This window comes from Eubalaena glacialis, chromosome 18 (assembly GCF_028564815.1).
Source record: "Eubalaena glacialis isolate mEubGla1 chromosome 18, mEubGla1.1.hap2.+ XY, whole genome shotgun sequence".
NCBI lineage: Eukaryota > Metazoa > Chordata > Mammalia > Artiodactyla > Balaenidae > Eubalaena > Eubalaena glacialis.
Genome location: NC_083733.1, coordinates 61,439,586 through 61,579,677, shown reverse-complemented (window position 1 = coordinate 61,579,677; position 140,092 = coordinate 61,439,586). Strand labels below are relative to the sequence as shown.

The 140,092-nt window shown below is 51.7% G+C and overlaps 5 protein-coding genes across 17 annotated transcripts in view; all 5 read left to right on the top strand.

The window, feature by feature from the left end:
- Positions 1-26,978: 26,978 nt before the first annotated feature.
- ZNF541 (zinc finger protein 541) lies at positions 26,979-51,878 on the top strand. The gene is made up of 15 exons (XM_061173675.1): positions 26,979-27,285; positions 30,444-30,687; positions 32,329-34,201; positions 35,892-35,950; positions 36,157-36,316; positions 36,474-36,647; positions 37,552-37,876; positions 44,541-44,604; positions 45,222-45,364; positions 45,771-45,874; positions 47,106-47,181; positions 47,741-47,829; positions 51,087-51,227; positions 51,408-51,589; positions 51,707-51,878. The coding sequence occupies exons 1-15, from the start codon at positions 26,979-26,981 to the stop codon at positions 51,876-51,878; spliced, it is 4,113 nt and encodes a 1,370-aa protein (XP_061029658.1).
- Positions 51,879-57,251: 5,373 nt separating this feature from the next.
- On the top strand, positions 57,252-82,751 carry NAPA (NSF attachment protein alpha). Its single transcript, XM_061172821.1, has 11 exons — positions 57,252-57,489; positions 68,271-68,350; positions 71,338-71,454; positions 76,309-76,355; positions 77,826-77,903; positions 78,098-78,153; positions 78,239-78,323; positions 79,126-79,230; positions 80,420-80,488; positions 80,934-80,984; positions 81,974-82,751. Exons 1-11 carry the CDS (start codon positions 57,371-57,373, stop codon positions 82,073-82,075), a joined length of 909 nt encoding a protein of 302 aa, XP_061028804.1. The 5' UTR covers positions 57,252-57,370; the 3' UTR covers positions 82,076-82,751.
- A 2,538-nt stretch (positions 82,752-85,289) lies between these two features.
- Positions 85,290-92,340, top strand: KPTN (kaptin, actin binding protein). Its single transcript, XM_061173016.1, has 12 exons — positions 85,290-85,549; positions 85,931-86,013; positions 86,117-86,201; positions 86,299-86,353; positions 87,580-87,655; positions 87,776-87,849; positions 88,063-88,172; positions 88,272-88,349; positions 89,143-89,218; positions 89,983-90,118; positions 90,205-90,387; positions 92,122-92,340. Exons 1-12 carry the CDS (start codon positions 85,327-85,329, stop codon positions 92,248-92,250), a joined length of 1,308 nt encoding a protein of 435 aa, XP_061028999.1. The 5' UTR covers positions 85,290-85,326; the 3' UTR covers positions 92,251-92,340.
- A 6,817-nt stretch (positions 92,341-99,157) lies between these two features.
- SLC8A2 (solute carrier family 8 member A2) lies at positions 99,158-125,312 on the top strand. 2 transcript variants are annotated; one of them, XM_061172787.1, is made up of 9 exons: positions 99,158-99,835; positions 104,256-104,920; positions 111,054-111,476; positions 116,059-116,162; positions 116,311-116,328; positions 117,731-117,855; positions 118,159-118,258; positions 122,768-123,046; positions 124,936-125,312. In XM_061172787.1, the coding sequence occupies exons 1-9, from the start codon at positions 99,158-99,160 to the stop codon at positions 125,310-125,312; spliced, it is 2,769 nt and encodes a 922-aa protein (XP_061028770.1). The 2 variants fall into 2 exon arrangements, with proteins under 2 accessions (XP_061028770.1, XP_061028771.1); XM_061172788.1 differs by lacking the exon at positions 116,311-116,328.
- Positions 125,313-139,285: 13,973 nt separating this feature from the next.
- MEIS3 (Meis homeobox 3) overlaps positions 139,286-140,092 on the top strand; it is a 12,761-nt gene continuing 11,954 nt past the window's right edge. For 3 of the 12 annotated variants that reach the window (XM_061172838.1, XM_061172834.1, XM_061172830.1), the window contains exon 1: positions 139,304-139,897. In XM_061172838.1, coding sequence (XP_061028821.1) covers positions 139,886-139,897 — 12 coding nt within the window. In that variant the 5' untranslated portion in view covers positions 139,304-139,885. Of the gene's footprint in view, positions 139,898-140,092 lie in introns of all 12 variants that reach the window. The other 9 variants (XM_061172829.1, XM_061172836.1, XM_061172831.1 and 6 more) reach the window with 7 other exon arrangements.

Sequence of the window (140,092 nt, the reverse complement as noted above, 5' to 3'; positions counted from 1 at the left end):
TGTAGCATGAATCAGAACTTCATTCCTTTTTATGGCTGAATAATATTCCACTGTTGGGTCTCCCAAGGCAATAGAAATAAAAACAAAAATAAACAAATGGAACCTAATCAAACTTATGAGCTTTTGCACAGCAAAGGAAACCATAAACAAAACAAAAAGACAACCTATGGATTGGGAGAAAATATTTGTAAATGATGCAACTGACAAGGGCTTAATTTCCAAAATATACAAATAGCTCATACAACTTGATAACAAAAAAAACAAACAACCCAATCAAAAAATGGACAGAAGACCTAAATAGACATTTCTCCAAAGAAGACATACATATGGCCAACAGGCACATGAAATAATGCTCAACGTTGGTCATTATTAGTGAAATACAAATCAAAACTACAATGAGGTAGGGGACTTTCCTGGCAGTCCAGTGGTTAAGACTCCACACTTCCAATGCAGGGGGCATAGGTTTGATCCCTGGTTGGGGAACTAAGATCCCACATGCTGCATGGTGCAGCCAAAAAAAAAAAAACAACTACAATGAGGTATCACTTCACACTGGTCAGAATGGCCGACACTGAAAAGTCTACAAATAATAAATGTTGGAGAGGGTGTGGAGAAAAGGGAATCCTTCTACACTGTTGGTGGAAATGTAGATTGGTACAACCACTATGGAGAACAGTATGGCGGTTCCGTAAAAAACTAAAAATAGAACTACCATACGATCCAGCAATCCCACTCCTGGGCATATATCCAGAGAAAACTGTAATTCGAAAAGATACATACACCCCAATGTTCATTGCAGCGCTGTTTACAATAGCCAGGACATGGAAGCAACCTAAATGTCCATTGACAGAGGAATGAATAAAGAAGATGTGGTACATATATACAATGGAATATTACTCAGCCATAAAAAAGAATGAAATTATGCCATTTGCAGCAACATGGATGGACCTAGAGATTGTCATACTGAGTGAAGTAAGTGAGACAGAGAAGGACAAATATCGTATGATATTGCTTATATGTGGAATCTAAAAAAATGGTACAAATGAACTTATTCACAAAACACAAATAGAGTCGCAGATGTAGAAAACAATCTTATGGTTACCAGGGGGGAGGGATAAATCGGGAGATTGAGATTGATATATACACACTACTATATATAAAATAGATAACTAATAAAGGCCTACTGTATAGCACAGGGAACTCTACTCAATACTCTGTAATGACCTATATGGGAAAAGAATCTTAAAAAGAGTGGATATATGTATATGTATAACTGATTCACTTTGCTGTACAGCAGAAAGTAACATAACATTGTAAATCAACTATACTGCAATAAAAATTTTTTAAACATAAAATAGATAAACAACAAGGTCCTACTGTATAGCACAGGGAACGATATTCAATATCTTGTAATAACCTATGATGGAAAAGGATATATATATATATATATAACTGAATCACTTTGCTGTGTACCTGGAACTGACACAACATTGTAAATCAACTATACTTCAATAAAAAAATATTTCTACTGTTGGGATACACCACATTTGGTTTATCCATTCATCAGTTGATAGACATTTGGGTTGTTTCTGCTTTTTGGCTGCTGTGAATAATGCTACTTTGAACCTTCGTGTACAAGGGTCTGTGTGGACATAGATTTTCCTTTCTCACGGGTACCTACTGAGGAGCAGAATGAAGAGTGTGGTTTTGCTGATTTGTTTCTCACCTGAAATAAGATCAAACTACAGAAAACTCTTTCACAGTTTACTCTTCTCAAACAAGAACAGTAAAAAGAACTCCATTCTCCTAGGTTCATCAGTCAATAATATTTAACCACATGTGTTTGTTTGTTTGTTTTTTTAATTTCTTTATTTATTTATTTTTGGCTGTGTTGGGTCTTCGTTTCTGTGCGAGGGCTTTCTCTAGTTGCGGCAAGTGGGGGCCACTCTTCATCGCGGTGCGCGGGCCTCTCACTATCGCGGCCTCTCTTGTTGCGGAGCACAGGCTCCAGACGCGCAGACTCAGCAATTGTGGCTCACGGGCCCAGTTGCTCCGCGGCATGTGGGATCCTCCCAGACCAGGGCTCGAACCCGTGTCCCCTACATTGGCAGGCAGATTCTCAACCACTGCGCCACCAGGGAAGCCCATCACATGTGTTTTATCTCACTCTTTTCTGAACATTGGAGAGGCAGCGGCAGGCATCCTGTCCCTTGATCCCTATAAATACTTCAGCATGGAGCTACAGAACAAAGACATTCTCTTCAAAAACCCCAGGACAGTTATCAAAATCAGGAAATGTAACACTGATACAATAATACTGTCGTTTAATCCACAAATTCAAATCTCTCGCTTCCCTTCAATAATGTCCTTTATAGCCATGTTTTCACCAGTATAGGATCCAATCTTGGATCATGCATTGGACTGAGTCATGTTGCTGAAAAATCTTAGGAAGGGGGAGACTTGATTAGCTTTACCCCTTCCTTGCCTCCCTTTGGCTGACTGGGGAGCAGAGACTGGGGGGTCAGAGGGGAAGCGGGGAGACAAGGGAGAAGCTGGTGCTCACAGTCAGAAAGAGAAACTTAGGAATCAGATGGATCTCAGTTCAAATCGTGGCCCAATTATTCAGTAACCGTGACCTTGGGCAACTGTGACCTCTCTGAGCCTCAGTTGTCTCATTGGGAAAATGGAACTAACCCCTAGGCTCACTGGGAGGACCAGTGACATACTGAGCACAGACCTAGCACATCAGATGGAATCAACCCCCCCACCCCCATCCAATCATCACCATTTATCCCTGTCAATTTCCAGGACCAGAACAGTCCCAAGTGCTTCAGATCTTCAGATGAGGTTGCTTTTCGGATCCGTACAGCAAACAACCTTATAAGCAGATACTATTATCATCACTATACTATTATCATCACTAATCTGTAGAAGTGAGGTGTCTTATAGAAGAGGTATTTTAGTCTGTTCAGGCTGCTGGAACAGAATACCATAGACTGGGTGGCTTATAAACAACAGAAATTTATTTCTTACTGTTCTAGAGGCTGGGAAGTCCAAGATCAAGGTGCTTCCTGGTTCACAGACAGCCATCTTCTTGCACGTCCTCGCATGGCAGAAAGGGTGAGGGAGCTCTCTGGGGTCTCTTTTCTAAGGGAACTAATCTCATACATGAGAACGCCACCCTCATGACCTAATCACCTCCTAAAGGCCCCATCTCCAAATACCATCACATTGGGGATTAGGTTTCAACATATAGAGTTTGAGGGCTGGGGGGAAATAAACATTCAGTCTACAGCAGGAGGAAACTGAAGCACAGAGAGGCAAAGTCAGTTCCCTGAGGTCACCCAGCTGATCAACAGCCGAACCAGGATTAAAACCCAGACACCATCCCCACCATGCCTGTGTGTAGGGTTGTTGTTAGTCTAGGGCAAGAGATAATGGTGGGGCCTGGACCGGGGTGGAAACGTGGGGATGGAAACAAGAGGACTGACCCACAGGGAGGTAGAAGGGTGACTAACTCGGGGAGGGGGGGGAGGTCTGAGAAAGTGGGAGGAGTCCAGGTTGAACCCCTCCCTCACGAGCACTCGAGAACAAACACTTCCTCACAGGAAATGGAAGAAATAAACAAAAGGCAAGGAAGCTGGAATCGGCCTTATCCTGAAGTAGGAAGGGGATTCATCAGCCTCCAATGATGGGTGGAGGTGGGGTTGGGGGCTTAGAGAGTAAGGAATGGGATAGAGCTGCCCCAAAAGAGACCTAAGGGACTCACAGAAAGAAGTGAAGTTTAAAGTCAGAAAACAGGACTGTGGGGCAGATGAGGCAACTGTGGACAATGGGAATCAGACTTTTGTTGGCTCATGGGAGAAGCAGAAATAAGAAAGACCACTCTTCCCTGCCTTGAGGCTGCCCTTCTCCACCCCTCCCTTTATCTGGGCGCTTTGCGGTGTGCTTTCGCAGCTCCTCCCATCAAGACATGGAGTCTCTTGGGACTTCCCTGGTGGTCCAGTGGGTAGGACTTCTCGTTCCCAATGCAGGGGGTCCGGGTCTGATCCCTGATGGGGGAACTAGAACCCAAATGCATGCCGCAACTAAAGATCCCGCACGCTGCAGTGAAGATCCTGCGTGCCGCAATTAAGACCCAGCAGGGCCAAAATAAATAAATAAATATTTTTTAAAAATTAAAAAAAAGAGAGATGGAGTCTCTTTTCCCATCCCCTGAACTGAAATTTACAACTTGCTTTAGCCGGTAGAATACAGCAGGAGTGTACAAATTCCAAGGCTAAGCCTTAAGAGGCTCAGAGTATTTCTCTTCTCTCTCTTCTTCTCCACCTTTGCCATGAGAACACGCCTGGACTAGCTTGCTGGAGGGATGTGAGGGAGAGGTAAAGAAGAATTGAGTCATCCCAGCTGAAGTAATTCCAAACCAGCCAGCCTCTAGTTAACCTGCCAGAGGATGATGGCAGATTCACGAGTGAAACCAGTCAAGGTCAGCCAAGCCTGGCCCAGATTAGCAGAACTGTCTAGATGACCCAAATACACGTGAGAAAAAAAGAAAAAGTTGTTGTTTTAAGCCACTAAATTTCAAGATGGTTTCTTACACAGCTGTAGCTAACTGATACAGAGGAGAGGCTAAGTGCTAGGATAAACGTGTGGGCATCCCCAACACCCAGTATTTTAGTATTTATTGAATGACAAAAGAAATCCAAAATTATCTCTCACCTTTCCCTCAACAACTTCCTCTTGAAACTCTTATTCAGATATTCAGCTCATAGCTTGCTGCTAATAATACAAAATATGCCCCTTCCAGGGATGCTGAATTAACATTTCAAGAAAGAGAGAATGGCACGGCCAAAGAATAACAGCTTTGAAACTTGGACCATGTGTTAACTGAGAGCTATTATTATCATTGAAATCAAGGAACAATGGTCTTAATTTCAGAGCAGTTGATGATCTTGCTGAATCTCAGGAAGTAAGGTGAGAGGTACTAGTGGAAGGGAGAGAAGCACGGTTCCTCAGCCACCCACATCACCTGCGCAAAGATAGCTTTGGCCAAATTGCCTTTGTTACACCCTTTCTTCTTTTCTGGACCCCACACAGGGAAACTTCAATGACTTTGGTAAGGAAGGGACAGTATCTGTGAATCTGGAGGTTTTTTTTAGGAAAATGAATATCCTGGGTGGCTTCAGACATAGGACACACTTGAATTTTTTTCTTCATGGAGGGAGCTGCACTTTGGAACCTTGGAGCCTTGTGCCCTAAAGGACCTGGCATGGCAGAGCAGGGACCCATCTGCCAGGCTGGCCCAGTGCTACTCGTTCTCAGAAAACCCATTATGTGAAGGCTGGACATTTCCCCATCATTGAAAAAAAACCACCAAACAAGACAAAAATCCCCCTTAAAAGGATTTTAAGTAGAGGGAGCTGAAATGACCTGGAACACATTTCCCAAACTCCCCACCCCCCATCCTCTCCACACTCTGCAGTGTTAACTCATTCAGTAAATTTTTACTGCAGCTTCTTCTGTTTTTTGCTTTGTTTTGTTTAAGGAGAATATCTTTATTATTATAGTCTCCAAGGATTTCTTTTTTTTATTGAAGTATAGTTGATTTACAATGTTGTGTTAATTTCTGCTGTACAGCAAAGTGATTCAGTCATATATACATTCTTTTTCACATTCTTTTGTGATAAACTATTATGGTTTATCACAGGATATTGACTATAGCTCCCTTGCTCTACAGTAGGGCCTTGTTGTTTATCCATCCCATATATAATAGTTTGCATCTGCTAATTCCAAACTCCCAATCCCGTCCCCCACTCCTCCTCCCCCTTGGTGACCACAAGTCTGTTCTCTATGTCTGTGCATCTGTTTCTGTTTTGTTCATAGGTTCATTTGTGTCATATTTTAGATTCCACATATAAGTGATATCTTATGGTATTTGCCTTTCTCTGTCTGACTTCATTTGGTATGATAATCTTTAGGTCCATCCATGTTGCTGCAAATGGCATTATTTCATTCTTTCTATGGCTGAGCAGTATTCCATTGTGTATATGTATTGATACCACCTCTTCTTTATCCATTCATCTGTCGATGGACATTTAGGTTGCTTCCATGTCTTGGCTATTGTAAATAGTGCTGCTATGAACATTGGGGTGCATGTATCTTTTTGATTATGGTTTTCTCCAAATATATGCCCAGGAAAGAGATTGCAGGAACATATGGCAATTCTATTTTTAGTTTTTTGAGGAACCTCCATACTGTTTTCCATAGTGGCACTGAAGCTTCTTTCTTTCCTTCTTTTTAAATTTATTTATTTTATTTATATTTTTTTGGCTGCATTGGGTCTTTGTTGCTGTGCGCGGGCTTTCTCTAGTTGCAGCGAGCAGGGGCTACTTCTCGTTGCGGTGCACGGGCTTCTCACTGTGATGGCTTCTCTTGTTGCGGAGCACGGGCTCTAAGCACGTGGTCTTCTGTAGCTGTGGCTCGTGGGCTCTAGAGCGCAGGCCCCGCAGTTGTGGCGCATGGGCTTAGTTGCTCCGCGGTATGTGGGATCTTCCCAGACCAGGGCTCGAACCCGTGTCCTCTGCATTGGCAGGCAGATTCTTAACCACTGCGCCACCAGGGAAGCCCTGCAGCTTCATTCTGAAGCCAGAGAGTATGATATTGAAGAGTGCAGGCTCTGGAATGAGGCCTCCAGGTTCATATCCCAGTTCTGCCACCTACTGGCTCTGTGCCTTGAGCAAGTTAGTCTCCTCTCTGTGCCTCAGTTTCCTCATCTGTACAATGGGCATAGCAGCAACCCTCCTTACTCAATGAGGGAGTGGATGTGAAGTGCTAGAACACTACCTGGTGCTTTTATATTATTGTTACTGGAAGGTCCTCTTAGGTACTGGAGACACAGTGACCAAGACCTGCATGGCCCCCATCCTCACGGAACGAGCAAAGGAGATGCGTACTTAGTCATTAGTTACACAGTGAGGGATTGATTTCATTACAATTAAACCCAGAGTCATCATCTTTGACCATCTCCATCCCGACTACTTGAGTTCAGGCTGCTATCATCTCTGACGTGGTCAACTGCTGGGAAACGTTGTTCCAGGCGAAGGGCAGAATCAGATGCCAACATCCCTGGGGAAAGGTTGGTGGGGTGCAGGATGCTCACACGGTCTCAAAGCATCACATCTCAGATTGCTGTTCGCAAAGGAGAGAGTTTCCTTTACTGCGGAGGGAGCTAACAGTCACCACCTAAACACCTTTGGACAAGACAGTAGTAGCTAAATCTGTCCGCAGTATTATGACCCTTCTTCCCGCCAAGAGGTGGAGGGTCCCCATCTGCCTTTTAGAAAGGATTGCAGCAGCTGGCATGGGGCCAGATTGTACAGGAAGCGGGGAGGAGAAGGAGGAGGAGGAGGAGAATTAGAAGGAGTAGAAGCAGCCGCAGAAGAGGAAATGGGGAAGGAAGGAAAGAAGGTAAAAAAGAAAGAAGAAAGGAAATAACCTCAGTCCTTGAGAAACAGGATGGAACCCAAGGGTTGGGGGACTGGTAACCAATGGGAAAATGAGGGGGCTTGTGCTCTCGGGCTGGGCAATGAAGGGGTTCCTGACTGACGGCTTCAGTTTGCACAGAGAAGCATGGGACATGGCCATCAGCTGGATGGCAGGGGTGGGTGGGTGGGAGGCCTGGAAGGAAACAGTCCTATTGTGATGGAGCGAAAGCAAGTTCCCCAGAGACACAGAGAGAGTGCCCTGTGCCCCCTTGAGGTCTGTGATTTCTGTGATTCAGGTAAAACATGCCAGGCTGGCTGGGTGGTTTCCTCCCGCTGCGTTCAGCTGGCTTGGAGAGGCAGATGGCAGAGTTTGGCCAGGTGCCTACTGCAGATTGGGAGGGGCAAAGGCTTTGAGGATGCTTGAAGGAAGTGATTCAAGGGATGACTGTGAGGACAGGAAAGCGGGGTGGAGAGGAGAAACCGGTGGCCAGGGTGGACCCCTCACTCCTTCTGGAGAGCATCTTTTTCCTTCGCTTCACTGGGGCTTAATTTTTCATGGTTTTCCTTCCACTTCTCTGGTTCTTCTTTTTCAGTGTCCTCACTGATTGACTTTTCCTCAAATGCCTGCACTTTTCCGAGTGCAAATCCGGGCACCCCCCCCCCACCCCCACCCCTTGACTCTCCTTTTCTGCCTGGGCTTCCTAAGCATTCTCACGTCTTCCAAAGTTTCGGAGACCAGATAACCTCCTGATCCCAGTATCAGCAGCACTGTCATGACCTGTTGAAAAGAGCAGGTGGTCTGCATGCAGGTCAGGCAGTGGTGCGAGGCGGAGAGGACCACAGGGCCAGCTTTATCCACCAACATCCCAGGGAGAGCATGGTGAGGATTTGACTTCTGAGACAGGCAGGTTTTCCTGCAGCCACAGCAGTGATTCCCAAACCAGGCTGCACGCTGTGATCACCTGGGGAAGCTTTAAAACCAAACAATGCCCTGGTCATGGGCTTGTCAATTCATTCACAATCTCCAGGCATGAGACGTGCATTTCCCATCACACCATTCCGTTTAGGGCTGGTTGTGTAAAATTTGGTCACTCCAAGGGGAGAAACTATTGGAAGATGCTGTTTGCCACCCCTAACAGATTTTTTTTTTTTTTTTTTTGCAATTATGTATGATCAACCTTAGGACAGCTCTAATCGTCACCTGGAATATTATTCATATTAATATTATTAAGGTGAGATATTTGGACGATGATTGGGAAATCTGAATATGGATTAACATTAGATAAAAATCACTGAATGAATCTTAATGTTGTGTGGATTTCTCCTCTGGCCAAGCCTAACCCAGAACCATATATGGAAGGGAATTCTGAGAAATGTGATTCCAGCTTAGCTAAGTTGTCACAGTATGAAGTCCCTCAGGCCCGGAGGGACATTTTTGTTAATGCCCATCAGATTGTCTCTCTTCGCATATAGCTCTTCAGTGGATTCTGTTGATTTCACATGCTATCCAAACTCCTTCCCAGGGCCCACCAGGCTCTGGTTGGCCTTCATCCACTTCTTTAACCTCATCAGTATCCCCAACTTGCTTGCCATAGCCACACGGGTCCTCTTTGAGCTTCTCAGACCTCTAGTTGGTATCATGACCTTTGTACTTGAAGTTCCCTTTGCCTGGAATTCTTGCTCCAGACCTCTGCTTGACAGCCTGACTCTTAACCTTCAGGTCTCAATTCAAATGCCACCTCCTCCGAAAAGTCTTCGTGGATCATGCTGTCTAAGGCAGTTCTTCTCAAAATTCAGGGTACACATGAATCCCACGGGAATTTTGCTAAAATGCAAGACCTCCTGCCTTAGGAGGTCTGGGATAGGGCTTGAGCTTCTGCATTTCTAACAAGCTGTTGATGCTGCTGGTCTGGGTACCGTGCTTTGAATAGCCAGGTTCTAAAGCACCCAGACCCTCTCTATCACACTGTCGTGTTCATTTCTTTCATAGCTCTCACCTCATTTTGGAGTTAACTTGTTATCTCTTTCCTTGTTTATTGCTTGTCTTCTGCACAAGAACGTAAATTCCATGAGACCAGGGAGATTGTCTGCTTGTTTAATGCGGTATTCTGGCACAGAGCAGGTGTTCAATATTTGTTAAATGTTTGACTGCAGGAGACTCAAAGATAAAAAGAGATGGTGTCCATCTAGAAGATACTGAAGGGCAAATGCACTTATAAGATGATGGAGGTGTGGCAGAGTACAGCAAAGCCTTGCCTAGTGTTATTTATTTATTTATTTTAAAAATAAATTTATTTATTTATTTATTTATTTTTGGCTGTGTTGGGTCTTCGTTTCTGTGCGAGGGCTTTCTCCAGTTGCGGCGAGCGGGGGCCACTCTTCATCGCGGTGCGCGGGCCTCTCACTGTCGCGGCCTCTCCCGTTGCGGAGCACAGGCTCCAGACGCGCAGGCTCAGTAATTGTGGCTCACGGGCCTAGTTGCTCCGTGGCATGTGGGATCCTCCCGGACCGGGGCACGAACCCGTGTCCCCTGCATTGGCAGGCGGATTCTCAACCACTGCGCCACCAGGGAAGCCCCCTAGTGTTATTTTTAATCATGGCCAATCCTAACCTTGATAATTGTTCTTTAGTATTTTATGTCTCTTTTTACTTCTCCAACCTTATCTGACGACAATTGTGAAGTTTGTAAGGGTGTGTCTTAGTCCATTCAGGCTGCTATAGCAAATATACTATAAACTGGTGGCTTATAAACAATAAACATGTATATCTCATAGTTCTAGAGGCTGGAAAGTCCAAGATCGTGGTGCCGGCAGATTCAATGTCTGGTGATATTGCTTCCTCATAGACAGCTGGGGTTTTTTTTTTTTTTGCTATAACGTCGCATGGTGGAAGGGGTGAGGGAGCTCTCTAGGGTCTCTTTTAAAAGGGTACTAATCCCATTCATGAGGGCTCCACCCCCATGATCTAATCACGTCCAAAAATGGATGAGCCTAGAGATTATCATGCTAAGTGAAGTAAGCCAGACAGAGAAAGACAAATATCATACGATACTGCTTATATGTGGAATCAAAAAAAAAAAAAAGATACAAATGAACTTATATACAAAACAGAAAGAGACCCACAGACATAGAAAACAAACTTATTGTTACCAAAGGGGAAAGGAGAGGGAGGGGTAAATCAGGAGTTTGGGATTAACATATACACACTACTATATATAAAATAGATAATGAACAAGGACCTACTGTATAGCACAGGGAGCTATACTCAATATTTTGTAATAACCTACAAGGGAAAAGAATCTGAAGAAGAACATGTATATATCTGTATATATATCTGAATCATTTTGTTGTACACCTGAAACTAACACAACATTGTAAATCAACTATACTTCAATAAAAAAATTTTTTAATAAAAAATAAATTATAACATACCATTGTAAAGCAACTATACTCCAATAAAGATGTTAAAAAATAAATAAATTAATTAATTAATTAATTAATTAAAAGGGCACTAATCCCATTCATGAGGGCTCTACCCCCATGATCTACTCATATCTCAAAGGCCCACCTCCTAATACCATCACATTGGGGGTTAGGTTTCAGCATATGAATTTAGGGGGGACACAAACATTAAGACCTAACAAGGTGGGACAATTTCTTGGGTCTTTGTCTATAATCTCCTTTGGTGCTTAGCTTACTGGAGATATAGTAGAGACTTCTTAGGAAATACTTGGTTGAATCATTTATTCAGTAAAATGGCTGAATGTCAAACTTAAAAAAAATTTAATAGCATGCTGGTGGTTGTTCATTGTCAAGGCAAGCACCACCCAATTCTCCTTTAGTGTAATATGGCTGGCAGCTCCCCTCCCCTGCTCCCATCTGTTCAATTCATGTGAATACCCAGATACTCCCATACACAAACCTGGGGGAGAGGGAAAAGCACAGGTCCAGGAGTCAAGATAGCTGCATCTGGCCCTGTTTCTGTCACTGACTTGCTGTGTAACTTTAGGCAAGTCCCTTGCCCTCTCTGGGCCTCAATCTCCTGATCTGTGTATATTGAAGGGGTTGGACCAGATGACATCTCTGGTCCTTTCCAGTTCTACAACCTATTTCACTTTCCTAAATTGAGGTGAGTTTTCTCTGGGGGTTTGGGGGGAATTCTGAGACTCCACCGGAGATAATGGGACATGTCTTCAGGGTGGGAGGCCCTGACCCAAGGAGCTGACCTCCTCAGAGTCACACTGCCCCCACCCATGGGAACCAGCATTACCAGAAGAGTGCCTTGCCCTGTGGCCACCAAGTGGCACATTCACTAAGCACCAGAAGGAAAAAGGCTGCTCCAGGAGGCATCCAGGATTCAGGCACAAACACACCTCACTCCCCATCTCCTATAGCAACTTCCAGCACAGCCATACTGGCCCGGCCTCCAAGGTTAGGCCTCAGTACCTTTGCTCCTGCCTTTTTCCCTGCCAGGACTGCCGGCCTCCCTCCTGGCTGTTTAATCATTCACATATGTTCAGCATATGTTATGATTCAATGAGGGCTTTCTTCCAAGTATTCCCATTTACTCTTTGTGACCTCCCATGCAGCGGGTCGCTGTCCTCAATCTGTGGGGCAGAAACTGAGGTTCGACTGAGGCCATATAGCTTGTGGGTTAGGCTGGGTTCAAATCCAGGTCTTTGGATCCTGACTCCTCCTTGATTCGGTGAGTGTCTCTGTGCCTCAGTTTACTCATCTGGAAAATGGGGATAAGAATAGTATCTGCCTCATAGGGTGCTTATAAGGATTCAAGTGAGTTAATATATGTAAAGGGCTTCAAACAGTGCCTGGCACATGGCAGGGATGCTGCTGCTGCTGCTAAATATTTGATTCCAGAGCTCATGCTCCTTCCACCACGGCTTGTGGTCTCTGGCAAGAGGTTAGCGTCCCCAGCTTCTAAGCCTGAGCTCACGTCCTACCTCGAAACTCACCCATTGGAGCATCTCCCATGCACCAGGCCCTGCGTTTGGTACCTTCACACACATGTTGCATGAATTCCTTTCATTGTAGAATTAAAATTGTAGAACATCATCTGCAGAAAATGTAACTTAATAATTTAAAATTTAATTTTAAATCACTGCTTACTTTTATTTACTACATTTTAATCAAAATTTAGTAAAAAAGTATAATCTAATCACTAACATTTAAGTTTAATGTGACTACCGAATTTTAATTTAACTTTCATCAATAATTTAATTTTTTTTTTTTTTGGCTGCGTTGAGTCTTCGTTGCTGCACGCGGACTTTTCTCTAGTTGTAGCGAGCGGGGGCTACTCTTGGTTGCGGCGCACAGGCTTCTCACTGCGGTGGCTTCTCTTGTTGCGGAGCACAGTCTCTAGGTGCGTGGGCTTCAGTAGTTGTGGCGCGCGGGCTCAGTAGTTGTGGCTCGCGGGCTCTAGAGCGCAGGCTCAGTAGTTGTGGCGCACGGGCTTAGTTGCTCCGCAGCATGTGGGATCCTCCCGGACCAGGGCTCAAACCCGTGTCCCCTGCATTGAATTTCAGTCTTTAAGATTTCACTAGTTTTTCCACTAATGTCCTTTTTCTGTTCCAGAATCATCCAATCCAAGTTGGTTTTTTTGTTTGTTTTTATTTGTTTATTACAAACATTGCTGTTTATGACTATTCTTGTGCACATCTCCTAGTGCATATGAGCAAGTTTCTCTACCGTCAATCCCTGGATTGCTGGGGCATGGGACACATCACATCTTTAATTTTATTCAATATCTTCAATTTGTACTCCACTGTGATTGTACCAAGTTTACCCATGACCAGTACTGTGAGTTCCCCTTGCTCTGCGTGATAGAAAAAATGTAAAAATTTGCCAAACTGGTAGGTGTGACCTAATATCTGTGGTTTTAATTTGCATTAAAATCTTGCTATAATTAGGCCCCTTTTCCTATGTTTCCTCTTGTATGAAGTGCCTCCTCATATTTTTTATTTGTTTGTTTATTGGGCTGTTGCATTGACTTGTAGTCTTCTAAAATAATTTCTGAATGCTACTTCTTTGTGTTATGTGTTGCAAGGATATTGTCTCTGTCCATAAAGTGATCAATGTTTGTCAAAGGACAGGAAAATGTCACTTTCCTTCAGGAGCTTAAGTCCTGTTCTTTAAACTCTCATCTACCCATTGGCCAGGGTCCTCATTTCTTCCACCAAGAGATCACACTGCTGAAACTCAGTATTTTTTAGTGTTTGCTATATAAATGAAGAATCCCTCTTAAAACGAAGGCAGGTTTTTAATCCCTGTCTTTGCATAACCTACAAGGCCCTACATAATCTGCCCCTAGTTTACGCTTTCCTTTACTCACGTCATTCTAACCACACTGGCCACTGCTGGTCAAATGGACCCCACATCTTCCTGCCTCAGGACCTTTGCACTTGCTCCTCCCCCAGATATTTTTATAGCTCCCTTCCTCATGGCCTTCCAGTCTCCGGTCAGTGTAACTTTGCCAGAGAGGCTTTTACTGACCTACATAAAATAGCATCCTCTGACACTCTCTACCTTCTTTCCTTACATATTTCAAAAAGGATAACCACATTGCATACTAAATGTATTTGCCTGTCCCCCACTAAAGGTATGCTCGCTGTTCAGTACCAAAGCCGTTAGCTACATTGGGCTATGGAGCCCTTGAAATGTGGCTGGTCTGAACTGAGATGTCCTGTAAATGTAAAATATACACCACATTTTAAAGTCTCCCCCAAAGTAAATTATCTTATTAAAAAATTTTGGATTGATTACCTGTTGAAATAACATTTAGGGTTAAATTGTATTATTAAAGTTAATTTCACTTTTTTTTTTTAATCTTTAAAAAATCTGGCTACTAGGAAATGTAAAATTATGTGACTGGCACTTGGGGCTTGTATTATATTTCTACCAGACGGTGTTGCTCTAGAACATAAACCAGAGCAGGGATGTTTGACTCATATACTGTGGTATTTCAGAACAGAATGGAAACTCAATAAACAATATTTGTTGAATGAAGGAATCCAAAAGTGGAATGCCAGTCCTTTTCCTCTCCTCTCTGCTCTACCTACCCCAGGGATCAATTTTTTAAAACATCAAAACTTTATTGGGATATAATTTACATGAAAGTCACCCATTTTAAGTGTAAAATACAAGGATTTTTAGTAAAGTCACCACGTTGTGCAGCCATTGCTACAACTCACTTTCAGAATACTTCCATCACCCCAACCAGATCCCCTCGAGTTTGTTTACTAGTCGATACCCATTCCCGCCCCCAGGCAACCACGAATCTGCTGTCTCCATAGGTTTTCAGTGCGCAATTTCTAAGGAATGAATTCCCCGTCTAAGTCGTTCCACGGTTCAGACTTCTTGGCCGATCAGCACGCCCCCACCTCCCACCCCGGGCCATTGCTCCTCCCGGTTTCCTTCTGTCCGGCAGCACAGCTCAGGACATAGCCCGATCCACAGATGGTTCAGGGTTTGCTTAAAGAAAGGCCCCACATCTTCCCAACCCACTGCCAGGCAGGTCTCGGTGGCCCCTCGGGAGCACGGGGGACTGCCTCGCTGGGCCCCACGACGCTGCGAGGGCGGCCCCTGCTCTCACCGCCCCCCCTCCATCGCGGGAGGCTGCAGCTCAGCGTGGCCCGCGCGGAGCCAGAGTTCCTCATGCTGCGTCCGAACGACGCTCTGCAGGAACAATGGCCGGAGCTGCCCGACTCTTGGCCTCGGTGTGTGGGTCGTGGGGGGCCGGCCCCTCCCCCCGCGCTCCTTTCCCTTTGCGCCTTCACACTCTCCCGCCTTCAACCGCCCTCCTCCCAAAATGGCGACCAACCGCCTCCTTTCCCGCCCGCCACTGGTCACCTGACCACGCCAAGCCCCGCCCCTCGCGTGGCCCCCGCCCCTCGGCGGCGGCCGAATAGCCTCAGAGAATGCGCGGCCGGGCGGCACGCGCCGGGAGCCCGGGCGCCGCGAGGCGCGCGCGCGAGGATTCTCTGGGCGGTGCGAGCGGCCCGTGGCCACGCCCGCGCGCCCGCGCTGCGGGTGAGCGGGGCGCCCCGGGAGCGGGCCCGGCTGCGCGTGCGCGCCTGGCCGGCCGGCGGGCGGCGCCGGGGAGGCGGGGGCCGCTGGGAGGCCCGCAAGGCGCGAGGCCCGGCGTGCGAGCCCCCGGGGTCGGGTAAAACCCGGTTGCTGATGCCCCTGACCCCCTCCCCTTCCTCCCTATCCCGCCCTTTCCCGCCCCTTCCTCATTCTTCAACCCCTCCCCCCTTTTAAAATCTAATTAGTTTATATTTCTTCTTTAGGGGGGCCCAATCTCCCTTTCGAGGGGCGCAGCAGGCGCGGCGGGTGCCCCTCGCACCGCGTCACGCACGCACCTTCTGCATCCCCGCAGCCCCTTACCCCTTGGAGAAGACTCTCCTCAGAGGCCCCTGGCCCACTTTTCTTTCCTACCCCGCTCCCCCCGGGCCCCAACTGCCCCCTCGCAGCTCCCCAGCTCGCGCCGCGGGCCCTACCCGACCTCCGCACTTTCTGCATCTCGGCCTTGCATTCGCCCTCCGCTTTCTAGGCCCCTGGTGCTAAAATCTCCTTTCCTCCTGAAGAAACCCCCCCCTTTACGGGACCCAGATTTGTTTCCTTTTAGGATCTTCCAGCAAAACCAAAAAGCCCTCCCAGACTCCTTGATTACGCCCCTCCCCCTCCTTTTAGGAGCTTCCTCTAGCAAAAAAATTATTTTTTCTTTCCCAGATTTCTCCTCCGTTGAGGATCACTTTCCAGCAAAAATTCTTTCTTCCCACCAAGAGTCACCCTGTTTGGAAAATCTTTCCACTGATAACAAACCAACTCAGTCCTTCCGTTTTCTCTCTCGTCTAATATTTATTTTTCCAACCCTCTTCCCCAACTCTCCATCGAAAACCCCTTTTCATCACCAGTTCCACCCCAATTAGGCTTCTCCCAGCAAAGCTCTCCAGGTGCCTTCCCAAGGGAGGAAAAATAAGGAAAGAAAGAAAAAAATAACTCCTTTAACAACAAAATCCCTTTTCCTACCTAGATCTCCCCAGTTCAGTATTGCTTTCTTCTTTCTTCCAAAAGTTGCCAATCTCCCCCAATTTCACACCTGTGCCCTTGCTTCTTTGGGGACCCAAGTTCTGACTGCCCCTGCCTTTCCACCACCTGCTTTCAGGGCAAAAGAAGTTGGATGAGTGTCCCGAATTTATTATCCAGCATTCCAGGAGGAAATATCTAATGGTCTGTCACCTGAACCCCCTTCCCTGTGGGACCTAAACTAGGCCCTCCTGTTCCCTCGAGATTCTTTCACTCGCACTTCTCCTGGTGAGTTTCCTCCCTTTGCACTTGTCCGAGGACATCCACTTTGTCAGATGGATTCCTTTCTTTCTCAGAAGGGTTTCTCGTCAATCCAAGGGTCTCTGTACCAATGGTGAAACCATTAGAAATTGCTGCTTTGGGAGGTCAGATGAGGAAAAGGGTTATTTATTGTACATGTTGACTGCTCTGTAGGAATGCAGACATTTATTAGATTGGTGTATGTTTTATCATTTATTGCAAAGAAACTCTTTTTTTTTTCTCTAGCTCAGCAACTTAAATACCTACAGGGGATGGGCAGGTAAAGGCCCAGACTGTGGCAAACCTAAGATTGTGTTCCCCATCTAAACGATGCCAGCCAGTGGAAATGGCCAAGTGGAAATGTCAGGGCAGTGTTGCCAGAACTTTTACTTTCTTTTTTTTTTTCCCAGAAGAAACCAGAACACTGTCTTTATGTGAAGCTTTTTGATCTTTAAATGTTGACAACCAATTTAATAAGTACTTAAAGACCTTTATTTAAATATAAGTATTTAATATATTTATTTAATTTATTTAAAATTTTAAATATTTAATTAAATATTTAAATTAAATATTTGCTTTTTAAATTATTAAATATTAAATATTAAATTATTAAATTAAATTATTTAAATTATTAAAAGTATTTAAATATAAGTATTTAAAGACCTTATTAAAGACCACACCAAGGTGTGGGACCTTGCAAAACATGTTACTGGCCACCAGTTTGGAATTTTGGGTTTAGGTTAGACACATATACACACCTGTTTGGGCCCATGCGTACATGCTGGACTTTTTCTCTTCAGAGCAGCAGTTTTCAGACTTTTTTATCTTAGGACCCCTTTATGCTTAAAAATTATTGAAGACCTCAGGGTATTTTTGTGCATGTGAACTGTATCTGCTGATATTTACTGTATTAAAAGTTTAAACATAAATTTTTAAAAATTAATTCATTTAAAAATAGCAATAGTAAACCCATTATTTATTAACAATTGACATCTTTATTAAAAAACTATATTTCAGAAGATAAAAAATTTAGCGAGAATAGTGGCATCGTTTTACTTTTTTTGGGGGGGGGCTGCGTTGGGTGTTTGTTGCTGCGCGCGGGCTTTCTCTAGTTACGGCGAGCGGGGGCTACTCTTCATTGCAGTGAACAGGCTTCTCATTGCGGTGGCTTCTCTTGTTGCAGAGCACGGGCTCTAGGCGCATGGGCTTCTGTAGTTGTGGCGCACGGGTTTAGTTGCTCTGCGGCATGTGGGATCTTCCCAGACCAGGGCTCGAACCCGTGTCCCCTGCATTGGCAGGCGGATTCTTAACCACTGTGCCACCAGGGAAGTCCCTGTTTTACATTTTTAGAGTCATCTGGAGTCTTATATCTGCTTCTGCATTCAGCCTTTTGAGATAAGTCCTGTAGCCCCTGGGAAGTTTCACTGAATAGGAAGGGCAGATAACATCTAAACATTGTTATGAAAATAGTTTTGACCTCACAGACTCCCTGAAAGACTCTCGAGGACCCCAGGGGTCCTCTCATTGTCCTCATTACGAAAATGTCTATTCTAGATTTTGACGATTATCTGCATTTTCTGGTAGGAAGAGCTTGTGGAGTGAGAAACTTCGATGTCTCTTTTCCTCGTTGAGTTAATTCTGTGTAAGAAGTCTCTCTGGCGAGTGCAATCATAGCCTTCTGATTCCTCTATGTCGTTCTGTTTTCCAGCATAAGCTTTACACCTGCTTTCTAAATGAGCGATCAGAGGAAATGAGTTAAACTTCTGGTTAAAATTATATATTGGTTACATGGCTAGAGGAGGAGTTTTCCTTGGTTGTTCAACTGAAGAATGTAAGTGCAGAGTATAGGGCAGGAATCCCAGCGTCAAGCGTGGAATCACAGCACAGTGAGTGGTTAAGGGTGAGGGCTTTGAAGTCAGACTTCCCAGGGTTGAATGCTAACCTTGATTTGGGACAAGTTACCTAACTTCTGTGGACTTTATTCACCTCATCCATAAAATAGGGTTAATAATATAGTTTATGCCTCAAAGGGATGTTGTGGGAATTAAATGAAGTGATATATAAGTGATTGCAGTAATGCTTGGAACATGATAAAGCTTTGGTAAATGTTTGCTGCTATTCTTAGTATTATGATGGTGGTTATTATGTGGGCCAGGCCAGAAGGTAAGTGGGGACTGTGGGACCTGGAGGCCATTGCCCCATCCAGAGATGGCCGTTGTCCCTCACTCTATCCTATTATTACCTATCTGGGAATATCAAATCTAATCATTTTCAAGAGAAGCCAGAAATTCATATCTCTAGGTGTAATCTCCCCATTAAAAAAAATGTTGGTGACTGATCCAATTTTTATTTGTTTTTTGGGTATTCAGGCAATCTGATCCCATTTTTTTTCTTTTCTTTTTTTTTTTTGATCCAATTTTTAAAAACACTGTGTAGGTTAAACAAAACAAGCCTGTAGTTTACAACGTTTGGAGTGGGAAAATAAGGAAAGAATTGGCGTCGGCGGGGTAAAAGCTGCAAGTCTCTCCTACCTCCCAGCTCCCAACGACCTGATGTTACTGAGACATGATCACTGTCTCCCTGGTAACACTGATGCAGAGAGAGGAAGAGAAGGTGGCTCTTGGTGGGGAGGGGGAGGTGGCAAAGCTGACACACCAACAGGTTAGGGCTTCTCAAAGAGGAAGAGAGGTGGCCCAATGGAATCCTGTCACTCGTAAGGAAAGGGATGCTGAGAGCCTTCTTTGATCAGAGTTCTGTGACCAGCAAGATGTTCTAAGAAGTGTAGACACATATGGCAGAGTCAAAGTCATCCTAGAGCTTATAGTCTGGGGGAAAATAGAAGAACCTGAAAGATAATTAAATTTTGAAGCCATTCAGGATGAGTGTTACGTGGATTGTCAGACAAGTGCTTATCAGAGTTCAGAGGAGGGAGAAATAATCTCAGACTTAGTTATGTTGGGGGTATTCTCTGCAGTAGAGGGGGCGTTTCGGTCTGATTTGGAAGCGTTTCACTTGGTAAAGCCGAGTAAAGAGAAGGTGGTCAAGGGAACCGGCACAAATCAGCGTCATAAATTCAGATGTCCCGAGGGGCTGGGCAGGGCATATGGATGAGTAGGATGGGCAGGCGTGAGAGGTTAGGGAGTGGTGAGGACTGTGGCAAACTGGAGAGTGCATGCTGTGTCTAAAGGCAGCTGTGGCTTCTCAGCTCCAGCCAGTTGTTGCTTTGTGGACTCAGTGTTGACAGAGCATCAGGTATTTTTCCCCAGGTTTTTCAATAGAAGTTGGACAACCTTATTTTCAATGCAGTGTCCCAGGTGGTAGCCACAAGCCACTTGTAGCTAACTTAATTAAAATTAAATAAAATAAAGAACTTAGTCTGTCAGTTGCACCAGCTGCAATTCTAGCTGCTCATTAGCTGCATGTGCTGAGTGGCTATCATTGGACATGCAGATTTAGAACATTTCCAGCAGCGCAGAAAGTTCTTTTGGACAGTGATACTCTGTCCAAAAAAACTCTGACAGATTTTTCAACTTGATAACTAATTGAAAAATACTGAAATTTACTGCAGGCTGAGTAAAACATTTTTATAGAACAGGTAGATATTGAAATTGTTCTCTCCCTTCCCTCCAAACAAGGCCTCAGTAAATATTACTTACCTAATTGTGGATTTATGGCTGCGGTCTAGAATCGTATGGTGGGTTACTTTCCCAAGAGGTTGTAGCATTTCACAGGAGAATCTGTTTCTCCTCCTACCCCACCGGTCGTGGAATGATAGGCCTTTTTTAAAAGAAAAAAATTAAAATTGCTTTGGATCCCCAGTGTTGACTTAAATTGTTTTTTTAAACTATTAAACAAGGCCTAAATGATGATAAAATGAGGCACAAGTTCCTAAAGCTTACAGCTCTCTTGCCACCATGAAGCCAAAGTCAATTTGCAAATCAAATAGAAACAAAGCAACCAAACTAATGTAACTCAAATTACAAACATTAATTTAATGAGCGGGATGCTATTTTTCTGGAATTTAACTGCTTCCTTGAAACAAATACTTTGCAGACTGCCACACCAGGCCCTTTTGAGTTTAGCAGGCCCTGTGGTATCTCAGATCGCCCATCCCTTTTTTCAGTTTGAACTGCAGCAAAACCTCCACTTGTACCATGATGTCTGCTGGCTTTAGTTGAGCCCAAAAGCATTATCATGAGCTAAATCCACCTCTATCCTCTTCTCATTAGCCTGCAGCAATTAAAGTAGTCCTAGTCAGCGTTAGTGGCATTAGTGCAATTATAAACATACCGCCGGGCATTGAAACCAAATGGTAGTATTACTGGGTTATAAAGTGGTAATCCAATAATCCAGATATACAGATTTTCTTGTTTTAGATTGTTCTCAAAACGAAAGCACAAAATTACAAAATTCTTGGAAAGAGTAGTTGGACGCTTGGGAATGTCTCCAGGGGACCAGAAACCCTGCCCTACAGGGACTAGCGGGGAGCTCTGTGCATAGAAGGTGCTAAAACTTGTCGAATTGAATTTATCTGTTGACAGAACAAGAGCAAGTTCAATATTGGTTGAGCGGGGGGTTGCTTTACTATCTGGAAAAGGATGTAAATATCAAAGCCCAGCCTTTGGACTTTTGGCGTGCCTGCCTGAGGTTGTAACCGGAACAGTTTGTTCTATGGACTGTAGGAATATGTTGGAAGGAAGGCGATTCGGCATTGGGGAAATCCGACATAATCCTGTCTCCCACCCCGCCCCCATCAGCACCTTTTGTGTTTTCTAGTGTAATTGGTGCAGTGCAGTCTACAGATTAATTTATAGGGAATCAGTGTTGTGCAGCGGGTAAGAACACAAGCTCTAAAGTCAAAATATCTGGGTTTAAGATCTGGTTCAACTACCTGTTAGGTGTGTGACTGTGGACAAATGATTTACCCTCTCAGGGTCCCTTTTCTTCTCTGCCAAGTGGGAGTAATGATAGAACCGACCTCGGGGTTGTTGTGAGGGGTGAGTGAATTAAGGCACGAAGAGCACTTGGTGTGATACCTGACAAGGATAAAATGCTTACAGTTTTACTTTATAAGATGTTGCTTTATGTTACTTTTAAATAATGCTTTATGTTTTATATTATTTGCTTGTTTTTATAGTTGGGAGGTGAAGGAGATGGGTTCTTTTCCCCTTGGAGTGCTGGGAGCACTTTATAGCAGCACTGTAGAAGAAACTTTGGAATTGGCAGAGAAATTCACTTTGCCTTAAAATATAAACTTTTGTCATCCACATTCCCGTGTCTGCAATTTAGAATCCCCAGAAGCTCTGAGCGTGCTGAGGTGGCTCAGACCTCTTTGTGGCCACACCTGAACTCACATACTGCTCTCTACTGTCTTTATTTATTCTGTTTACTCTGAGTTGTCAGGGTTTCGAGGCAGAAAGAATGATTTGGTCACCCGGTGCTGCCCTGGACCCACTGGGGGTTACTTACAGTGTGGCGTATGCATTGATTTACCTTTCTGAATCCCTCAGATTCTGAATTCTGAAACTCACTTGGGTCCTGGAGTTCTGGTACAGGATTTCAGACCTGCACTGAACTTTAATTTGAGCGCCCTCAGTAGGCTACTTACACAGACACACAGGTGGACATATAATGTGACACTCAGACGTTGCGCTTGCAGCTATTCTATTACATTGCAACATGAAAGGTTTAAAAACAATCGAAACCTATGGCCTAGGAAACTAGCCCAAACTCCAGTTACTCTAGGATCCACTTGATTTATCAGTGAGTTGTCAAGCGTTTATTAAATGTCTAGCTATGGACAGAATTACGCGTGATAGCCCAGAACGGAAACAACCCAAATACTCATCAACAGATGAATGGATGAAGAAAATGTGTTCTATACACACAGTGGAATAGTGTTCATCCATAAAAGGGAATAAAGTGATGATACGTGCCCCAAGAGGGGGATCAAACTCGAAAATGCTATGCTTAGTGAAAGCAGCCAGACAGAAAAGGCTGCATATTGTTTGATGCCATTTATATGAAATGGATGGCCCTCTCCATACTTTGCATACGTCATAATTTTTTGTTGAAAAACTGGACATTTTGAATATTATAATATGGTGACTCTGGGAATCAGATTCTCCCCCGCACCTCCACCCCAGGCTTTGCTGTTGTCCACTGTGGGTTGTAATTGTTTGTTTGTTTAGTGACTTCTCTAGGCTATTTTTATAAAGACTGTATTTTTTGTCATGCATGGTCAGCGAAGTCTCTCTTCTGAGATTTGACCGAGATTTCCTTACGTGTCCAAAGAGACATTTGACAGAGATTTCCTTAAATGTCCAAAGCAAAACAAACAAACCCCACATCAAACAACTCACAGTCTCTGTTGTTGAGATCTGGGTGAGTGTTGGGACAGGCCTTCAGCATTCAGCAGGCAGCTTACAGCTTACGTTGGGTCTTCACTGCTGTGCGCAGGCTTTCTCTAGGTGCAGCGAGCGGGGTTACTCTTCGTTGCAGTGCGCGGGCTTCTCATTGCGGTGGCTTCTCTTGTTGCAGAGCGTGGGCTCTAGGCACGCGGGCTTCAGTAGTTGTGGCATGCGGGCTCAGTAGTTGTGGCGCACGGGCTTAGTTGCTCCGCGACATGTGAGATCTTCCCGGACCAGGGATCGAACCCGTGCCCCCTGCATTGGCAGGCGGACTCCTAACCACTGCGCCACCAGGGAAGTCCAATAGCTCTTTGCTTCTTATTGCTGGATAATATCCCATTGTATGATGTACCGCAGTTTGTTTATCCATTCTTCTGTTGAGAGACATCTTGGTTGCTTCCAGTTTTTGGCAGTTATGAATAAAGCTGCTATAAACATTTGTGTGGACATAAGTTTTCAGCTCATTGGGGTGGATACCTAGAAGTGCGATGGCTGGATGGTATGGTAAGGCCCTGTTTATGTTTAGCTTTGTAAGAAACTGCCAGTGTGGAACCCTTTCAGAGCCCTTGTTCCCCAAAGCATCTCACTCTACAGCTTTTCTCCCTGGCTTTCAGTGCTGTCTGTTGTCAGCCTCAATGAATATCCTTTGCCCCAGGCTGCAGTGACTGGTTGACTGCCTTGAATGTTTTTGACAAATGCCTTCCCCATGGCCACTCTCTGCTCTGAGCAAGTTCTGAGTTACACACAACTCAGAAGGCAACTCACAAAGGCAACACCTTTTCATTAGACCTTCAGGAGCTATTTGACAGGTCAGGACAGACAGCCTCAGTTCTTTGAGAACAAGGTCCTGTCTGCTCCCTCCCACACCAGGAACCCACAAGAGAAGGTGGGTGCTGTCTTCAGAATCACTGCTGAGCTGGAGAGTGGGGAAGGGGGTGGGGGTTCATTCACCTTTCTCTTGATAAGTGTTTACTTGGTTGCTGTAAACCTTGACTATTTTCCACAGTTCAGACAAGGTAGATTCTTTTCACTGTTTCTACGCTGGCATGGGTGGGAAGTTTTTAAATTATTAATTCAATCTTTTTACCCTTATAGGTCTTTTCAGATAGTCTGTTTCCTCTTGAGTCAGTTTTGGTAATTTATATCTTTCTAGAAATCTGTCCATTTTTCTCTGAGTTGCCTAATTTGTTGGCATGAAGTTGTTTACAGTATTCCTTTACAATCCTTTTAATTTTGTAAGATCGTGAGTGATGTCCCTTCTTTAATTTCTGATTTTAATATTTTGAATCTTTTCTCTCTCTCTTTTTCTTTTTAGGATAAATTCTACTAGTTTACATGTTACATAGTTTATTCCTTTTCTCTTGCGGTTACGCTTAGATTCTTTTAGTGTGAATACTTAAAGTATGAAGTTAATCTTCGTCTTTCTTTTTTTTTTGTACTAAATGATTCAAAACCTGTGGTAGTCTTTGAGCCAAAGTCTACAAGGTACAGTCTTATGCCTTGTCTGGAAAAGTCTGTGTAGACTCTTGAATGCTGGTTTTCCTGTGCGTTGAGTTCTGCGCTGACTCCTGCCTTTCCTCAGTCTGCAGGTGGGGGTAGTCCTTGTCTTCTAGCCTCGTGTCTGTTGAGAAGTTGTAAATGATCTGCCTCATCTTCCTGGTAGTTTTTAGGGTTTTCTCTTGGTCTTTGGGTTCTGCAGTTCTGCTTGTGTGTCGAGGAGTGAATTCATTTTTATTTGTCCTGCTCTGGCCTTGCAGTGCTTGGTCATGATTAACCATATACCTTCAACAATCATATCTTTAAGTCTGGAGTCCTGTGTTTCCGCAGTTCTGGAAATCCCTCCACCATTCTCTCTAAGATACCATGTCTCCTCTTCCCTTTCAGGACCCCTTTTAGGCATATGTTGGACTTCTGCATTTGCTTCTTCATTTGTATTTTCCATTTGTTTCTCTCTCTGCACTGATTTCTGGGGGGGGAATTATCTTCAGATTGCTCTGCCCGTTCATTATTTGTCTCTTCAGCACTGTTTAATCTGCTGTTTAATCCTCCCAGTGAGTTTTTAATTTAAAAGTCTTTCATTTCTAGAAGTTTCATTTGTTTCTTTTAAAAAATGTCCTTGCCCCTTGTGTCCTCTTCTTTTCTCTGCTAGGTTCTGTTGTCTCTCGTCCTATTTTTAACTAGTTCTTGTGATGCTTTTCAAGGCTTGTGTGCAGTGTTTTTCTTTCATTTATTTAGTTTTCCTGTGGATGGCTTGGCTCTTCCAGGGTCCCAGGTCTCCCTTTCCTGTGAACTCAAGTCCCTGTTTCCTTTTCCATGTGTCTGTTACAACCTCAGGTCCCAGCCTCCAGGGCAGTGCTCTTTAAGAGAAATATAATATGAGCCATGTATATAATTTAAAATTTGCAAATAGCCACATTAAAAAATAATGAGGTAGATGAAATTAATTTTAATAACATATTACATTTAAGCCAGTAGATCCAAAATATTATCATTGCAACATGTAATCAATATGAAAATGAATTATTTTTGGTACTAAGTCTTCCAAATCCAGTGTATTTGACACTCACAGCAGGTCTCAATTTGGGGCCACATTTCAAGTGTGTCATCACCACATGTGACTGGTGGCCGCCATATTGGATGACAGTTCCAGGCCCCGTATTGGAGTCTGACTTTCCCCTTGGGCCAACTTGTGCTTGCATCTGTGGCTTTGAGTTTCCTCATTGTTGCTGGCACTTGAGGTCTTACCTGTCTCTTGAGCTTGACTCTGTATTAAAAATGGTCTTTTCTCATATCTCTATGTGTTTATAGTTGGAGAAAGAGGTCAGTTTAGTCCACCATGTTGCCAACATCCTTTCATTTATTCCTTACAACAATCTTTTTTTTTCTTTTTTTTTTAAAATTTTTATTGGAGTATAGTTGATTTACAATGTTGTGTTAGTTTCAGGTGTACAGCAAAGTGAATCAGTTATACATATACATATATCAACTCTTTTCTGAGATTCTTTTCCCATATAGGCCATTACAGAGTACTGAGTAGAGTTCCCTGTGCTATACAGTAGGTTCTTATTAGTTATCTATTTTATATATAGTAGTGTGTATGTCAATCCCAATCTCACAATTTATCCCTCCCCCCCCACTATCCCCTGGTAACCATAAATTTGTTTTCTACATCCATGACTCTACTTCCGTTTTATAAATAAGTTCATTTGTACCCCCCCTTTTTTTAGATTCCACATATAAATGATATCATATGATATTTGTCTTTCTGTGTCTGACTTACTTCACTCGGTATGACAATCTCTAGGTCCATCCATGTTGCTGCAAACGGCATTATTTTGTTCTTTTTTATGGCTGAGTAATATTCCAATGTATATATGTACCACATCTTCTTTATCCATTCCTCTGTTGATGGACATTTAGGTTGCTTTTTCCTTACAACAATCTTATGATGGAGGTACTCTTATGCTCAATTTACAGATGAGGAAACTAGGGCTCATGGAGCTTAAGTGACTTGCCCAAGGTCATGTGGCTGTTAAGTGGCCGAGAACAAACCCCCATACAGGTCTGTTTGAATTCCAAGTCCACGCTCTATCCACCATGCGTGTTGCCATCTCATAATTGTGATTCCTCCTCGTTCATTCTCAGGAATTAGACACCACCAAGAGCTCTCTCCTCCCTGACTCCTTACACAGCCTTGCTTGTCTGGAGAGTAGCTCTTGGCCGAGACCTGGTAGTGGAGAGCCATGGACCAGTGCAGCCTGGGGGACAAGGGCACCCTTCCATCCGAGATGCACCTCGCTTCGTTTCCCGAGAGCCAGGCGCTCAAGTGCAGCGACACCCTCAACCAGGATCTGGGGCCCGGCTCACGAGACCTGCTGTACGACGGCCTGAGCCGCTTGGACCTGGACCCCAGCCTCCCGATGCCCGACACGCCCAGCGAGATGCTGGAGGACAACTTGGATGCCCTGTCCCTGTATTCAGGGAAGGACGGTGACTCCGTGAAGCTGCTGGAGGAGCACGCAGATCCAGAATCCCAGACTTCCTTACGAGGTGAGGCTGTCCTCCCGGGTCCCCCGCCTGGCGGGCTGTTTCAGCGTTCCTGTGGCTGGTGAGGGGTTGAGTGTACCCGGAATGGTTAAGAACATTTTTCTCTTCCACGGGCGAATAGGGAACAGTCACTTTTTTCCTACTTGGAAATTGTTCCCAACTTCCTAGTCAAGGAAACTGAACACTGATCCTGGGGAATAACGTTGAGAAACTTGGATGTTTGGGGGGTATCCTAATCTTGTGTGTGGTGTGGGCAGACCTTTGAGTTGATGGGACACTTTCCCATCCATCACCACATCTCAGAGGCTCCTTTCGCGTGTCCAGAATGACCCAGTATCCTGTCCACCTGCTCCTTGGTTGTCTAACCTTCCTAAGCCTCATTGTCTCCATCTGTAAAGTGGGGGACAGTAATACCCACTCTGCTTCCCCCCCAGAGTGACAGCAGTAAGAAGCAAAAGAAGAAATGAAAGTAAAAGCACTTTGCAGGCTGTGAAGCACTGGACAGATGGTAGTGATTTTTACCAATACTGTTAGAATACCTTCCGACAGCCCATTGATGCAGTTCTAAGTCTTTCTCTTCCGCAGCGGAGGAGCAAAGGGAGAACTAATGGAATAGTCAGAGACCTTGGTTAAATCACCTTTTGGTTTACCTTCAGACTTCCGCCATAGGATAAATTTGATTTTTGTTTTTAACCCACTTCATGGGTTCTTGGGTAAGTTGCTTAGGCGAGTTGACTAAGAGCTCTTTGATATTTATAATCACACCACACGTGTGGAAGGCCACATCCGGAACAGCCCTGCAGAACAAATGTCAGTGTTAATTGGGATCAGCCGCTCAAGAAATGTCCTGCATACTGGCTAGAATGAAAAACTACTGAGGACCGCACTCCACACGATGTAGACAAGCCATTAGCCTTGTCCCCGTGTTGGAACCATGGCTAAATGTGAAATCCTAGAAACCAAGGACATCCTTGGTATTGCAGGTGCTGGGCCAGGCCTGGCTACAGTAATTAAGGTTCTCAACCTGGACCACAGAAATTACCTAGAAATGCTGCTACGGTGAGTACGTGTGCGTTTTGCTGGGCAGAGAAACAGTGATTTTCACCAGATTTTCATATGGGTCTGTGCCCCCCAGCGAATGTTACAAAACATTAATCTAGTTCAATTTTTCCTAATTTGTTTTAAACTTGAGGATTTTTTTTTTTTGGTTACCTTATTAAAAAAAATCCACTGAACGTTAAATTTTAACTCTTTACACTTCTCTAACTTAAATTCAGATTCATACAAATGGATATGCTTATATGTTTTAATTAGAAAAGTAATACATATTTATATAGAAAACTTAGAAAATAAAGAAAAGTAATAACAAAAATCCCCACCATGGCTCCCACACGTGGATTTTTAAAAAACGTAGGTGAAGCCACTAGGATACACGTGGTTTTGCAGAGATGTATTAAGTGTCTAATTCATTTGAAGTTTCTAAAACTTAGTGTGTCTGCTGTCTTATATGAAGGTAGACTATTCGGTTGTCACTGTAATGGTTATCCCATTGTATTGTCAGACCGTATTCTTGCCTGATAGACTGTTACAGTGGATCTGTGAATAACTTTACACTGAGTTTTCTCGTGGATGAGTTCTTCGCACATATTCCTCCCTGTAGGCTTGCTGGTTGGAGAACACACACAGTTTTAGAGCTCGTGCACACGCTTTCTGGGAAGAGCAAGTGGCTTCCCGGGCCAGTGACTCAGTGTGCCTGTTTTTCAGTGTCCCTGCCAATTTTTTTGAAACCACATTTTGTTTTCTAGTTTAACACTTGCTTTAGTGAGCATTTTATTTATTTATTTTTAGAGAAAAACTTCTGTTTATTTAGGCTGCGTTGGGTCTTCGTTGCTGCACGCGGGCTTTCTCTAGTTGTGGCGAGCGGGGGCTGCTCTTCGTTGCGGTGCGCGGGCTTCTCATTGCGGTGGCTTCTCTTGTTGCGGAGCACGGGCTCTGGGCACGTGGGCTTCAGTAGTTGCGGCACGCGGGCTCAGTAGTTGTGGCTCACAGGCTTAGTTGCTCCATGGCACGTTGGGATCTTCCTGGACCAGGGCTCAAACCCGTGTCCCTTGCATTGGCAGGCAGATTCTTAATCACTGCGCCACCAGGGAAGTCCCTCCCTTTACCTTTTATTCATCAAATCTAGCTCTGCCCCTTGTAGCAAGACAGAAGCAATCTGCTCCCTCCTCCACATCCTGGCCCTTAAGCTACTTGAAGACATCTCCCTCTCCCACATGGACATTCCCAGCCCCTTCACCTGTTCCTCTGATGACGTGATTCATGGAAATACCTTTTATCATTTACCCAAGGAGTACAGAAACATGGAAAATTCAGATATACAGGAAGAGGAAAATTAAGTTGATCCATGATCCTACCAATCAATCCCATTCTGTTTGTTTTCTATTCAAATTTATTTTTCCCTTTTAAAGACTAGATCATTCTGTTTTTCAACAGTCTGCTTGTTAGTGGCACAGCACTTAGTGGTACAGCGTGAACATCCTTTCACGTCATCAGATATTTTCCTGCAGTTTTATCTTAAATGCCTGCGCCATAGACCATTGAGACCAGAATGCAGTCACCCACCTGCCCTCGTGTCAGTTATTAGGTGGTTTCTCACATTTCACCAGGAAAAACAATGCTGCAGTTAACTCGCTTGCAGTCAACTGCAAGATCTCCGTTAATTTGTACAGATCTACGTTAATTTCCTTAATTAAAAAACCCAGAGTGGAATTGGCTGGGAGAAAGGACTTAAACTTTTTAAGATTTTGCATTGTGCATTTCTGGATTGCACTTGCAAGTGTGCTGTTGATGTTACGGTCATGAAGCCCCGCCCGTCGTGTCACTCTGTCCTGGAAGCGCTCAGACTGTTGCTGTCCCCTCCCTTACCCCCCAAGTGTGGCTTCAAGATTGGGTGCTGCCCTGGAGGGGTGGCCTGACCAGGGTCCCTTCTCCCCTTCACCTGGTGCTAAACCTGGCCTTCTCTGCGAGTGAAGCTGCTGAAGTTGGGGTAAGGGTTCTTGGCCAACTCCCTGAGTCCGCTGTGGTCCGAGGGTGGCAGAGTGCTTCCGCCCGGGCTCCGATGTCCCCGGATGTCATAACCTGTGCTTTCTCCCTCTGTCTAGACCTGGGGCTAGGCGTGCTCAAGGTGCCCAAAGAGGCTGACGAAGGAGGCAGGGCCACGTCCAGGAGCACAAGGAAAGGAAAGCGGCAGCACAGTTCCCCTCAGAACCCACTCCTGGACTGCAGCCTCTGTGGGAAGGTGTTCAGCAGTGCCAGTTCTCTCAGCAAGCACTACCTGACGCACAGCCAGGAGAGGAGACACGTGTGCAAAATCTGCAGCAAGGCCTTTAAGCGTCAGGACCACCTGTATGTAGGAGTCTGGTCAGGACGTCTGTTCAGGGGGCTGCTGGGGGCTGGGCGTGTTCCTGGTTCTTTTGCATCCCCTCCCACCCACCTGCACCGCCCCCCACCGTCGGGTGTCCCAGGTGTGTGCGACCTGTGCTCCTCCCACGGCCAGTGTTTTGGGGGGCAGGGCCTACACTGCCCCGGACAGGCCGCCCTCCCCAGCCTCCAAATTCACTCCAGTGAGGAGAGCGCCGCTGCGATTTGCAGACAGGACCCTTGTGCTTTAAAAACACACTCCGGAGGCAATTTTGTCATGGAGGGAGTTGGGCTAACTCTGTAGAGAAAATTTCAGAGTCCCTGGTAGGTGTCTGAGCAAAACAGATATGCACTCCATGAGGAATATGTGTTGGGATAACACCAGGGCGTGAAGGGTTCTGAAATGCCTGTTTCTAGAACATGGCAATGGAGTGTTCACTCTTTTTTTTTCCTTTTTTAATTCCCCTTTTTTTTAATTCAATTTTTTTTTTTTTAACTTGACTTTAAAAAGCAAGCTCAGTATTAAGAGTTAGGAGCAGAATTCCGTTTGTTCTTCATGTCTTAGAAATGATAAGCTTTTCTTGCTGCTGAGGGAGGAGAGACAGACTTTCAAACCGAGAGCCTTGTAAGTGGGAGAGGACGATCCCTTGCATTTTTACAGCTCGCCCAGCCTTTACTGAGGGCTTCGATGAATCCCGCTTTCATTTTATCCTCTCCCCTCTCCCCGTGAAGGAGGGGAAATGATTTACTCCTGCCACAAGCTGGTAGCAGTTACGGCTGGAAAGTGGATCCCCTCTCTGCTGCGTCCCTCAGATGGAGGCCAAGGGTCCACATTTGGAAAAGGGTTTTATTATTTATTGGGCCACATTGATTAGAACCATCCGGAGTAGGATTGTTGGGAACCCAGAGGGTGATTTACCCATTTGTTTATATTTGTAATATATTAATGTAGATATAAGACTGATGTAAATATAATACATACTTGCATTCCTTTATATTTGCAGAAATTATAGGCAAATTTGGCTTTTTTTTTTTTGCTGTGGGGCTCCCTGGTAGCTGCCTAGAGGAATCCTATGGGAAGGCGAAGACTCCTTTGTTCAAGGAAGGATCATCCCCAAGTTAGCATTTCCTCAAGTGCGTTCTCAGAACTCTGGTTCTCTGGTTCTCGGGGATGCTAAAAGGGGCTATTTAAAAAAATGGTTTTGTGGGCAAACAAGTTTGAGAGACATGGAAAGTTAAACAGATATTTCTTTATCTATTCTGTGGCTTTTCAGTTGGCTACTATGAACCTCCAAGAAGTAAACTGTTTTTTCAAAACTTATTTGCGAGCTGAGCCCAAGTCCTCAGGGAGCAACTCCAGAGACTGGTGTTCCTTAGGAACCCACTTTGGGGAACTCTGACTTGGGTCCCACTGATTTTTTTAATCTCAGATTAGGGGTTTGCTTAAGGGTGAGGGAAAGAGCTCCCCCTTCCAGACGGCTTTGACCGTAGCAGGGGTCTTTCCTCATAGGGTCCGAGCACAGCTTCTGAGTTGCGATGCTGCTGCCCCCTGGGGACACGCCTGAGGTCCTGCAGTGGGTGACCCACACCGAGACACCCGCTAACTTCCTCCTCATGTGATTCCAGGACCGGGCACATGCTCACCCACCAGAAGACCAAGCCGTTTGTGTGCATTGAGCAGGGCTGCAGCAAGAGCTACTGCGACTACCGCTCCCTGCGCCGGCACTACGAGGTCCAGCATGGCCTGTGCATCCTCAAGGAGGCCCCCCCGGAGGAGGAGGCCTGCGGGAACTCACCCCACGCGCACGAGGTGGCCAGCCAGCCCGCACCTGCGAGCCTGTGGTCCCTGGTGCCCCCGGAAGCCCCGTCCCCCAGCTCCCTCTTGCCCAACCAAGACCTCCTGCGCTGTATCGTGAGCAGCATCGTCCACCAGAAGGTCCCTTCTCCCGGGCCAGCCCCGGGAGGGCCTTCAGACAGCCACGAAGGGAGGAGCACGGCCTGTTCCTGCCTGCCCTCACCGGGGTCCTCCTTCTGCGGCCCAGCCAGCACCCCGGCAGCCCCAGGAGCCCTGGGCACTGAGGTTCCCGAGGAGCCCCGGCCCCCACAGAAGGAGCCTGCCACGGACGTGTCCACAGCCGTCCACTCGCGGGCAGCGGAGGACAGCGGCCCCGACCCAGCCGAGCCGGAGCCGCCGCTGCTCCAGGCCCCGTCATCCCTGGAGGGCTGGCCCGAGGGCGCTCCCCTGCCCGCCTGCCTGCCTCTGTTCCGTGGCCAGACTGTCCCCGCCAGTTCCCAGCCATCAAGCCACAGTTTCCAGTGGCTCCGGAACCTGTCGGGCTGCCCTAAGAGCAAAGGAAACAGTATGTTTGTCATCCACAAGCCCTCTGCAGTGCCGTCCCGGGAGGGCTCCGAGCCTGGCCCCTGGCTCAGCAGCGACTCCCCTGCGGGGGAGCCCTCACCCAGCCGGGGCACCAGTCTGGAGGACACGCCGCCCTTCCCTCCCACGCTCCTGAAGGCACCGGGGGAGGCCTCGGGTGACCCCAGATATGCCAGTACCAGCGGGGAAGATGACTCCTGGGCTTCCAAGAAGAGCAAGTTTGACTGCGACTCCTTCTCGTGGCAGAACCCTGGTGAGCCTGGCCCCCAGGATGGCCCGAAGCCCAGCGGCCTCCCGTCGGATGCCACGCCGCTCTTGCGGCAGCTGTTCCTGAAGTCTCAGGAGGCTCTGGTGAGCCACGAGCAGATGCAGGTGTTCCAGATGATCACCAAGTCCCAGCGGATCTTCTCCCACACCCAGGTGGCCGCCGCCTCCTCCCAGCTTCTCACGCCTGACGGCAAGCAAGTTGCCCTGAAGTCACTGCAGGGGCCGTGGCCGCAGCAGCCCCCGCCTATGGCGCCCACTGTTGACTGTCTCCATGCTGGCCCTGTGAACCCTGAGCCAGAGGGATCCCTAGCCCGCAGGAGAAAATCCACACCCGCTTTCCCCACAGAGGCCTCCCCCGGCAGCGTGAGCCAGGACACAAAGGGAAGAGCAAAAGTGGCTGCCGCTCCACCTGCCCTCACAGCATCGTCCCTGGACCCTCCCGGGAACCCTGACATCTCCTCTCTGCCCAAGCAGTTGAGATCCTCCAAAGGGACCTTGGAGCTGGGGGACATCTTCTCCCCTGGGGGCCTGCGTCAGACCCAGTTAGGAGGGGAGGAGCCATCCAGAGCCCACCTCCCAGGGAAGCAGGCCCAGGCTGAGAATGGCACGGCTTCCGGGGCCACAAAAGGTGAAAAGGGCCCAGCCTGCTCCCGGGGTGGAGGCTACAGGCTCTGCTCTGGCAACTCCAGGGCCCAGCGCTTTTCAGGCTTCCGGAAGGAGAAGGTGAAAATGGATATGCGCTGTGCGGCTTCTCCAAGCCAGGTAGCCATGGCCTCCTTTTCGTCGTCGGCCGGGCCTCCAGCGGATCCCCCCTGGGACTCCAAGTCCAAGCTGACGATATTCAACAGGATCCAGGTACCAGGGCCCTCTCACGGGACCTGACCATGCGGGAGGCAGAGTCTCGTCCTTACCTGTTTCCGTGTTTCTAACTTGTCCAGGCACCGTATTTAACCTCAGCAAATCCTCAGATGCAGTTTGTTTACAGAGGGGGGAATGAAGGTCCAGAGAAGTGACGGTTCCTCCCAACACCCTCTGCCCCGCAACACACACACACAAAACAGAACAGGGCTTTAGAGTTGTCAGAGACACTTTGTGTCATGTTTCTTCACTAAACTTTTTCTATTTGCTTTCTTTCTGCCTTTCGCTTCCTTTTGGATTTGCCTCCTTCACTTCTTCAGAGAATGTAAAGGCAGAGCTCCTTTGCCCTTGATACTCGTACGTGAAATGCTGTGTCTTTTCTGGTTGTGAATCAAAGGTCCACAAGTCCCACTTGGCTCCTGCTGCAGGCCTGGCGCCGGTCCGCCCTTGTGGAGCAGCTTGGGTCCTCCCACATCGTGCCCACGAGGTCCTGGGCGCAGAGAGCTCGGCCCCTTGTCTTCGTGATGCTCCGAGGGCCCGCATCCTTCCTGTCACACCACAGCTGCCTCCTCTTTTTTTTTTTTTTTTTTTAACAGCTTTAATATTCATGTACCATCTAATTCACCATTTTGAAGTGCAAAAAGGAACCCCACACCCTTGGTTGTCACCCGCAATCTCTCCATCCCTCCTAGCCCCTGGCAACCATGAATCTACCTTCTGTCTCCATGGATTTGCCCATTCTGGACACTTCACGTGATTGGAATCATAGGCTGCATGGCCTTTTGTGTCTTTTGCTTCTTTCGCTTAACATGATGTTCTCAAAGTTCATCTGTGTCGTAGCATGGATCAGAACTTCATTCCTTTTTATTGCTGGGTAATCTGTCCATTGTATGGATACACCATATTTTATTTATCCATTCATCAGTTGATAGATATTTGGGTTGTTTTCACTTCTTGGCCATTGTGATAACGCTGCTATGAACACTTGTGTACAGATTATTGTTTAGACATATGTTTTCATTTCTCTTGGGAAATACCTAGGAGGGGAATTGCTGGGCTATAGGGTAATTCTATTTGAGGAAGTGCCAGACTTTTCCACAAAGCTGTGCTGCTTTATATTCCTACCCAGAGTGCGTGAGGCCTCCAGTTGCTCTGCATCCTCGCCAACACTTGTTATCGTCCAGTGGTTTCTTTTCATCAGGGCCACCTTAGTGGGTGGGAAATGATAATCTTATTATGGTTTAATTTGCATTTCTCCGATGGCTAATACCCTTGAGCATCTTTTAATGTGTTTATTGGCCATTTGTATATCCTCTTTGGATAAGTGTCTATTCAGAGTCTTTGCCCATTTTTAAATTGGGTTGTGTTTTTATTATTGAGCTGTGAGAGTTCATTATGTATTATAGATACATAAAGATACATAGTCCCTTATCAGATACATGATTTGCAACTCTTTTCTCTTATTCTGTCTTTTCACTTCTTGATGATGTCCTTTGAAGCACAGAAGTTGTAAGTTTTGATGAAGTCCAATACGTTCTGTCTTTTGTTTGGTTTTGGAGTCATCCAAGAAACCACTGCCTACTCCAGGGTCACCAAGAATTACACCTGTGTTTTCTTCCAAGTCTTATAGTTTTCACTCTTGCATCTCATTTCTGATATGTTGGCTCAGATGTATTTTCATCTTCAGGGTGGAAGTATCTACCGGCTCCCCCACCCGATGAAGGAGGAGAACATGGCAGGTGGCTGGTAAGTTCAGAAGCCCCTCGGGAATCCTCTGGTGGCTTTGATGTGCTGGCCCTGGGTGAGCGAGCTCTGGATGCTTCACTCCTGAAGGGGCGAGCACCAGGCCACGGAGAATCGGGGGCATCGTCTCCATTCCTTAGGGTTCGTCCAGAGCTGTCAGAGGATCAGTGTTTGGGGACGGAGTCCCATTCTCCCTTTCTTCCCCACAGTAACCAGCACAGTGGTGGTCCCACAGACTGGGCAGAGCCAAGGAGCACTTACGTCTGCAAGAATTGCAGCCAGATGTTTTATACAGAGAAAGGGCTGAGCAGCCACATGTGTTTTCACAGCGACCAGTGGCCGTCACCTCGAGGGAAGCAGGAGCCGCAGGTGAAGGGGCGCGAAGCTGCCATTCATCTCAGGATGGAGCCGTCCTCCTGCGGGGAGCCTGGCTGGGGGCCAGGAGTCAGGGCTGTGCTGCTCTGGAGGGGCCCCTTGCTCCCTACCTACTGTGTCTCTTAAAGGGCTGGCTCTTCTCTGTGTGTAGGTGTTTGGCATGGAGTTTTGCAAGCCACCAAGACAGGTGTTGAGGCCGGAGGGGGACAGGCAGAGTCCCCCGGGAGCCAGGAAGTCCTTGGACAACGTGACCGCAGCCCCTTTGGTGGTCCCTGTGTCAGTGCCTGTGGCTCCAGCGAACCATCGCCCGGGGAGCAAGGTGGGTGCTGAAGGAAGTAGGTGCACTTCCTTCCAGCTGCTTTCCACCTGCCAGTGGGAGCTGTGAGAAAAGCCCCCAAATCCTGACTCCAGAAGAGCTTGGTTTGCGTGTTCATTCATCCATTCAACCTCCAGTGAACTTCCTTTGTGTCTGGCCCTGTGCTGGGCAGGGCTGGGGACACTGCAGCGACCACAACAGGCCTGCCCCTGTCCCCTGGGGCTCCCAGCCCAGCGGAGTAGATAGACCCATCCCCGGACATTGACGACCCAGAATGGGCCGGGCTGGGAGAGGGAGCTGTGGGAGCCCCGAGGGGGCACCAGAGACCCTGCCTGAGGAGGGGGGTATCGGAGCTGAGATCTGGAGGAGGAGGAGGAGTGAGACGGGCAGAGAGGAGGGGAGACTGCGTGGAGGTAACGGAGAGTGTAGCAAGTCCAAGCCATCGTCTCTTCAGCCTGTGCTGGAAGACCCCACCTGGAGAAGTTCATGCCGGACTCGGGGACGGGGTGCATGGAGCCCACTGTTTGTCTCGCAGGAACTGCTGTCATTTTGAGGGGAACAGTCTTTCATTTTGTCATGCTGTTGCATCCGTCTGGCCCCCACACTTTAAGTGCCAGTCATTTTAACAACGGACATGAGTTTCCAAAATGGTCTGAGTGAGGGCCTCTCCTTGGGGGGTGTGGGTGCCTGAGAAGGCTCCAGCGTCAAATGTCGCCCGGCTTAGGGTCTGGAGTCTGGCTCAGGCGTGGTGGCCCTGCTCGGCTTCCCGCGCTGAGGACTCTGGGCACAGCCATGCTGGGTGTGCGTCTGTCTGGTCAGTACCCTTTCCCACTCTCATGCCATCTTGAGGACTGAGCTGTGGGGCCGGTGGCCTCAGGTGACCCCCGTGGTTCTGAAGTCTCTTCTTCTCCAGGGACAGGGGAAGGACGGGGAAGAGAGAGACAGCAAGGAGAGCAGCCAACACAGGAAGCGGAAGAAGCTCCCCCGGCCCAAGGCACCACTCATCCCTCCTCCGCTCTCCACGTCCGGGGAGCCGGGCCCGGGAGGATGCCGCCAGAGCTGGCTGCGCTCGCCCGTGCTCCTGGTGGACCGCCTCCTGAAGGGACTGTCCTGGTGCCCTCCCTACACGCCGCCCCCGATGCTCAGCCCCATCCGGGAGGGCTCTGGGCTGTATTTCAACACCCTCTGTCCCACGTCTGCTCAGGCCCGCCCCGACAGGCTCGTCAGCACCATGCTTGGTGAGTGAGGTTGATCACCCCACGACGGGCCTGCGGGGGGCCAGACCCCGCCCCCTGTAGAATCTGGTCCAGCCATTCTCTCTGGCCTACGCCTGGGTCTGGTCTGGGGGTCTCGTTGCTGTTCAGAACTATCCCAGGACCATCTGGGACCAGCAGCCTTCTAGGTGCTTATAATTTTGTAGCCAGAAAGAAAATAGACGCCATTTAGCCTAACCACCCTTCTGCCTGCCCTTTCGAGTAATTTTTTTTCTTTTTAATTTTTTTTCTTTTTGGCTGTGTTGGGTCTTCGTTTCTGTGCAAGGGCTTTCTCTAGTTGTGGCAAGTGGGAGCCACTCTGCATCGCGTTGCGCGGGCCTCTCACTATCGTGACCTCTCTTGTTGGGAGCACAGGCTCCATACGCGCAGGCTCAGTAGTTGTGGCTCACGGGCCCAGTTGCTCCGCGGCATGTGGGATCCTCCCAGACCAGGGCTCGAACCCGTGTCCCCTGCATTGGCAGGCAGATTCTCAACCACTGCGCCACCAGGGAAGCCCTCGAGTAATTTTTTAAACAGCTTTATTGAGATATAATTCACACGCCATATTTAAAGTGTACAGTGTTTTTTTAGTGTATCCTTAGGATTGTACACCCATCACACAATCTAATTCCAGAGCATTTTCATCACCTCAGAAGATTATTTCCACGAGCGGTTACGCACAGGCCCTGTAGCCCCCAGCTCCTCAGCCCTGGGCAACCACCAGTCTACCAACCTACTTTTTCTATGGGTCTCCCTATTCTGGACATTTCATATAATTGGAATCATACAATATGTGACATTCTGTGTCTAGTTTGTTCACTTAGAATAATGTTTTCAATGTTCATCCATGTTGTAGTATGCATCAGTCCTTCATTTCTTTTTATGGATGAATGATATTCCATTCTCTGGATAGACGACATTTTATTTATCCATTCATCAGTTGACGAGCATTTGGGTTGTTTTCGTCCCTTGGCTATTGCAAGGGACGAAAATGTGCTGTTATTGCAAATGCGCTGTTAAGAACATTTATGTATAAGTTTTTGTTGGACATAAGTCCTCATTTCTCTTGGGTATATACCTCAGAGTGGAATTGCTGGGTCAAAGGGTAACTATGTTTAACCGTTTAAGGAACTGCCAGACTGTTTTCCAAAATGGCCGAGTCATTTTAAATTTCCACCAGCATTGTATGAAAGTTCCAGTTTCTCCACATCCTTGCTAACACTTCTTATCTGTCTTTTTTACTATAACCATCCAAGTGGGTGTAAAGTGGTAGCTCATTGTGGTTTTGATTTACATTTCCCTGATGGCTAATGATGTTGAGCATCTTTCCATGTGCTTCTTATCCGTTTGTATATCTTCTCGGGAGAAATGTCTATTCAGATCCTTTGCCCATTTTTTGGATTGAATTCTTATCTTTTTATTATTGAGTTGTATCAGTTCCTTATATATTCTGGACGCAAGCCCCTTATCAGATATATGATTTGCAAATTCTCTCCCATTTTGTGGGTTGTCTTTTCATTTTATTTATGGTATGGTTTGCAGTACACAGGTTTTAAATTTTGATGAAGTCCAACTTATTTTTAGGTCTTTGATCAATCTTTAGTTAACTTTTATATATTATATGAGGTAGGAGTCCAAATTCATTCTTTTGCATGTATGTATCAGTTCTTCCAGCACTTGAAAATACTGTTCTTTTCTCATTGAATTGTCTTGGTACCTTTGTGGAAAATCAGTTGACCGTAAATGATTTGAGATTTTTCTTTCAGACATTTTACAGCTATAGATTTCCTTCTGAGCATTGCTTTAGCTACATTTTGTAAGTTTTAGTATGTTGTGTTTTTATATTCATTCAGCTAAAGTATTTTCTAATTTATCATTCCACTTCTTGTTTAATACACTGATTATTAAGGAGTGTGTTGCTTAATTTTCACATATTTGTGAATTTTCCAAATTGCCGCCTTTTATTGATTTGTAATCTAATTCTCTTGTGGTCAGAGAACATACTTTGTTTCTTTTTAAATTTAATTTATTTATTTTTATTTTTTTGGCCATGCTGTGCAGTTTGCAGGACCTTAGTTCCCCGACCAGGGATCGAACCCATCGAGCCCCCTGCAGTGGAAGCATGGAGTCCTAACGACTAGACCGCCAGGGAATTCCCTTAAATTTATTTTAACATTTAAAATTTATTGAGGCATGTTATATGGGCTAGAATATGGTCTGTCTTGAAGAATGTTCCATGTGAATTTGAGAAGAATGTATTCTACTGATGTTTGGTGGAATGCTGTATTTTGTCTGTTTTGTCTAGTTAGTTTCAGTTTCCTTGTTGATCTTCTGCCTAGTTGCCCTATCTACTGTTGAAAGTATTGAAATCTCCAACTCTTATTTTTTAATGGTTTATTTCATCCTTCAGTTCTGTCGTTTGTTGCTTCGTGTATTTTGGGGCTCTGTTTTTAGGTGTGTATATGTTTGTAATTGTCATATCTTCCTCATGGCTTGAACTTTTATCATTATGATGTAATTGTGATATCATTTGTCATTATTACAATAATTTTATCATTATCTCTAGTAATATTTTTTGTTTTAAAGTCTAATGTGCCTGACATTAGTATAGCCATTCCATCTCTTTTATGGTTGTTGTTTGCTTGGTATATATTTTTCTCTTCTTTTACTTTCAGCCTATTTGTGTCTTTGAAAATAAAGCATGTTACCTATAGACACCATTAGTTGGATCATGTGTTTTTTTTGTTTTTTTTGTTTTTTTTTTTTTTTTAGAGAAAGGTAATTTTAAATTTATTTATTTATTTATATATTTTTGGCTGTGTTGGATCTTCGTTTCTGTGCGAGGGCTTTCTCTAGTTGCGGCAAGCGGGGGCCGCTCTTCATCGCGGTGTGCGGGCCTCTCACTATCGCGGCCTCTCTTGTTGCGGAGCACAGGCTCCAGAAGCGCAGGCTCAGTAGTTGTGGCTCATGGGCCCAGTTGCTCCGCGGCATGTGGGATCTTCCCAGACCAGGGCTCGAACCCGTGTCCCCTGCATTGGCAGGCGGATTCTCAACCACTGCACCACCAGGGAAGCCCCGATCATGTGTTTTTTTATCCAGTCTTACAAACTCTGCCTTTTGATTGGTTTGTTTAATCCATTCTTCTTTAATGTTATATTGATATGGTTGGATTTACATCTGCCATTTTACTTTTTATTTTCTATATGTTACATGTCTTTTTCTCCCTCTGTTCCTCCTTTCTTTTGTATTAAGTATTTTCTAGTGTAACATTTTAATTCCTTTAATTTTTCACTTTTTCTTAGTCATTTCTTAGTGGTTGCTCTAGGACTTAAAATATATGTCTTATCAGAATCTGTTAGGATGTGTAATAACTCATTAACAATGAAATATAGAAACACTGCTCCTATCTAGCTCTGTTCCTTCTAACTCTTTTGCTATTATATGTGAGAGACCCAGTAATACCTTACTGGTCATGTTTATTGCTTTATATAATTTTATTTCATGTAAAAAAACTGAGAGAATAAAGGAAAGCAAACATGATTTATAGAGATTGTTATATTAACCTTCTTATTTACCATTTCTGATCTCTTCAAATATATTATATTTCTATATGTTATAGGCCCACAATATATATTGTTTTATGCAGTTGTTTTTTAAGGCACTTAAGAAAAGAAATATGTAATCATACTGATTTTTATAGTTACCCATATTTACTAGTGCTTCGCTTTTTTTTTTTTTTTTGGTTTGGATTCAAGTTACCATCTGATGTCATTTGCTTTCAATCTGAAGAACTTTCTTTAGTATTTATTTTTATTAGAGATATATAATTCACATACCATACAATTCATCCCTTTAAAGTATATAATTCAATGGTTTTTAGTATATTCACAGCTGTGCAACCATCACTACCATCAGTTTTCAGAAATTTTCATCATCCCCAAAAAAAGCCCTGTACTTATTAGCAGTCCCTCCTTTCCATCCTCCCCACCCCCAGCCGTGGGTAACGACTAATCTACTTTGTCTCTATCGATTTGACTATTCTGTATATTTCATATGAGTGGAATCATACAGTATGTGGTCCTTTATGAGTGCCGCCTTTTAGTTAGCATGATGTTTTTAGGTTTCATCCATGTTGCAGTATGTATCAGTACTTTGTTCCATTTTGTGGCTGAATAATATTTTCACCTTTAATATTTCTTGTAAGACAGGTCTGCCAGCAACAGATTTTCTCAGTTTTTATTTATCTGGGAGTGTCTTTATTTTCCCTTCATTTTTGAAAGATAATTTGCTGAATATAAGATACTTGGTTGACACTTTTTTACTTTCAGTAATTTGAACATATTATCCCATTGCCTTCTGACCTACATCGTTTCTGTTAAGAAGTTAGCTGTTAATCTTACTGTAGTGCCCTTGTATGTAACAAATTGTTTTTCCCTTTTTGCTTTCAAGATCTTATCTTTATTTTTGCTTTCAACATTTTGCCTATGTTATGTCTGGATGTAGAGCTCTTTGTGTTTAATCTTTCTTGGAGTTTATAGAGTTTGTTGGATATACATATTGTTTTTCATCAAATTTGGGAAATTTTCAGCCATTAATACTTTATTTTGTCCCTTTCTCCCCTCTTTCTGGTACTCCCACTACATGTATACTGTTGCATTTAATGACATCTCACATTTCTCTGAGGCTGTCTTCACTCTCCTACATTTTTTTCTCTCTGTTCTTCAGATTTCATAGTCTCCATTGTTCTGTCTTCAGGTTTGCTGATCGTTTCTTCTGCCAGCTCAGATCTACTGTTGAGCCTTATTTTGCTTATTGTACTTTTTTAACCCCAGAATTATTTCCATTTGGTTCTTTTTTTTTTTTTTTTTGGCTGCATCGCACAGCATACAGGATCTTAGTTCCTCAACTAGGGATTGAACCCGTGCCCCCTGCAGTGGAAGAGTGGAGTCTTAACCACTAGACTGCCAAGGAAGTCCACATTTGGTTCTTTTTAAAAAATAATTTCCATCTCTTAATGGCATTTTCTCTTTGATGAGAAATTTTTATTTTATCTTACTTTAATTCTTTAAGCATGGGAGCCGGGGGGAAGAAGAAGCCCCCAGCTCCTTGGCTGCACCTACCTGGGTAGAGCTTCCGTGACAAAGAGCTGGGGGCTAGGTGGGTAAGGGAGTGGGCCATGGCTTCAGTGCCACAGACTCTCACTGTTCTTACCAAGATTTAGTAGATTTTCTTGAATGAGTATTTCTTAAAATGCTGTATGCCTTTAGGACAACTTGCAGAGACTTTACCTTACTGTTTTTTTTTTTTTTTGGGGGGGTTATATATTTTAAATTTATTTATTTATTTTTGGCTGTGTTGGGTCTTCGTTTCTGTGCGAGGGCTTTCTCTAGTTGCGGCAAGCGGGGGCCACTCTTCATCGCGGTGCGCGGGCCTCTCACTATCGCGGCCTCTCCCGTTGCGGAGCACAGGCTCCAGACGCGCAGGCTCAGTAATTGTGGCTCACGGGCCCAGTTGCTCCGCGGCACGTGGGATCTTCCCAGACCAGGGCTCGAACTCGTGTCCCCTGCATTGGCAGGCAGACTCTCAACCACTGCGCCACCAGGGAAGCCCCCTTCTTTTTTTTTTTTAATGATTTTTATCAGTAAATTTGTTGTTTTGCTGAGTTCCTTACTCTGCTTTTTCAGAAGTCTTATCCCCCTTCTATGCAATCTTTTTATTTTATTTTATTGTGATGTGAACAGTTAATCTGTGATCTACCCTTTTAACAAATATTTAAGTGTGCAATACAGTATTGTTGACTATAGGTACAATGTTATACAGCAGATTTCTAGAGCTTGCTTAACTGAAACTTTATGCCCATTGATTAGTAACCTCCCATTTCCCACTCCCCCAACCCCTGGTAACCCTTATTCCACTCTTTGATTATATCAATATGAATTCAACTACTTTAGATACTTTTATATAAGTGGAGTCATGCAGTATTTCTCTTTCTGTGACTGGCTTATTTCACTTAGCATAATGTCCTCAGTGTTCATCCATGTTGTTGCATATTGCAGAATTTCCTTTTTTTAAGGCTAAATGGTATTCCATTGTATGTTTACATCACATTTCCTTTATGTGCTCATCTGTCAATGGACATTTAGGTTGTTTCCACATCTTGGCTATTGTGAATAGTGCTGGAGTGAACATGGGAGTTCAGATATCTTTTTGAGGTCTTGACTGCAGTTCTTTTGGATGAATACCCAGAAGTGGGTTTACTGCATGATATGGTAGTTCTACTTTTAATTTTTGAGGAAACTCCATACCATGCAATCTTTTTTTTCCTAATTTTTAATTTTATATTGGAGTGTAGTTGATTTACAATGTTGTGTTAGTTTCAGGGGTACAGCAAAGTGATTTTGTTATACATATTCACGTATCTATTCTTTTTTAGATTCTTTTCCCATATAGGTTATTACAGAGCATTGAGTATAGTTCCCTGTGCTATACAGTAGGTCCTTGTTGATTATCTATTTTATATATAGTAGTGTGTGTATACCATGCAATCTTAAAGAGCCTGCTTTTAGCTGCTCTGGAAAGGCAGGCAGAAAGGGCCTCGTGGGTCAGTACTAGCCAGTCTTCTTGAGGCTCTTCTTTGTGTGTTTTCCAGATCACATGGATGGCTCTTTTGGCATCTGTGTGGTGAAGGACGACACCAAGATCAGCACTGAACCGTGAGTTGGAACAGACTTAGAACCTGAGGGTCCTTCCAAAGTGGGGATGCTTTTACCCTCCTTGCATTCCAGTGTCGGTTTTTCCCAAGGGAGCCTTCATCACGGGAAAATCAGGTCTAGATCCAGAGCCTCTCTAGGAGAGAAGTGGTGGATTTTTCCAGGTGTTTCCCCAATATTCCTTCTGTCCAGACGTACCATAGTTGGATCTCTGGGGACAGAATGCCCAGCACCCTGGGGTTCTAGGTAGAATTGGTGATGGCACAGTGAGATACTCTTGTGTAGCCACGGACTGTGGCTAGATGGATGTTACCTTGGAGGTAGAAGCATGCCAGGTATCAGCACATACCTCCCCTGTCCTAGACCCCAAACGCCTGAGGCCAGAAATCTGGCGATAAAGCAAATCGGAGGAAGGAAGGGAGTATCCCTCAAGAGGTCTCTGGAATACCTGTGCGTGTCTGTTGGGGTGATGAGCACTCCCTGTGTCTGAGAGATGGCCGAAGGGTTCCACAGAGCAGGGCTGTGGCCTGAGAGCAGGGCTCACCACACATCTCTCTTTTATTTCCCATCTTGGTCACACACATATGTCTTGTATGTCCGTGTGTGTGGCCTCATTTCAGACACATCAACATAGGAAGCCGGTTTCAGGCTGAGATCCCAGAGCTCCAGGACAGATCACTGGCTGGAACTGATGAGCATGTAGCTTCTCTGGTCTGGAAGCCATGGGGAGATGTGATGACCAACCCGGAAACGCAGGATAGAGGTGGCTGAGACTTTGGGGCCAGATTCCCAAGGGCCCTCCTCCATCTCCAAGGAGTTTCTCCTCCCAGTTCTCAACCTTGACCAAGAAGCAGTGATCCCCAGGCGGGGGTGGGGTGGGCAGAGCTGGCCTTCAGCGCAGTATTGCTTTGCTGTGCTGCGGTCCCTTGCCCCACCTCTCCTCTCACCCAGTAGCTGGCCAGGCCACCCAGAGCAGGTGCCAGGAGCAGGGTTCCTGCCCGTGCTCCTTGTCCCTCCCTTCCCTCAGCCTGCTTTTAACAGAGAGGTGAGGGAGATGGTGACAGGAGCCCCCCGCCCCATCGGTGCTGTCGGGGAGGTTTCCTCTCTGGCCCTTGCCGACCCTCTGTGTCTCCTCTCCTTCCCGCTGCTGGGCTGCCTGCTGGAAACAGTGACCAAGCTCTGCAACGTGGCCTGCTCCAGCGCGATGCCGGGCGGGGGCACCAACCTAGAGCTTGCTCTGCACTGCCTGCATGAAGCCCAGGGCAACATCCAGGTGAGGTGCCGGCGAGGGTGGGCTCAGAGGAGCTGTGGGAAGCTCCCTGCTCTCTTAGGGCCGGGGGCTCTAGGCGCATGCCACGTGCCTTCTACTTGGGGCTTTGCAGCTCACGAGAACCAAAGGCTGGCCACCCACCCTTCTCCCTGGTCGCTTTGGGACTGGTGGTGTCCTTGTGAACGTAGGGGAAATGCACACATACGGGCTCAATCAGTTATTTATCTGGGGTGACAGCAGAGCACCAGGGTTCCTCCAGCATTACCTCATCTCAGCGGCACTGGGGAGGGGGTGCCTAGCAGAACCAACTCAGGGCCTGCATTAATCAGGTTTATTTACTGAGCTTTAACTTTTTGATTAAAAATGGTGTGTGAAAACCTCTGATGGAACCGAAATGCCTCTGCCTCCTCCAAGGACCCTCCTCACAATCCTGAAATTTAGAAAATAAAGTCCAACTCTGTGTAGTGGGAGAGGAAGTCACGTTACCCGAGTTAGAGGCCCAAGAGTCAGGGCTACGTGGTGCTTCTTCTCAAGCTGAGAGGCAGTGGCTGGCACGTGGTGGGTGCTTAGCAGAGTAATCAGCACATATTTACTGGGTCCTCCTGATACCTGGTGATGTCATGGTATCAGGCTGGAGCCAGCTCAGGGGCCCATTCTCGGCTTAATGCTCTGCTGCCACCATCTTGCAACTCTTAATAGTTTTTGAACACAGGGCCCCGTGTTTCCATTTTGCGCTGGGTCCTGCAGATTACATAGCTAGTCCCGACCGGGGTTACGCTGCTGAGCAAGACAAATGCCCTCTCTTTGCAGGGCTTACATTTAGGAGTGAACACATGAAATACATCTTTTAAAAGTGATAGATAATGATCAGTGCTATGAGGACCATAAAGTGGGGTAGGGCAGGGGCAGTGCCGCTCCAAATGCTGCTCCTTGAAGAAATAAGGAGCTTGTGCCAGAATAAGTCCACACACTGTTTCCTTCATCAAGGAAATCTTGCTATGAAAAAGGTGACGTCAGCTGCACTCAACAGTACGCTTAGTGCTGTAGGCAATGTGTCCCAAGTGGTTCACAGCTGGTGGCCAGTCCACAGACCGACCACACTTTGAGGCGCCCTGGGGTAGGGGTGGCTTTAGGGAGGGCTGCACATATTTTCTGAATGAATGAAAGAATGAAGGCGGGCCTCTGCCTCACCTTCCCTCCCTCAGAGAGTTGCCCGCCACTCCTCTCGTTCCAGGTTGCCCTGGAGACCCTCTTACTGAGAGGACCCCAGAAGCCATGGACTCACCCTCTCGCCAACTATCGCTACACAGGTAACTGGAGCGTGGCTGCCCGCGTGGTTTGGGCCTGGCTGAGGCCCCTGTGAGCCAGTCAGTTTCCATGGCAAGCTCTGCATGTGCCTCTCGGAGTGCTCCTGGGGCCTGCACCTGCCCTCCCAGAAGGGCCCGTCCTCTCTGGGGGACTCAGTGGGTGCTGTTCTCTAGTTGGATCCAACCTTCCCCTTTCCACTGGTCCCCTCATGGGCTCTGCCTGGCCAGAAAGGGGGTGCCAGGTTGGGGCGGGCTCAGGTTCCGCAGCTGAGCCCTCCAGCCCTGGAGTCAGGCAGCCTGGGGCCCCCGCCTGCCCTTGGCAAGTCTCTTAGCCAGCGGAAGCCTCAAGTTGCTGCATCTGTCAAGTGGGATGGTAATAGCCCCTGCCTGCTAAGGTTTTTGTGAGGATTGTGTGAGATAAGGCAAGTAAGGGGCTTAGCAGAAATCTTGGCACATAATTGGCGCTCGGTGGCCTGAAAAAGGAGGGGAGTCTGCACTTCAGCCGTGGCTGTGGTCCCAGAAGGAGAAACATCCTTTCTCCTCTTGGCTGTTTCTCCAATAGGTTCGGACATCTGGAACCCCATGGAGAAGAGGCTCTTTAAGAAGGCGTTCTGTGCCCACAAGAAGGACTTCTACTTGATACATAAGACGGTAAGGCGAACGTGGCAGGCTGGTGTAGACAAGGCTCCCTCACACGGCCGAGGCGCTAGAACTGCAGGGCCTGTCAGGGGCGATACTCCGCTCATGCTGTGAACAGTTGACAACTAAAAAGCCATTGCTTTGAACACCCCCAAACAGTACAGAAATGAATCCCACGTTCAAAATAAAGCCCTCCAGGCCCCTCCCCACAATCCTACTTCTGATTGATAACCTGACAGGCATTTACTGCCCATACGGATTTTACACACCTATATGCACTTTCTCAAAAAAGGATGAGATCATATATTTAATATCCTGCTGATTATTTTGCTCTTTTTCTTAACTTGATATACACAAAATTGCACATAATCAAAGTGTAAGATTTAATGTTTTTGACATATTTATACACTTGTAAGACCATCACCATGATCAAGATAATGAAAATACCTGTCACCCCCAAAAGTTCCCTCCTGCCCCTTTGCAACCCTTCCTTCCTGCCACCCGGGTCCCTAGTCAACTCTTGTCTACTTTCTGTCACTATAAATTAGTTTGCATTTTCTAGAGGTTTATATAAATGGAATAATCGTACAGCATGTGATCTGCTTTGTCTGGCTTCTTACACTCAACATAATGATTTTGAGATTCATCCATGTTGTCGTGTGTACCAATAGTTCACCCCTTTATTGCTGAGGAGTGTACCATTGTGTGGACGGACCACCGTTCATTTAATCATCCACCTGTTGGCGGTTTCCAGTTACTGATGACTACAGATAAAGTTGCTCTGAACATTCACGTACAAGTCTTTGTATGGACATGTACTGGGTTCTTTTTTTTTTTTGCGGGGATGGGGGTGGGATTATAAATACCTAGGAGGGGAATGAGGGTAACTTATAGCAGATGTATGTTTAACTTTTTAAGAAACTGCCAAACTGTTTTCCAAAGTAGCTATACCATTTCCCATTCCCACCAGCAGGTTATGAAAGGTCCAGTTGCTCCACACCCTCGTCAACACTTGGTATGCTCAGTCTCTTTAATTTTAGCCATTCTAATGAGTGTACAGTAGCATCTGACTCCATTTTCCTAATGACTAATGATGCTAAGCATCTTTGTGTTTTTTTGCTATATGTGCACCTTCTTTGGTGGGCTGTCTGTTCATATCTTTTGCCTATCTTTTTATTGGGGTGTCTGTGTTTTTATTGAGTTGTAGGAGTTCTTATTTTGTTCTGAACACCAGTCCTTAATCCAGATATATGCTTTGGAAATATTTTCTCCCAATATGCAATTTGTCAGTCTCCTAACAGTGTCTTTTGAAGAAAAGTTTTTAATTTTGATTAAGCATAACTTATTAGTTTCTCTTTTATAGACTGTGCTTTTCGTGTTGTATCTAAGAAATCTTTGCCTAACCCAAAGTCACAAAGATTTTCCCCTATGTTTTCTTCTGGAAGCTTTATAGTTTTAGGTTTTATTTCTAGATTTATGATCCATTTTAAGTTTATTTTTGTATGGGGTGCGAGGTGAGTTCATTTTTTGCATATGGATATTTATTGTTCCAATACCTTTTGTTGGAAAGACCATATTTTCTCCACTCAGTTGCTTTTGTACCTTTGTTAAATATCAGTTGGCCATATATATATGCATCTACTTCTGGACTCTGTATTCTGTTCCATTGATCTGTTTGTCTTTTATTAAGCTATTCCCATACTGTCTTTATTACTGTAGCTTTATTCTAAGTCTTGAAATCAGAAAATGTTAGTCCTTCAACTTTGTTATTCTTTTTCAAAGTTATTTTTTCTATTCTAGATCCTTTTTATTTCCCTATGAATTTTAGAAATAATTTGTCAATTTCAAAATAAAAATTCCTGCTAGGAACTTGACTGGTACTGTTTTTGACTCCATAGGTCAACTGGGGAGAGTTGTTTTCTTATCAGTATTGAGTCTTCTGACTCGTGAACAGGGTATATCTCTCTATTTAAATCTTTAATTTTTCAGCAATGTTTTGAAGTTTTTAGTGTACAGTTGTTGCATACTTTTTGTCAGATTTATTCCTAAGTACTTCTGTTTTTTATGATGTTATAAAGAGTTCTTTTTTATTTCAGTTTCCAATGGTTTGTTGCTAGTATGTATAGAAATAAAATTGATTTTTATATTGATCTTGTGTTCTGAAATGTTGCCAAACTAACTTATTAGTTTTGGTAACTTTTTTGTGGATTCCACTGGATTTTCTACATAGATAGTCATATCATCTGCAAATAAAGACAGTTTTATTTCTTCCTTTCCAACCTGGATGCCTTTACTTTTTTTCTTGCCTTGTTGCACTCTAGAACCACCAGTACAGTATTGAGTAGAAGTGGTGAGAGTGGAAATCCTTGTCTTGTTCATGATATTTGAGGGGAAACCACTCCACCATTAGCTGTAGGGATTCTGTAGGTATCATTTATCAGGTTGAAGAGAAGTTCCTTCTAGTCCTGTTTTGCTGAGAGTTTACATCAGCAATGGACATTGGATTGTATCAAATGCTTCTTCTGCACCTATCAAGATGCTCACATGATTTCTCTTTTTTAAGTTTAATATGATGAACTACATTGATTTTAGATTGTTAAACCAACCTCACGTTTCTGGGATGAGCTCCGCTTAGTCATGGTATATTGTCCTTTATATAATATATATATATTGTTGGATTCTATTCGTTAAAAGTTTTGTTTAAAATTTTTCATCTATGTTCATGAGGGACATTGGTCTGTAGCTTTCTTTCCTTGTACTATCTTTGTCTGGCTTTGGTATCAGAGAAATGTTGAACTTACGGAATGAGTTGCGAAGCGTTCCTTCCTCTTCAGTTTTTTGGAGGGCTCTGCCCAGCTGTCGCATAAGGCCATGAGGTATCCACCACGTAAGGACACTCTGCTTTAATTAGTCCCAGTCGGTAGACATGTGGCTCCACAGGATGTCACAGTGAGCGTCCTCGTGTGTACCTTTGTGTGCGTTTTCCTGGAGAGAAGCGTTCCTGGGCCAGCCTCGTTGCTCAGAGCGTGCAGAGCTCAGGTGGGTTGACTCTGGTGGCTTCTCTCTGAACCCCTTCATCCCCGGAAGGACTTTGTGATTCTCTGTCCCCTGTAGCAGAGGAGCATACCAAGCCGTAGGGAGAGACGTTTCAGGAGGGCTTTCAAAAAGTGGCGGCTGGCCCCGTGGGGAGGGGATTTAGGGCGTCAAGGCCATACTCACTGCTGCTCCCGAGGCACTGTCCTTAGCCGGCTTCTGTCTTCCTCCGCTAGATCCAGACAAAAACTGTAGCCCAGTGTGTTGAGTATTACTACATCTGGAAAAAAATGATCAAGTTTGACTGCGGCCGAGCCCCAGTGCTGGAAAAGAGGGTCAAGAGAGAGCCGGATGAAGCAGACAGGACAGAAGCGAAGGCAGAGGGTCTCGGGGTAGGGCTTCTGGAGTTCAGCGCGGATCTGGATGCCCGGTGCCCATCCAAGCTGGGCGGGGGTGGGGGGTGCACCCCGCGACGTTTGTGCTCTGGACCCCTGCTTCTCCCTTAGAAGGGCGGCGGGGTGGTCAGCACCCTTTCATCCTCTCTGCCCCCTCTGCAGGTCACTTGTAGCCCTCGGGAGAGACCCAGCCACCGTCCAACCCCCGAATTAAAGATAAAGACTAAGAGTTACAGGAGGGAGTCCATCCTCAACTCCAGCCCAAACGCCAGCTTGAAGCGGACCCCTGAGCTGCCGGGGAGCAGGGAGGGCCAGGGCTTCTTTCCCTGCAGGGAGTGTGAGAGGTACCGCCCTTACCCTGGATGCTCCCATACCGCCTGCCCTCAGCCCCCTGGGGTCCCCCCCTCAGGGCTACCCGCCTCCCCCTGCTCTGACCCCTGTGTCCTCTGGTGCCTCCTCAGGGTGTTTGACAAGATCAAGAGTCGAAATGCCCACATGAAGCGGCACCGGCTTCAGGACCACGTGGAGCCCCTCGTCAGGGCAAGGTGGCCCGTGAAGCCCTTCCAGCTGAAGGAGGAGGAGGAGGAGGAGGAGGAGGAGCTAGGGGCTGCCATCGGCCCTCTGCAGTGGTGATTCTGGGCGGGCAGCAAGTTGGGACGGGCACCTCCAGCCCTGTCACGTCTCCTTTAGCCACTCCAAGGTACCCCTCTGCCTCCCTGGCCCCGTCAGTGTCCCCACCGGGCAGCCCAGCTTGCAGACGTGAACGGCATTAGGCCACGAGCAGGCAGGGGACGCACATCTGGAAAAAAGTCATCTGACCACTGCGAAGGCCCTGCCAGCTGTGCCAGAGGCTCTGTTCTCTTTAGGTTAATAGTCTCTCGCCTTCTTTCAGTTCCACTCCTTCCAGAGCAGAGAGGCTTGGGGAGGGAAAGGTTACATCTGGGTAGCTCTTCAATCTTAACCTCAGTTTCGGGCTTTGGTTACATTTGTTAGATAAGGCCAAGATGTAGAGAATCAGTGGGAAATACCTTCAGATCTCCACCGTGTTGGGGCCCCTTACCGGGGGTCTCTCTGCTTTCGGATTCCGTCCCTAGTCTTGCCATGACTTGTACGTTGTTAGGTTTTTTTTGTACGTGTCGACTTGTAAATCTTATTAAATTGGGTTCTTAAGCAGCTGTCTTCTGGCTTCCCTGCCTGTTGATCCAGCGAAGGCTTCTGAGCCCCTGCCCCTCCCAGAAGCCACAGTGACGAGTAAACTGAGTCCCTGCCCTGGAGCCTCACACATTCATGCAGCCCGCATTTATCAAGCACCTACTGTAGTTGTGCCGGACACGTGATGGGGACATAGTGATGTGGAGGGGCAAGGCCCCTCCCCTCACAGAGCTTATATTTTAGGAGCGGGAAGGTAGCAGTGATAAATCAGCAAAAAGGCGAGTTTAGATATCGATAGTGCGTACGCTTTTGGCCGTAATAACAGAGGAGTCAGCGTAGGTTTAAGCTCTCAGGACATGTGGTGGTGCCAGTGGCTCCACGGTGAAGTCAAGGCCTGCCAGCGGTGGCCAGCGTCAGCAAGTCGGCTGCAGCAGCAGCAAGAATCCCCTCTTCTACGCGAGCACCCAAACCTTCGGAGGGTGCAGGGCAGAGAGCAGCTCCCTCCCTTCCTTGTTCCCCTTTTTAAGAGTGAGGAAAGCTTGTAGCAACGCCCAACAGAACGCCCCTCACGTCTCCTCGGCCAGAACTGTAGCCCGTGCTCTTTCTAAACTGATCCCTGGCAGTGGCAAGGGAAGTGGCCTCCGTCATCCCGGACCCTCAAGATTTGTCTCCAGGACTGAGGAGAACCAGCGTGTTCCCTCAGATTTGTTGTCACCCGATCAACACTGGAATCCCATTTGCCAGGAAAAGAAGAGGAAGCAAAAATGGCCACTGGGGAGTCAGACCTTGTGTCCACCGCAAAGCGACGTGAGGAAATTACAGCAGGGGGCCAAGTCCGAGGGAGTGACAGGGAGTGGCAGACGCCGGTAGGTGGGTGGCGCGGGGGTGGGAAGCCACACCGAGGAGGCTGCTGAGGCTGAGACCCGCTTCCAGGCCACGGCGTGGCGAAGCACTGGCTCTGCCACGGGAACCAGGGGAGGCTGTTCAAAGCTCTAGCTGCTGTGTGGAGGCCGTGGGCGGCGAGACGGGAGGCCTGGAGAGTAGCTGGAAGGCCCTCAGGGGAGATGGTGGCCTGGGCTGGAGTAGCAGTGAAGAGGCCAGAAGCGCAAGGCTTAGGGATCACGTTAGAAGTAGACTCAGACTTGCTGAGGGGTCACACATCACAGGGAGAGCTGGTAAGGAAAAGGATGGATCGAGGTTGGCATGGCAGGTTGGGGTTTGAGCAACTGAGCAGATGCTATTAACTGAGATGAGGAAGAGGGACACATCAGAGGGTTGATGGCTTAAAGGCGTGATTGTGTCTATAACTGTGTGCTGCCTTCGGAGGGACTGGCTAGGGGAGCAGGGTAAACGGTGGTGTCAGGAGGCTTCACAGAAGGGCCAGGTTTCAGCTCAGTAAATCGGAAAAGATGGGGAGGGAGGAGGAGCAGAGGAGGAAGTTGAGTTTGAAGCGGCACGGGCATTGTGGCTGGGGAAAGGGCTCTGGCCTCAGATGAACCAGAATTTACAGCCTGGCTCTTCTTCCTTCTTTGCCACCTTGGGCAAGTCATTTTCCCTGTTTGAGTCTGTTTTCTCATTCTGTAACTGGGATGGAAAACACCTACCCCCATATATCTGTTGATGAGAACATGTAAATCGGATATTGGCAGGTGCCCCGTATGACCTGAGCACTCATGCTGTTGAGCCACTTAACGAGCACTCATGCTGTTGCTGTCACCGTGTGCGTCCCACCCTCCATAACAAGTGTTGTTTCCATAACAACACTGGAAATGAAAGTCTCCGGCTTCATGGTCGGGTGGTATATTAGTTATCTATTGCTGCGTAACAAATTAAGCTGAAACTTAACAGCTTTAAACAAATGGAAACTTATACAATAGTGCTGCTTAGAGGGGCAGGGAACCCAAACTGTTTGTGGTTATCCAAACTCACCCCCATCTTATCTGCGGTCAGAATACAGTGGCAACCACAAGTGGGTGGTCCAGAAGAAGCTCTGAATGTAAGAAGAGAGTTGGGCAAAGGTTTCTTGTGAATTACCTCCCCCCAGCCAAACTCCACCCCCAGAAAACAGTGTTTCCTCAACTCCAAATCATCTGCATCGTAATCATCTAGGGGTCCTGTAAAAAATGCATATTCTTGTACCCCACCACAGACTTTCCTAATCTGAATCATTGGAGGTAGGGCCCTGGAACTTAAATTTTTTAAAGAAGCTTTCTTAGAAGAATAGTTTTTAGATATGCATAAACATTGGGAAGATGGTATAGAGAATTTCCATATACCCCACACTCAGTTTCCCCTATTATTATCTTACATTAGTATGGTACATTGGTTACAATTAATGAACCAATATTGCTATATTATTATTAACTAAAGTCCATCCTTCATTCATATTTCATTAGTTTTTACCTCATGTCCCTCTTCTGTGCCAGGATCCTCCCAGGACACCACATTACATTTAGTTGTCACATCTCCTTAGGCTCCTCATGGCTGTGACAGTTTCTCACACTTCCCTTGTTTTTGATGACAGTTATGAGAAGTCGTGGTCAGGTATTTTGGAGAATGTGCCTCAACTGGGGTTTGTCTTATGTTTCTCATGATCAGAGGGGGAGGAAGACCACAGAAGTGAAGTGCCACTGTCATCACATGTTATTAAGGGTACACAGTATCAGTGTGACTTGTCACTGTTGATGTTAACTTCCACCACCTGGCTGACAATGTTTGTCATGTTTCTACACTGTAAACTTAGTCCCCGCCCCCAATACTGTCATCTGTGGAAGGAAGTCACTGTGCACAGTTCATGCGTAAGGTGTGAAGAGTCACGCTTCAACTTCTTGAGGGCAGAATAGCCACATAAATTATTTGGAATTATGCACGGAATATTTGTCTATTTTCTGCCATTTATTTATTTGTTCAGTCATTCATTTATATCAGCATGGGCTCATGGAGGTTTTATAGACTGGGTTATTATCCAGTGCTACTTTGTTGCTCAAATTGTTCCAGCTTTGACTATTGGGAGCTCATTCAGTTGGCTCTTGTGTCTCTTTGACATACCCCATTTGTGTGTGTGTGTGTGTGTGTGTGTGTGTGTGTGTGTATGAGAGAGAGAGAGAGAGAGTGAGAGACAGACAACGAGATGGAGGCTGAGAGACTTCTGTTCTGGAACTACAAGATGCTCTAAGCGCATCCTGTATAATTTCCTGCCCAGTCCTAGAACCAGCCATTTATCCAAGGAGCCCTGGTTCCTTTTATTGGAGAACAGTATTAAAAACTAAGATCTGGGCACTAGGTGTGTTTGAACCTGAATTTTTAACACAGTCTCACCAGCTATTTCTTAATGAAACCAGAGTTAGAGAACCTCTGCTCTCAGTTTTGACTCCCGTCGCTCAAGTATCAGCATACCTCAGAGGTACTGCAGGTCTGGTTCCAGACCACCACAATAAGGCCAGTCATAGGAGTTTTGTTTGTTTCTTTCCCAGTGCACATAAGTTATGTTTACACTATACTATAGTCTATTCAGTGTGGAGTAGCATTATGTGTAAAAAAAAAAAAGTACATATCTTAATTTAAAAATACTTTATTGCGGACTTCCCTGGTGGCACAGTGATTAAGAATCCGCCTGCCAATGCAGGGGACACAGGTTCGAGCCCTGGTCCAGGAAGCTCCCACATGCCGCGGAGCAACTAAGCTCATGCGCCACAACTACTGAGCCTGCGCTCTAGAGCCCGCAAGCCACAAGTACTGAGCCCTCGTGCCACAACTACTGAAGCCCGCGAGCCTAGAGCCCATGCTCCACAATAAGAGAAGCCACTGCAACGAGAAGCGCAGGCACCGCAACAAAGAGTAGCCCCCACTCGCCACAACTAGAGAAAGCCCGCGCAGCAATGAAGACCCAATGCAGCCAAAAATAAATAAATAAATAAAAGAAGAGGAAAAAGTCTCCAAGTATTTGGAAACTAAATAACACTTCTAAATAACTCATGGGTCAAAGAAAGAAATCAAAAATGAAATTATTTTAAAAAACTGCTAAAAAATGCTAACCATCATCTGAGCCTTTAGCCAGTCGTAACAGTAACATCAAAGATCACCGATCACAGGTCACCCTAACAAATATAGTAATAAAAAACTTTAAAGTATTGCAAGAATAACCAAAACGTGACAGTGAGACATTAAGTGAGCCAACGCTGTTTGGGAAACGGCGCAGCTTGGACAGACTTGCTCAACACAAGGTTGCCACAAACCTTCAATTTGTAAAAACCGTAATTTCTGCGAAAGGCAAGAAAGCAAAGCACGATAAAATGATGTTCGCCTACGTCACTGGCTTTCCCAAGCCAATTTGAGCATAGGTCGACAGAGGGCGCAGGAAAAGGGATACCATTTTCCGTCTTCCCACTTACGCCTTTCCAAGTGAAGGAGAACGTCAGGAGGTAAAGAGCGAAGGCGGGGACTAAACTCTGCGCAAGGGAACTGTCAAACCCAAGCGTGGATTGGCCGTGTCTTCCGGCATGGAGCTGTCACGTGAGGATCAATGGTCAGCTGACTACGGTCCAAATTCCGCCGGGAAGTGCGACGGAGCCAAGGGCTGATGTTGATTGGTGGAGAAGGATCCAGAAAGGTAGCACCTCAAGGCGGGTCCTTGGCGGTGAGGACTACGATTGGCTTATGCGGGGTCACGTGGTCTGTCCCGGTAGCACCAGGAAGAGAGTAGGGTGCCGTACGCGGATGCATACGCATGCGTTAAAGCATCGGGTCGCCAATTGGAGGCTGTGAGTCACGGGGCGGCGTGCGGCGGCTGGTGGGGGCGTGGCCGACGGGGCGCGCGCCGCGCTACGACGCCGCTGGTTGGCCAGTGCGAATCACGTGGTTCTGGGCCGCAGGCGGCGCGCGCCGGTGCGACGTCAACGCAGACCACTGAGCTCTCCTGAGCTGTGTACCGCGGCCCGGCCGCAGCTGAGTCCTCCGAGGGCCCGGGCGGTTTGATGAGTACCTTTGCGGCCGCCATGGACAACTCCGGGAAGGAAGCGGAGGCGATGGCGCTGCTGGCCGAGGCGGAGCGCAAAGTGAAGAACTCACAGTCCTTCTTCTCGGGCCTCTTTGGGTAAGAACCGCGCCGAGGGGTCCGGCCGAGACCTAGACTGGGAGGACAGAGGAGTCATAGACTGGGGCGGCGATAGAGACGAAGGGCTCGAGCCTAGAGGACGGGGTGGGGGGTGGGGGTGGGGGGGTTGCAGGATCACGTGACATGGTCTAAGGCAGCAGAGGTGACACCGGCCGAGGGCCCGGGTGCCCGGGTTGTGGCATTGGCAGAATAGTTTGAGGAGAGTCTGTCCGAGATGGTAGAAGGGCCCTGGGCTGAGGACACGCAGGCCGAGGCGACACCATCTGGAGGCAGGAAGGGGACCCAGGCTGAAGATGGGCCAAGGGGCTGGAGGAGAACCTGGGCCGAGGGAGTATGGTCTCAGGCCTTGAAGGGGACCTGGCCTGCGGGGACTGAGGGAGCCTGGGAGGGCAACCAGGTCAAGAAGTCTTTTGGAGCTCTAGGAGAACCTATTTGAAGGATCCCAGACGGGCGTCTTGGGTCCCTGGGACTGAGGACCCTTGCCCGAGGGCTTCACCTTTCCAAGGCCTGGGGCGGTGGAGTTGTGTGAACGCGGGCTCAGGGCTCAGGGCTAAGGTGATCCTGGGAGTGATAAGCCCAAGTCTGAGATGTGTGAGGTGTCTGGGATGAGTATGGCCTTGGTCACGGGTGAGTAGTGTAAGGGGACCTGACACCAGAGCGAGATCTGAGCAGAGGAATCCCTGGGGTGATGGAGTTACGGCTTCTGAAGAAGCCTGGACTGGGAGGCTGGAGACTAACGTGGGGTGAGGCTTGATTTAGGAACTGGAGGGATAAAAGGGAGAGATGAGGGAGATGACAAAACCAAAAGGGGCCGAAGACCTGCTGTGTGATCCTTGAGTAAGGATTGGGTGGGCATCGTGAGTAGTATGAGAGTGGCGTGCCCAGGATACCGCTGAAGGGGTCTGGGAGACAGACCCAACACCTGCAGTGTGGCAGACATTTCACATAAAGTTCACGTTGGCTCGTAAAAGTTGTGTGGATGGCCGTCCTTTGAGGAATTTTAGTGGTTTAGGAGTGTCAAAAGCCCTGGTTTGAAGTGGTCTCTGCCATTTCATGACTTTGGGTAAGCTGTTTAATTTCTCTGTTACAGGGGGGCTTAGTGAAACCTATCTCAGGTGTTTGTTACTAGTATTGAATAAGAATGCAAGTAAAGTGCTTAGAATTGAGCCTGGGATGTGGTTATCACTCTGAGAGTGCTAGCTACCATCAGTGTTACTTCCAGGAAGGAAACAGGTGTGGAGCCTGTACAGGGCTGGTGGGGATCAAGGTAGGGGTCTGATGGGAGAAGTGGGGATGGGGGGTCAGAGCAGGGAGAGACAGTGTGATGAGAGAGGAGCTGAAAGAGGTTGGGAAAGGAACTCCGGGCCATGGGGACTTAATAGGGTGAGGGGAGGGGGTTTGAGGCCCCGGGTGGAGGGAAAAGAAGGCCGTGGAGGACTGAGGAGGGTTGTGTTGCTCATGGGCCTAGGAGGAGAGCTGCAGTGGGCCGGGTGAGTTTGTAGTGAGTTAGGAGGAACCGTGAGGAGGGGGCCGCATGGAGCCTGGCAGCAGAGACAGGCAGAGGTTGGGGAGGGCTGTGAGGCTGGGAGAGTCGTCCAGAAGGCTGGAGAAGGGGCTTGGGGGGAGGACCAGGGATTGGGAGAGATGGTGTTAGGAGGTTGGTAAGAAATGAAGTAGGGGAGGGTTCTTCCCAGGAAAGGAGATGGGAGCCGCTCGTTGTTATTTGAGGGTGGATTATGTTTAGTGAAAGAACTTGAGTAACCTGGCTGAGAATTGCCTGGTGTGGAGAAACATCCGGGGCTGATGGCCTGTATTGATTAGGTGAGAAATGTTTTATTTTAGAGGCTAAGAGTGGGGAGAGGGTATGTGTGTTTCTGCTTCCTTCACAAGGGGAGAAATTCAAGTGCAGTGTTCTGGGGTGGGGCTAAGAGCTCAGTTTTCGGTAATGGTTTTCCTGGGTGGCTTTTGGTGTCTGGTCCCTTTGGACTGGGGGTTAGTGTACTGTTGGGCCGTGCTTGGAGGGAGCAGCTGAGTGAGACCCTGAAACACCTGCCACCTGGTTGGGAAGGCAAGATGAACGCTTGCTAAAACACTATTAAAGCAAAATTGTCAAATGTGACTAAGGGCTAGATTCTGTCGTTTGTGGGAGGTGCCTGACCTGAGAGGAAGCTGCATGAGCTGAAGGAAGGTTCTGGTGAGGTGTGAGCTGGGCCCCAAGGAACCCTAGGTCATGCTAAGGGAGTGGGGGCTGGGGAAGGTGTTCTAGGCAGAGGGAATTGTGTGAACAGAGGTCTAGTGTGAGGGGAGGTTCTGCCGGAAATGATGGGGAACTGAGATCTAAAGGGCACAGGGATGGCTCCCCAGAGGAGAGAGCTCCATCTGGGAGGATGAACAGGAGTTCCAGGGGTACCCTCTGGCGGGGGAGCACTGCTTCAGGCAGAGGAGACAGTTTGAGCAAGGCCCAGATGAAGGTTTAATGCAGGGGGGTCCGTGTTAGCCCATAAAGGTAGAATGGGCAGAAGGGAGTGAGACTGAACAAGAACCAGGCCCAATCTTGGAGGGTCTTCTGAGAAAGGGCTTGGATTTGAGGAGGTGTTGGAGAGTACTGAGGATTTTAACGGGGGCCTGTCTTAGCCTGTTCGGGCTGCTGTAACAAAATACCATAGGCTCGGTGGCTGATAACCAACAGAAATTTATTTCTCACGGTTCTGGAGGCTGAGAAGTTCAAAATTATGGTGCTGACAGATTTGGTGTCTGGTGAGGACCTGCTTCCTCATAGACAGCTATTGTTTCACTGTGTTCTCACGTTGTGGAAGGGGCGGTGGAAGGGGTGAACTAGTTCTCTGTGGTCTCTTTTATAAGGGCACTAATTCCAATCATGAGGGCTCCACCCTCATGACCTAATCACCTCACAAAGGCCCCATCTCCTCATACCATCACTTTGGAGGTTAAGGTTTCAACACATTAATTTTGGTGGGGGACCCAAGCATTCAATCCATAGTAGGGCCACTGCTGGAGGGTTCCCATTTGTGTTTTAGAAAGGACTGCAGCAGCTGGTGTTGGGGAGAGTGAAGACAGTGACAGTAATAATAGCTGATAACGTTTATTAAGTGCTCACACTGACTCTGAGTCCGGCTTGGGCTAGGCGCTTTACCTGCGTCCTCACATGTAGTCCTCACGACATTCCTGTGGAGGTGGACAAATGGGGGCTTAGAGATGTTGATATATTTGCCCAGTCCTCTGGTGAGTGGGAGATCGCGTTCACACACAGGCCTGTCTGATCCCAAAGCCCTCTTGCTGCCGCACGAAGTTTCTCCTTGATGCTCGGGCCCGTTTCTGGGCACTCCGTTTAGGGAGGATGTTGGCAAACTAACTAGGCGTCTTAGGGAGCGTCCTTCCTCTGATTCTCCCATCTTCCCCACCCCCGTGGCAGTTTTCTCCAAACATCTGAAAGAAAGAGCAGGTGTATTCATCCCAGGCCCTTCAGCTCCAAGAGCAGTTGGCATGTTGCAAGGCTAGCGCACAGGACAGGGATGCAGACGGAGACCGAGACCCGCCTGACCAGAGCCTGTCTGCCGGAGGGGCCAGCCCGAGAGGACTTGCCTCATGGGCGGGAACCACTCCTGACACCTTTCCTCTGGAGCCGGGGTTGCCGGGGTTCCTGGGGTTCAGCGTTTCACAACCCTCTGTGGCTTCTGAGGACTGGAGGAGGGAGTGTCGGGGCTCAGCTTGTCCCTCTTGCTCCTCCTTCCCCTTTCAGGAACCTCAGCGATGACAGCAGCCCAAATTGAGAGGTCTCTGCTCATGTCAGAAGGGCCAAGTAGGGTTGCTCCCGCCTGGGATCGGGGGCAGCCCCGTCACCTTGGATGTTAAGGCCTTCATTGCACTTCATCGTTTCTGGGCTGCCAGACACTAGGGGGCTTTGGTGCACCAGCAGCCTGGGAGGGAGGCTGTACCAGCCGGCTCGCAGATCCAAGCTGCTTCTGTACCTTCCCTCCCCTCCTCAGCTCCCCAGCCAGGGCTCAGGAGATGGGAGAGCAGCCCAGACTTCTGCTCTGGAAGCAGAAAGGTGGCGATTTCCCAAAGACGATGCAGTTGTGGAAAAGGAGAGGGGAGATGCAAGATGCGCTTTTTCTTCCTTCCTGCTCCCTGTGTCCCGATGGATCCAGACTTCTTGCTGTGCCCCTTCGGGATGGCGCAGGTTCCAAACAGTGGTTCTGTTTCCTGTGCTTTTCCTCGTCCCGAACATCTCCCCGTGACCCCTTCCCCCAAATCCAAAATAAAAACTCCTTTCCACTCAGCTAGCAGTGCGTTTAGCAAGTTTCTTCTGTGAGCTGAAGGTCACGGTCACACCTACTTCGTAGGATCGTCCTGAGGAGAGGATGAGGCTATGCACGTGAAGCTGCGAGCACGGTGCCTGACCCCGATGAGTGCTTATTAAGTGCTTACTGTCATCAACAGTGTTAGCGTTAGGTATTGTGATTGGAAGTTGAGCCCGAGGCGCTGGAGAACTAGAGATAACGGTGCTTTCTGTGCACAAACAGCAGCCTGCAGATCAAATGTTGACACAGTTCCTGCTTGAACCGCTCTTGGGCACCAGCAACCCCTGGGAGCCCTGGAGGCTGGCTCTCCTGAGGCAAAGGTTGCGGCCAGGGTCCTCCGGGTAGGTGTCCCCCATCCAGGACCCCCCCCCCCCCCGGGCCCTGGGCTGAGGAGTGCCGGCTTCCAGACCACCCTCCACCTGCAGAGCACGCAGGACCCCGGGATGCCGGTGAGCTGGGCACCGAGGTCACTCTCTGTCCCCTGCCAGCTGCCAAGATCCACAACTTAAAACTCAGCCTCTCTTGCCCGGGCTCAGAGTCGAGGCTTTCCTGAGGGGACACGAGGCTTCCAAGGAAGCGGCCGTCATTTCGCCGCAGTCCGAGGGTTCTGCCTCTCGATGGATGGGACCCTGCTCTCTGCTCACACAGAGGTTTCGACACTTCTCTTTGGAGTGGGGCTACTGAGAGGCAAGGGTCTTTCCGAAACATCTTTTAAGAATAGGAACCATTGGGCGCTCTGGCTGGGATGAAGGAATCCTGTTGGGTTGCAGAGGGCATCCGTATAAGAACCACGGGAAGGCCTGCTGGGCCGTGTGGCAGGCGTGGCCGCTGCCCTTGAGCTCACGGGCAAGAGGGCGATGGCCCGGGAACCAGCCCCATCAGTGTGGTGTGCAGGGGCTGGGGTAGGTGGGAGGCCCCCGGCTCTGTGGAAGCCACAGGAGGGGCGCCACTTAGCTAATCTGGAGGTCAGGCGATGAAGCCCATTCTGAGATGCGAAAGGAGAACATCTCCAGAACCCGCTCTCTCCGCCAGCCTGAAGCGAGTGAGTGATGCTCTCGTTGGCTGAGCACCTGCTCTGTGGCAGGCGCTCTCCTGGCTGCTGCCTGCGGGGACAGGGGGTGTTCCTCGTGCCTCCAGCAGGTCTGCCGGCTGCGGCGTCTTATCCCCACTTACAGCTGAGGAAGCAGAGGCTGGGGCGCCACGAGCCAGCACTGGAATCCAGGCCTGCCTGACTGTGGTCCTCGATTTTTCCACCCACCCCGAGCGACTCTAGAATTCCCGTTGCCGGGTGGCCGGCAGCCCTTGGGGTGTATTTCTCCTCCGTCATATAACAGCAGCTGTTGGAGCGCCTGCTCCGGGCCGCGCTCTGTGCCGTGTGCCAGGTACTGCGCCTTCTGACCCTCACGAGACGCCTCCCAGGTCAGGCTCGTTGTCTCTGTGTTACAGATAAAGAAACCGAGGCTCAGGGGTCACTAGCCCAAGGCCGCACAGCTAGCGAAGTGCCCGAGGCTGACTTCAGCCCAGGTCTCTCGGCCCCCAAGTGCGTTCTCTCTCTCCCCATTGCCCGTCCAGGCATTTCAGAGCTGGGCAGTTAGTGTGTAACACTGGATTCTTCCGTCGTTCCTGGGGCCCTACGGGAGCTCGACGCACTGCAGAGCCAGAGGGGCAGCGAGGGGCTTAGTGCTCGTGGGCGATGCAGGAGGAGAGGCCGAGAGATGCCCAGAGACCCCGCGGCTCTGGCTCTGCCAGCCCCGGTGCAGTCAGCAGAGGGGCGAGGCTGGGGGGCCGCTGCTCCCGGCGCCGGGGGCCTCTCTGTTTTCTGATGTACCTTCAGCCTGCCACTCCGTGCGGCGGGCTAGGGCTCAGCGGGGCGCTGGCTTAATGACCCCCTCCGGGCCTCGAGGCTGCTCAGGCTGCCCCCAGCTGAGAGCAGCATCTTCTCCTCAGATGAGGGAAACCTGAGCAGCGCTGGCTGTTCAATCGACAGGAGAGGCCGGAGCAGGCAGGGACCTTGTGCGCCCCCTCCTTTTCCAGAAGATTCTCGGACACAGGGAAGGAAGCTTCCTGGACCACAGGGTGAGCAAGAGGCAGGGCAGGTTTCCCGGCCCTGCCACTTCCTGGCAGCATTGGCTTGGGCCAGCCCCTTCACCACTGTGAGCCCCAGCTTCCTCCTCTGGAAGCCAGGGTCATACCTAGAGGGTGACTGTGGGGATCTCTGTGCTGCTTCAGGTGGCACCTGGCAGGCCGCTATAATGAGTCATGAGGATGCACAGCAAAGGAGAGGAGGTCGGGCCCGGACCGGCCCTTGGGTCCGGTCTTCGCGGGGACCTTCAGGCCGAGGAGGGGGCTGAGGGCAGGTGTCTATGGCACCGCAGAAGGACAGGGGTTTCGGGAGTGTCGGGGACCTAACATGGGAGTTACTGCACCTGCCTTGCCTTCTGAGGCCCTCAGGAGACTGCAGCCTGGGTGGGTGGCTTGTTTCTGGGAGCCGGGAAGTGCCCAGGGGATGGAGAAAGGAAGGAGGGAGGCTGAGACTCTGCCCTGCTGACCCCCTGGCCCGGGTCCCACCGGGCTATCTGTGCGTGCCTGGCACCGCACCCTTCCCTCCGTATGGCAGCCGCTGGAGGATGGTGGCTGTGCCTGGGAGACCTGAGACTGCTTCCTCCGCCTTGCGGGGCGGGGGAGAGAGCAAAGCTGAGTGGGGTGATTATAGACAGCCCTGCACCAGCCCGGCCCAAACCAGTTCCCTCTATTCCCGGTGTGGCTCGGAGCTGCGTGATGGGGAGGGCAGAGCAGAGGCAGCTTGGGGGGGATCAGTGGGGGGAGGGACAGTCAGCTGTCACAGGTGCTGCCACCTGGGCTCTTCAGAAGATGCAGGGCCAGCTAGCCCCTCTGGCCCTTGTGCAGGGGTCCGAGGGAGGCCTGGTTTCTTTCCCTGAGCAAGTTTGTCGGGGAGGCCACTCTTAGATAAGTGACATGAAGTGACCTGACCAAGGAGAGAAGTCCTGTAGTAAACCATGCAGATTTATCACATGGGGAGACAGCTTGGAAAAGCAGAGGAGCTGGGCTCTCCTTCCTTCTGCCCATTCTTTCCTTGCCAGAACGCTCCTTATTATAGGGCCTAAACCCTTCTCCTGGCTTCCAGCATGGGGTCCCCCGTCCACCTCTCCAGCCTCAGTGCCTGCCACTCCCTGGACCATAGCCATCCTGGTCCCCTTGTCTTCCTTGAACTGGCCAAGTTTGTTTCTGTCTCAGGGCCTTTGCATGTGCTGTGACTGCTGCCTGGAATGTGCTTCCCTCTTCACATAGATGGCTCCTTAGTCATCTTTGGGGACTAAGCTTAAATCTCACATAGTCACAGCAGCTTTCCCTGACCTGCCCATTCAAAGAAGCCCCTCCTCCCCCAGTCCCTCTGCAGTTGTCTTGCTGATGTCCTGTTTACTGAGGGTCAGGTCTTTCTCCTTTGTTTGCTACTGTTATCTGCAGTGCCTGGCACATTATAAATGCTCAGATATTTGCTCCCCAGTTGAATAAATAGCTATGTGACTGGCTTCTCCTTCAGGATCTGCCAGGGACCCGAGTCATATTACTTTCCCCTTTGATGACTCCACTTCCATCTCTAAAGCAAGAGGCTGGAGCTCCAGAGATTCTCCTGTCATCGCCTGGTCATGGGAGTGGCCAGGACCCAAGCTTTGAGGGGAAGGAGGAGGCAGGCCTGGAGGCCTGAGCAGATGTTAATCCCTCTGGCTTTTCCACCCGAAGTTAGAATCAGTGAGCCAGCACGGGGTTGGCCCAGCTTAGTCTGGGATCATAGAATTTCAGCCCAGCAGCTGACAGACCTTGTGTTCCGAGCCCGCCCCGTCCCGCTGAGCTGCGACAAGCCAGCTGAGGCTGACTCTGCTCATTGCTATCACCCGGCTTTGGGCCTCTCCGTGGTGGGACGGGCCATTTCTGCTCCTCCGGGAGCCTGAGCTGTTTCAGAGAATGTCTGGGTCTGGAGAGGATTTAATTGCACCCACAAGGAAGGGAAGGATGCGCTAGGGGATCCATGGGGTGGGCAGATCTGTGGTTGCGGCCTGTGAATGCACCTGGCTTCTTTCGGAGAACCTTCCAGAGAAGATCCCCCAGGGGGTTTTGTAGCCTGGCCCCCAGGGACCCTTCTGAAATCTCTTCTGCCCAAAGCTTGTGAAAGTTCCTCACCTCTCCAGGGCCGGGAGTGGGTTCTGAGGAAGTCGCTCCAAACAGGGGCCCCAGGCCCAAGGCGTCTTGTGCAGCTGTGGTGGGAAGATGAGGGAACCCAGCAGGGTGAGCGTGGGAGGTGTGCGTCACCACATCCCTCAGGGCTGCTTCCTGGGGACAGCAGAGGGTGGGTGCAGAGTGTCAGCACAGCCCCAGAAGGCAGAGGGGAGACTTTTCATCTGAAGAAGAAGCTTACCTGGTGCGATTTGGATTCAGGAAGCCAGGATTCCAGTCCCAGCCACCCTGCCAGCCCGCCCTGGGGGTATTGCCTTCCGACGTTACCTGACATGGGACAAGTCACTGGTGGCTGCTTCCCAAGAGGTCAGTCTAGGTCAGCTTTTTCCCTCCCAGTCTCGCCTGATCATCTGAATCATCTGAGGCCATTGTTACAAATCTTTATTGCAGGCCCCACCCAGACCTGCTGAGTGAGATCTCCAGGGAGGGTGGCTCCGGGGCTCTGGTTTGATTATTATAACAAACATCTGATGTGCATCCAAAGCATGGGCAAGCTGGCCCTACCGCACCAGCAGTGCAGAGGGCAGGGGTGCTCCCCATACTGTGTCCAGAATTACGTCGGAGGCCCTCGCCCTCTGTGGCTGGTGTCGGCGAGGGTCCAGGGCCGAATGACACAGGACTGAGGGCTGGGACAGTGAAGATGATTTATTTGTGTGGCTTTATTTTTTGAGGGGGGGGTGGGGGGCCGGTGGGCAGCCTCACAGCTTGCGGGATCTTAGTTCCCCAACCTGGGTTGAACCTGGGCCCCGGCAGTGAAAGCGCCGAGTCCTAACCACTGGACCGCCAGGGAATTCCCATTATTTTGCCATTTTAAATAATCTTGTGCTGAGCATCCTTGTAGCTTCACTGCTTAGTTTCTTTTTTTTAAATTTTTTTTTGTAGTTTATATTTTTTTATTTTTGGCTGCGTTGAGTCTTCGTTGCTGCACGCGGGCTTCTCATTGCAGTGGCTTCTCTTTGTTGCGGAGCACAGGCTCTAGGCGTGCAGGCTCAGTAGTTGTGGCGCACGGGCTTAGTTGCTCCGCGGCATGTGGGGTCTTCCCGGGCCAGGGCTCGAACCCGTGTCTCCTGCATTGGCCGGCGGATTCTCAACCACTGCGCCACCAGGGAAGTCCCTCTGCTTAGTTTCTTAGGATAAATTGCTAGGAATGTAATTCATTGCTGCATCACAGAACCCAATGTAAATGCTAATATTTAAAATACATATATATTTTTTTTCTCGAATAGGTAAAATATGCAGACGTTTTTAAAATCCAGACAGTACTAACGAGGGATATGAGTCTGTCTCCCACACCTGGCACCCAGTTCTACAGACCCCACCTTAGAGAAAAATACTGTAACTATTTTTTGTGTGTGTATTTTTCCAGAAACCTTCTATGTTTACATGTATGTTTCTGTTTTCACCCTCTTTTTCTGTTCTAACACACATGGGAACTTTCGGTGTACATATTTTAAAACAGTATTTCTTCATATGTCTGTATTATTACACATCTGCCTAGTCGTGAATTGGCAGCAACACGCTTTTAGGGTTGAGGCGTCTTCGTTGGACAGCTGCGGCGTGCAAGGGACAGGGCTAGGGCATCGAGGAAAGGACAGGGTGTCCAAGGATGGACTCTTCCCCCAGAATGCTTTGCAGTCTCGTGGGGAAAAGGGATTCGCAGAGAGCCTGGGATCCAGTGGTCAGCACCGAGCATCTGAGCAGGAAGTGGAGGAGACTGTCAGAGGCAGGGCTCCTGGGGGTGGTCGGGAAGGGCCCCCCCCCCGCAATGAGGGTCCAGCCCAGACCTGCCCAGCGAGGGCCTAGCCAGCCTTTGCGTGAGGGGCTGGGGGCCACCGACTCCATCTCCCTTGAGCCCGAGCAGAGGCCTGAGCTGTAGCTGGACTTGGGAAGCTGGCTTCGTGGGGACATGCTGGGGCTGGGGCTGGGGCCACCATCCAGCGGAGATGTGAGGGCATATCTCCACTGTCGCTGGGGCAGGAGGCTTGCTTTTCCCTTTTTTGGGGGGGGGCCTCACTGTGCAGCATGTGGGATCTTAGTTCCCTGACCAGGGATCGAACCAGTGGCCCCTGTATTGGAAGCTCAGTCTTAATTAACCGCCAGACCCCCAGGGAAGTCCTGGCTTGCTTTCTCCTTGATACCAGATTAGATCTTCTTCTTACCTGTTTTTCCTTTCCTTTTTCCCAGAGGCTCATCCAAAATAGAGGAAGCATGTGAAATCTACGCCAGAGCAGCAAACATGTTCAAGATGGCCAAAAACTGGAGTGGTATGTGATCCCTGCTAGAGCGCCTCCATGGCTCTTTCTGCGCTTTCCCCTCAGCTTCTGGTCCCAGAGGCCTGGCTGAGGCGTCAGCCTTGCAGCTCCCCCACCAATGCCATCTCCAGCTTTACAAACCCACTGGCCTGCCATCTGGTCATTCCGAGCCCACTGGGTTATTTTACAACTTGGGTCACAGGGCCTTGGAATGAGAACTTAGAGGATAAGGATAAATAGATTATTGAATTCAGATAGACCCATGTAGATTGATGAGCTCTTTGAGGGGTTTCTCCTTAAATTCAGAATTTCAGGTTTCCAACAGGGATCTACTATATAGCACAGGGAACTATATTCAGTATCCTGTAATAACCTATAATGGAAAAGAATCGGAAAAAAGAATATATATTTGTAAAATTGAATCACTGTGCTGTACACCTGAAACTAACACAATATTGTAAATCACCTATACTTCTATTAAAAAAAAAGAAAGAAAGAATCTCAGGTTTCCCTGGAAGCAGTTCCCTAATACTTCCATCAGAGTCTGAATTCTGGACTGGGGATCATTCAAGTGGTTCCAATAATAGCATTAATCACGGCTCCATTTATTGAGCACTCTCGTAAGCACCAAGCTTGCATTATTTAACTGAATCATCACAGCAGCATCATGAGGGTCAGTACCATTAACATCCCCATTTCACAGATTTGGAAACTGAGGCTTGGCCCAGCCCTTTGCCCAACACGCCATGACTAGTGAGTGACTGAAGCAGAATTCAGAAACCAGAACTCTGACTCTGGAGCTGGAGGGCTTAACCTGCCCCTTGTGGCTTCCTGACCTTTGGAGCCAGAGTGACTTGGATCTGTTTCACAGCTCAGGCTGGCCACGTGACCCCAGGGAGGTTACCTGGCCTCTCCAAAACTGTTTCCTCCTCAGCACGGCAACGGGGAAAGGAAAGGTCCTGACCCTGCGGGGCTGTCACGTGGGTTCATGGAGATCAGCCGTCCCCATGCAGGGCAGTCAGCACAGCACAGTGGCAGCTGCGAGCTCCATTTCCCACTCCTATTAGCAGCACCCCTCCCTCTAGAGTGGGAGGGGAAGCCCTTAGAGGACTCCAGTCAACAGACTGGCAGACTGCAGGAGCACTTACAAGGTCCCCAGCCATCTGTGTGCTCTCACTGCAGTTGGGGCAAGACACACACACACAGACAGTATCATAGAATACTGGAAGGGCCTCTTCCCGAAAGAGGGCATCCCAGGTCACGTGCCTCCTGAGACTCTCACAAGCTGTGTTGGTGGGCGGAGTGGCCCTTCTGACTTGGCCAGGAGGGGTATGGTCAGACCCTGGCAAGGCTGGAGCTTGGGCGGCATCCGCCAAGGAGAGGTGGGTGGGCAGGGAGGGGCTCTTTTTTTAATCTTTTGGTCGCACCGTGCGGTATGCGGGATCTCAGTTCCCAGACCAGGGATTGAACCTGTGCCCCCTGCAGTGGAAGCGCAGAGTCTTAACCACTGGACCGCCAGGAAAGTCCAGGGAGGAGCTCCTGGAGGTCCAAGGGGCCGAAGATCTGTTTGGGTGCTACCTGCAGGCCTGGAAGAGAGGTTCAAAAAGCCAGCGCTCGAGCCCTTTGGGGGCTGACTTCATAACATGGCTTCAAACATCAGCAAGATTGGATCAAGAAGATCAAGCAAAGACAGCGTTGAAACCCAGGGAGGAACTTTCCAACTACAAAGGAAACGAAACCTGGGGTGGGGCTGTGAAGGCAGCGTGTGGAGGCACAGGGCAAAATGGACTATCGTTTTCTGAGAATATTTTTGGTGTCCTGAAAATTAGAAGAGCTTTTTCCTAAGCTTTCACAGCATGTATTGTGCCTAGAGCCAGATCCTATGTGTATTTTTATATGCTCCTAAGGTAACAATACCATTAGAGAAAGTATTTCTTTTTCAATCGCATAGATGGTGCTTTTCTCCTAAAATTTGTCACCTCCCTCCTTCCCCCAAATATTCAAACAAAAGTCTTAGGCCTTTTTTTTTTTTTAACTTTTCCCCCAATGATGCTACTTTTCTGGAAATTCTGCACTCAAGTTTGGAGCCCTTAAAAACAAGAAAGAAATCATACATAGTGCAAACCTGGGTGGCTTTGTCTAGCCTCCTGCTCTAAAGGGACAGGATGGGGGCCAGGCCCTCGTGTCCTCTTCCAGCTCAGGAATTCTGTGATTCGGACTCAGCTGGAGGAGGATGAAGGGCAGGGGCCTCAGGACTGAGCTGGCGTTGGCCATTGGAGCTCCCACTTAGCACAGCCCCTACCCCTGGAGGAGGAGGGGTCCCGCTGTCTCCCACAAGTCAGATTAGGAGCCGGAGACGTGCGAACAGGATGGCTTGGGGCGCCTGGAAGGTGGCAGTTCGCAGCTGAGTACGGGACAGCCTGGGCTTCAGGTGTGGTCTCCGCCTCCCTCCACCCATGGGCATTGGTCCCCATGCTCTCAAGTTCGTGGCATCTCCGTCCTGTTTCCCTTTCTGGCCGTGAAGCCCCTGGGGGAGTGGACCTTGTGAGGCCTCCTTGCCACTCAACCTGCAGCGACTCCGGACGAGGGACCGGCATGTGGACAGAGGCAGGGGAGCCGGGGAGTTAGATTGGAAGGGCTGGGGGCCGTGCGGGGAGAAGTCAGGTTTGGAAGGGGAGAGGCAGTGGGGGGTCTGGGGTAGCTGCATCCTCATTGCCACTCTCTTGCCCAGCACCCCCGAGCAGCCCCATCCCACGGTTCAGCCGACACATTGCCGGGGATGCTGCTTCCAGGCTCCCCTGGGCCGGGGGTGGGGGCAGCAGCTCCGGGGTCAGGAGGCCCGAGGTCTAGGCCTGCACCTCGGCTCACCCCGGCCAGGCTCTTCCTCTCTCGGGGACTCTTTCTGCACCTGGAGAGCTCGACCACCTCCCCGGGCCCTGTCTGAGCGACCTAAAGCGTGGAGCCGCCCCTAAGACGGGGATCCCCCTTTTCTGTTCCAGCTGCCGGAAACGCCTTCTGCCAGGCAGCCCAGCTGCACCTGCAGCTCCAGAGCAAGCACGACGCAGCCACCTGCTTCGTGGATGCCGGCAACGCGTTCAAGAAAGCCGACCCCCAAGGTGAGGGCCTCTGTGAGCCGTTGGAGCTGGCAGCCCAGAGCGCCAGCTGAGCCCCAACCCAGAGAAGGCCTCAGGTTTCCGACCCAAGATAGTAGGCAATAGGCTGGCCTGGAGGCGCTGGCGCTCTAACTTCAGAATTGGCTCCCTTCCGGCTGGCGTTCGCCTCCCGCTCCAAGCCTCCGCCTCCCCTTCTGCTTTGTGCCTGCAGCTGATCGCTCCCCTCCCCTCCTGGAGCCTGGGAGCATTTGGGAGTGGGAGTTACATTTCAGACCCACCGCATGCCAAGGAGAGAGGAAAATCTGTTCTGTTGTCAGAATTAACATGCGAGAGGGGGTGGGAGGGGGTTCAGAGACCAGCCAGGTAGGAGTTGCCGCCGAAAAAGGAGCGGAAATTATCCTAACCTGGCTTCCCTACCCCCTGGGGGCGGGGGGGATGGGGTCAGAGAGAACAGATCCCAGAGACGTAGCTGCAGAGAACAAGTTCCTTAAAAAGAGCGTGCTGGGGACAGGAGCCCAGTTTGGGACTGACTCACTGTGAGGAAACCGTTTCTGTCCCCCTGGGCTCATCCTGAAGTAGAAGCGCAACCCAGTGGGTACCAGAATTTTGGATTTCGTGGAGCTGGAATTTTATTTTTTAATCATGGTGCCAGACATCGGTTGCCAACTCTTAATTTTAACAAGCTCATTGTTTTAAATGACCATCTACTATCACTATTCACTCATAAGAGAATGGGAAATATGTGAATATTAATTTTTTTTTAAAAGGAGATGCATCACCTTGGAATAAAGGCCTATCCTTCCCAAGAGAGGGCAGTTGGCACCAGTGCCCAGGGGTCTCTCCAAGGATCTGTGAGCACTGGTTCACACACCAGCGCTGGGGAATTGGTGGCGGATTCGTTATCACCATCGGGACATCTAGTTCCCAGTGGAGGATTTGACGTCTGTGTGGACCATGTAGCTGTTCTCTGTTCCCAGACTTGACGGGTGGTTCGTGTGCAGCCGGGTATCTCACACATGTGAGCTCAGGCTCAGCAAGAACCGAGGGGAGGCCTTGTGACTGGGTGGGCCGTCGTCGCTCTGCACAAAGCTAAGTGCATCTGGCTGGCAGCGCTGGGCCACAGCAGGCCACGTGGTGATGTGATGATGACCCAGGGTGACCTTGGGTTTGTTTTCAGCTCAGATCACCCAGGGAAGTCTGTGCGTCTCCCGCAGAGGGCCCCCGCCCCCAGCCTGCCTTCTCTCTGGGGAACCGGTTGACCTGCAGATGCTGCCCCAGCATCTGTGACGCTCAGCTGCTGCTCCAGAGTGACTGGAAGGGCTGATGTCTGGGGCGGGAGCTGAGGCCAGGCTTCGTGGCACGTGCACAGCGCCACTTGCTCTTCACACAAGCCCCCGCGCTTCCGGGGGACACGCCCCACTTGGCACCGTGATGTCGCGTCCTTCCCCAGCTTTTGACCTGAGCCTTTTCAGCGAGCAGCGATGCTCTGCAGGGTGTGTGTGGGGTGCTGGGGCGCGGGTCGGGGGTGTGGCCCGGTGCCTGGCCTCCGGAAGCGTGGAGGGTGGCTGAGGCGTCGGTGGGAAGGCAGCAGTGGTTAGGTGTGGCGACGTGCCCATCTTGGGGCTCAGAGGCCAACTTGGTTTCTCTAGAGATCAGATCAGCGAGCCTGCTTCTCTGCCCTGGATGCTGAGAGTGGGAAGGGGTGGATTTGGTACTGGCGGTGGCTCTCAGGGAACAGGAGGCACTGTGGCACAGGGGAGAGCCTAGTGTGGGCAGAGCCGGGAGCGGTGCCTTGGCTGGAGCTCCAGGCTCTTGGTGCTGAGCCGGGAGCGGTGTTGGAGCGGCAACGTCCCGGCAGCACCGCATCTCGACTGCCCACCCCAGTCAAGGAGGGCGGGGCTCACTGTGGTCTCTGAGGCCCGGGGCAGCCTGCTCCCCTGTGACCTCGGGGAGACACCTAATCTTTTGGGTCTCCATTTCCTGGTCTGGTAAAGCAGAGACCACACGTGAGATAAAGCACAGACGTGCCCAGCACGGCCCCTGGCGTGTGATAAACGTCCAGTAAGGGGCAGCCCTCGGCTCCCATCAGATGGCAGCCTGGCCTGGGCACCCCCTGCCTCCACCCATGGCCGCTTGCCTTGTGAAGCAGAGCCGGAGGGCCCACGTGGATCACTGCCCGGTTTCCCCGAGCAGGTGGCCAGCTCCCTGGGGCCTCGCTGCTCGTCTCACCTGCCTCAGAGGCCTCGCCGTGTGTCAGCACTTTGTACAGGAGTCCTGGAAACGCCCCCTCCCCACCGCCGACAGGCCGCTGAGCCTGTGCCTGGGACTGCCAGGGCGGAAGGAAGCGATTGGGCGCCTGTCACCGCTCTCCCTCTGCAAGTCTGCCCTGAGTGTGGGCCGAGGGTGGCCTGCCGCCCCCTTGGTGGCTGAGGGCAGAGGGGGGAGGTGGTGACCACAGCTGTCATTGGTTCCCAGCCACCGCCGGCCACTATGGGTAGACTCAGGCCAGGAAGGCCTCTTACCCTGCCCGCCTGATAGCCGGGCCTGGGGGTGCGTGTGTGCGCACACGTGCACCCAGGGCAGGGCAGTGGCCAGACCCCCACTTGCCCTCCCCCGTGTGCTCCCCCAACCTCACTGCCAGCCTCACTGGGTACCTGCTGTGTACCAGACACGTGGCGTCTTCCTTCTACCCATTCCACTTCTTCGTGGGGTTCTGCGATTTGCTCCCTTGTACTGAGGAGACCTGTCTCCCTAAGCCAGCGCCTTCCCCTCTCTGGGCCTCAGCCCTCCCCGCCCACCTTCTGGGGCTGGATCATTCCCAGAGCCTCTTTCTGGCTCCCGGTTTCTGCAGGTGGCTGGTCGGGGGCAGGTGTGCCGGGGTGCGTGGGCTGTTCGCCCCCGGGGTCCTGGTGACCGGAGATAAGCTGGTTGTAGCCAGTGTGTCAGCAGCTAATCCGCTAGTGCTCTGGCTGGGGTGGCAGCTGGCAGCCTGCCGCTTTCAGGGACAGCTGTCCTGGAGCGAGGGCACTCAACCTTGTGAATCCATGCTGCTACCTGCGGGTGAGCCTTCTTCCCCTACTGCCACTGCAAGGGCCGTCTTGCTGACGACACTCCAGGCCAGTGCCGGCCGGCCCGGGGCGGCCACTGCAGGGGAGCCCGTCCTGCCAGGGGAGCTTCCGGCCTCTCCCTCTCCAGGGCTGCTAACCTCACCCGGGCAACCTTTGCCACTCTGCCTGTAGGTGCCTGCTTGTGCGCCCCATCGTTCCAGGAGAGGGAGCCTGTGAGTCGCTTGCAGGGGGACCTGCTGGCCACATCCACCCCCCTGGGGTGGAGAACGGAGCAGAGTGGGGTGTGCACGGCTCACGCACTGCAGCCCTACCCCGGCTTCTTATCCTCCGTACCACTGGGTTGCCAGCTCACCAGTTACTTCCAGAAATGCTCTGTCACAAAATGTGTGTGTGTGTGTGTGTGTGTTAAAGTAACACTGCTTCAGGCTGTATTTGTTTGTGGTGTTCTCTCCCTTTTCTCCTTCTCTGCCCCTTTTTGCTTTCTTTCCCTCTTCCCTACTGCCTCAGGCTTCCCCCATCAGCCTCAGAACCTTGACCCAGTGGTGTACGCTCTCTGAATCTTTTAGGCGTCCCGAGGGGCCTTTCAGAATTGGACCCGACCTACCAATCCTCCCTCCCCCCAGAGCAGTGCTCACAGACACCCCCTTTTGGCCTGTAAATTTGGTGGGGGGCGGGGGGCTTGTGGACTCCCTGAAGGGCCAGCCACAGGTCTGGGCCTAAGAGCCTCTGTTCACATGTCTCCCTGCGTGATGAGACCATTAGCCCCTTGAGAGCAGACACCGGGCCTGTGGCTTCTTTGCAGCATCTCAGCCCAGTGGGCCCTGCTGACTTTGGAGACCCCGGCGGCAGACCAGGGGGCTTACAAATGCCGGACTGCGGGGTGAATTTTCAACCTTGCCCCAGCTCAGAGCCCACCTGCTGTGGTCTGTCCAGGCTCTCTGTCCATCTCCCTCCATCTCCCCCAACACCTTTTCCTCCTGAGATGCATTAAAATGGTGTTAAAAAAAAATCCACCCGAGAGCTCATCTCTGTCTGCTAGAAAATGCCACCCACTCATGCTTCTCTCTCTCCTCCAAATAACTTGTCAAAAAAAAAAAAAAAAAATGCCTTTCCCAAATTTCCAAATTTAAAAACTTGCAAGAGGTAGTACAACAAAGGTGCCCAGTTCTTCCTCCCGGGTGCCATCCCAGTGTGTGTGTTTTGTCGGTGAAACCTGTGGCTGGAGGAGCCAGCAGGCAGCAGTGCCCGGCGGAGGCGGGTGCAGACGGCTCTGCTGCAGGCTGGGATGTGGGCGGAAGAGTGGGGACCCCAACTGCAGGGGCCTCGGCATCACAGCGCCCAGCCGCCTCCTGCCGCAGACGGAGGCCAGGGGATGCAGCTGGTTCAGGGTCCCACCGTGCAAGGGTGGCAGAGCCCAGGTGGGACCTGGCCGCCTCCGCCGGCAGCTCATCCTCAGGGGCAGGGCCTTGGCAGGTCTGGCCCAAAACACCCACGGGAGTCTGGCCGCCAGCTGGCTATGCCCTGTCCCAGGGGTTGCTGGGAAGGTGGTGGCATCGTGGTGGCCTGAGGGAGAGGGCCGCTGTATCAGCAGGGCTCCCCCGAAAGCATGTGCCCGGCAAGTCACAGTCAGCAGAATAAATTAGCCTGACCAGGTTTCCTGCAGCTCGGGGTCCCCTCACCTTCCCTCCTGCTCAGGAGCGCAGCCCTGCACCTTCCCCCTCTCCTGGCCTCGGCTGAAATGACTTCACCTTCTCATTTCTCCTCCCCGCCTTCCTTTTTCTCTCCCCAGAGGCCATTAACTGCTTGATGAGAGCAATTGAGATATACACAGACATGGTAAGGGTCACTGCGTGTCCTGTCCGCCCCGTTGCAAGTCCTACCGTATTGCCCCAGCCTCCCCTCTCCTCCTCCGGCCCTGAGAGCAGGCGGGAGACTGGCAAGGTGGGGGGTGTCACCGGAGCCGGGCTGGGCTGGCTGGGTCCTCACGCAGCTCCTCACCAGCCTGGCTCCTGGTGGCAGCTCCCAGCACATCACAGGGGCTGACGGCCCCTCCCCAGGTCCTGCCTCTGGCCCCCCACAGGCCGTCATTGTCCTCACTCGTAGACGTCACTGCTGTTGAGGTCCTCGCGTGTCCGGTGCGTTTCCCCTACCCAGACCTCCCCCCCGCCAGCATCCCATTTGATTCGGGGAGGGTAGGCAGGGCCCAGAGTCAGCTCAGCCCCTGCCCTGCCCCATGGAGCATCCCCATCGACAGGTGAGGCCCAGGGAGGCGGCTGCTGGGCTGAGGCCAGGGAGCCAGGACCGTGGACCAAAGCCAGGCCCTGGCGCCTGTCGACTCCACTTTTTGCCCCTTCGCACTCTACCTCTGTCAGACCCCTCCCTCGGGCAGGAACTTGGGCCCTGCCTCTTGCCGGGTCCAGGGCCGTGCTGTAGTGGTGTCGTTACAGCAGTGGTAGCAGCTGCCATGTATTGAAGCAGACGCTCTGAGCTTGGTGGTTTAGTCTCCCCTGCAGCAGCCCCGTGAGGTGGGCACTGTTGTCATCCCGTTTGACAGGAAGGAGGGTCCCAGACAAGAGACGTGACTCGCTCAGGGCCCCACGCCTACCGACAGGAGCCGCTGAGACCCAAAACTAGTCCTGGCTGAGCCCAGGGCCTTGCCCCTTCCTGCTGCCTCAGCAAGGAGGTGGCCATGGACCAGGCTCCGTGTGTGAGTGGCGGGCCAGGCATCTGGACCCCCACTGGGTGGAGGCAGGTAGGAGGTGCTCAGCCCCTCTGGGAGCTGGAAGGCATCCTTGGGGAAAGCCCTGGGCGCCTGCAGGGGAAGCTGGAGAGCAGGGGTTGACCTGTGAGAAGGGCTGTGTGGCCGCACGGGACAGGGAGGCCGGGAGGGAGGCTGTCTCTTAGGCAGCGGGGAGCCTGTACCAGGTGACTCTGGGCTGGTCCTCCGCCTCTCTGGACCATCTGTCACATGCCTCCTTGGGCCAGGGCTTCTGGCAAGTCCCTGTGCAAACGGTACCTCGGCGTTGCTCCACCTGCCTGTGCCCCCACGGAGACTGGACGTGGAGGGCCGTGCCCGCCGTCACCCAGTCAGGGCAGCACTCGGACCCCGGCCGCTCATGCTGGAGCCTCCCTTTTAAGCCCCGTGCCCCTCTGTCTCTTGGGACCTTCTTCTGCGTACCTCCCCTCCCAGGGGCGGCTGAGGGCTGAGAATCCAGCTTCGGGGGACGCGGAGGGGTGTGGTTGAGCTGGGGTGGGGCACTCAGGATGCCCCTCGTCACTGAGGGCTCCTTCCCACGTCTCACCCAGGGCCGGTTCACCATCGCGGCCAAGCACCACATTTCCATTGCGGAGATCTACGAGACGGAGCTGGTGGACATCGAGAAGGTCAGTGGCAGGTGGGGCCCGGCCAGTGGCCGGGGAGGGCTGCCTCGGCCAGTCCTCTGAGACCAGGACAGGAGCACGGGGCACCGGCAGAGCCTGGGTAAAGGGCTCCGGTGAGTCCCGGGCCATATCACGCCCGAAGGTGATAAAGGCTGCGTTGGCCCCTCGCCCTCCGCCCACCGCCCGTGTCTCCCCAGGCCATCGCCCACTACGAGCAGTCTGCAGACTACTACAAGGGCGAGGAGTCCAACAGGTACCCCCCCTGCCCGCCCCAGCCCCTGGGGGAGGGCCCCGGACCCGGCTACCACCGACCTCCCTCCCCTCCCTGCCCCATTCAGCTCTGCCAACAAGTGTCTGCTGAAGGTGGCTGGTTACGCGGCACAGCTGGAGCAGTACCAGAAGGCCATTGACATCTACGAGCAGGTGGGGGCGGGCGGGGCTCCGGGCCCTGCTCTCTGGGGCGGGCGTGGCGCCCCATCCTGCCTGCCAGTGCCCCGCCCTCCCCCCCATTCTCTGCACTTCCCTCGGTCATCCCCGCGCCCTCACCCTGTACTCAGCCTGGCTGAACACACTCTCCGCCCACGACCCCATGCGGTGTCACCGCCCTCTTCCTAGACAGGCCCTTCCCACACTCCTCACAGGGCACTTCCCAGGCGGCCCCAGAGTGAGGCCAACTCTGAAGAACCAGAGTCAGGGAGAGAGTGGAAAGAACTGCGAGGCCCGGGGTAGCCAGAGGCAGCGGAGGAGCCTGCTAGAAGGGGCCCGGGAGGGGGTGTCTGCTGGGTGGGGAGGGCTGGGGGGGCCCGGCCGCCCTGGTGGGCTCAGCCTGGCCAGGAGAAAGGCAGGCAGCTGGCCTCGGAGGAGAGCGGGGCGGGTGCCGCCTCTCATGTTCCCGCAGCCTGCCACCCCTCTGCCCACCGATGTGCCAGCCTCCTGTCGGGCCTGACAGCAGGGCCGCCTCTCCCTCCACCATCGCGGGCGCCTCGGGAAGCCCACGGACACCTGGCCTCAGCCCTGTGGCCACACCCCCACTCCCCATCATGCCCTGGTCCTCGGTCACTCACAGACTGGTTGCTGACTTCCCCGGGGCTGGTCTCTCTTCTCCCTGCCCTCGGGGTCCTGGGTTAACAGGGCCCCACTGGGGAACAAACCCGGTTCCCAGCTGGCCCCCAAGTGCCTGGCAGTGACCCTGGCCCTCTGGCTGCCCACCTGCTCGTGCCTGCAGGTGGGGACCAACGCCATGGACAGCCCGCTGCTCAAGTACAGCGCCAAGGACTACTTCTTCAAGGCGGCTCTCTGCCACTTCTGCATCGACATGCTCAACGCCAAGGTGAGCCCAGGCCCAGGGGCCCACCCAGAGCTTACCCCCCCCCCCCCACAGGGTGACTGCCCTTGGAGCACAGTGTCTGTCACTAGGCCGAGTCACCTCTTAACCCCTTCGGAGGGTAAGGCCCTCACTCACGTCTGGCCCCTGGCATTCGGCCTTTGGGCAGGAAATGCTTGTTTCTATCCCTGATTTCACTCGCTCAGTCCCTGTAGCCTTTGAGTTTCCAACTCCCGACTTGCTCAGTGCCAGGCTTTTTCTTTTGTGGGAGCACTTTTTGAGTCCTTACTGTACCCCATGAGGTTGATACCATGGTTGCCCCATTTTACGGATGAAGACGCTGATGCTGAAACCAGAGTCCCTTGTTCAAAGCACGTGGCCAGTAAACTGCAGCCCCAGGATTCCAGATCTTTCTGACTCCCAGTGTCATGATTTGAATCAGAGCCTAAATGCCTGTTCCGCTCGTTCTCAGGGCTTCTTAGCAAGAGAGGGGTCAGGGCTGGGTGAGGGGTTGGGGAATGGCCAGGGAGAGGAGTTGGGTTCTGCTGGCGTCTGGGATTTCTTGGGGTCTCCAGCTGCCCCATTCTCAGCCACATGGTGTGTCTGAGCCCCACCCTTGCTCCCTTTGCCGGCGTCCGGCAGGGCAGGTTAGAGCTTGGGCTTTGGGGTCAGGCCAGTTCAGATCCCCAACACGTACCTGTGCCCTGAGCGGCTCACTACCGTCTCTGGGTCTGTTTCCTACTTTCAAAATAGGGTCACCATCGTTTGACCCTCCCCGGGTCCTCGTGAGGGTTAAACGTGAGAAGTGCCTGGCGTCAGGCCTGACACCTAGGATGTGCTGTTATGAGGCAGTACCAGGCAGTTGTTGCCATTGCCCCTACCCTGGGTGGACCGGGTGCAGGAGAGGCACTGAGCACCGGCCTGGGGAACCCTCCTCCCTCCCCCAGGCCCCCGCCGCCCCCGTCCCCTGCAGCTGTCTCTACGGCCAGGCTTGCACTGAGCTCAGCTCCGTGAAGCTGCCGCCAAGCACAGAGCCCGGCGTCACTGGAGGCTGGGGTGGGGGGGTGGGGTGCAGACAGCTGACTCGGGGCCAGAGCGGACCCCGATCCCCTTGGCTGCCGGGCCAGCTGCTCCGAGGGCCCTTTTTTACTAACTTGTGCCCTTCCTCCTCCCCTCCGCCCTCGCGGACACTCAGCTCGCCGTCCAGAAGTATGAGGAGCTATTCCCTGCATTCTCCGACTCCCGGGAGTGCAAGCTGATGAAAGTGAGTGCCGGGGGCTCAGGCCACCCCTTTCCTGCGTCTGCGCTTGGAGCAGGGCGTGTGGATGGGAATCTGGAGGCTTGGCTCCGGTTAGCACGATCACCGAGATTCGTACAGTACTTTTCAAGGGTCTTTTGTTTCCCCCTCGTCTGCCATTTGGGTCTCCAGTTTCTGGATGAGACAAGTAAGATTCAGTCAACGATGGAGCTGGGGGCAGAGCTGGGAGGCTGTGGGATCTCACACGCACACAGGCATGCGTGCACACGTGACGTTCTGTGTTAGCGACTTTCTGAGGCGGAGGGCAGGGTTGGAACACAGCCCCTTCCTTCCTGTCAGCATGGGAGTCCCCCCGACTTTCACTCACCCAGATAGTGTGTGTGTGAATCTCATCCAGGTCAGGCCTCAGGCCAGCCTGGGCCCCTGAGCCCCGCCTGCCATTTTCTTGCAGAAATTGTTAGAAGCCCACGAGGAACAGAACGTGGACAGCTACACCGAGGCGGTGAGTGGCTGGCAGGGGTGGCTGCCCTTGTCAGATGTGGTCCCATGAATTTCACCCTTTTTTATCTCCAGCCCCGGCCCCTGGCTATGAATTCCTTTCTCCCGTCACTCCAGAATCCTCACAAGTAGCCCCAAGAGGTGCGGGGAGTGTTCTCCCCGTTGTAGAGATGATGGCACTGAGGCCTCTCGGGGCCGGAGCTGGGATTGGAGCCCATATCTGTCTGCTCCTGAAGGCCAAGGTCTTTGCACCACTCCGAGTCCCCCCTGGGTGAGCAGTTAAGGATGTCTCACATCAGGCACTTTGGGTGATCCTGGATGTGCAGGGAGGGAGGGAATGAGTCGCATCATTCCCCCTCCCCTCCCCGAAAGCAGGAGGGAGGAGGAGCAAAGGGTGCCAGAGAGGCAGCATTGGGAGGGTCCCCCTTTCCGGCAGCTTCTCTAATAGAACCGCCCCACGGAGATGTTTCTCCCTTTCCTTACCCTGTTCTGAGCTTTCTGGAGCTCAGTTACATCCAGCTCAGGTCCACATTAGGTCCTCCAGACTGTATCTGTCAAGCATGTCTCTCCCTGGGTACCCATCACCAAGGCCATCACCCATCATCGTAGGCCTCTGAATGATGACAGAGACCAAACTCGTCAGGTCCATCCCGCCCCAGACAGTCCATCCCGCCGCTTCTTATGTCTCCAGGCCTCAATTTCCCATCCATAAAACAAGAAAACTGGACTTTTTTTTTTTTCCAGCTATAAAATCTTTCTTCCCCCCAAGGAAAGCCTCACGCCCAGGCCAGTAGAGACACAGAAGGGAGCCGCTCCGGCTTGGGTCGGGGCCCACGCCTTCCCTTGCTCCTCCTCGGGGACTGAGGCTGACAGGGACACATCTGGAGGATCTTGGGAACAGAGACCGTGGGCTAGGATTGGTGACAGGGCGGGAGCCGAGGCCAGGCGCGGGGTGGGCCGCCCGTCCTGACACCGGTCCCCCGGCACACACAGGTGAAGGAGTACGACGCCATCTCCCGGCTGGACCAGTGGCTCACCACCATGCTGCTGCGCATCAAGAAGACGATCCAGGGCGACGAGGAGGACCTGCGCTAGGCCCGCCTGGCCCCCTGGCGCCCGTCTCCCTGCCCCGTCCGCTCTCCCCCAGCCTGGCCCTCCAGTGAGGATCGAGAGGATGGCGAGGAGCCCAGAGAGAGGTGGGGCCCGAGACGTTGGCTGCGAGACCTTCCCTCCTCCTCACCAAGGAGTCTCGCAAGCCACAGCGCAGGCTCAGCACTGCTTCGGGGGCCCCTGAGGCCAGGCCTGCTGGCCAGACGGTCACCCTCTGTTCTCGCCGCATCCCTTGCCCCCTGCCCCTTTATTTAAGCCCCCGGAGGTACCCTTCTCCCCGCCCCGACACGCAGAATCTTTGATGCAGACGTATTTGCTGTGGGTGCTGCCGGGGGTCAGGGTCAGCATCTGGCCCCCCATCTCCCAACCAGCTGAGTCGTGAGGTTGGTGTCTGTCTCTCCACCTTTGTCCCCCAGCCGAGCTCTGAGCCCACGTAGCCACCGTGATTTGCTGTCACCACTGGGGGTGGGCTCCTTCCCCACCCAGCACGGGAGCCTCCCAGCCTCCTGCAGCCCTCACCTCTCAGGGTAGTCCCAGGCCCTGGAGCTCCGAGGGTCATCCCCATGCCCACCCCTCCATCTCCACCCTGCGCTTCGAGGTGGTGTTAGTGGGAAGCTGCAGCTGCCTGAGGAAGGAAATAAAAGACAACACTTGTGCATGAGTCTCTTCCTCCTCACCCTTCAGGGCCTGTGTCCCGTCTCCCTGGCCCTCCCGCCTTGGGCTCTGGGCATGCTTTGTGGGAAAGAAGAGGGCAGGCTTAACCAGGAGGATGGGCTGGGTCAGAGCCTAGAGAAGGGGAGGCCCAGGGCTGGTGGGTTTGGGAGCCATGGGCTTGCGATCTTTGAGCTCTGGGCTTTCTGGTCCTTGGTTTCCTCAGCTGGGATGATGGGTGCCAGTGCCCCTCCCCCAGAGCTGGCGGGAGGATGGATGCATCACCCGGTGATGAGAAGGGGTGGAGGAGGCCCACCAAGTCTTCCAGCCTCACACCCCACGTCCATATTTCCCTGCAGGGAGGGCTGAAAGCCCCAGTGGCACTGTTCCATCTGTCGAAGGGTGGGGGAGGGAGCGGCTTTGGCGGGCGGAGTACATGGAGGACCGAGTGGGTATGGTGAGTGGGAGGGGAAACAGCAGGAGCCCTTTGCCCAGGAAAGGAGGGCAAGAATCAGCCGCCGCCTCCACACTCCAGCACGTGGGCCTGCCTGTCAGGTGGACAGTCTGATGTGCCTGTGCTTCCACCGGCACTGGGCTGGGCCGGGCGCTCCCCGCTTTGGAGTAGGGGAACAGCTGGAGGAGGGTCAGTGCCCAGTTGCAGACTCAGTGTCACAGTATGTGGCGTGACGTCAGGAATTGAACAGGGGCTGCAGAGGAGGTGCTGCCCGGGAAACCAGGGCAGGCTCCTCGGAGAGCTGCTCCAGCCTAGAGCCTGGAAGGAGTTGAGGAAAGGTTCAGGCTCAGCGTGTGTCAAGAGGGTGGCCTCTATATGACACCCTGCCCTGCCCCTCTGTCCCCTTCAGCTTCTCCCACAGCTCTAATCGATTGGTAACGGCTGCCTAGAGCTCAGTTAAGACTCCTGAGATCTCAGATTGATTACCAGTGTCTGCCACGGCACAGGCTGAAGAGTAAGTAGTGTGAGAATCTGTTTGTGCCACCCATGACCTAAAAGTGATTCTCAACCCTGGCTGTGCTTTAAAATCATATTAAAAGTGCTCAAGCTTGGGTTGCACTCTGATAAATTGTGATTTGATTGAGGTTCCCCACCCTTTTGGTTTTGGAGAGTTTTTTTCCATAGGTGATCCAAATGTGTAGTTAGGGTTGGAAACCACTGAACAGGACAGTTCTTTCCTTTCCAACCCATTTGTTTATTCATTCACTCAGACATGAAGGGAATGTGGTTTCGCGGTTACCAAGGGAGGTAGAAGAAGCCTGAAGAAAACATTGTTCAGAAGTGGCAGAACCAGACCCCACCCCCATTTACTCAGCAATTATCTACTCAGCACCTACTGTGTGCCACGCCCTGGTTCAAACCCTGGGATTACAGCACTAAATAGCATAACCAGATCTGGAGTGGACACAGACTCCTTTCTTTTCACCACCCTCCAGATCCAGTCTGCCTTTGAGAACTCTCCTCTCAGGTCTCTTATGCAACAGTGTCCCAGGTGCTTGGCAAAGGGCCTGGTACATAGTTTTGGGTTCTTAACATGTTTACTAAATGCTCGTTCCATGTCAGGCCTTGTGGGCCAGGCATCGGGGATTTGACTGTGACCAAGGGAGATCCAGTCAAGATCTGCCCTCACAGATCTTGCAGTGTGTGTGCGTGCGTGTGTGTGTTTTCTGCATGGAAGGGGGTGACAGAAGATTACTCAAGGTGGCCAGGACAGCTGGCCAACTCATGTCTTCTGGAAATAACATACAGGTATACATAGAGTCCCCAAACCCTTGATGCCCTTCTGGTGACAAAAAAGTATATACAGGACTCCCAGAAGACCTCATCCTGTCTCCACCACTTACTGTCATATCAGTCAAGGGACTTATTCTCCCTGAACGCGGGGTAACAAGAGCAGGGTAGTTGTGAAGATTCAATGAGATAATCAGCCAATATGACTGATAAAGTAGGCTTTCAGTAAAGAAGGTGGTGGTAATTAGCCAGGACAGATAGCTAGAACTTTTTCCTTGGGGTAAGAAGAATGCATTTCACCATTTTAAAGGTGATGTGATTCAAACAAACTATGGAGCTATTGTGTTTGGGTTCCAATACTGACTGCTGCTTCTAGCTGTGTGATCTTAGACAAATTACTTTACCTGTCTGTGCCTCAGTTTCTTCATCGGTAAAACATATCATACCTACCTCAAGCCTGCCTGTGAGTTTTAACTAAAAATTGATAGATGTAAAGCGCTTAGAACAGTTCCTGGCAGGTAAGGGCTATATTGAGCATGAAGGTTCTTCTTATTCCGCCTTCCGCACAGCCCACAGCAGGGGCCACCACCTCCCATCTTCAGGTCTTAATCTGCTGGCGGCAGTCCCCACGGCCCTGAAAAGGACCAGGCAGGAGCGCGCAGGCGCATTGAGGCAAAGTCTGGTGGGACGCCCAAGCGGCCCGGCTGGCAGCCATCTTGGTAAAGGGCAGCGTCGGCAGCTTCTCTACGTAATCAGTCTGCGCGACCGGCCGGCGCCCGGCGGTCCATGGCGTAGAGCGGGCAGCCGCGGGGGCTACGGGGACCGGTGTTTGAGGGGCGTGATGGGGGAGGCGGCCGTGGCTGCGGGGCCTTGCCCGCTGCGCGAGGACAGCTTCACACGCTTCTCGTCTCAGAGCAATGTGTACGGGCTGGCGGGCGGCGCGGGCGGGCGCGGGGAGCTGCTGGCCGCCACCCTTAAAGGCAAGGTGCTGGGCTTCCGCTACCAAGACCTCCGACAGAAAATCCGGCCCGTGGCCAAGGAGCTGCAGTTCAATTACATTCCCGGTGCGTGGCGCCATGGGGCTGGGGGCTTGGAACGTAGTGCTGAGAAGGCTTCTGAGGCTCTGAGCCAGGTCACCAGATGGGAGAATGGGATCAGGGTGATGGTGATTGAAGGGGGTCAAGGCTGGTTATCTGGAGGCATTGGGGTCAGAGGACAGGGCTAATAGGGGCCTGAAGTAGTTAGGGTTCAGGATTCCTCAGACTCAGAAACCAGGATCCCTCCTACCATGGTGATGGTGATGAAGACTCGTACCGTCCCAGAGGTCATGATAATTTGTGGTGGTCGGAGATGACTGAGTCCTAGAGGTCAGGGCTCACTGTTGATTGGGAATATTGGGGTCACGGGTCTGCCTGAAACGTGAACTTTGAACTGTCCTCTTCCAGTGGACGCAGAGATTGTCTCCATCGACACCTTCAACAAGTCACCCCCAAAGCAGGGCCTGGTCGTGGGGATCACGTTCATCAAGGTACCCAGAGCCCTCCACCTACCCATTTTCTGCTCCTTACTGAGTCTAACCCATATCCCTCTTGCTGCCCCTACTCTCCCCTGAGGCCAGTTTCTTCTCCCAGGATTCAGGAGACAAGGGCAGCCCCTTCCTTAACATTTACTGTGACTACGAGCCTGGCTCTGAATACAACCTGGACTCCATTGCCCGTAAGTGTGGCCTGGAGGGAAGGAGGGATGGGGAAGGGGGTGGGGGGTGGGGGGCTGTCAGGTCTCCTGTTCCCATCTGCCTGTGCTCCCCCTGCAGAGAGCTGCCTGAACCTGGAGCTCCAGTTCACTCCTTTCCAACTGTGCCATGCAGAGTAAGTAAGCCACAGGTGTGATACAATAAGGGGTGTGTGTGTGTGTGTGTGTGTTGGGAGGGCGGAGGCTGTAGCAAACTGGAGACCACAAACCTGCCTATAGACAATCAGACTAGTTTGTTTTTTAGAGCATCGTGCATTTAAGGTAGCCATGGACCAGACTTGGCTGATGGGCTACCATTTTGTTATCCCCGAACTAGATAATTTGAGAGTGAATTGAGCACCTGTGCTCCAGATGTGTAGAATTCTCAAATTCTAACGATCCAGATTTGGGCATTCCAAGACCCAGAAATGCCAATTTTTCTAGAGTTATAAGCTCTGGGATTCCAAGATTTGAAAGTTCTACAGTTTGATGATTCTGAGATTCTGTAATATTAAAGCCCTAACATTGTCATATTTCAAGGAGATAGAATACAGACCATCTAGAATACTGATGTTCTAGAATCCCAAAGTATAAGAATTCCATTCTAGAGCTCTGAATTCCAGAACACCAGTGTTCTAGCAGAGGGGTTGGCAAACTTTTTCTTTTAAGGCGCAGCTTCGGGGTCAAATAATCTCTATCACAACTACTCAAGTTGGCCACTGTAGCAAGAAGGCAGCCATTGACACTGTGTAAATGAATGGGTGTGGCTGTGTTCCAATAAAACTTTATTCACAAAAACAGGCCGTGGGTTTTGGATTTTCCCTGCAGGTCATAGTTTGCCAACCTCTGGTCTAGCAGATGAGAGTTCTAGAAACTGAAGGTTCTAAAGCACTAATGTTCTGGGTTCTACGATCTGGGTATTCTACCAATTCTGTAATTCTGAATATCCATGATGGCAATTTCCAGAAGTTCTAACATTTCAAAGGAGACAGAAAACAGAACTTTTAGAACACTGGGGTTCTAGGGTAAAGAGGTGCTAGTGTTCTGAGGTTCTGCAGCCCATTCTAGAGCTCCATGTTCATTCCTGAATCCACATCCAGAGTGAAGATTCTAGCAAGTGAGGGCTCTAGAAACAGAAGGTTCAAACACGCTGAGTTTCTGTGATTCTGAGACTGGAAAGTTCTAAAATCTGAGATTCTGTGAGGGCTAGTTTCTAGAATTCTGCATCCTGAGATCCTAGCCCTGGATCCAGTGTCTAGAACCCAGAATGTTAGGGTTCTCGCAGGCAAGAGTTTCTGCAAGAGGAGGATTTTAAAACACACGGACTCTACCACACTGGCATTCTAGATTTTTCTGCTTTCAGGGTCCAGGTCGGGGATCAACTGGAGACCGTGTTTCTCCTGAGTGGGAATGACCCAGCCATTCATCTCTACAAGGAGGTGAGGCAGGGGGAGGCTTGGTGGGCAGAGCCCTGCTGGGGCCACCATGGGCTGGCACGGGGCGCGGTGTGTGAGGCTGGCCGCTGACTCCAAGCGGGTGGTGGGTCTTGGTTCCCCCAGAACGAGGGGCTGCATCAGTTTGAAGAACAGCCCGTGGAAAACCTCTTCCCAGAGCTCACGAACCTGACCAGTAGGTAGGAAAGGCCCTGACAGAGGCCAGTGGGAACCGGGGCAGGCAGCCTCAGAGAAATCAGGTGGTGGGAATTGACCCCTAGAGAAATCAGGCCCAGCGGAGGCCCAAGGCTCTACCGGAGGTGGGGTGGGGTGGATGCTTCTAGGGAGGTGGAGGTGGGGGCTGGGGCCTGGTGACAGCCCTCAGGCCCCTCTGTCCACCCGTCCACCCCCAGTGTCCTCTGGCTTGACGTGCACAACCTGCCCGGCACATCCCGGCGACTCTCAGCTCTCGGCTGTCAGAGCGGTTATGTCCGTGTCGCCCACGTAGACCAGCAGAGTCGAGGTGATGGCTGGGGCGGGGGCCCAGACACGGGGGGCGGGGCGGGGCCGGGTGGGGCGGGGGTGCTCGGGGCTGGGCCCTGAGTCCTCGCCCTCCACACAGAGGTTCTGCAGACTTGGACGATCCTGCAGGACGGCCCCATCTCCCGAGTGATCGTGTTCAGCCTCTCGGCCCCCGAGGGTGAGCTCCGGGCAGGGGGAGGCCAGGCTGCAGGCTCGGCTCCTCCACCCACATTTGTACCCCTCTCCCCACATGCCCAGCTCCCCACCATCCCTCCCTCCCCACTGTGTGCCCCACTCCAACCTGGGAGCTCCAGTGTGCCCATTCCCTCCCCGCAACGCTCCTGAATTTCAGCTCCAGCTACTTGCCCCTGTGGTGGTCTGACTTCAGCTTTTACCCTGGAGTTGAACTTCTGCCTTTCCCTTGGTGGTCTGACTTTCACCACTCACACTGTGACTTCCTCTGACCCCCCGTCTGTGGCCTCTTCACTCTGTCTCTTGCTGCCATCCAAGTCCAGGCTTTTCTCACGGACTCAGCGCTGTCTCCCCACTCGGGGTCTCTCCTTTCGCCCCACATGTTGATCTGTTCCTCTTACCGCAGTCTGTCCTTCTCTGGCGTTTCTCTTGGCCTGACCTCTGTGGTCTGCCTTCTGCCCCTTCCCCTGTGGTTTATCCCCTGATGCTCTCACTGTGTGTGGTCTAACCACGGACTTTTGTGCTGTTACCTAACCTTTGTCTCTTCTACCCTGGTGGTCTAACCTTGGACTTTTTAAACTGTCATCCAACACCTCTCCCTCCTCCTGGCATCTGACCTCCATCATTCTCTCATGGTCTAATCTCTAACCCTCCCCCTGTAGCCCAATCTCAGGGGTCTAACGTGTGTTCCTCTCAGGAATGGACGGATGGGGAGGAGGGAGGAGGAGCCTGGAACCTGTCCCCTCACACCTCCCCCCCCATTCATGTTCCTTCTCCAGAGACCGAGGACAGGCCACAGCGGGAGGAGTACAGCGTGCTGGTGGCCAGCATGTTGGAACCAGCGGTGGTGTATCGGTGAGGGCCACGGGGCACGTGGGTGTGGGCTGACCCCATGCCTTTGCACGGTGATCTAACCTTGTCATTCTCTGCAGAGAGTAAAGCTTTGGGTGTAGTGGTTCAGGGCTGGGCAGGTAAAGGTGTCTGTGTCCCAGGGCGAGGAGCATGAGTGTTTAAGTCTAGAACTTGTAGGGGATGTGCTGAGGCCTCGGGTGGGAACCGAGATGTCCCGTCCCCCTGGGGTAGGTGGACAGAGCATGTTGGCAAGTGTTTAATCACAGGCTCCATGTGGGAGAGAGCCCTGGTTTATGGGATCTGCCCATTCCCATGGTGTCAACACTCCCACCTCAGTGGATTTTGAGCCACCAACGTGATGCCAAGGCACTCACAAAGTTTCTGAAAATTTCCCAGTCGGCTCCCGTGAGCCAGTGCGAGCCAGCTGGGCACAGCTGGTGGGCGGTGAAGGTGTCCGGGCTGGGGCTGAGCTCTCAGGCTTCAGGGGGCCTCGTGGGTGTCCAGACTGGAAACAAGGGGGTCACCAGAAGGAAGGTGTGGGTTTCCATTTGGGAGCGAGACGGTCCCACCTCCAGGGGACAGTGTGGGTGTCCAGATAGAGACAGTTTGAGCTCCCCTTGGTGGATATGAGGATGTCTCACTTGGAGACGAGGGTGTCCAGGCTTCAGGAGGAACAGCACATCCAGACCTGACCCGTGAGGGTCCGGTGCTAAGGGTGGCGGGCACCGCGGTCGACCTCAGTCTCCCCGCCGTGGTCTGACCCTCAGGGACCTGCTGAGCCGAGGCCTCGAGGACCAGCTTCTCCTGCCTGGCAGCGACCAGTTTGACAGCGTCCTCTGTGGCCTGGTCACCGACATCGATTTGGATGGGCGGCCGGAGGTCCTGGTGGCCACCTACGGACAGGTGGGGCCGGAGGGGTGGGGCTGCCGTGGCCTGTGTCCTCTGCCTCCTGCCTCTCCCCGTGTGACCCCAATCCCCTGTCCCTGCAGGAGCTGCTCTGTTACAAGTACTGCAGCCCAGAGCGCGGGCTCCCCGGGGCCCAGCGCGGCTTCCGCTTGCTGTGGCAGCGGAGCTTCTCTAGCCCCCTGCTGGCCATGGCGCACGTGGACCTGACCGGGGACGGGCTGCGCGAGCTCGCTGTGGTCTCCCTGAAGGGCGTGCACATCCTGCAGGTAGCCAGGGGCCCCTGAGACGGCGCCTTAACACCCGCCTTATTGAGGGCACATTCTCACGGGAGAGGGGCAGTCAGGCCTCGGCCCGATCCCTCTGGAAACTGGAGCCTGGGCCCCGCTTCGGGCAAGGGGGTCATTGGCTGCAGGCCCCCTCTTGGGGGAGGCAGGCGGTTCCTGTTGGTCAAGGAGAAGGGAGGTGCTGGGGGCACTCACAGCCAGGGGTGAAGGGGGCTCAGCCACAGCATCTGTCACCCCTGGCCCCATGGCCTCCCTCAGCCTCCCGAACGTCTGTACTTTGTTCCACCTGCTTTGACCGTGTCCCTTCCCTGTGGCCCAGCCTGGATCTACCCCCGGGACCTGACCTGCACTCTTCCACTGCGCCCTAACCTTGGCCCTCCTACTGCAGCCACCCTTTCTTCTACCTGTGTGACCGGCTTCATTCTGCCTGTGGTCTAACCTTCAGCCTCCTTCTCCAGCCAGTCTCCAGCTTCCTGCCATAGTCTAATCTCAAACCCTTCCACTTTGATCTAACCACTGAACTTTCTACTGTGGTCACGCCCGTGACCTGTGGTCTAATGTCCAGCCTTCTCCTGTACTTTGACCTCTCACCCTCCGACAGCAGCTTAACTGCCCTTACGGTTTAATATCCAACCATTCCAATGGCCCAAGGTCCAGCCTGGAACCTTCCGTTGCTGTTTAACCTCCAACTAATATGTCTGACCTCTGACCTTTTCACTATGGCCCGGCCCCAGCCCTTCAGCTATGATGTACCTCTGTTTCCTGATCTGGTGTTTTCCCACCCCTTCGCTCTGGTCTGACTCCAGGCTCCTTTCCCATGTGGTCTAACCTGATTTCTTTCTACTGGAGTCTAACCTTACTGTCTCCGCTGCAGGCTTTGCTGGGGCCTTTTCCTTCAGTCTAGTCATCAGCGGAATGGTCCAGGTTAGACCTCATAGAGATAGAGGTTGGACCCCAGTGGAAAAGTCTGAGGTTGAACCACAGTACATGGGACAAAGGTTAGACCCTCGAGTAAAACGGAATGAGGAGAGGTCTGAGGTTAGACCACAGTGGACAGGGCTGTGGTCCACCTGGGGGAGAAGGGGCTTCCCTTCTGCTGTGGTCTCAGCCTCCCAGCATCCCTCATTGTGATCTCTTTCAAGCCATTCCACTGTGATCTCTCCTCCGTCCCTTCTCTCAGGGGCTAACTTCGGACCCTCCAACCAGGGTCTGGCTCTGTCCCTTGTGTGGTGACATATTTCTCTCTTTTCCAATTTGGTTTGCTCCTTCTCTGTCCTGTGGGCCTAACCTTTTCTGCCAGGGTCTCACCTTTGTTCCCCCTGCTGTGGACTAACCTCAGCCTCTCTCGGGTGGTCAAGCCTCACCCCCATGTAACGTGAGCTCTCCTTTATGTTTTTTTGTTTGTTTGTTGGGGTATAGTTGTTTTACAATGTTGTGTTATCTCCGTTATGTTTTGATCCATCCCCGTCCCCTCCACCGAGTTCTAACCTCAGACCCACACATCTGGGGCTGGGCTTTGTCCCTTCCACCGGAAATTCACTGAAGGCCGTCCCCCTGGGTCTGACCTTCACCCCATCACAGAGACCCATTTGAACCCCACACGCGGACCTCCCACCGTGGCTGCGCTCTCAGCCTCTGGGGGTTGGGGGGGCGGGGCGTGTAACCTGCACCTTCCAGCTCTGTCTCAGCCCTGCCCTCCTCTCTCGTTCCCCACAGCACAGCCTGATCCAGGCCTCGGAGCTGGTTCTGACCCGGCTTCGGCACCAAGCGGAGCAGAGGAGACGTCAGCCACAGAGGCTGGGGGACGGGGTGGCCGCCGGGCCTGCTGAGACCCCGGCCTCCTGAGCACCCACCCGCTGCCCACCCCAGGCCCACCACAGTTCCTTGGGGTGCCCGCCTCCAGCTCTTCATGGCGGGGGAAGCATCCTGAAGGAGGCACTGGTCTCCCCAGACACCCCAGGGTGGTGGAGCGGTGGGTCCTGCTCTGGCTCCACCCCAGCGTGCCCTGGGACCCCCTCTCCCCTCTCTGTGCCTCTGTGTCCCCATTTGAAAATGGGATGATCCCACCCCACCCCGCCTCTATCCCCTTGAGACTCGGTCAGTGGTGATTATTTCTGTGTCTAGAGGAACCAAACTTGCACTTGTCTCCATTCTTTTGTTCGGCACACGCTTGATGAGGACCAACTGTTGCCAGGCTCTGTCGGGAGCCGGACTCACCCGGAAGAATGGAGGGAGGGGGGGACTTTGGGGATTGGGGATCCAAGGTCAGACCCAGCAGCCGGACTGAAGTGGGATCGTAGCGTAGATTTCAGAGGAAAGAAAGGAAGTTAGGCCCTACAGGAAGTTAAACCTCCACAGGAAAGACTGTAGAATATAAGGGAAAGGTCTATAGGGTTATTAGACCTCCGCAAGTGAACTGAGGTTAGACCCCAGTGGAAAGCTCTGGATCTGAGGTCAGGGCTCAGTGGGAAGATAAGGAAATTGAGCCTCAGAGGAGAAGATGTGGGTGGAAAGGACTGTCGTGGGGAAGCCATGGTCAAATTGTAGCAGGGGGTCTCGGGCCAGACACCCTGTGAATAATGCTGAAGTTGGACCCTAGCAAAAATTACTATGGCTAGACCTTGTGCCAAGAGCCAAGGTTAACACCCAGCAGAAGTGATCGATTTAGATCTCAACTGGGGAGTCCTGAGATGAGCCCCAGGCTACACTGTCCTGGAAAGGGCTAAGGGTAGGCCTAGTTGAAAAGCCCAGGGGATTGGGGGACCAGGAAGTGGGAGACAAGGCTAATTTCCCTGCCCCGTGGCTGTAGCGATTGCCCCTCCTGTGGCCACTTCCGTGGCACCAGGAGAAGGAATTGAGGCCTACATCACAGGGACCAGTGGAGGGCGGGGACAACAGAAGAAATCTTGCCAGGAATAGAATCGGGTCGGGAGGGTGGGGGAGCAATTCCTGAGCGGGGTCCAGGCTGGTTGTGGGAGGGAGTTCCTTCCTTGCTGCTGCAGGGTTTGGGTGGGACCCCTGCTTCCTAGGGGGGAGGGGCAGGCACCATGGTCGTTCTAGCCATCTGTCTACCTCCTGCCATGGAAGTCCACCCGTCAGTCTGACCATCTGCACCGACAGTGAAGACTAAGCTACCAGTGCCCCACAGTGGGTCTTCAGGAGGCTGGAGCCCACCAATTCTTGGCCACCCCTGTCTTCACCTCACCTCCCAGAACCCAAGCGTGGGAAATCGCAGGGAGCCGGAGCTGGGTCGTCTCCCTCCTCTCCTGGCAGTGGGCCCGGGGGTGTCCAGCCAGGACTGACGATGGGCATGGGCCATTGGCAACATCAGGGTCTCCCTCCTGCTGCCCGTCTGCAGAGGCTGAGTGCTCCATCACCTCCTGTCCTGGGTGGGAGTGGGACCCTAGGGTGGGATTTGGGGCATTTAAGTAGTGATGTTATGGGTCTGTGAGGTGTGTGCACGTGTGTGTGTGTGTTCACCATTTCAGGACTCGTGAGTTTGTGTTCCCAGCACCTGCCCGGTCCTCTGCAGCTGGCTGCCTAACTTCTTGCCAGCCCCTCAGTCTGGGACAGTGTGTAGTGTAGCAGTTAAGGGAGAACCTGAAGCCACACTTCACCACTCTGTGCCTCAGTTTCCCCATCTGTAAAATGGGGCTAGTAGCATTTACCTCACAGGGCTTTTAGGAGGGTCAGTTGTGTCAACATGTGTCAAGCACTTATTAAAAATGTTATAACAATGCCTGGCACGTGGTAAGGGCTGGAAGCCCCTTGTGAATGGCAACTGTTGTTATTATTATTAATGGGTGCCTTTGTGGTTGTTTCTGGCTGGCTTTGTCAGCAGGCACAGCATGTGAATTTGGATCTGACTCTGGCTAAAAACATTCTTACCCTCCCCCCAGTTCTGGGAGCCTGTGACTATTTGTAGCTGTTTTGCCTCTTTGGCCCTTGTATGGATCAGCAAGTGTGTGTGTGTGTGTGTGTGTGTGTCCGCGCGCGCGCGCGCGCGTGCTGTCCCTCGCCTGTGGTGCTGAACCCAGAGGGTGGGTGGGAGGCTTGGGCTGCTTCATCTCCCCCCACCCCACCCCCCGCCCCTCCTCTCTCCAGGCCCCGCCCCGGCTCCCCGCGCCGGCCTCCCCTCTCCCCGCCTCCTCCTCCTCCCTCCCTGCTCTCTCCCCCGGCCCCCCTCCTCCCTCTCTAGCCGACTCCCCCTCCCCCGAAGCCCTCCCCCCTCCTCCTCTCCTCCCTCTATCCCCTCTCCCTCCCCTCCTCCCTAGCTCTCCCTCTCAGTCTCCAGCTCATCCCTCTCTCCCTCTCTCTCTCCCTCTGTCGGGCGGAGTCGCCCACCACTGCCAATCCAGTGCTGAGGGAACCTGCTCGAGGCTGTAGCTGCAGGTAGGAGACCCCCAGTTAGGGGGGGCTTGGGGGAAGGATGGTGTTACCCCAGGTGGGTGGAGGGGGGCATTTGAGGAGCCAGGAGCCGCTTCTCCCTGAGCTCCGTTATAGGGGATGGGGGGCTGCATATCCCGGGCGCGGGTACCAGGGCCCTAAGGTGCAGTAGGGGCGCCACCAGCGGTCAACATCCTCAACCCCTCCTGCGCTTCAGGGAGCACGGCGGGCTGGGGAGGGGGTGCCTCCTGGGCACTGAGGGGGTGAGAACACCCCACCCTGTCTGGGGCAGCACCCGCACTCGCGTCCTCCGCCTACACCTCCGCCCCCGCCTTCCTGTGTCTGGGTCTCGTCTTTCTGTGTCTCTACATCTCTCAGGGGTCTCTGTCCTGCGGAGTCTGGCCGCCTCTCCGAGTCCCTTTCCCTGTCTCCCTCAGTCTCACTCTTGTCTCTGTCTCTCTCTGTGCCTGGGTCTGTTCCGGCTTTCTGTCTCTAAGTCCTTGGTTCCTCTCTGCTTTCCTCTTTCGCCATCTCTGTGTGTTTCCCTCTGTCTCTGTCTCTACTGTCTCAGCTTTCCCGTGTCTCTGTCTCTGTCCATCTCCGCGTGTATCTTTCTCTTCCCTGCTTCTCATCTCCATCTCCGTCTCTAGGACCTGGTCTCTGTCTCTCTCTCTCTCTTTCCTCTCCGCTTCCTCTCCCTGGTTAACTGCCTCCTACACACCTTTGTCTCCGCCCCTGGCAAGGGGAGACCTGGGGGAAGAAGACCCGCCCCGCCCCCTGCCACCGCCGCAGAGTGGGCTCCCCCAGGAGGCACGGAGTCCCCCAGACTCCTCTCCCTTCCTCAGCCGAGCTCCCCCCATCCTCCCGGCTGGCATCCGCCCGTCCCTCCCCTGAGGACAGAGCTCCCCTGCTCTCCCCTGCCTTATTTCTGGCATCCTGAGGCCAGTCCTTCTTGCAGTCTAACCTGTAGCCTTTGTAGAGGAGACTGAACCAGTCCTGTCTGCAATCTAACCTCCCATTCCTCTTCAAAATTGACTGGACCAGTCCCTGCTGCAGTCTAACTTCCATACCTCTTTTGCCGTTTGTCCATTTCTTGACTCATTCATTCTTTTGACAATTACTGAGCACCTTTCCTGCTCCAGGCACAGCTCTAGGTATTGGGCCAGGCCAGTCCTTCCTGCAGTCTCGCCTCCATCGTCTCATGGTGTGCCAGCCCCAGACCTGTCTCCCAGTGGGGCTGGAGCTCAAAAGCTTCTCCACCGCCCCTTGGGGGCTCTGAGAGGGCCCTTCTGAGTCTAGAGGTCCCTGGCTGATACATCCTCTTCTTTTCTGTTGGGAAGGGGGCCCCAGAGAAGGCGGGCGAGATGAGAGGTGTGGGGCTGAGCCTGTAGCGCAGGCTGTGATGGGGTGAGGTCCTCGAGTGCCCATGTGGGATTCCGGGTGGGTTAAAGCAAGCACCAGCTTAGGGGCCCCACACCTTGAGTTCCATCTCTTCTCTGCCCCTGACTTAAAGTTGCATGACTTGGCCAAGCTCTTTGCCCCTCCAGACCTCAGTTTACCGATCGGTGTACCATAGCCTGAACACTGAGACTGTGTGTGTCTGTGTGTGATCCCCAGGCTGGGACATTGTGTGCAGGCGGGAGAGCCTGGCTTACCCTGGAGCAGTAAGCGTGCATGTTTAGAAGGCCGTGTCCCCACCGAGAGCAGGCAGCGGGCACCCCCTGCGCCCACCCTGAGCGCAGTCAGGAACCATCACCCCCCTTACCAATATGAGGGACTTGAAGGAGGGGGTCCCACCTGGCCTGCCAGACTGACTGCCCCACCCCACTGAAGCTTGCAGTCCCACCCTACAGATGAGGTCTCCGAGGCCCCAAGAGGTGGGTGAGGCAGAACTGGGGCACTCACCACTGACCCAGCTGGCCACCGGCCCACAAGGGAGGGGAGAGATGGCCCCAGGAGACGGTGCCCGCCATCTGCCCTCCGGAGTCCCACCCTGGCCTCCACCTGATGCTTTTGCCCCTGGATTCTAAACCCAGATTATGTTTCAGGGCTGCTCATGGAGCGAGAGAGGCAGAGGCAGGAGCCTCAAGAAGAGGGAACCCAGCTGTCCCCAGTGACAGGGCTCAGACCTCTTGGTGGTTCATGTAACAGATATTTATCTAGTGCTTTCTCTCCCTGACCCCTTCTTCCCTAAGACCCCAGGGAGAGGAAACCAGGTTTTGCAGGAAAAGGCATTGAACCAGGCTGCTTTGCCCAGCGCCAGGGCAAGGAGGGCGGGCCTCCTATTGGCTGATCCGGGTCTCCCTTGAGGACTGAGGCGGGAGGGACAGGTGGTTGGACTTGAGGGAGGACTTCCCAGGCCATGGCCCTTCCCTGAGAGAGGGAGTGAGATGCTATAGATGAATTCTTGACTCCCAGGTGGACCCGGTTTCTCCTGAAAGCTGGGGGGAGGGGAGGGAGGGAGAAGAGAGCGTGAGTCTTTGCCTTGGATCCTGGTGGGTTTGTAATTATGCCTGTCGTTGTTAATTAGGGGGCTGCTAATTAGATGTATCATTAGGGGCCTTGCCGAGGGGGCTAATTGTGCGGTGGCCCTTTAAGAATCACTCCGCCCCCTGCCCCCCTACACACACACACACTCTTCAGGGAAGTTCTGCCAACATTTTGCCTCCCTCCCCCAAAGCAGCCAGCTCCCAATCCATGAGGAAATGGGTGTACGTTGGGGGCAGGCTGTGGGTTAGACTGTGAGAAGAACTTTCAGACAGAAATGGACGTTACTGGGAGAACTGAGGCTGGTGGCCAGGAGAGGGGTCCGGGAGGGTGGAGGCCCTGAGGCCCCTGCCTTCCTCTCTCAGTCCCATTTTATAGGCTACGGGGTTACCATGACAACACAAGGGTGGGGCAGGGGAGCTGGAAGTCAGGACCACTCTTGGAGAGAGAAACTGGGAGCTACAGAATGGGTGCTGGGGGACGTTGGGCAAGTTATTTAGCCTCTCTGAGCCTTGGTCTTCTCATCTGTGAAATGGCTGGGGACTCTCCAAAGTGGGATGGTGTCATTTCAAACAGAGTGGCCACAGAAAGTGACATCTGAGTGGAGAGCTGAAGGAGAAGAGGGAGCGGATATGTGGGGAAGAGTGTCCCAGGAAGGGGGAACAGCAGGTGCAAAGGCCCTGAAGCAAGAACTTGCCCGAGGAACAGCAAGGAGGTGGTGTAGCTGGGGCCAAGTGAGGGAGGGGGAGAGAGAGAGAGAGATGAGGCCAGAGAGGGAATGAGGAGGCCAGACTGTGCGAGACCTTATGAAGCGGGAAGGGGCTTTGGTGTTCTGAGTGAGACCAGAGCCATGGAGGGTTCTGATCAGAGGGGAGGATGTGAACTGATGGGCATTTTTAAAGGAGACCTAGACACAGAAATAGCCACTCGAACCCAGGACCAGAGGCAGGAAGAGAAGTATTCACCCCACACCCACAAATGTGGGTGTGGGGTCAGAAAGCCCAACCTAGGACCTCATGTCACAGCTTCTAAGGAATCCTGCACCTGCCAGAGACCCGGGGATGCTGGAGAGAGACACCTGCCAGCATTGCGGGGAAGGATGTGAGTGAGAGACCCTCCAGCAGCCTCTCCCCAGCCCTACCTGAGACAGACAGACAAACACCCCAGCACCTGCCACAGCCCAAATCCCAAGCAGGAGCCCTCCGAGCACCAAGTTGGAAACCATAGGAATCACAAAATGAGTTGAGGGCTCCCCAGCCCCTTGCCTCACCCACTAACTTATTCAGTCTGTGTTCTTTTGCGCCTGACTTCACTCTTCCATGGCATGTCTGTGAGATTCATCTGCATTGTTGGGTGTATCAGTTGCCCTCTCCCTTTTCAGTGTTGTATAATATTCCACTGCATGACTATTCCGCCATGTACTTCTCCATGTTCTTGCTGATAGGCATCTGGGTTGTTTCAAGAGGGGAGCCATTATAAATGAAGCTGCTGCGAACATTTGTGTATGTGTCTTTTGACGAACACTTGACTTATTTCTCTTGGGTACATACCTGGGAGTGGAATTGCTGAGTCCTAGGATGCTTGATGTTCAGCTATAGTTTCCTGCAGTGGTTTGACTCCCATCAGCAGTGCATGATGTCTTTATCTTTTTGTGTCTTTCTCTCTTGGTCTCTGCCTGGCACTCTTTGTGTCTCTTTGTGACCCTGTCTCTTTGAATCACTGTCTCTCTTTGGCTCCCCCAGTCTCTCTCCTCCCTCTGTTAGTCCTCAGCTTCTCCCCCATTCTCCGACCCCAATGAACCTTGACTCCTGAGCAACAGGGAGGGGTTTGCTCCCCTCACCCAGACTTCCTCCTCCCCCACAGGACACTGACCCCCTCCATGGCTCCCCTGGCCTTGGTGGGGTTTGCACTCCTCCTGGGGACTCCCCCATGCTCAGGGGCAGCCACCCCGACCCCCTCCCTGCCACCTCCCCCAGCCAACGACAGTGATGCCAGCAGCATGGGGGGCTGCCAGGGCTCCAACCGCTGCCAGCCAGGGGTCCTGCTGCCCGTTTGGGAGCCTGATGACCCGTCGCTGGGGGACAAAGCAGCGCGGGCCGTGGTCTACTTTGTGGCCATGGTCTACATGTTCCTGGGTGTATCCATCATTGCCGACCGCTTCATGGCATCCATCGAGGTCATCACGTCCAAGGAGAAAGAGATCACTATCACTAAGTCCAACGGCGAGACCAGCGTGGGCACCGTCCGCATCTGGAATGAGACTGTGTCCAACCTCACACTCATGGCCCTGGGCTCCTCAGCCCCTGAGATCCTGCTGTCTGTTATTGAGGTCTGCGGCCACAACTTCCAGGCGGGCGAGCTGGGCCCGGGCACCATCGTGGGCAGCGCTGCCTTCAACATGTTTGTGGTCATTGCCGTGTGCATCTACGTCATCCCGGCTGGTGAGAGCCGCAAGATCAAGCACCTGAGAGTCTTCTTTGTCACCGCTTCTTGGAGTATCTTCGCCTACGTCTGGCTTTATCTCATCCTTGCCGTCTTTTCCCCGGGTGTGGTCCAGGTGAGCAAGGACCCACAGACATCTCCTTGGTGCATGTATGTCAGCAAAATCCAGAGGGGTGGCTCCCCGGGCTTGGAGAGTCAATGCCTGTATTTGCAGAAATGCATGCTCACATCTGAGAGGGCCGCCAGTTATGGTTGTGCAGGTCACGCACTGCACAAAGGCATTGGGCCGGAGAGGGCAAGTTGGGACTGGAGTCCAGTGGGTGCTCCCAAGCCAGGTCTGATGGCACTGCAGGTCCTGGAAAGGGCTCATCTGCGCAGTATGGGTGCCATTTTGCAATATGCCCATCCAGAACTCTCACAAGGGGGCCATATGTGCTAACAGAGTCCTAGTGATCTGTGTAATGCATACGACAGTCTAGCCAGGTATTTGCCAGGTATGGTCACACATGTTTTCTTATACTCCCTGCCTTTTGCATAATTTATTTCCACTTTGGCAATAAGACATCCCCCATTTGCATAATTTGCATTACAGTTGCATAATCCAGCCTTGTGTTTTCTGACAGTGCTAACTTGGGTAACTTGGTGTAACTTGGTGCAATTTGCATAGTTTACCCATGGATTTTGCATAGATCCACGCCCACATCTGCGTAATCTAGCTCTGTATTTGCCAGATATGCAGTCGTGGTTTGCATAATTCATTCATTATTAATAATTGATTTCTGATGTTAGGATAATTTATGCCACTTCACTGTAATTCATACTCACATCCAATCCAACCTAGGTATAAGCCCAGCCCACTGCAAAGACCACTTTGCATAATTTATTCCAATAGTGAGACAAAATTTAGACCCACAGCTGCATAATTTACACCCACATTCACATAATCATTTGCCTCTCATTTATCCAGTGTCTTAACGGGCATACTGCTTAGTCTTCCTTTAAAACATTTGCCCAATTTATTTCCCACAGCCCCCATGACCACCACCTATATTTGCATAATGTATTCATGGGCCTGGCTTAACTCGCTCACACACGTGCATAATTTATTTGAGCCTACCCAGGATTCCTTCACACGTGCGTATAATATACTCATGCATATCTGTCATGTTTTGCCAGTTATAGTTTCTTTCCAGGAAGGATCTAAAGTTAGAGCTATAAAAATTCTTTGCAGATGATATCAAGGCAGATCTGAGGGATTAGAAACCACAGTGAGGAAAGGGGGAGATGGTAGCACCAGAAAACAGGGATGAGAAAGGGAGAGAGACAGTTACTGTGATTGACTCACTACTGTAATGCTGAGTTTCCTGGCTGCCATGGCAAAAAGTACAGAACGATGCTTCACACGGTTCTCAGGCACTATTAAAAAAGGATGCTATTCTGACTTGGGTTTTCAAAGTGGTCCCTGACAAGGATTTACACCGAAACTGTGAAAGGAATTTTAGACACCATGGGTGGGAGATGGGATAGGGATGGGATAGGGAGAGGGAGAGATTTCCCCTGAGAAGGAGCTGGCTCAGACATAGGGAAGACAGTGTAAAATGCCACAGCTCTGGGTAGAGAAGTGGCTATGGAGGATCTCTTCAGGAGTAAATGGAGACCAGACTTTTGGGATGTTTTCATGAAATGGCCAGACTTATGGGATGTTTTCATGACATAATTGAAAGAACGGGCATGAGCTAAAGATGATGCCATTCCCTCCTAGAGGCAATGAACTGGAGTAGTGAGAGATGGGTCTGGCTCTGGGTTTTCTCCAGAAATGCTGTGTGACGTCAGGCAAAGCCTGTACCCTCTGGACCTCCGTTTACACATCTGAACCATAGAAGGGGTTGAAGTAGACCATTGGTTCTGGACCCTTCATATCCAATCCTCCCTTTTTATAACAAATTTTGTTATATCCCCTTTATTCTGCTGGTGTGAAATTCTTAGCTAATAGGAGAGAGGTTTTCTAGCCTCGGAGTTTGGTGCCTGGACTCTGGAACCCGAGGCCTGGGTTCAAATCCCATCTCTGTTGTTTCCTAGCTGTATGACCTTGGGCAGGTTCCTTACCTGCTCTGTGCCTCAGTTTCCCCACCTGTAATCAGGGGGTCATCCTAGTACCAGCTTCAGAGGGCTGCATGAGGATCAGTTGAATTGCTACATGTGGAAGGGCTTAGAACAGCGAGCCTGGGACAGGGTAAATGTGAGCTCCTCTTCCCGTTAACAAACTTCCCTACACTGTTGGCTTCCCAGAAGTCAGTATAATGCCCAGACCATGATATAAAGGAAAGAAATATCTAATAGAACAATCTGCATTTCTACATGTAAACGCTTGGGCATGACTACCTTCAAAGGCATGACGAAGAGCCAGATGGTGGCATCTACTTACATATAATGAACAAGTTGGTGTTTAAGAGAAAAAAAAAAATCAGAAACCATTCCCATGCACGGAGACCAGCAGAGGAGCGGGTAGCCATGAGATTGAAATCAGGCATATTCAGCGTACATTAAACCATACAGGAAAATACTTCATACAGATATAAAACAGAATGGAGGGTAGACTCCAATTATCATAAGCAGGGTTTTCGCTGACGTGAACGTCCAGTGGGAGGTTCTGAAGTCAGGCAGGACGTGAGACAATTCTGCATTGTGTGGGACTGTCCCATGAGTCGCTGGATGTCACCAGGCTGGGACCGTATCCCCCTCCCCAATTATGGTGGCAACCCATAAATATCCCTAGATCTGTGACACCCCCTCTTGGGGGCGTTCTGTCCACTGAGACCTGAAGGTGTGTCTCGCTCCCCTCCCAGGGTGGGCAAGCCCGTGAGCCCATTTGCAGGGGATGCGCTAGAAAGCAGATGTGAATCTATCAGAATCACCTTTTGTTTACCTGCAGGGAAGAAAGCCGATCTCAGGTGTTTGAGATCTCTCTTCTGATTAAGAGAGAATCGCCCACAGCATATACAGTGGCCAGTTCAATGAGCACAAGGCAAGAGTTCATTTTACAGCTTGCGTGGAAAATTCAGTTTCTTTTCACAAACCTGCTTGGTGGCTTTGTGTGGTACTATTTCCAAGTCCTGCCTTTCCTCTGAACCATCAGTAAACACAGCGACAGGGGCCTGTGGCAGTCGGAGCTTAAAGATCGTTCCCCTACCAGGCTCATTTTAAATACACCTCTGGGGCCATCTGATTTGTAAATACTCTTTGATCTTTTCTTCCTTATCTTTAATGAGAAAGGTAGCATATGAGTCTTTACATGAATATTTCAAGGCGAGCTGTCAGGTGTTGGTGGATGTTTCCTGTACATGCCTGGGCCTGTGCCTGTCAATAACCAACAAGGCTAAGTGCTAGGGGTACATAAGCTCATTCAATCTTGGGGATGTCCCCATTTTACAGACAAGAGGCTGGGCCAGGCATTCCTCTTCTAGAACCAGGATCTAAACTCAGCATTGCCTTGTCTCTCTGGGGCGGTAGCATGTAAATATGGGAACTCGCTTTATGAGGCTGTCAGACAACGAGCCAAACTTAGGCTTCTTTTAGAGTCAGAGTCCTGTCCCTAAGGGCCAAACAAATCCTAAGGAAGGAGAATCTGGCAAGGGCTGTACTCACTGGTGGGGGTGGGGTGGGGAGGGAATACGACAGTTTGGGGAGGTGAGCAGAGGGCAGACCCTGGGTGATGGGTAGGCTTTGGAGAAGTGGAGGCATCCCGGGTGAGGAGGGGCAGAGGGGAAATGGAGCAGGGAGAGAAAAGACAGAGGGAGAGAGAGGCAAGAAGAGACACCAGCTCTGCCCCTGGACAGGGGCTGGGACCACGCGGTGGGGACGTGTCTCTGGCTTGGTGGTGGCTTAGGATGTCTGGGGATAGGATGTCTGGGTTCCCGGCACTGGGGCAGCTAAGTGTGGTTCTCAGTGTGACAAAAGGTGGATGGATGGATGGATGAGACCAGGAGAGAGACAGGAAGGGCGGGGGAAGGGGGAGACATAAAGAGAGAAGAAGGGGGGGTGGGAAACTGAAGAATTTCATGAGGGAGAGAGGTAGGTATCTACAAAAGATATGAAAGAGAGACAAGGAGACAGCGGCAACAAGAAAGGAAGACACAGAGGGAGAAAGATAAAAAACCAACTGACATAGAGGATGAGACAGAGGCAGAAAGAGAAAGACACAACGACGTAGAGAAACAGAGAGAGCGAGATAGGGGACGAGGCAGGGAGGAGCAGAGACAAGAGCCAGAGAGAGAGAGAGACAGAGATGGAGGGAGATAAGGGAAAAGGGGGGAGACAGAGACACGAAGAGAAAGGGGGAGAGGCAGAGATGAAGAGAGACAGGAGAGAGGCAGAGACAGAAGGCCAGATGGGGACAGATGCAGGAGAGGGGCGCGGGGAGCGCCGGGTGGTGGCCGGGACCGGGCTCTGGGAAGAGAGGCGCCGGGAGGCGGCGGGCCGGCAGCGAGCGCGCCCCCTCCCGGCGCGGCGGTCCTGACCCGCGGGGCCGCCCGCAGGTGTGGGAGGCGCTGCTGACCCTCGTCTTCTTCCCGGTGTGCGTGGTGTTCGCCTGGATGGCCGACAAGCGGCTGCTCTTCTACAAGTACGTGTACAAGCGCTACCGCACCGACCCGCGCAGCGGCATCATCATCGGCGCCGAGGGCGACCCCCCCAAGAGCATCGAGCTGGACGGCACGTTCTTGGGCGCCGAGGCGCCGGGCGAGGTGGGCGGCCTGGGCCCGGGGCCCGCCGAGGCCCGCGAGCTGGACGCCAGCCGCCGCGAGGTCATCCAGATCCTCAAGGACCTCAAGCAGAAGCACCCGGACAAGGACCTGGAGCAGCTGGTGGGCATCGCCAACTACTACGCGCTGCTGCACCAGCAGAAGAGCCGCGCCTTCTACCGCATCCAGGCCACGCGGCTAATGACGGGCGCGGGCAACGTGCTGCGGCGACACGCGGTGGACGCTTCGCGCAGGGCCACCCTGGCCGAGGGCCCCGGCGAGGACGAGGACGACGGCGCCAGCCGCATCTTCTTTGAGCCCAGCCTCTACCACTGCCTGGAGAACTGCGGCTCCGTGCTGCTGTCCGTCACCTGCCAAGGCGGCGAGGGCAACAGCACCTTCTACGTGGACTACCGCACGGAGGACGGCTCCGCCAAGGCCGGCTCCGACTATGAGTACAGGTGGGTCCCGGGCAGTGGCCCCCGGCCCGCCTGGGGTGGGTGGGCAGGGAGGGCTGGCTGTTCGAAGGTCATAGGTTCCGCCATCCAGCGGCCTCCAGGCTCCTCAGTCTCCTGGCTACCTCTGGCGCCCATCCTTACTTCGCTATGGGCAGACCTGCAGTATTCATTCATTCATTCATTCACTCTTGAGAGTCTACTTTGTACCAGGCACTGTTCTAGGCATTTGGCAAACGCTGCTGGACAAGACAGACAGCGGTGGCTGTCCACCTACCACGGGCTGCTCCTCCCATGACCATGCTCTACCTGTGCATTCTTGTGCTTGACACTCCACTGTGTTCATTATTATAGCTCCATTATATGTATCATACCTGGTAGAACAAGTACCCTCCCACACACCATTAGTAAAGTAAAAATGTTTATTGAGCACCTACTATATGCCAGGTGTATACCCCGGTGAACAAGACAGCTAAGGTCCCTACCCTCAAGTTGCAATAAGGTTATAAACTATGAAACATATAAAAACATCAGGTGATGGGGGGAAATGAAGTGGCATAAGAGGACAGACAGTGTCCAAATTGTCTCTGGGTCTTTGGTTCCACCATGAAGCTACCCACTCTTTGCACCCTCCTGTGTCTCACTGCCCCAGTCTCTCTCCTCACCCCTCTTTGAGCAGAACTGTGATCTTGTTCAGCAACTCCTACTGCACGCCTACTAGGTGCCAGATGCTTTTTTAAAACTTTTTATTGAAATATAGCTGATTTGCAATGTTGTGTTAATTTCTGCTGTACAGCAAAGTGACTCAGTTATATATATATACATTCTTTTTCATATTCTTTTCCATTATGGCTTATCACAGAATATTGAATATAGTAAGACCTTGTTGTTTATCCATCTGACAGATGCTTTTTTAAGGGGCTCAACAGAGAACAGTAAAGAAGATAGATAACTTCTGTGTCCTCATGGGACCACAAAATTCTTTGTGTATTTGTAGTTCTGTCCATACCACACTCTTTCAAGAATTATAGGTTTACAGTATGTTTTGTTATGTTAACTGATGTGCAAGTCTCCCATGGTTTCCTATAGCATTTATTGTGTGTCTTCTATGTGCCAGAAACGAATCTGGGCAATGGAGACCAGCAGTAAACGAAAGACGTAAAAGTCCCTGCCCCAATGCAGCTGACATTCTCATGGGAAAGACAGGCCATTAGAAAGTATACATTCAATACATTAAAATATCAGGGAGTGGTAAGAACAGTGAAGAAAAATAAAGCAGAATACGGGAGAGAGTGTTGATGGCTGAGCTTTTCATGGGTTCCACCTGCTGAGTTGAAGCTGAACTGTTCACAGATCTTTGGTTCTGCCATCATGCAGCAGCCAGCCCCTCATCCGTGAACTCTTCTCTTTCTGGGACTGAGGTCCCTGTTTCACAGATTTTTAGTTCCACCACTGTGCCTCAGCAAAGACCTTTGGTAGCCCAGGCTCCCCTCTGCCCCATCATATCTACATATCTTTCCACTGCTTTGGACATTTGTAGGTCTTTCCCTCCACCTCAGTCAGTCCAGGATCCTTTAGTCTGCGCATCCTCATTCACCTCTCCCACCCTGCCCCTCCGCAGCCTTCCCTGAGTGGAGCACAGCTGTTCACGGATCTTTGTTCCATCATCCTGTAGCATGGGATCCCTTTGGCCACCCATGACCTCCTCCCTCCATCCTCTCTGCCCATCCTACATCTCCAGCATCCTTTGACTGAAGAAAAGGTATTCACTGTTTGGGGGCTTGCTGTGACTCAGTCTATCCACCATTCCCCTCCTACCCACACCTCTGGGTCTGCACTGCCCCCATCAAAGCCCCAAGCCTTTGCAGAAGGAAGTGAGTACACGTGTCACCTGCTGGCATCAGAGGCTGCCTTCTCACCTGCCAATGACGTCATGAAGGAGATGTTTGAAGTGAAGGAGTAAATGCTGTTCAGTGGTGGAACCAAAGAGCCAGGAAGAGTTGACACCTTCCTACCCATCCCTGTTCTCCCAACGCAGTTGATATTCACAGGTCTGGCATCGCTTATCAAGGCAGCTTAGGTCCAGGACTGGGAGGGAGGACACCTGGGCTCCAGTCCAAGCTTAGCCCTGCCCCCTGTTCCTTGTGTAAGTTCCTGCCTCAGCCTGGGCAGACAGGGCTGTCACGTACAGTTGTTGAGGTTGTGCACTGCACAAGAGCAGCACATCTAAGAAAGTGCTATTCATATAGTGGACATTGTAGATTTCTATGTCTATTATGACAATTTCCAGATTCGTGGAAATAGTGTCTTGAAGAAGGGGAGCCGTTTTCTAATTTGCCCACAGGTATCACTAGGCTATGGTGGTCCTATGGGGTCTTAGTTTCTCCAAATTAATAATGATCTCTGAGGCCCCCAAACCACACAGCTCTTCCAAGACTCTGAGATTTAAGCCCCTATAATCCTAACATGCTAAGGGTCTAAAATTCTAAGATTCCAGGTTTCCCACATTTTGATATTCTAATCTGTACCCCAACCAGTCTCTGATCTGATGGTTCTAAGATTTTCATTTTCTCAGACTTTGTGCACCCAGTATTGGAATATGAGTCCTGTGAACCTAGCCTTCTATGATTCTGATATCTGGTTTCTAAAATCCCCATGTTCTTTTTCTCCCCAACTTTCTTTTTTCTTCATTTATTTATTTATTTATTGGCTGCATTGGGTCTTCGTTGCTGTGCGCGAGCTTTCTCTAGTTGCGGCGAGCGGGGCTACTCTTCGTTGCAGTGTGCAGGCTTCTCGTTGCGGTGGCTTCTCTTGTTGTGGAGCACGGGCTTAGTTGCTCTGCGGCATGTGGGATCTTCCCAGACCAGGGCTCGAACCCGTGTCCCCTGCATTGGCAGGCGGATTCTCCCCAACTTTTTATTTTGAAAAATGTCACACCTACAGAAGGGCTGCAAATATAGTCTGGCAAGCCCTCACGTAACCTCCACCCAGATTCACCAATTGTTCCTATTTTGTCCTGTGTGCATTCACTCTCTCTCTTTAATATATAATAATATGTTTTTTGAGATGCTACTCTATTTTTTAATTTTTATTTTATATTGGAGTATAGTTGATTTACAATGTTGTGTTAGTTTTGGGTGTACAGCAAAGTGATTCAGTTATACATATACATATATCCATTCTTTTTCAGATTCTTTTCCTATATAGGTGATGACAGAATATTGAGTTCCCTGTGCTATACAGTAGGTCCTTGTTGATTATCTATTTTATACATAGTAGTGTATATTAATCCCAAACTCCTAATTTACCCTCCCCCCCCCACCTTTCCCCTTTGGTAACCATAAGTTTGTTTTAGAAAAATATATAATAATATTAATAACTGTGGCACTTTATTAGAGTGAGTTGCAGGCAGCATGGCCATTCACCCATAAACATAAGTGTGCATCTGCTAAGAATGATATTCTCCTCCATCATCACAATACGATGATCACACTTAGGACATTTGATACTGAATCAATATTATGATCCAATCTACAGTCTATGTTTGCATTTCCCCGGTTGTCCCTATCTCACCCTTCATGGCTGTGTCTTCACTCCCTCTCTTCCCATCCAATCTGGAACCACATGGTGCATTTGGTCGTCATGTCTCTTTCACCTTCTTCAGTCTGGATTGATCCCTCAGCCTTTTCATGACTTTCATGACCCCGACACTTTTGAAGACGTTAGACCACTTACTAGAACAAGCCTCAATTTGGGTTCATCTAATATTTCCTCATGATTAGATTCAGGTGATGCACTTTGGCAGGACTCCATGGAGGTGACGCTGTGCCCTCCTCGGTGCATGGTGCCCTCCTCGGTGCATGGTGCCCTCCTCGGAGCATGGTGCTGGGAGGCACATGACGCCCGCGTGTACCATTACTGGTGATGTCCAGGTTAACCGTTTCGTAAAGATGGTGCTAAAAGCCCAACATTCTACTATCCCTTAAGTTTCCACTTCTAACATGCCATTACTTTAGGATTCACTAGTTAGCTAGTGCAAATATCATTAGCTAACTTTTGTTGAGTGTTTCCCCTGTATTAACTCAATCCTTATAACACTACCATGAGGTAGACAGGGTTATTACCTCCATTTTACAGATGAGGAAACCGAGGCTCAGAGGGCTGCGGAATCCTAACTGCCTGGCGATCACACAGCTGGCACAGGTCGGCCCACCCAGCTGGGTGCCTTAGCCACCATGGATAGCGCCCCTAGGCTGACGGCTGCCCCAACAGGGAGCCCTTGTTCCCTCCATCCAGATTTTGTCATCCAGTTCTACCTCTGCCAGAATCTTGGGGTCCCTCTGCCCCTCCCACAGAGGGATGGGGGGAATATTATAGATTTTTTTTTAAAATTTTATTTATTTATTTATGGCTGTGTTAGGTCTTCGTTTCTGTGCGAGGGCTTTCTCTAGTTGCGGCAAGTGGGGGCCACTCTTCATCGCGGTGCGCGGGCCTCTCACTATCGCGGCCTCTCTTGTTGCAGAACACAGGCTCCAGACGCGCAGGCTCAGCAATTGTGGCTCACGGGCCTAGTTGCTCCGTGGCATGTGGGATCTTCCCAGACCAGGGCTCGAACCCGTGTCCCCTGCATTGGCAGGCAGATTCTCAACCACTGCGCCACCAGGGAAGCCCTATTATAGATTTTTGACATCTGTTAACATCCCAGAGTCATTTTGATGTCTGCAGCCCTGCCAGGAGGAGCCCACTCATTCCCTGTTCCCTCAAAGTTTCACCCTGACTCAGGCCCTGCCTCATTCCCTCCCCCACCCCATAATAGAACATCTTGCATGTGCTTTAGAAAGTTACACAACTGACGCTCTTTTAAACCTAAGCCAGTTCACGTCTCTCCTCTGCTCGGAGGCCTCCCATGGTTCCCATCTCACTTGGAGTAAAGGCCAAAGTCCTCACCGTGGCCCACCAAGACCCCCTGACATCTGCCCCTGTTCCCCCTGCTCCCTCAGATGCAGCCTCCCTGGTGTTCCTCAAACACTCCAGGCTCACTCCTGCCTCAGGACATTTGCACTGGCTGTTCCCGTTACAGGAATATTCTTCCCCAGATATCCTCCACGTGGCTCCCTCCCTCAGGCCTCTGCTCAGATGTCACCTCCTCAGAAAAGCTTTCCCTGACCATTCTAACACAGCTCCTTCTCCTCCCTCTCTACCCTCTTTCCTCTATTTTCTCCGGAGCATCATCACCACCTGACATTATATGTTTTATTATTCGTCTCCTGCACTGGAACAGAAGCTCCACCAGGGCAAGGATTTTTCTCTGATCTGGTTTGCTGCTGTTTCCCCAACACTAAGAACAGTGCCTGGCACACAGCAGATGCACAATACATGTTTGTTGGATGAATGAACTGTAATTAAATCCCTAGATGTGTAATTGTCACTGTGATATGGCTCTGCCATGGGGCTGTTCCCGTGTTCCCAGCATTGCCCAGCAGTTACTCTGGGAGTGTATGTTGAATGACTGAATGATGCCAAGTTAAGGTGTGTGGACTTTCTCTTGGGGATATCTGGGAGCACAGAATGGTTTTTATGAGAAGCATGGCAAGGTCAATTCTGGGCCCTATGTCCCTGCTACTGAAAGTGTGGTCCATGTACCAGAACCATTCACATCCCTTGGGCGCTAACTAAAACTGCAGAGTCTTGAAACCCAGGCGCTACTGAACCAGAATCTGCATTTTAACAAGATGCCCCAGGGAATTCGTGTGCACATGGAGGTTGGAGAAGCATGGCTGTGGGCCACTCCAGGCTCCCTCTCCACCCTGGGACTTTGCATGTGCTGTTCCCTCTGCCTGGAGCTCTCCTGCCCACTAAATCTTCTCCCATGAAGCCTGCCCTGATCTGACCTTCGTCATCAGATGATGATGTTGGGAGGGACCAACTCTGTCTTGTTCTCCCTCTGCATCTCCTGCCCCGGAGAAGCCCACCCTCATTCACCCTCAGTATTACTTGTTTAATGCCTGTCCACCATTATATTTGTAAGTTCTTCCGTGGTGCGGCCCCCTCCTCTAGGAGGCCCACCCTGACTCCTCCCACCTCCCCCACAGCCTTTGAGCGACCTTCACCCCTTTCTTTCCCCTCTCCTCCACCGCAGCGAGGGCACGCTGGTGTTCAAGCCGGGCGAGACACAGAAGGAGCTGCGTATCGGCATCATCGACGACGACATCTTCGAGGAGGACGAGCACTTCTTCGTGCGGCTGCTGAACCTACGCGTGGGCGACGCGCAGGGCATGTTCGAGCCCGACGGCGGCGGGCGGCCCAAGGGGCGGCTGGTGGCGCCGCTGCTGGCCACCGTCACCATCCTGGACGACGACCACGCGGGCATCTTCTCCTTTCAGGACCGCCTGCTGCACGTGAGCGAGTGCATGGGCACCGTGGACGTGCGCGTCGTGCGCAGCTCGGGCGCGCGCGGCACCGTGCGCCTCCCCTACCGCACAGTGGACGGGACGGCGCGCGGCGGCGGCGTGCACTACGAGGACGCGTGCGGCGAGCTCGAGTTCGGCGACGACGAGACCATGTGAGCGCGCCGGTCGGGCAGCCCGCGGGCCGGGGCAGACCGAGCGCGGCCGGCGAGAGGGGCGGGACCAGGACGGGACGGTGCCCGGGCGGGGCGGGGCCTGGATGGGCGAGGTCGAGAAGTGGGTGGACCTCGGAGAGGCGTGGTCTTGGAAAGGGGTGGGGCCTTGATGGAGCCTTGCTCTTGAAACGGAGAGGTCAGGGGAAGTGGGGCAGGGCCCAGGGCAGAGGTGAGACAGGGGAGAGGAGAGAGGAGACTGGAGTGACGGGGCGTGGCCAAGATGTTGGGACGGGATGTGGGCGGGGCTTGGGAGAACTGGGCTGGTTTGGGGAGAGGAGAGTGGGACCCCAGGAAGAAAGGCCAAGTGAGGAGAGAGGAGAGGAAATAGGGTGGGGCCTGGGGAGAGGAATGTGGAAGGCTTAATTGGTAGAATGGAGGAGTGTGGCCTGAGGTTCCTTTCGAGGTGGGAAGGTGTCTGTGGAAATGGAGGGCGAGTGGGGTCTGGGTAGGGATTCAGGGAAAAGGACAAGGACAGCGGAAGAGGGCGGGGTCTAAGGAGGTGGGGCGGAGACCGAAGAGGTGGATGGGGGAAGGCGTGAAGCTATTGGGTAGGCGGAAGAACCTGGGGAAATAGCAGGAGACCTAAGAGGAATGTGGGAGAGGCTTTGGGAAGAGGCCGAGTAGGAATATGGGGGCCTAGGAAGAGACACGGGAAACTGGACGGCTGGGATTTGGGACGGTGGGGTGGAATCTCGGGAGGTGAGCTGGATACACAGGAATACGTATGTAGACACACAGACACAACCAACACGCACACCGGCACATACGGACACACAAAGTCAAAGACACAGAGTCAGGGCTGTTCTCACGCCCAGACACCCGGCCACCCCTTACACAGATACCCGAGTACCCCCCATGTGTGCCTGCAGCCTCACATCCCCCTCCCCCTTCCCCCCGCCCCCCCCCCCCGCCTGCCTGGGATGCAGAAGGCGCCTCCCCTCCTTTGCCCGCTCCCTTCCGCCCCCGCACGCCAGTCTGTCTCTCTCCTCCTGCCGCCCACGCTCCCCCCACCTAGCAGAGGCCCCACCGCGCTCCCCTTCCGTCTCCCCCTCCCAGCTTCTGTGGCTTGGCCTCCCGCTCAGCTTCTCACTGCTCTATCTCTCCCATCTCTCCGTTTGCGTCTCTGCGTCTCTCGCTCCTGGCACTCCCCCTCTGGGTTTCTGTTAATCTCTAGATCTCTGTCCCCAGTATCTAGCTAGCTCTCTGACTCGGGTTATATTTCAGTCACGAACTCTCCATACCTTTCCATCTCTCTCTCTGTCTGACTTGGGTTGAGAAGTTAGGTTGGGGGCTGAGGGCACCTTTCCAGGCCCCATGTCTCACACCCAAGAGGCCGAGGGGGTGGAGGGCGTTATCTTTCTACTTGTTCCAGTCCTTCTTGTAGTCTGTCGCTTCCAACCAACTTCCCGCCTGCCGCCACAAACCCACAGCCCCTCTCCTCCCGCACATGGCTTCCCCAGGCTGGGACACCCTCTGTCCCCCACCCCCGCCCAAGCTTCCAGCTGTGGCTTCAGGAGACGGAGAACAGGAGGCTAATTAGCGTTTAGGGAAACACATCCTTCCTCTGACGGGCAGGCGCTAATTAGAGATGCTTCGAAGCAGCTGGGCTGGAGGGCTGGCCCCAGGCAGGATCAACACAGAGATGGAAGAGAGACACCCAGAGATGGGGTGGCAGGGAGATATGCAAGAGAGAGGGACAGACAGAGAGGCACCCAGAGACAGAAGAGACCTAGCGAAAGAGAGACGGAGCCAGAGTAAGGGAGAGTCAGAGAGAGAAACAGAGAAGAGAGAGAGAGCACGAGAGAGACAGAAAGACACAAACTGAGAGATGGATACCAAGGAAGCCAGAAACTGAGTGACAGAGGCCCATCAAGTGAGGGGAAACGGGATTGGGAGACTGAGACGGAGGAAAACTGAAAGGAAGAGAGATGCAGGGGAGATAAAGAGAGACGTTCTTCTCACTGAGAGGAAGTCAGTGGGACTCAGGGAAGGAAAGGCCCTCCTGATGCTACAGAGAGAAAAGAGTTTGGGTCAGCAAGAGAGGATGGGAGACAGGATAAGAAAGAGACTGGGTCTGAAATCAGAGTGGAGTTCCCAGGAAACAAGGAGGACAGGCGTGAGGATGACAAAATGTCAGGCTGGGGAGGAAGGCTGTTTCCTTTTTAAAAAATAATTAATTAGTTTTTATTTGAACTATAGTTGATTTATGATATTGTGTTAGTTTCAGGTGTACAGCTAAGTGATTCAGGTATATGTATATGTATATATATGTATATGTATTCTTTCTCAGATTCTTTTCCATTATAGATTATTACAGGATATTGAATATAGTTCCTTGTGCTATACAGTAAATCCTTGTTTATCTATGTTATATATAATGGTGTGTATCTGTTAATCCCATACTCCTAGGGCTGCTTCCTTTGATCTCAGGAAGTCCTGCCCTTGTCTAGCTCGAGTCCCTCTTGCTGTCCCTTGCTAGTTGGGTTTCTCCTCCTTTTGGGTCCCGTGAGGGCACACTTGTCTGGGCGCCAGTTGGCGCGTGTGTCACTGCGTGTCAGTCACTGTGTGTCAGTGGATCACGGCGTGTCTGCGAGAGAGTGAGCGTCGGAGGTGTGTGTGTATCACCCTGTCAGTGTGTCAACGTGTCAGTAGCCGTCTGCGTGTGTCAGGAGACCCCCTCCTTGCTGCAGTGTTTCAGCACCGCGGACAGCTCCCAGCCCACTCCTGAGGTGGGGGGCACCGATTTTTTCCACCCACAGAAAATTTTAAATATCTTGAGACTGGGAGTGGGTGAAGGTGGAAGTAGGCGTATGTCTCCACGTGACCGTCTTGTGTGCGTCTGTCTTTGCATGGGTGTCACTGTGTCCTGTGCGTTCGTGTGTTGAGATAGGTCTGTTGATTGAGACCCCTTTGCTTAGATTGTGTTGACTTTGGCTATTCCATTCTGTTGCATTCAGTCTCTCCAACACTGACAGACGGAGATGGGGAGAGGAGGACACAGAAAGAAAGGCAGAGAGCTGGGGAGAGACTGAGATAGAGAAGGTCAGAGAGGTGGAGAGAGAGAGACACAGAGAGGCTGATAGATGGGCAGAGAGACAAAGGAAGATGGAGAGACTGTGATGCAGAGAGAGACGTGGAAGGGAATAAACAGACACCAAGAGGCATAAAGAGTGAGGTGTAAGGAAGGAGAATCTACATGGAACCACAGCAGGGGTCTTACACGTTGGTGATGTCGCCCAGGCTGTGGAGGGGGTGTCGTGCTAGTTGGCATCTGGTCCGTGTGATTTTGCCACTGCATAGGGAATGGCTGCAGGGTGTGATGGTGTGTGGGTGTGGGCGGTGTGATTGGCTGTGCTTCCTCTGCTGGGTGACTGTGTGGGCTGGGTGTTTGTGTTTCTGGGTTCTGGGGCCAGGCCTTGTGGTTCCTACAGCTGAAAGAGCTGCTAGTGGCAGAGCTGTGGGCTTTTGGGGGTTGTGGGTCTTCGTAATAGAGGGGGGGTCGGTTGTATGCCTGAAGGGGATGGATAACTTTTGGCTGTTTCTCCCCGCCCACCCTCCTGGTTACCAAGGCAGCGGGGATGCAGAGAAAATCAATTAGCCCTCTGTTACACCTGCGAATGTGGTCAGGACAGGAAACAGGAAGCCAAGGGTCTCCCGGACTGAAAACTTTGAGTGAACAACTGCTTATGGAGGGCACACTATATGCCAGGCACTGTTCTAGGCGTTGGGGATACAGCAAAGAACATAAATGAACGAAGATCACTGCCCTGGTGGAACTTACATTTTAATGTGAAGAGGCAAATGGCAAACAATAAACAAAATAAACACATTAGACGGTGTGTTAGAAGATGATCTGGAACAAGGAAGACATAGAGCAGGGGAAGGGGGCCAAGCGTGCTGGGGTAGGGGTAGGGATGGATTTCAATATTAAAGAATGAGGTGGGAGTGGGTCTCATTGAGAAAGAAGGTAAAGTTTGAACAGAGAACTGGAGGAGCTGAGGGAGTGAGCATGGGGAAACCGTGTTCTAGGTGGAGGGAACAGCCGGTGCAAAGGCCCTGAGGCACAAGCAGGCCTGGTAGGTTCAAGGAACAGCGAGGAGGCCAGTGTTGCTGGAGGGAGTGAGCGAGGGCGAGAGGGCTGGGAGGCCAGAAAGGGAACAAGGGCCAGATGGCAGGGGTTCTTGTGGGCCATTCTTGGGTCTTTGGCTCTTATTCTGGGTGAGATGGGAGCCAGGTGAATGTTCTGAGCAGAGGAAGGAAGCACCCAATCTAACCTAGGTTTTATCGGGATCCCTCAGCTTGATACTTCATACGAACTCAGCTTCGTCACATGCTTCTGCGCTTGTTTCTGTCAAATGGGGATAATAAGAGAGCCTTCCTCCCAAGGGTTGTCGTGAACATTGAATGAGATTCCAGAGCCTGAGATGGAGCGAGTGCTCAAGAAACTGGGTGGCTAATGGGCGACTTATTGGTGACTCAGGGGGAGGGAGTCTTAGGCTGCGTGCTCTCCCTCTCTGCTCAGGAAAACTCTTCAGGTGAAGATAGTTGATGATGAGGAATATGAGAAAAAGGATAATTTCTTCATCGAGCTGGGCCAGCCTCAGTGGCTTAAGCGAGGGATTTCAGGTAAGGGGTGATGGGTGGGCTGTGGGAGAGGTAAGGGGTCCAGGGTGGGAGGACCCTTGGAGGCTCAGTTGTGGGCAATCCTTCAAGCTCGTGGATCTGAGCTTCCCAGGGAAGATCTCACCTTCTCCCTGTCTCTGTCTCTCCCCAGCTCTGCTACTCAATCAAGGTGAGTGGACTTACTTCCAGACTTTGGGGGGGGGGCACCGGAGGGAGGGTCTTGGGGGTGGGTCAGTGCCTCAAGTTCCCCTCAAGGTCAGGTTTGAGGCAGGTTGCAGGTGAGATAAATTTGGTGGAACCAGCGTGAATTTGGGGTGACAGAAGTTTAAAGGCCAAGATCATGTTTTGGTTGTAGTTAAGATGGTGGGGGGGGAGTAAGTCATAGAATCCAATTTGGGTTTGTGGTGGGGTCAGAGGGATTCAGGTTTGAGGTTGATTAGGACTGGGTTGAGGTTGGGATTTGGGATCAGTATTAGGAACTGGGTCAAAGCTAGAATTAAGATGGAGATTGGCTTCTGGGTTTGTGGTGGGATCTGATTAGAACTGGGGTCAGATTTAGGTCAAAGCTAAGGTTGGAATTTGAGGCGAGTCTGAGGAATTTGAGGGTAGAGTTGGAGCCAAGGTCAGAGATTGGGGTGAGAGTTGGGACTAGGGTCAGGGGCTTGGAGATAGTGACAGAGTAGTTTTGGAGCTGAGATCAGAATTGGGGTTTGGGGTTAAGATTAAGGATAGACTGAAGATTATATTAGTCAAGGTAAGTAATACAAGCTACTAGAACAAATCGGCCCCTAAATCCCAGTAGCTCAACACAATAAAAGTCATTTCTCACTCAGGCATAGTTTTCTGAGACTGTTCCTGGTTGGCGGGTGGTTTTCTTATGAGAGTTAGGATTGGTTTGGTGCTGGGCTTGGAGCAAAGGATCAACATACTTTGGGGAGGTCAATGAGCCCCATACTTTGGGGAGGTCAATGAGCCCAGAGCCAACTGTAGATGGTTCTGGGTCCAAGACTTGTACCAAAATTGGGAATCCCCCTCTCTCCTCACCACCTCAAACACACCCTAGGATGTTTTCAGAGCTTGGATATAAAGACCAGGCCTCTTCCACAGGGTGGTGATGGTAATGACGATAGTGATGATAATAATAAAGTAACATTTTTGGTTATTGTGTGCCAGGCATTGTTCTAAGCACTTCACATGAATTAACTCCTTTACCTAGGAGTTAATAGGAAACCACCCTATGAGGTAGGTACTGTTATTGTGCCCATTTTACAGATATGAACTCTGAGGCACAGAGAGACTAAGGTATTGCCCAAGGTCACACAGCCCCCACCACATGAACCTCAGAGCCCACCAACTGAACTTCGTGGACCAGCCCATGGGAGCTGGGTCTCAGGTTGGGGAAGGTGGTGGTCAGATGGGAGGCAGGGGCAGGGTGGGGAAGCATCACCAAGGAGGCGTCCCAGAGAAGAGCAGACAGGGTTTTCTTTATCAGTGGGAACAGGTAGTAAAGGCATCGCAGGCCCAGGTAGGTAGGTCTCCTTGGAGTCTAACTCCCATCCCTCATGCTGCAGGGGACGGGGACAGGAAACTGACAGCTGAGGAGGAAGAGGCTCGGAGGATAGCAGAAATGGGCAAGCCAGTTCTTGGGGAAAACTGTCGACTGGAGGTCATCATTGAGGAGTCGTATGATTTTAAGGTGATTTTCTGGGACCTCACCTTCCTGGAGTCTTGCCTGGGTCATTTCCTTGGGGAGAGTCCAGGAGGGGATCAACCATGAGGGTCACAAGGGAAGGGCAACCGAGGTCCGAGGCCACCGTCTGTGTCCCTCCGTTAGCACCATGGACAGCACACGCTTCCCTTGTCCCTTCTTGCTAGAACTGGGATATGGAAGGTTGAGGACCCCTGAGCATGGGGTGTGAGCCCGCATCCCCAGTACCCCTCATGGAGCTGCCCTGGGGTGATCATGGGCCATGGTCTCTCCCCACCCTCTCATCCCCAGAACACGGTGGATAAACTCATCAAGAAAACGAACTTGGCTTTGGTGATTGGGACCCATTCGTGGAGAGAGCAGTTTTTAGAGGCAATTACGGTGAGCGCAGGTAAGTGGGAAGGGAGGAGAGAGGAAGAGAGAAAGAAGAGAGGGATGGAGAGACAGAGGAAGAGAACTGAAAGGGAGAGGGAAAGAGGGACATGGAGAGAAGGACAGAGAGCGATAGAGAAGAGAAAGAAGACAGGAAAGACACAGGGATATGCAAAGAAAAAGACTAAGAAACAGATACAGAAAGACAAAGGAAAAGATAGGGAAAGTATACAAATAGGAGAGATAGACACACAGAGAGGCACACAGAATCCCAGAGGACAGAGATGCGGAGAAAGCATGAAAGGTGTGGAAAATGAAGACGCAGAGGGCCAGAGAGAGAGAGAGAGGCAGGTAGACACAGAGACACAGAAAGTTGGTGGAGACAGGGGCAGAGGTGGAGAGCTGTGAAGCGGTGGGATCCCAGCCCGGGCTTTCTCCTGGCGTCAGGTAATTGGAGGGTGGAAACAGGTTAAATGGCGTGGCCTCTCCGCACGGCCTGGGTTCCTCTGTTGTTATGGAGACAGTCTCCAGGACACCCAGTTCTCCCACCTGAGCGGGTTCTCACCCCCTTAGGCCTCAGACAGGCTCACACTGCCCCCCTGTGGCCAGATATTTGATGACATGGATTCACAGACACAATCTTGGAGACCAACACTGGCCATCTGTGATAGGAATTGGGGAAACTGAGGCCAAGAGACATAAGAGGGACTGGCCTGAAGTCCCTCAGGGAATCCAGAAAGGACCAGGGTGGAACTCAGGACTTCTGTCCCTTGAATAACATCAGGTTTCCTTCAGGGAGGCCAAGCTGGTGGGAACTGAAAACACACGAGGAATTGTGGTTGGAAAGAAACTGGTCGGTGGGATCAAAAGAAACGAGGCATCAGGGATGGAAAAGTACCCGGTAGCAGGCCTAGAGACACCAGATTGTAGGCCTAATAGAAATGGAGTGGCATCTCCCTCTGAAGCCACATTCTTTCAACATCTACTTCTGAAGGATCCTCTGGACCCGGTCCTATACAGGGCCATTGCTGGGGACAAATGATCATGACAGCTCGGGACCTGTCCTGACAGATCTCACTGTCCAGTGGGGGAAACAACCTGTCACAAGAGAGTGACAACCCAGATTGGGCAGGACTGGGACGGGGTCCCCAGGGAGCTATGGGAGACCACATCGGGTGTCTGACCCAACTTGAAGGTCAGGGAGGGCTTCCGGGAGGAGGAGCCTTCTGATCTGAGTCTTCAAATAGGAATAAGAGTTAGCCAGGAGGAGGGAACCAGGCAGAGGGAGAACCAGAGTCTGGAAATGTGCAAGATTATGGCACATTTAGGGAGGGTGATTGGTTTCAGGCATGAAGAAAAGGCATGGGATGAGGCATGAGAGGTGAGCAGGGTCCAGACCCCAAAGGCCTTAGAGGCCACAGGAGTGGGCTTGGGTGTCATTTTAGGTGCAGTGGGGAGCCATGGAGCTTTTTTCTTTTCTTTTCTTTTCTTTCCCCATGGAGTGTTTTTTGAATGAGGGGAACTCCTGGAAGTGGAGAGAGCCTGTGGAAGGAAGAGCGAGAGGGTGGGATGGGGTGTGAGTTGAGGCTGTCAAAACTGGCAGGAGATGGGTCATGCAGGGTCTGAGAGGATGTGGTGAGGAATTTGAGCTTCAAGAACAGTGGGGAGCCAGAGAGGTCCCTCTAGGGGTTTAGTGAAGGTAAGAGGGTTGCATGAAACTGAAACTGTGGGTGCGAGATGGTGGTCGTGGAGGCCATGGGTCTATAGAAAGCAAGTGATTAGATCAGAGGAAGTAGTAGAGGAAGAATAAAACCATTATGGTAATAATAACAGTAATAATAATCACAATGATGACAACGATGAAGACAGAGTGAGTGTCAGGCAGCTTTGAAGTCCATTTCCTGTACGAACTCATTTAATGAATGTATCCCAAGTATCCGGGTTGGGGCTTGATCATTTTGTACTTTGTTCCCTTTGGTTCCTCACGTGAGCACAGAGCTTTTTGAGGTGCTGAAGAAGGGTGGTTCTCGCTTCCGTAGGGGATGAATCATGTCCCATCTTGCACTTAGAGGTGATTTTGTATTTCCTTTACCTCCCGACGGAAAGTTCTCTGCAGGCTGGACTTGGTTTCAGGCATCTTTGAATCCCCCCCCAGGCACCAGAATGGGCCTTCAACAATGGCTGCAACAATGACAGTCACAGTGGAGATGTGCCCTGCCCCATAGAGAGTATATTTTTGTTTTTTTTGTTTTGTTTTGTTTTGTTTTGTTTTGTTTTGTTTTGTTTTGTTTGCGAGGGCTTTCTCTAGTTGTGGCAAGTGGGAGCCACTCTTCATCACGGTGCGCGGGCCTCTCACTATCGCGGCCTCTCTTGTTGCGGAGCACAGGCTCCAGACGCGCAGGCTCAGTAGTTGTGGCTCACAGGCCTAGTTGCTCTGCGGCATGTGGGATCTTCCCAGACCAGGGCTCGAACCCGTGTCCCCTGCATTGGCAGGCAGATTCTCAACCACTGCGCCACCAGGGAAGCCCGAGAGTATATTATATGGCCTGACTCATGTAGTCATCACAGCCCTCTCTTGAGGCAGGTCTGATTATTATTCCCATTTCTCAAATAGACATTCAGAGGGTCAGACAGGTTAGGACACTGATTCAAGATCACACAGGGTTTGACACCAACGAGCTGGCTCCAGAACCACAGGCATACCCGTGAGGCTCTCTCTAGATGGGAGAGGCTGGAGAGGTAAGCAGAGGCCAGAGCCTGTGGGTACTGGAATGCCACGCTCAGGAGTGTGGGCCTGGATCTGAGGGCAATGGGGAGCCAAGGCAGGATTTGGAGCAGGGCAGGGAGAAGCCCCAAGAGACGGAGTGATAGCAGCCCCCTCCCTCCCAAGAGTGTGTCCTCCCTGCTCTGACCTCCGCCATGTCTCAGTAATTAGGGATGCATTCAGTGGCAAACAACAGAAAACTTGACCGTAAGTGGCTTAAGCACACTAGACTTTATTTTTTCTCACGGAACAAAAAAATATGTAGGAGGCAATCAAGAGTTAGCAGCAGCTCAGTAATGTCATTAAAGGCCCAGGCCCCGTCTTTATTTCTCTTTCCCATTCTCAGCTGTTGTCCTCATGGTTGCAAGATGGCTGCCATACCTCCAGGTGTCAAGTCCATATTCCAGGCAGGAAGAAAGGAAGCAGGGAAGCAGGAAGGGGCAGAGTGCCTGTTGCATTTGAGTTTCCAGTACTAGTTTCCAATTGCATTTTACTTGGGGTCACAGCAAAAACATTTTCTTTGTGATGCAACATGCAGAACCGAGAAACCTCACAAACCACTTAGTTAAGCATTCAAATTCAACCATTTATTTCTTTAACAAGCCAAGTGGCTAAGTGAGCTAGAAAAGTGGGAAAGGGATATATGACCTGAATCCCCAAATCCATCAGTCTCTCTCTGCCTCCACTGCCACCAGCTGTCCTATGCTCCCTGACATTCCAAGGAACCATTGGGTGGGACCATGGAAAGTGGCTCCATGATTTGGTGGCTGGTCTGGCTTTTATTTCCTGACTTGCTGTGAGCAACTGGCCAGGGGTTACAATGTTTCTTATCAGCATCCTTCCAGATGTAATTCGTGGCACACTCAAGTGTGTTCATTGCTTCTCATTCATTGCTTTCTGCTTATCAGTTTCAGGTGAGGTAGGAAGACATTTCATTTGCACTTTCCCATTACACAAGTCACTGCAGGTCAAAAGTGGGTCAAATTCGGTCACAATAGCTGACACAAACAGCTCTAAGGATGATGCATCCTTTACAAATCTCAGAAAACACATCTATAACAACAGTACCCCTGTCAGGAAAGCTAGAGCTTTCCAGAAACCCTCTGTTTATGTCTCATGGCCAGACTGGATCACACGACCACTGCTGCAAGGTATTCTGGGAAACCAAGTATTTAGCTGAGGACCTGACTGCTGTTGGCTGCATGGAATTCTGGGAAAGTGAATATTTTTATCTGAGGACAGTGCTGTTGCTAGCCTCAAGGGATTCTGGGAAAGTGAATATTTTTATCTGAGGACAGTGCTGTTGCTAGCCTCAAGGGATTCTGGGAAAGTGACTAATGTTAGCTGGGCACATGGTTCTCTCTAGCCTCAGGGGATTCTGGGAAAGTGAGCACCTTTAGCTGAGCATGTGGCTACTGTCAGCTACAATGAATCAGAGGAAGTGAATATTTCTAGCTGCACACCTGGCTGTCAGCTGTAAAGGCTTCTGGGAAAGGCATATCTTTAGCTAGGGACATGGCCACCCCTAGCAGAAGGGATCCTGGGAAACTGCATATTTTTAATCTGGGCACATGGCCTCCTCTAGCTTCAAATGATTCTGAGAAAATGAATATTTTTACCTGGGCCCATACCTTCTCTTAGCTGCAAGGGATTCTGGGAAAGCAATTCGTTGGGGACTTGCTGCCTAGAAGTTGAACAAAAGGGGGCTCTGTAGGCGAGGAAGGAGGCATGGGCGTGTGCCCCAGCTGGGTCGTGTGCCCACAGGGGACGAGGAGGAGGAGGAGGACGGGTCCCGGGAGGAGCGACTGCCGTCGTGCTTTGACTACGTCATGCACTTCCTGACGGTGTTCTGGAAGGTTCTGTTCGCCTGCGTGCCCCCCACCGAGTACTGCCACGGCTGGGCCTGCTTCGGTGTCTGCATCCTGGTCATCGGGCTGCTCACCGCCCTCATTGGGGACCTCGCCTCCCACTTCGGCTGCACCGTTGGCCTCAAGGACTCTGTCAACGCTGTCGTCTTCGTGGCCCTGGGCACCTCCATCCCCGGTAACCCCTCAGGAGACCACTTGTTGGGGGAGTGTCTCAGAGAAGCCAGGCAGGTGGACTCTAAGAGAAAGGCCCTGCAGAAATAAGGTGGTGGAATCATACAGAACCCATATGGTGGGTCCCTTGGAAATAGGCAGGTGGGTATAATAGAAACTAGGCGGAGGGAACCCATGGATTCAATACGTGAATTGAATCCTCCCCAAAAGCAAGCAGGTGGAATGTCCCATAGAACTAAGATGGGGGGAAATGGTAGAAACCAGATGATGGATGCTAGGGAAAGAAAGTGGCAGGACATTGAAGAGACAGGTGTTGGAAGGAGGGTCCCATAGAAATAAGGTGGGAACTTCATAGAAACCGTGCAGTGAGTTCCACAGAAACAAGATGTGCATTTTCCCTTTCCTCCCCCTGCCAAGCAACCCGATGAAAGATTCCATAGACCTTTGTTGCTGGGCATGATAGGAACCAGGCCAATGAATCTCAAAGCTTTAACTAAGATGAGAGTCAGAGTAGAAACCACATGTTGGAGGAGGTGCCATAGAAATAAGATAGTGAGGCCTCAGAGACTACAGTGTACGTGATCCCCTCTTCCCCCAAAATCTGAGGGAGCGTCCCTTAGAAACCAGATGGCGGAGACTGAAATTCCTGTAGGAGGGAGGAGACCACGCGAGGAGGCAGACACCTTTCTTTTCCACATCAATGTGTTCACCAGCCAGGTGGTGGCGCTGCAGGCCCAGACAGCAGGTGATGGGTCCTGTAGAAAGCAACCATTGGTGAATGGGTCTGTGAAGCCTGCCCTCCACACCAGAGACTTGCACTCTTAGCGAGATGTTCAGGAATGGGTGGAGGCCAGAGAAGCGAAGCTTGACAGAAGCCAAGTGGGGAATTGATGGGCAAGGGGTGCCATGTGGCTGGGGCCTAACATTTATCTTGTCCAGCCAGGTGGCAATGGGATAATTGGGCCTGTAGAAACACAGGCAGTGGGTTCATGGGAAACAGCTAGTGATTCCCAGCGAAAGCAGGCAGCAAGTCCCAGAGAAAGTAGGCAGCAAGCCCCATAGAATAGAGTGGATTCCACAAAAATCAGGTAGTGTGTGTGTCCCACAGAAAGTAGATTGAGTCCCACAGAAAGCGGGCAGCAAGTCTTGTAGAGAGCAAGCAGCAGACCCCACAGAACATAGGCAATGGTGGGGAATAATAGAAACTAGGCAGGGGGGCCCATAGATTCAGTATGTCAACTGAATCCTCCCCCAAAGCAACAAATGGGATGTCCCATAGAACTAAGGTGGTGGGAAATGGTAGATACCAGATGATGGATTCCATAGAAAGAAGGTGGCAGGGCATTGAAGAGACAGGTGATGGGAGGGGGTCTCATAGAAATAAGGTGAGGACTTGATAGAAACCATGTAGTGGGTCCCATAGAAAGCAGGCAGCAGGTCCCACTGAGAGAGGCGGTGAGTTCCAGAGAGTAGGTAGTGGATCCCATTGGATGCAGACAAATTCCGTAGAAAGCAGGCAGTGGGTTCCCTAGAAAGTAGACAGCAGATCCCATAGAAAGCAGGCAGCGTGTCCCATAGAGAGAGGCGCTGAGTTCCAGGGAGTAGGTGGTGGATCCCATTAGATGCAGACACGTTCCATAGAAAGCAGGCAGCGGGGCCTGTAGCGAGCAGGCACAGAGATGGCGATCGACTTTGCCCCCTGGGTAGGGTCAAGGGCACAGAACTCCAGGAGTGGGAGGCGAGGCCCGCGCGACACTGGGGTGAGAAGTCTGGATCCTTGGGCCAGCGGGGTGCTGGTGGGTCTCTGGGGAGCAAGTGACTGACGAAGCCAGGCGGATGCTCGTGGGGGGGCCCACGGAGCCCCCCTGACCCGCGGCGTCTCTGCCCCTGCAGACACGTTCGCCAGCAAGGTGGCGGCGCTGCAGGACCAGTGCGCCGACGCATCCATCGGCAACGTGACGGGCTCCAACGCCGTGAACGTGTTCCTGGGCCTGGGCGTGGCCTGGTCGGTGGCCGCCGTGTACTGGGCGGTGCAGGGCCGCCCCTTCGAGGTGCGCACCGGCACGCTGGCTTTCTCCGTCACGCTCTTCACCGTCTTCGCCTTCGTGGGGATCGCCGTGCTGCTGTACCGGCGCCGGCCGCACATCGGCGGCGAGCTGGGCGGCCCGCGCGGCCCCAAGCTCGCCACCACCGCGCTCTTCCTGGGCCTCTGGTTCCTCTACATCCTCTTCGCCAGCCTGGAGGCTTACTGCCACATCCGGGGCTTCTAGGGTCCTCCCCAGGGACTCGGCCTGCCCCTCGAGACCACCGCCTCCGTGCTGGACTGGCTCTCCTTTGTCCTCCAGAGATTCAGCCTCCTCTCCTGGGACTCGGCCTCCCTTCCTCCTGGGAAGCCATCTCCCCCTCTCCTCGGTCCCCACTTCCAGCCTCCTCCCTTCCCCTCGGGAGCCTCCCCAGATCCTTCTGCGAATAGCCCCCTCGGTTACCTGCAAGTCCAGCCCGTCTGTCCGTTTTCGTTACCGGCTTTGTTACTGGAGCAATTTCCACCTCGAGGCCCCTCCCCAGAGAACCCTCCCTCATCCAGAATCCTCTACAGAGTCTCCCATCTGTCTCCCTAGACACCCAGCCTTGCTCCGTGCCATAAGTCCCCCTTCCTCTAGAGGACCCTCTCACCACTTCCACGGACCTGTGCCCCAGGGCCTCAGAACTCAGCCCTGCCTGGGGGGGCCCTTGAAGGAGGCTGATCCATCCCAGGAAGTCACAGATCTCAGCCCTTTCCCCCAACCCTCAGGGAGCTCTGTGGGCCTCGGGGGATGGGGGAGGAACAGATGGGTACGAGCACAGGGGGGCACACCTTCCCTGATTTCTCCACTCAGGCCCTTGGGAGGACACTAATTCTCGAGGCTTGGAGAAGGGAGGGGAAAGTTTGGGCTTCCAGAGCTGGAGGAGGCACATTTTGGACCTGTAACTTCTCACCTTCCAGCGCCCTCACTTGCCTCCACTACCTCTGAGAGCCCAGACACGCCTTGGAGGTGGGAGGGGGGCTATGTGTGTACATAGTGTGTTTGGGGGCGGGGGGACGCGGGAGGGTGCATGACTTGGGGAAAGGGTGACAGACTTTTCTACTGAGAGGGCAGCAGACTCCCCCAGCCGTGAGAATTGGCTTTGGGGAGGAGGCCAGGAATCCAAGGGAGTACAGCCAATCTCCCCTGACTATCTAGAAGGCTCATTTTGCCCTCAGTGCCAGCCAATCCGGGCAGGACCCTCGAAGAGGAGACCGAGGGTCCCAGAGGACCAATGCTACAAGCCAGCAAATGCTGCCACATCTCTGCCTGATGGGGAGCAGGGGTGGGTGGGAGGGTGGGACTGGGACCAGGGGGTCTGGGTGGGCATTTTTAACTTTGGAGGCCACCTATGTGTTGGTAGGCCATGTGCATTTTCTTACTGTTGATGTTTCCTGCCCAAAGGACACACTTGGGGTGCGAGGAGTGCTTCCCACTTCTTGGGACCCTGAGGATGACCCCGCAACCCCCGTAGCACTCTTCTTCCCACAGGTTTTTAGCGTCCTATCGTCCTGCTGTGCATCAGCCCCAGCGTCCCAGACCTGTTGCCCACTTGCCTTCTCTACTCCTAGCTCATCAGCACCAGTCACTGTCTCTTTTCTTTGTGATTTCTGTAAAAGTTGCCATAAAACTTTGAAATTCTGCCTGGAAAAACAGCCTCCCCGTGGGAAGTTGGGATTCACGAGGGGAGGGCTAATGAAGTCTTTGATGGAGAATTGGGCAACTGTGAAATACACCAAATAATCTGGGTTTTTCCATGCTCCCCTCATCCTCTGCCAGGACACACCGGCATGCACCAGCCACTCCCCCTAGCCACGACCCCACTCATTACCCAGGAGCTGCACTAGCCACGCCCTCATCCATCACCCAGTAGCTTCCCTAGCCATGCCCCCATTCCCTCAGCCACAAACCATTCCGCGTCATAGGGTATCCTGGGAACGCAGAAGAGAAGGACCCTGAGTCGCCTGAGCAGGAGAGCCGGGGTTGATGCGGGTTTCCTAAAGAAACAGGTAACTAACTGTCTCAGAGGAGGGGGGTGTGTGTGTGTCCGGTTAAAAGGCACAGCCTATGTAAAGGTGTGCAGCCTTGTGAGTTAATGACTTTTTCATAGTCTTGCAAGTGGTTGAATTCTGCAAGCAAGAATGGAGTGTGGGCACGTGGGGAGTGGGGAGTGGATCTGGGAGGGGGTGGGCAATGTGGACAGTTTCCAGCCCAGAGAGTGAGGTCTCCCCTGGGCTTGGGGAGCCAAGTGGGGGGAAAGTAGAAAAAACAGGTTTGAAGGATATGCTGGATTCAGGTGAGTACATGCCGAACGTGAGATGCCTGTGGGACATCCAGAGGAGATGTCAGGGTGGGGAGAGAGCCAGGGGACACCTGGAGGTCAGTAGAGGAGGCTGCACTTGAGAGAGATTTGGGATTTGTTGGCAATGAGGTGTCACCGGGCTGCAGGAGGGGGTGGGCTGCCCAGGGCGTGGATAATGTAAGAAGAAAGCAGTGCCTTGAGGATCCCCAGTATCTAAGGGGCACATGGAAGGTGGGAGACCTGTCGATGGAGAAGAAGCCAGAGAAGTAGGTGGGAAGCCAGGAGACTGGGGCACCTGAAGCCGAGAGAAGTTTCCAGAATGAAGGTGTGGTCAACAGGACCCAAGGCCATGGAGAGGTGGAGGAAGTTGAGAACTTAGAGGCTACCCTTGGGTTTAGGTTTTGATGTGAGCAGTTAGGGGGACGGTGTGGGGGCAGAAGTCAGGCTGATATAGAGTGAGGAGGGGGTGGAAGTTGGGGAAACTGAGTCAGAGCATATAGACCATGCTTTGGAGAATCTTGAGAGAAAGGGAGGAAGCTACGGGACCTGAGAGGGCTTTTCCTGCAAGGTGGGGAGACGTGTGGAGCAGGAGGGCACTGAATGCAAGGGGGCTGAAGCTCTTGAGAACAGTGCCAACAGCAGCGGGCAGTTAGGGAGCACCCACGATGCCGGCACTGTGCTGGGCTTCCCAGGGCACAGCCTCGTCCGGTCCTCTGCCAGTCCCCGGAGTACCCCCCTTCTACCAGTGAGGAAACTGAGGCTCAGAGAGGCGAAGCAACTTGCCCCAAGTCTCACAGCGAGGAAGGACAGAGATGGAAGAGGATGACATCCAGGGTGCAGAACGGGACCAGGACACCTCTATTTTACCAGACGTGAATAGGGAAAGGTGTGAGTCTGGGGAGAGGAGTGAGGTCTCAGCTTCAAAGAGGGGCGTCTCCAGAGCTTGGGGTGTGGACGAGACAAGGAACATTACAAATGCCCCTTCATCCCACCCCAAATGCCATGATCCTCACCGGGATGCAAGGCGATCCAAGGGGCAGCTTGGGAGTGATTTGAATTATTTGTCATGGGATGCAACATAACATAATGATTTACTTTCTGGGTGCTTCAGTTCCCTCATCTGGAAAATGGGGATAATAATAATAGGAACTAACAGTACCTGTTTCACAGGATTGTTGTATTGAATATATACATATATATTTTTAGAATAATACCTGGCACATAGTAAGAGCTTAACAGATGGGAATAGTTATATTTTCCAGGTATTTCCCCCTTACTTGCTCACTTACACACACACACACACACACACACACACACACACACACACACACACACACCCACCATTGCCATCCTGGAACAGACAGCCTCAGAAGGACAGAGAAATGTAGATTCCCCATGAACTGCTTTGCCACCTGAGTCCCAGATGCTAAGTCACCAAACCCAGGGGGCAAGAACTAGACAAGGGGGAGTATTCCTTCGTCTCCCTCCAGACCCTGGGTTTCTTTAATTCACTTTTCCATTGGGTGCCCGCCCTGTGTCTGGCGCTGTGCTGGGGACACGGCAGTGACCACAATGTCTCTGGGCCCTGTTCTCCCGAGGCTTACACAGTAGTGGCGGGACATACGCCAAACAGGGTGCCAGAGGTGGTGGTCACAGTGGGACTTGTGAGGGCAAGAACTCTGTAGCAAGGCACAGCAGGACACTGATGGCCCTGAACTGGGTGACTTAGGCAAGTGTGAAAGGGGATATTAACAAGGCTGTACAGAGTACAGGGAAACAGACAAGGGATGGTGGGGCACCCTGGGGCTAGCAGAGCTGGGAGCTATTACTACCCCTAGCCTGCTGGGCAATAGAAGGGGGTGATTTCCAGAACCTGAAGAGGGTGGCTGTATATAAGTCCTCGTAAGAGCTTCCTAATCAGATTTTTATTAATAGCAGTTAGATACGGGTTTAGATGTGAATAACAAGGATCCAAAATAATAGTGGTTTAAATAAGAGTTTATTTCTTTCTTATGTAACAGTTCACGTCTGGTATGGCACCTCTATTTCAGGGGGGCAATACAGAACCTAGGCTGCTTCTACCTTGTTGCTCTGACAAAGCTAGAATATGACCCTCACCTGTTTAGTCCAGGATGGTGCACCTCCACGTCATCATCCTCCAACCAGAAGGACGGAGAGGGAAGGAGACGTCCCGGATCCACCGTCCCCTGTAAGGCTTTGACCCAGGAGTTCCACTTAATGATTCCTGCTACATCTCAGTGTCCAGACCTGAATCATCTGGCCACACTGAGCTGCAAGAGGAGCTGGGGAAAAAGTAGTTTTAATTCTGAGTCATTATGCTAAAAATCATAGAGAATGTTTAAGGAAAAGTGGGAAATTAGAGGTTGAGGGGCAATGAACAGTCTCTTCAGCAGAAAGGTTTGAGGGAACTCACAGAGCTGATGCTCCAAAAACCAATCAGATTGTGGGTACTGGATGAAATCAGCACTGAAATGAATGCCAAAGGGCGCTAGATCCTCTGCATCATCTGTTCTGCGACCCAGGTCCTCATCTGTATCCAGTCCTGACCCTCTAACCTTCCCCAAATTCTCAAATGCACATTTCCTCTGCTTCATCTTTCTAACAGTTTCCCAAGTTCTTAATCTATTTCCTCCAACTAAATCTTCAGCTTAAAACCTCCCCCTACTCCCCCAATTTCCTCACTTGCCTTTCTGTGACACTCCATGCATCCTGTTCTGGGTATCTGTTGCTACATAACAACCATCCAAAACTTAGTGGCTTAAAATGACAACTTATTGTCTCTCATGGTTATGTGGTTGGCTCCAGTTGACTTAAGCTCTACGGGTTGACTTGGGGTCTCTCACGATTGCAATCAGCTGTCAGATGAGCCTACAGTTATCTGGAGGCAACTCACTAACTCCTAAGATAACTCACTCACATGGCTGACAGTTGATGCTGGCTGTCAGCTGAAAGCTTAGCTGGGGCTGTTGACAGGAGCCCGTGTCTTTCTTTTTTCTTTTTTTGTAGCCCGTGTCTTTCTTGACAATTTCTGTTTCTCTTCTTTTTTTTGTATCTTGTCTGTGCACTGCTGTCTCCACCCCACCACCGACCCGTCTCTTTCCAGAGGTCTCTGTCGCTTTTTGACCCTTTCACCTCTGTTTCTCTGCTTTGCTTCCTCGATCTGTATCTTCCGCCCCCCCCACCTTATCTCTCTGTTTCCAAATGTCAGTGTGCCCTGCCCACTGCCCCTGTGTCTGTGTCTCTGTGTGTGTATCAGTTATCTGTTTCTGAGTAACAAACCACCCTGAAACTTGGTGGCTTAAAAAAATGATTTTAACGATTCTGTGTGTTGATGGTGGTGTTGGCTGACGTCATCGTGTGGCTGCATTCATCTTGGAGCTTGGCTGGGGCTCGAATGTGCAAGGTGCCCTCGTTCATGGCTGGCAGTGGGCGCTGTCTGTGGGCTGGGCCACCTCACTTCTCCCTGGAGCCCCCCTTCCTCCCCTAGTTGTCTAGACCAACTTCTTTGCAGCATGGTGGCTGGGTTCCAAGAGAGCCACCGTGGAAGCTGTAAGGCCACGTCTGCCATATTCGGTGGGTCAAAGCAAGTCACAAGATTCAAGGGGCAGGGTAATAGACACCACCTCTTGGTGGGTGGAGAGGGCACCCTAGAAGGAGGGGAGGAATTGTTGGTGGCCATTCATGGTAGGCTGAATAATAGCCCCCAAAATATATCCACATCCTAATTCCCAGAAACTGTGAATGTGTTCCCTCATATGACAAAACAGAATTTTGCAGGCGTGATTACATTAAGGATCTTGAGATGGGGAGATGATCCTGGATCATCCTGGATCATCCTGGATCACATGGCTCCTTAGAAGAGGGAGGCAAAGAGGAGATTATACTACGCACAGAGGAGGAGGCCGTGTGAAGACGGGGCAGAGATTTGAAGATGCTGGCCTTGAAGATTGGAGCAATGTGGCTACAAGCCAAGGAATGCCACAGCCCCCAGAAGCTGGAAGAGGCAAGGAACTGACTCTCCCCTAGAGCCTCTGGAAGGATTGCAGCCCTGCTGACACCTGGATTTTGGCCAATTGGGACTGATTTTGGACTTTCAGCTTCCAGAACTGTGAGAGAATAAATCTGTGTTGTTTTAAGTCACTGAGACTGCACTAATTTGTTACAACAGCAGCAGGAAATTAACATACCATCTCTAGAGCTAATTCACCACCGCCTCTTGTCTCTGAGTTTCTATGGATCTCTACAACTTGAACTCTTTTTTTTAATTGTGGTAAAATAAACATAACATAAAATGTACCATTTTAACCATTTTCAAGGGCACAATTCAGTGGCATTTAGTACCACCACGATGTGGTGCAACCATCATCACTATCTAGTTCCAGACCTTTTTCATCTCCCCCAAAGGAAACCCCATACCCATTAGGAGTTACGCCCCATTCGCCCCCCACCCCACCCCCAGGCAGCCACTAATCTACTTCCTGTCTCTGTGGTTTTGCCTATTCTGGACATTTCACATAAATGGCATCCTACAATGTGTGGTATTTTTTGACTGGCTTCTTTCACTCAGCATGTGTAATGTTTTCAAGGTCCATCCATGCGGTAGCATGGAGCAGAACTTCATTCCTTTTTATGGAGGAATAATATTCCACTGGAGGAAAATACCACATTTTGCTTATCCAGTCATCTGTTGAAGGATGCTACATTTTTTTTTTTTTTTTGGCTGCGTTGGGTCTTCGTTGCTGCACGCGGGCTTTCTCTATTTGTGGCGAGCGGGGGCTACTCTTCGTTGCGGTGCACGGGCTTCTCATTGCGGTGGCTTTTCTTGTTGCGGAGCACAGGCTCTAGGCACGCGGGCTTCAGTAGTTGTGGCACGTGGGCTCAGTAGTTGTGGCTCACAGGCTCTAGAGCGCAGGCTCAGTAGTTGTGGCGCACGGGCTTAGTTGCTCCGCGGCATGTGGGATCTTCCCGGACCAGGGCTCGAACCCATGTCCCCTGCATTGGCAGATGGATTCTTAACCACTGCACCACCAGGAAAGCCCCGAAGGATGCTACATCTTGAACCCTTATGTTCTTTTTATTTCTTTGTCATGCCTCACATGCTCATAGCAATTTAGATTTTGGAAGTATATTAGTAAGGGTTCCCCAGAGAAATGAAACCAATAGGATGTATAGATAGTTAGATAGGTAGACAGATAGTAAAGGATTTATTTTAAAGAATTGGCTTATGTGATTGTGGGGTCTGGCAAGTCCAAAACTGGGAACCCAGGGAAGCACTGAGGTTGCAGCTCAAATCTGAAGACAATCTGGAAGCAGAATTCCCTCTTTCTCAAAGAACCTCAGTCTTTTCCTTTTAAGACCTTCAACTGATTGGGTGAGGCCCACCCACATTATGGAGTATAACCTGCTTTACTCCAAGTCAGCTGATTTCAGTGTGAATCTCATCTGCAAGATACCTTCACAGCAACATCTAGGCTGGTGTTTGACCAAACAACTGGGTACCATAGCCTAGCCAAGTGGACATATACAATTAACCATCACGGGCGGGGGGGGGGTCTCTTCTCGCCTTGCCCCCCTTTCTGCCCATCCACCATGTGCCTGGCTGGCTGCTGTCTCAGGCTGGGCTCCAGAGAAGTCAGCCCAAGGCAAGTGGCTTGTTTGGAAGACGATTCCAGGAAACACTGGAGGGGAGACAGGGAAAGAAACCATTAAGGGGCGTGTTGACAAACAGGTCACCCCCTGTGGACAATGAGGTCCGCTGGGGACTCTGTAGAACCCTCTTTGGGGGCCCAACCCGGGGTGAAGAAATTGGGGTGTTTATTTACTAACTCCCGGCTGCTGAGGGGGAAGACCGCTTCATTCAGTGGGGGGCGTCACAGGTGGCGGCGTGGGGACTGCTATTGGGTCAGAGGGGTGCGAATGGGGCATCCCTGTTCCCGTGGGGAAATCTGTGGGCACCAAGGAACGAGGGGAGACACACCTGTGCCCAGGTCTCCCCCTCCCCTTGCCCCACACCCCCCCAGCCCCCTTCTCCGCGCCTCGCACCTCGGAGCACAGAGCTTCTGGTCCCTCCAGGGAACAGGGAGGGCTTGCTCCTGGCACCTCCTCTGCATCCTGCTGTCTCCCTGAGGACTGAAGTCAGACTCTAGGAGGACTTCCAGGCACTCAGGGCTGGCGGTGGGGGGCAGAAGGGATGGGCCTCCCAGGCCTCCAGGGACTCAGTCCTCAGTGCCTCCCAGGGCGCTCGCCCTCTTGCTTCTCCTCCCCCTGCCCTCTCCCTGCAATTTTCTCCCCCTGGGGTGGAGGGAAGGAAACGTCTAGGATGATGGATTGAAAAGGGGCAGCTGGGGTCAGGAGAGGAGGGACCGAAGGACAGAGGGGAAGAGGAACAGACAAGAGGCAGGAGGGAGGGAGCGGGGGAGGGAGGGGTTCCAGAACAAAACATCGGGTGGGGGGAGGGCAACAGAGACAGACAGGAGAGAAAGAGGTCCCCAGAGATAGAGAGAGATGGGGAGGGGGAGGGGGGGAGAGACAGAGAAAGGAAAGGAGAGATTGAGAATGAGAGTGAGAATGAGAGAGAGAGAGATGGAGACAGAGAGAAAAAGATGGAGGGAGAGACACATGAGACAGACGGATGGATGGACAGACACACACACACCCAAGACAGGGAGGGACACAGTGAAAGAGGAATGGGGGTGGGGGTGAGGGGATGGGCAGGAAGGGTGAAGAGGGGAGACCCAGAAATGAGACAGGGAGGCAGATGCGGAGAAAAAGGAGAGAGAGGCCGGAGAGACGGGAAGTGGGTGGGGGAGTGGCGGCCCTGTGCCCCTCCCCCGCCCGCGTCAGGCCCGGTCCTCCCGGTGGCCTCTGGCCAGCCATGGCTAATGGTATGATTGCTTGGTGGGGCGGCAGGCAGCGGGTGACAAATGAACCTCCGGAGTCACCAGCTCTGGTGATGGATGGGCCTGGGCGGCAGGCGGAGGGGCGGGCCCGGAGCGGAGGAGAGGGGGCCCACCAAGATAAATGTTTCCTTCTCCTGGAGCCGGGCCAGGCACGGGGGGAGGAACTGGGGATTCGGTGCGATGCATCTATGAAAGGCCTGGGCAGCGGGGTGGAGGAAGGCAGAAACCCGGGGACAGGGATGGGGGTGCAGAGAGGTGGGGAGACAAAGGCCCAGAGACACAGGTCCCCAGAGACCGACTGGGGGTGGGGGAGGGAGGGAGGCCTGAGAGAAAGTGAAGGGGAGAGACTGGGAGTGAGAGTGAGAGAGAGAGAGAGATGGAGACAGAGACACAGAGAGATAGCCCAGAGAAAGAGAGACACAGAGATAGTAAAAAATAGAGGGAGAGACACATGAGGCAAACAGCTGGAAAGACAGACAGACACCCAAGACCGAAACAGAGACACAGAGGCCCCCTCATATAGGATCCCCGTTTCCCCACCCCCGAGATACAGACCCTTGGAGAGAGACTAGGAGTGGGGGAGGAGGGCGAGGCGAACACAGCTGATGAGAAAGAGGGGAAACTGAGGCGGAGAGCTCGCAGGCCCACGAGAGAAGATGGGGGGCCCTGAGCTGGTCCTTGCTCACTCCCTCGGCTCCCACAGCCTCGGAGCGCAGACCCTGGGGACCACTGGGGTTCCCTGGGGGTCGCCGCTGCCTGGTGGGCACAGCCCCAGTGGCCCGTGCTCCGGTGGGGGGACCGAAGAGAGCAAGAGGGTCCCGCCCAGCCACTGAGAGGTTGGTGGCACGCTGGGAAAAACTGGTGTTGGGGAGACCTGTGAGGTCCCCCAGATCTATTCATGCAGGTCTCAACGGGGTGGGCTAGGCTTGGGGCTTTCCCATCTATAAAATGGGGGCAGGGTGGGGCGGGGTGAGACCTCATCCTTGGGGCTGGTGTTCATGTGCGAGTCTGTGCCCCCGCTGAGATGCACACACACACACAGACACACACACAGACACGCACACAGACACACACACAGACACGCACACAGACACGCACACAGACACACACTGACGCACACTCACAGACACACACAGACACAGAGACACACACAGACACGCACAGACACACACAGACACGCACAGACACACACACACAGACACACACACACACACACACACCAAGAGACGCACCCAGATACACGCACCCAGAGAGAAATGCACACGGGCAGTTGGGATGCTTCCAGATTCCTGCAGATAGGGGTTCAAACATCACCTCACAGATGCAACCAAGGCGGGACCAGCAAGTACGGGGCACCTGCCAACCAAGGGGCTGGGCCTGGACCCATCTGCACCCTCCCCTGTCTGAGACGAAGGGTACAAATGTCTAACCAAGGACCAATTAAGGGAGACAGTTCTGCAGAGGAGGCCTGAGGTCTGAGAGAGATGGGCCAGGGTGTGTCTGTGTGTGTGTCAGACAGACAGAATGGGGGCAGCAGGAGTGAGAAAACCAGCCTCCTGCTTCCTCCTCCCTCCAGGCTCTTGCCTTCCCCAGCAGGTTCTCTCCCAGACACTCCTACTTTCCCCTTGCTCTTCTCTTTAATTAAAAAGATTTATGCCCAAGAGTCCAAGCCCCTCCTCCTGTTTGGGGGCTGAGCGATGGAAGGAATAACTCTGGTCTCTGTCTCCCGTCTTCTCTGTCTCCGTCTCTCCCTCCCTCTCCCTCTTCCCTCTCCCTCCCTCTCCCTCCTCCCTCTCCCTCCTCCCTCTCCCTTCTCCCTCTCCCTCCTCCCTCTCCCTCCTCCCTCTCCCTCCTCCCTCTCCCTCCTCCCTCTCCCTCCTCCCTCTCCCTCCTCCCTCTCCCCCCAACCCTCTCCTCTGTCCGCTTGCTCTGGGCCTCAGTCTGCCCCCTTTCCTTCTTCCCCTCTTTGCGCCACTCTGTTTCTGCCTTTCCCCAGCCGCCCTGCCCCCATTGGCTTCACCAAGACCACCACCCAGTTGACACAGCTGGCTCCTTCCCTCCATCCACTTACCGTCCCCCGCCTCCCCATCAGATCAGGCCACCCTTCTTGTTTTCAGAATCAGCTTGGGCGAGGGGACCTCAACACACCCCCCAAGACCCAAAGCGAGGCTGGGGTCCCAGACCCCTGGCTCCCACACCCTAAGCCTCGGCTGAGAGCAGTAGGGGGAGGGGAGGGGGTGCACCCAGAAAAGCTTTGCATCTTTAATTAAAAAGTGATTTAAATAAATTTTCTGCTCCAAAACCCTTATCTGGGGGGCGGGGTGTGTGTGGCAGTGATTAAAGGCTCTCCCCTGACCCTCCGCCTGCCTTAAAGGGCCAGCGTCACCCGAGGGACAGTGCGTGGGAAAGTTTCAGGGGGAGCACCCATTGGCTTGAGGACCCCGGACCCAGACAAGGTGCCCAGAGTCCTGGCACCTACCAGTTTAACCATTTCGCCATCACTCCTCACTCCTCAAGCCCAAGGCTCATCCAGCTGATGGGGAGATTGAGGCTTAGAGAAGGAAGAATTGGTCTGAGGTGGGTCTGGACCCCAGATTCCTGGAGGAGACCCAGGGATAGCCAGGAAGGAAGGTTGGTGGTGTGCCGAGGGGGTGGTCAGAGGACAAGAGTCAGGGACACAGAGAAAGACAGGGATGGAGATCCTGGGTGAGACAGAGAGAGTGAGGGCCAGCGAGAAAGAGATCCAGGGAGAGACAGAGATGGGGGGGTGGGCTGGAGGTGAAGCTGAATCCTGGGTGGACGAGGAACGGCCTTCCCCGGGCCTGAGGGGGACCAGGGCCATCATCCTCACCCTCAGCCAGAGCCCTCCAACTTGCCTTCTCCCTCTGGGAAGTGCTGCTGCTGTCCTAACCTCAATCCTTCATGCTGTAGCTCCAGCTCTCTCACCCCCTTCCCTGGCCTGGGTGGTTTCGTTTAATTTCCACAAGCTGGGAGGATGTAAGAGCAGCAGGGTGCGGCAGAGGTGGAGCTGTTTATGAGGGTCATAAAAATATCCTTAGAGAGCCCAGCAGGGGTGGGTGTACGGCTTGCAGCCTGCCCTCTCAACCCCCTTCTCTCTCTCTGGGACTCTGTCTCCCCCTCCCATCTCTGCCCTCCTTTCTCTGGGTCTTTGTCCCTTCCTCCTATTTCTGTCCCTTTCTCTCTGGATCTCTGTCTCATTTCTCTCTGGAGCTCTTACTCTGGGGTGATGGTTTGTAACTTTTGGGGGATCAAGTATCCTTTTTGATCATAGGATGAAAACTATGGGCCATCTCCCTAAAAAAACACATAAGCACCAAGACCATAATTTGCCAGGCAACCTGAGGGAGTTCACAGGCCTCTTGATACCCACTTATACATCCCCTCGGGAATCTGAGGCCACCAGAGGATAAAGACACTACTGTAGAAAAGCCAGTGAGAGAATGAATCCCAGGGGTCTCAACCTCCCTCCCGCCAACCCCATGCCCTCTCCTGCCCTCGCTGGCCTCCAAAACATTCCTGCCCCAGGGCCTTTGCACCTGCCATTCCTCTGCCTGGAATGATCTTCCCTAGACATCCGTGTGACTCCCTCCCTCCCCGTCTTCAGGTCTCTGCTCAGATGTCACCTCCTCTGAGAACTTGCCCTGTCCAGCTTTTGTCATCCCCCTGTCCTTATTCTGCTTTGTCTCAGAGCACTTATCACCTCCAGGCATGATTTTATACTTACACATTTATTTACCGGACTAATCTCTCTCCCCCACACCATCCCCAGTAGCATGTGAGCACCGGGAGACCAGGTACGGTTGTCTTTTGTTCCCTGCTACATCTCCAGAACGTCACCCAACACACAGTAGGCGCTCAATAAAATTTTGTTGCAGAAATCTTTCTTTCATTAGAACACCAGTTTCAAAGGCTGCCTGGGTCCCAGGCTCCTCCGGGAATCAGATCAAAGCTGTGAACCTGCTCTCCAGCAGATGTGTAACCAGGCACATCGTTTACCCTCAATTTTGGAGATTCCATCACAAACTCCCTGAGAGCTGTTGAGGGGGTTTCAGGCTAAGAAACTTCCAAAAGGCAAAGGTGAAAAATTGGCAGAGGGGCAGAGTGATAGTTCCAGGCATGTGCGCGCATGCGCGCGCGCACACACACCACTTACACACCCACTATATTCAGAAACAGAAACAACACACCCACACCAGGCATGATCCAACAACCAGACACACAGACAGACACAGCTGGGGACACACACACACACACACACACACACACACACAGATGGCTTCAGGCAAGCGCACAAGTGTCCTTGTCTCCCGGGGTGGGAAGTTGGGGGGGGCTGGAGCAAGAAGAGAAAGTACAACATAGGGTTTGGTTACTTCCAGCCTCTGGTTCTCCTCTGAGCTGTCTCCCAGCCAGAGAGAGAGAGAACAGGGAAAGGGGGAGGGGGAGAGGGACTGATCGGAGTGCCTGAGTGGGAGCGTGGGCGGCCAGGAGAGGCAGAGATGTGGGGAGCAGAGACGGGAGAGAGACACAGACACAGAGACAGAGAAAAAAAGAGAGAAAGAAATGGAGAGAGAGAGACTTGAAGACCTAGAGAAAAGAGGGAAGCAGGGAGATGGAGAGAGAGAGAGACGGGGACGGGTGGAAAGGAGGAGGAAAGGGGGGAGAGAGAGAGAGACAGGGACCTGGGGCGGCCGGGAGGGGGAGAGGCGGAGAAGACCCGAGCGCGGTGGGAGGAGAGCGCGCGACGTGGAGAGAGGAAGGCAGGCGGGGTGGGGACCGAGGCAGACCAGACGCTGCGAGACTCCGATACAAAAACCCGCCCCCGAGAGCGGCCGCAGCCCCCGGGAACGGGGAGGGGGAGGGCGAGGGGAGGGGGAGGGCGAGGGGAGGGGGAGGGCGAGGGGAGGGGAGGGGAGGGGGCTCCGGACGCTCCCGCCGCGCCCCGCCCCGCCAGCGGCCGAGCCGCCGGCGGACAGTGGGTTAAGCATCTCCGCTGTGGAACTTCCGGATGTGACCACAGAGAGAGGGAGAGACCGGGAGAGGGGGAGAGGGGGAGAGAGGGAGAGACGGAGCCGCCAGCATCCCTCCGGCCCGCCAACGCCGGGACCCCGCACCGCGCGGGGAGCCGCCGCCCGCCGCCCGCCCCCCGGGCCGGGCCCCCTCGCGCCCCCCTCTCCCCCGCCTCTCGGTCTGTGGATCTCGGGCTGGTTCCATCCTCCCAGGACCCGGGGGAGGGACTGGGGGCCCCGGGGAGGGGGCCTCGGGCGGCCCTCCCCCGCCTTCTCGCCCCTGCCCTCGCTGGCAGGAGCCCCTAGCTGTGACCCCCGCGGGGGCAGGAGGCTGGGGGTCCATGCTCGGAGCCTCCGCTCGGCCCGGCGCCTGCCGCTGACGGCGGTGGGGGTGGGGGGGCCGGGCACCCAGCCTCCTGCCCCACCCCCTGGCGTCGGCACCGCGGGCCATCTGGGGCCGCTGCCCCTGGCTGCGCCCTCCCCGCCGGCCAGGCCCTGGAGGGACCCGGGAGCTGCCGCCGGCATCAGCCCATGGCCCGGAGGGTAGGTCTGAGGGCGGACGATCCTGTGCCCCGGCCGGTGGTCTCATCCCCCATCCTTCCATCTCCTCCCTGGGGAGCTCTGGCCCCCATCAGCCCATCCCGCTCTCTCCACCATCTCTTTCTCTGCCTCCCCTCTTCCTAACCCCGGGTCTCCCCTCTTTCTGCCCCTCAGTCTCCCCTCTCTGCCCCTGGTCTC

Coding starts and splice junctions, on each gene's coding strand:
- ZNF541 (XM_061173675.1), top strand. CDS start 26,979: ATGGACCAGTGCAGCCTGGGGGACAAGGGCACCCTTCCATCCGAGATG. Junction 36,648..37,551: donor GCCCGGGGAGCAAGGTGGGT/GCTGAAGGAAGT, acceptor CTTCTTCTCCAG/GGACAGGGGAAGGACGGGGA. Junction 45,875..47,105: donor AAGCCCAGGGCAACATCCAG/GTGAGGTGCCGG, acceptor CTCTCGTTCCAG/GTTGCCCTGGAGACCCTCTT.
- NAPA (XM_061172821.1), top strand. CDS start 57,371: ATGAGTACCTTTGCGGCCGCCATGGACAACTCCGGGAAGGAAGCGGAG. Junction 76,356..77,825: donor TTGAGATATACACAGACATG/GTAAGGGTCACT, acceptor CGTCTCACCCAG/GGCCGGTTCACCATCGCGGC. Junction 78,324..79,125: donor CCATTGACATCTACGAGCAG/GTGGGGGCGGGC, acceptor TCGTGCCTGCAG/GTGGGGACCAACGCCATGGA.
- KPTN (XM_061173016.1), top strand. CDS start 85,327: ATGGGGGAGGCGGCCGTGGCTGCGGGGCCTTGCCCGCTGCGCGAGGAC. Junction 86,014..86,116: donor TGGGGATCACGTTCATCAAG/GTACCCAGAGCC, acceptor TTCTTCTCCCAG/GATTCAGGAGACAAGGGCAG. Junction 90,388..92,121: donor AGGGCGTGCACATCCTGCAG/GTAGCCAGGGGC, acceptor CGTTCCCCACAG/CACAGCCTGATCCAGGCCTC.
- SLC8A2 (XM_061172787.1), top strand. CDS start 99,158: ATGGCTCCCCTGGCCTTGGTGGGGTTTGCACTCCTCCTGGGGACTCCC. Junction 117,856..118,158: donor AGGAGTCGTATGATTTTAAG/GTGATTTTCTGG, acceptor TCTCATCCCCAG/AACACGGTGGATAAACTCAT. Junction 118,259..122,767: donor GGCAATTACGGTGAGCGCAG/GTAAGTGGGAAG, acceptor GTGTGCCCACAG/GGGACGAGGAGGAGGAGGAG.